General features: G+C 31.4%; 7 protein-coding genes across 15 annotated transcripts; 2 read left to right on the top strand and 5 right to left on the bottom strand.

Moving 5' to 3' along the window:
* The first annotated feature begins 2479 nt into the window (after positions 1 to 2479).
* Positions 2480 to 27241, top strand: LOC134709700 (neuroglobin-like). The gene is made up of 3 exons (XM_063569850.1): positions 2480 to 2875; positions 17642 to 17879; positions 26615 to 27241. The coding sequence occupies exons 1-3, from the start codon at positions 2706 to 2708 to the stop codon at positions 26786 to 26788; spliced, it is 582 nt and encodes a 193-aa protein (XP_063425920.1). The 5' UTR covers positions 2480 to 2705; the 3' UTR covers positions 26789 to 27241.
* A 16352-nt stretch (positions 27242 to 43593) lies between these two features.
* Positions 43594 to 55121, top strand: LOC134712331 (uncharacterized). The gene is made up of 3 exons (XM_063573773.1): positions 43594 to 43677; positions 48919 to 51173; positions 54639 to 55121. Exon 2 carries the CDS (start codon positions 48929 to 48931, stop codon positions 51101 to 51103), a length of 2175 nt encoding a protein of 724 aa, XP_063429843.1. The 5' UTR covers positions 43594 to 43677; positions 48919 to 48928; the 3' UTR covers positions 51104 to 51173; positions 54639 to 55121.
* A 2981-nt stretch (positions 55122 to 58102) lies between these two features.
* On the bottom strand, positions 58103 to 59346 carry LOC134712332 (uncharacterized). The gene has a single exon (XM_063573775.1). The coding sequence runs from the start codon at positions 59286 to 59288 to the stop codon at positions 58344 to 58346; it is 945 nt and encodes a 314-aa protein (XP_063429845.1). The 5' UTR covers positions 59289 to 59346; the 3' UTR covers positions 58103 to 58343.
* Positions 59347 to 64453: 5107 nt separating this feature from the next.
* On the bottom strand, positions 64454 to 65766 carry LOC134709701 (uncharacterized). Its single transcript, XM_063569851.1, has one exon. The coding sequence runs from the start codon at positions 65532 to 65534 to the stop codon at positions 64566 to 64568; it is 969 nt and encodes a 322-aa protein (XP_063425921.1). The 5' UTR covers positions 65535 to 65766; the 3' UTR covers positions 64454 to 64565.
* A 2665-nt stretch (positions 65767 to 68431) lies between these two features.
* On the bottom strand, positions 68432 to 69590 carry LOC134712333 (uncharacterized). Its single transcript, XM_063573776.1, has one exon. It carries the CDS (start codon positions 69546 to 69548, stop codon positions 68595 to 68597), a length of 954 nt encoding a protein of 317 aa, XP_063429846.1. The 5' UTR covers positions 69549 to 69590; the 3' UTR covers positions 68432 to 68594.
* A 2958-nt stretch (positions 69591 to 72548) lies between these two features.
* Positions 72549 to 107312, bottom strand: LOC134712334 (serine/threonine-protein phosphatase 2A 56 kDa regulatory subunit gamma isoform-like). Of its 9 annotated transcripts, XM_063573780.1 has the most exons (18): positions 107201 to 107312; positions 106967 to 107035; positions 106589 to 106757; positions 97230 to 97429; positions 94689 to 94799; positions 92354 to 92446; positions 91417 to 91547; positions 89778 to 89837; positions 89250 to 89412; positions 88677 to 88727; positions 87943 to 88062; positions 86810 to 86934; positions 84815 to 84916; positions 84334 to 84406; positions 83394 to 83513; positions 82634 to 82660; positions 78535 to 78549; positions 72549 to 76590 (listed from the first exon to the last, which is right to left on the bottom strand). In XM_063573780.1, the coding sequence occupies exons 1-18, from the start codon at positions 107228 to 107230 to the stop codon at positions 76435 to 76437; spliced, it is 1815 nt and encodes a 604-aa protein (XP_063429850.1). In that variant the 5' UTR covers positions 107231 to 107312; the 3' UTR covers positions 72549 to 76434. The 9 variants fall into 9 exon arrangements, with proteins under 9 accessions (XP_063429850.1, XP_063429856.1, XP_063429855.1 ...); XM_063573786.1 differs by lacking the exons at positions 78535 to 78549; positions 82634 to 82660 and adding an exon at positions 82169 to 82202; XM_063573785.1 differs by lacking the exons at positions 78535 to 78549; positions 82634 to 82660 and adding an exon at positions 82169 to 82205.
* A 7541-nt stretch (positions 107313 to 114853) lies between these two features.
* Positions 114854 to 119861, bottom strand: LOC134712335 (microfibril-associated glycoprotein 4-like). Its single transcript, XM_063573787.1, has 4 exons — positions 119662 to 119861; positions 118486 to 118703; positions 116944 to 117059; positions 114854 to 115687 (listed from the first exon to the last, which is right to left on the bottom strand). Exons 1-4 carry the CDS (start codon positions 119662 to 119664, stop codon positions 114996 to 114998), a joined length of 1029 nt encoding a protein of 342 aa, XP_063429857.1. The 5' UTR covers positions 119665 to 119861; the 3' UTR covers positions 114854 to 114995.
* Between the last annotated feature and the right edge of the window lie 4589 nt (positions 119862 to 124450).

The following is a 124450-nucleotide window of genomic DNA, read 5'->3' on the forward strand; positions in this document are numbered from 1 at the left end:
ATCAAACGAAATATGGATCATATCAATGAGACCGTGCAGTACAATAAAGGTATCATAAATAAAACGAAATGTGGAATCAACTAAATAAGACAATGCTGTACAATAAAGCTACCACAAATCAAACGAAATGCGGATCCACTCAACGATACCATGCTGTACAATAAAGCTATCACGAATCAAACAAAATGCGGATCGACTCAATGATACCACGTTCAACAATAAAGCTATCACGAATCAAACGAAATATGGGATCGACTCAAGGAAGCCGTGCAGTACAATAAAGCTATCACGAATCAAACAACATGTGGTTGCGACTCAATGAGACCACGCTGTACAATAAAAACTATCATGGATCAAACGAAATATTGGATCACATCAATGAGACCGCGCAGTACAATAAAGCTATCATAAATAAAACGAAATGAGGAATCAAGTAAATAAGACAATGCTGTACAATAAAGCTACCACAAATCAAACGAAATGCGGATCCACTCAACGATACCATGCTGTACAATAAAGCTATCACGAATCAAACGAAATATGGGATCGACTCAAGGAAGCCGTGCAGTACAATAAAGCTATTACGAATCAAACAACATGTGGTTGCGACTCAATGAGACCACCTTGTACAATAAAGCTATCAAAAATCAAACGAAATGCGGATTGGCTCAATGAGACTGTGCATACAAAACGCTATCACAAATTAAACGAAACACGGGATCGATTCAATGAGACTGCGCTGTACAATAAAGCTATTACGAATAAAAAAAAATGCGGATCGACCCAATGAGACGGTACATACAAAAAAATACAAAATCAAACGAAATATGGGATCGACATATTGTTTCAATAAAATAATGGTAAATTCGCAAATCGTTTTTTCTTCTATGAACTGTAATTCGAATAAAAAAATAGCTGATGAGGGTATGGGTATGGTATGAAAAAGAATATAAGTTGGTTTGTTTATAACTGAAAATAAATAGTCTTGCCATAATAATGCACATGAATATTTTACGCAAACAAATAACAAATATAATTGTGTATAAAAGTGAAGATATGTTTTGAACGCCGCTTCGAAAATGAATTATTATATTATATTTCGTCATATATATCCTCTCCCTTCCACTTCCCTCCCTTGAATATCAAAAGTCGTTCCCAGTTTCGTGACTCAAAAGCCACAAAAGACTTATATTGATCGATGTATTGTAAAAAAAAAAAAGTAAGGCTTATTACGCAAGGAATTTCCCACCGTATGACACTAAAAACCCATTCAGACATGAATGATCTGTCACATTTACTAAATATTTCAGATTGTTACAAATATATACTATCTTTCTTTCAGTGGATAATTTTAATTTAATATACTTACTGAACATAAAATATTCTTTACAAATCATATTATTAGATAAAATTGATGACAGCATAATTCTGCATTTAGAATTTCCTATCCTTATTTTATTAATATAAACACAAGGAGATGTGGCATCATTGCTTATGAGACAACTTTCTACAAGAGTTCAAATAAATTAGATTGAAGCAATTATAGGCGATCGCAGGTATTCGACAATAAGTAAAACCAATAGCGTATAGTCGACAATATATATCCAAGAAATGAAAAATGTGAAAGAATTCAAACTAGAAAACTAACAGCCTGTTTTAAAGCAAATCAATTAACAAAAAATAATAAAAAAATAAAACAGATATGAACAAACGAAAACCACAGAAGTACAGACTCCTGTCTTTAGACAGGAACATGAAGAATGCCTAGGGGTTACACATAATAGCAAACATTGATCTATCACCAAATCTGAGCCAGCAGTAGAATAGTACAACGATTATGAGGGAATCAGTAGCTATTGGCATATCTCGAAATATCGGTATGAGGAACAAAAATAACTACATGAAACATGAATACAATAAACATCAAGCACCGAAATAAGACCTTGTATTAACAGTTACTGAAAGTTAGTTTTTTGTTTTGATGTATTGTTTTATAGTACAAATGTATGTTGTTTGTTTTTCCTGGTTCTTGGTTTATTTTTAGCCATATGATTTTGTCGGTCTCTCTTTGACTTATGAGATTCGAGTTTGGTACCTTCCGCCTCTTTTTATGTGTTAATCTTATTATCTGTAAAGATAAAAGGAGCGTTGCCACATAAAAAGAGGTTAATGTTTTCGTCAGAGTACTTCTGTTTGATTAATCTCTCAGTAGCACACGTCAAAAATTACTTTGGTTTTATGTATTAATTCTGTTTCATTCATCCGGAATTTAATAAGAAATTTATATAGCAGAAAATTATTCTCTTTATTATGCAGGACAAGTTCTATCAATAAGATAAAATAAATACATGATCAATGGATAAAAAGTTAATTAAGAGCCCAGCTCCTAAACGATCATTCTATTTATTTGTCATATAAAATTCTATACAAACAAATACAATCGCATCAGTTTATTGGTTGCTTCAAAATCACTCACATAATATAAATATAACACTCGAATCTTGGTTTTCTTTGACAACTATCCAATAACAACGAGTTCTGTTAACTTGAACATTGTTTGAATCGGATTTGTAACGATAACATACAACATTGTAATAATGGATGAAAAAAAAACAGCTAATCAGTGAATGAACACTTCTGTTTTATTAGAAGTGATAGAAAATGGATATTTGAAGCAATAAGATAATGTTAACTAATTTGTTGAAATGGGAAATACTATTGTGAACTGTCCCTCTGTACCAAATGGAGGGGGAGGAGGAGGTAGGGGTGGACAACTGAGCACATATTTAACGCTACATCAGATTCACCAAATTCAGGACACTTGGGATCTAATCAAAGATGACTTAGGAAAATTAGGAATCATAGTTTTCATGAGGTAAAGTTCGTGGTTTTAATCCATTTATTATCAATGTTTCCATATCTTAACTGCTTTAATAGCTTATTCACAATTCCTTATTTTCAATTATATTTCCGGAACCATGTTGCTATAAATTTGCTATTTAAATATATCGTTTTAAAAAGTAGTTATTTATTGTTCGATATCTTTTACATCATAGAGCATAACGATAAATACAGTATCAGGAAAAGGCTACTTGTAATTTTATTGTTTTCGCTATCCAACGATTTTATTATCTCCGTAAGGATTGGATGAGCTAACCTGGCACAAGCGTACAGGGACCTTCACTATTGATATCACTATTTAGACAAATCAAAGGCGAAACTGTGAAATCAAAGTTATTAGAAAACAGTTAAATTTTTAGAAGGAAAAATCCGGTCACAAATGTATGCAGAAATCAACTTCCGAAATCAGGAGCGGATAATTACACTGTTATACTTCATGTTTCAAAAGCATATATTTTTTTATTTGGCTTTTTAACTATTTTGAACTGAGCGTCACTGATGAGTCTTATGTAGACGAAACGCGCGTCTGGCGTATAAAATTATAATCCTGGTACTTTTGATAACTATTTTAAGTTATTTTCTTTTAGATAATTTACTTTAGACAATACACTCATATAACAATATCATATTCATACTTGAATTGTATTTGTATTGTCTTATAGTAGAGGTTCACTGGGCTGCAAATCTATTAGTAAAGATTTAAAAAATCATTGAGTTATATTACTGATTAAAATGTTGTTGTTTAAACTGTGTCTAATTACTTTTTGTCTGAATAAAGACTCGCAAATTCCAAAAGAATTGACATTCATTTAACAAATATATAAAGCTGTTAATGTTCTGTGTCCATAAAAACGTTTCCAAACATTTCTGTTTTGAAGAACGAGTATTTAATTAAACTAATGATTACCGTTCGAAATCATTTAAAAAAAAAATGCTCTAGAAAAAATAAGGTGTGTGAGACTTTCATCTTTGTTAAATTGTGTGTACAGATATGTGTAAATTGCATTGGTATGTTTTAAACATAGAAAGAAAAATTTGTTATTCAAAGTTTTTGCTAGTGGTAAAAAAAATCTATTAAAAGTATGAAAAGAACAAAGATGATTCCTTGAACAGTTTGAAACATAAGTCCAACTAACATTCTATAAAAAGCCTCTAAACAAAGCTAATAGTGTTTGACAATGACGATTGGTTTTTCATTTATAGAATAACGAATTAACATACTAGTAAATCAAATAGAATAAACTCATCATAGATATCAGGAAAAAATGTGGCATATACGCCAGACGCGCGTTTTGTCTACCAAAGACTCATCGGTGACGCTCGCATCCAAAAAAAAGTTTAAAATGCCAAATAAAGTCCGAGGTTGAAGAGCATTGACGATCAAAATTCCTAAAAGTTTTGCAAAAGTTAAGGTAATAATGCCTCATGGTAGAAAAGCTTTATAATTTAAAAAAATCAAAATTTTGTAATATTAAATCAATGAGATGAATTAATAAGAAAATACAAAAAATTTATGGAGGTTAAACTAGGGAGTGCTCGGGAGATGAAATTTGAGATATCTCGTGTCTAAACACTTTAAATGAGGTCAAATATAGATATATCATGTGTTAATACTTTTAAATAAGGTCATCGCAAATATTCTTTGGTGAGAAGACAATGTTGATACAACATAAATCGAACATATTGATGATAAGTGTGGTTCATTGCTAAAACATTTTGTCCACTTTTTATATTTTACCAGTTGTCTAAAATGTGGTGTTCCTTTGTAAAAAAATATGAGATAAAACTTCAATCATACTTTGCAAAAGCAAAATAATAAGTCAGCAATTTCAAAAGCTGTTATAAAATGGTATACTTGACAACAAACATTTTCTGAAGTATAAGTAATATATATACTTGTTGATGGAATTTTAACATATTCGTTACCCTTATTAATTTAATCTTATTTCATGGAAGGATTATGTTGTTATACATGTTATATCATAGCTGGAATAAAGGAAATCAATTGTAGTCGTCAGGATAAAATAGTTTTCACTGACAGCAGAGTTTCTCATTCTTTTAACATAAAAAGTGAGAAATATAACAACAAAAAGCTTATTCCGGTTAACGAACCAATTATTGATTTCATAAAATTCACAAGAAGTTAATCCAAATTATTCAGAGAAGCTATTTCAAGTATTCTGACGAACTTACCACTACGGAAGTCTGTATCCACATTGACTGGGTATATAGCCCTCGCACGGTCGGCTTCGTGTCTTTGGTTGATTGATGAGAATTTAAATATGTTTTTGATGACGAAAAGTTGTTAAAGCTAAATGCGGCAATTTTTGGTTTTACGAAGGTCAATTTTGTGTTTTTACTATTTTGGTTTGATGTACGGCTTTTCACTTCTTTTTAAAGACCAGGCTAATCCTGTTGATATAATACTGGTCAATATGATTACAAGAAGCTTGTTTATGACTGTAAACTCCCATAACCCAACACCCAATCGGCAGTCGCTCTCCAGTCCACAATAGTTTTTGGATATAGTTTCTCCTCAATAAGTAAAGGCAACAGTAGTTTACTGCTGTTAATACAGTCGTGCTATAATGGGATTTGGGATTTATGGTATTGCGAATTTTAAACTGACTGTACACTATTGATATCGTTTCTGTCTTCATAAACGTGTAAATTGTTGATCCATACAATCAGCAATGACACTTTGTAGGTTTTAGATAATGAGGAGTTGACCAAGTACGTCTGTTCTAGCTGTATTGACTACGATGTAACCCAATCTGATGAACAAAAGAAATCTGACAGAATTCCAAAGTCAACTTACATTTTGATTTTTTTTTTTATCAAAGTTTTATTATGATTAATCCTTATATTACCGTATGGCTATTCGAATTCATACATGCTTCTTTCAGAGTTTTCAAACTTCATTATCCGACTAACCTTAGAAAAAATATAAATCTGACCATAATCATGTTGTAGAATGGAGTAAGTTAACATTGTTGATAATTTCAGGTCAGAAATTTCTCTTTCAGTTTTTACAACAAAGGCATCTTAACGGAATATGTACATGACCATCTCTGACCAATCTGTAGTTGCAACACCACGTCGATAAAACTTCTTTTCCTTAGCTTAGTATTGTCTCGGATTTTGATTTGCTAATGACTCGTCGTCAACTAACCAATATGCCCGGCGTTTCTTCCAATTATCTCGGGTACGTTCACGCGCGTAAAAGTTTAGCAGTTAAGAAAAATAATGCCCTCGAATTCTTCCATGCGCTATGCACATTTGTAATTATCAATCATGTTCAACTTTCATAATATAAAAATTTTAAAAATAAGGAATATTTGGCACTAGAGAAGTTCCTTCTTTGAGTAAGAAAAAAAAAAGATTTTAAGTTTTCACACCTTTAGAGCATCATGTGGATGTCCCGCCTTTTTATGATGTTTTTGGCTAAACTATTGAAAAATAAAGAAGTCTATAACATTACACTCTTTGTGAATAAAAAAAAAACTACAACATTTTAACACTTTTTTTCTAATTTCAAAGTTACGTCTTTAAGTTAACTTAAACGGTTGTTTAGTATCCTTGCATTCGTCACATTGGTTGGTAATTGAACGTTTAAAGAAATTATTATTCACGACTGGTTTGAATTAAACTAATTTAAACTCTGTTGTCATTGACTATATTTCAATGTAACAATCAGTTTCTTTAATGCTCAAGACGTAATACTTAAAACTGTCAACGACATGAAGGAGTATATGCATGTCCTTGAATGTCCTTCAACATTGGAAACTTAAGTCATTCACTCTGAATTTCCATGTTCTAGAAATAGTAAAAACCCGGACAAAATTAACAATTATGTGTGGTATTGGTACTTTATCATTCTGTGTTTTAAATTGTAGTCAAATGTTGTTGTTTTTTCTAAGGGGAGGGTTGTGTATTCTTATGCGCTTAATTTGTATCTTACTGTTAAATTAATTATATACAGAAGTTTAAATTTGATACATCTAAAATTTGCATAAAAATACTGCGAAATTGAACAGAAGGTGTTGTAAATCAACAAAAAAACATTTCAAACAACCAATGCTGTTTAAAAGTCGTTTCAGCCTGGTACCATACTGTAAAATTGAGAATGTAAATAGGGCATATGTCAAAGAGACAACAACCCGACCAAAAAGCAGACAATCTGCCTATTTACTAAATCCGTGTTACTGCATCTTCCTTTGTCATTCAAAGGGTTTTGAGATCGAAATTCATTCGAATGCTCTGAAAGGAATGAAATGCAATAACACTTTTAAAGATTTTTTAGCGCTATAAAACCAGGTAAAATCCACCATTTTCTACATTTCAAAATGCCTTTACCAAGTCAGGAATATGACAGTTGTTGTCTATTCGTTTGATGTGATTTAGCATTTGATTTTGAAATTTGATTAGGGACTTTCCGTTTTGAATTTTCCTCGGACTTCAGTATTTTTGAGATTTTACTTTCTTTTCCGTATCTAGTCTTATTTTTTTTAGTTCTCTGAATAATTTCTTCAAAAACTTACAATTAACAAAAGCACAGGTGTGAAATTTTTTTCTAATTGTTGTGTGTCAAAGTTTTGAAGAAAAAAAATGTTCATCAAACACAAAATATCAAAATGTCAAGAGTTCATTTGTTATACATTTTTGATGTCACGAATGTGTTTTTATATTGATATCGCATGATACAGATTGCAAAACTTGATTCTATATGACAAACACTTATTAAATGCGTCCGTGTCAATCATATAAAAACTATACAAATATCATCTGAACCTGATAGGTCCGTTTGTAAGTGAAATCTCTGTCAATAGTATATTATTGGGGCCTATCATCACACTATTTGTATAGCTATGTCTATCATATCTTCATTGATATCAGGAATCAGCAACACGAAGTGTTGATTAGACTTAGTATTGATTGCAGACACTAATATGTAAGGGAATTATACCGTAATTATCTTAATAACACAGTTTTAGATGAAGGATACTGGTATCAATTGACACAGTGACATTCCAAATGTTCATCCGTGTTTATTATTAGATAAAATCATAATTTGCAAGTGGATCACGATTCTCTAGAAGACTGTCATATGACCTGAATCTAACCCTTCTATCAATTGACGTAGTGTGTTATTAAACAATTACTGTAATGAAAATACTTCTGGGAATGTCTGCTTTTATATTATTTCGTCCGGTATTACTAAATAACATATTTCTGTCAATGTAATGCAAACCAATGACGATGATTGGCCTACTCCCTCGTGGAGACGAATAATTTACTTTCTCCGTCATGGACACGAATGGTTGGCTCACTCTCTTAGGATTCATATTTAATAATGGAATCTTAAATGCTTGTGTCATTTAACCTTTATGCTGTTCTGATTATATTGACATGTATATATGTCGAGGGAGAACATGCTTGTCCTAGAGAGGTTTATCTAGATTTAAAACTTCTGCATTCATGCAGTTCAAAATAAGTTTAGTCATATGGTTGTTTTGTTCTTTGAATAAACAATAGCTTTGGTGTTTTTTCCAATATAGATAATCCAAATAAGAAACGTAGGTTGTTTAATACTTTCTCTCCACCCCTCTTATTAACTGTGTTTTTATATTCGGAAACTCAAGATAGAACTCAATTTTATAAGAATTATCTCATGCTCTGTGGTGTTTTCTCTATTGAGGAATTCAAACTTTTATTAATCCACCACTTTCTACATTTGAAAATGCCTGTACCAAGTCAGGAATATGACACTTCTTGAGCACCACTGAAGAGACATGTATTGTCGAAATGCGCATCTGGTGCAGAAAAATTGGTACCGTTAATGTTATTATTCTTGTTCATTCGTTTTTGATGCGTTTTGTTATTTGATTTTGCCATGTGATTATGGACTTTCCGAATTAATTTTCCTCTAAGTTCAGTTTTTTTGTGATTTTACATTTTACATTTTACATTTTGGATACAATCAAATTTCCCAGAATGATAGTTGTATCTTATTAAGGGTTTTTGAGTTTTTTATGGTTTAACGCCACCTTTGGCGGGCAGTTATTATTGATGAAGGGAGCTATAAAGGGCCGCTTTCATTCGACAGGAAATCTTGCAATGCTTGTCCATTAGATTTTGAGTCGAACGATCATTATACATAGAGGACACACCCGATTTTCATGGAGGGTCTGAAATGATATTCTGGCATTTTTAGATCTAAAAATATTCTACCTAAAAAAAGGAAATACAAAATGAAAAAGCTGGCTAAGCAAAAGATGAAAATGAAGATATTGTCTGTCTAAAAACTCATCATTGCATTTCAACAATTCAGAGCAAAATGCAAGAAACAGCTGTGTATACTGTTAAAACTGAAAATAGAATTACTCGCTGCGAAGCCATTGAGAAAAAAGAAGAATGTGTACCAGCAGATGAAAAATGACATGTCAAGTCACAAATAATCCTCCCGCCCCTTCTCTGACTATCAAATGGTCATCCCCTATGTAAAGAGTCAATCGAAGAGGCAACACTTGAGAGATATTGCATTGCATATCCATATAATATCCAAGTAGTACATGCATACACTTTTATAAATGACAAGAAGACGAAAATGCATTTAAACAAATGTACTTTTAGTGGATTGGGAAACAAGTTATTACAACTTATATTAATCCTTTTGCCACTTTGCAGGTGCAAGTGCTGCCTTGTAGCGATATTAGCCTGCATTTTTCGAAATCTACATGGGTGAAATAGGTTTCTGTGTGTGTTACATTTTAATGTTGTGTCGTTGTTCTACTCAGTTTTAATTTGTTACCCCGATTTAGTTTTTTGTCCATCGATTTACGAGTTTTGAGCAGCGGTATACTACTGTTGCCTTTATTTGGGCTAATGCCGCTACAAGTCAGCACTCGCCCCTGCAAAGTGCAAAGGGATTAATATAAGTATTGGTAATAACTTGTTCACCAATCCATTATGAATTAATATGTTTAATTTTGCACTGATTTATACTGTATTCCCGTCATGTAATGGTGTACTTTTAGTGTTATATTTAGCATTGTCACAAAAGTATGATGTGGGGCAAGCCACATAAACCAGATTCAACCCACTAAATTTTCTTAAAATGGCTTGTACCAAGTCAGGAAAACGGAAGTTGTTATCTTATAGTTCAATTCGTTTGTTTTATGTTCACTTCAGTGTTTCTGTTGTTTCGTTGTTTTCCTCTTTCAGTTGATGTTTTTTCTTTGGTTTTAATTTGAAACCCGGATTTGTGTTTGCCTTATTCGATTAATGACTTTTGAACAGCGGTATACTACTGTTGCCTTTATTAAGCATTTGATATTGACATTGGACAACGGACTTTTCGTTTTGAATTTTTCTTGAAATTCGGTATTTTTGTTATTTTACTTTTCTAAATCATTTAAAGTCATTTACGTATAAAAAATATCAGTTCTTTAAAATTTAAACTAGGGTTTGGACTTTCAGTTACTTTAGACTTTAACACCATTGAAAAAATTACTTCAAACTTTAACACCATTGAAAAGACGTAAATTGTCGAAATGCTCAACTGGTGCAGTTAAAAAGGACTTGAATGTTTATTGACATTTAAAGCTATAATAACAATGAACACTATATGATAGAATGTTATGAGAGCTTACATTAGAACAATTATTATTTAAATGATTTTAAGTGTAGCTCTTGGTTTGTACCCTAGGTTTTCATCAAGTTACGCATATTCATAGATTTGGATTTTCTTCTATAACTTCAATGATGTATATGACTCTTCTCGTAATAAAAAACAAAAGTGATTACGTATCAAAGACGCTTAATGTATCTATGTTATTGATGTGTTTATTATGAGCCCAATACAGACAAGGAAGACTTTCCCATATTCCTGTGAAAATTGCAAATTTCAACAAAAAAACGATATTAACTGTAGAAAACTATTTGGATAAGTAGATTTTGCATGCAAACAACTCGGAAATTGGCTTTAGACACATTTTGCGTAAAAAAAAGGACGATGAACTTTGAATCGTAAGTCTTCTTTCTTGTAAGATTATAGTCAGGATAGATGATTGTGTTATTATCTGTAATATTTATTTGGTGTCTATTATTCAATCTTTTCAGAAGTAAAATTGGCAATCCACATGATAATGATCAGCAAGAAAGTTGTGTCTTTATTAAATAATTGAATTATCACAAGGTTCTTTTACAAGATTTGAGCTTGTTTCCACTGATTAGAATACATACAAAAATATTGTTTTCCTACAAGCTACAATCGAAAAGAATACTATGTATAGTTAGCAAAGGCACCAGGATTATAATTTAGTACGCCAGACGCGCGTTTCGTCTACATTAGACTCATCAGTGACGCTCATATTAAAAAATCTATAAAGCCAATAAAGTACGAAGTTGAAGAGCATTGAGGATCCAAAATTCCAAAAAAAAAAATGTATAAAAATGACCACATTATTGATATTCATGTCAACACCAAAGTGTTGACTACTGGACTGGTGGTAACGAAACGTCCCCCAGCAGTGGCATCGACCCAGTGAGTATTTTCTTTTTCTTTTTCAAATCCTTTTAAAATTAATAGATTCAAGTTTAGCCTTATCTATCTCTACACATGTCTTGACTTTATCGTCTCGTGTCAAAATTGACCTACCTGCATATCAATTAATTCTTAACTGCCATCGTTAAACTGGCATAGGAGGTATACTGGCATTACACATATATCTATTCGCCTCATATACCCTTGCAGGCTTACAATTAATGTATTAATATCATCGTCAATGGGAAGTGTATAAAAACTCTTAAAATATTTGAATAGCCTGACGTAGGTTTTCAAATCAAAAGGCTTTTCAAGAGATTTAGGCTATACTTTTAGTGAAATGTAGCACTTTATAATCTAAACAATGAATACAGTTAAGATCAAATCAGCTAACTGTGTATTGATTGTTGGCATTTCCATACGGCCAAATGTAAATACGTCATAAGTATCCATTGTGGAAAGAAACAATATACTAATGCGGTAAGATCTATAAATGGGACCATGGGATTGAAGAGCGAAGTAGTTTTGGCGTCCACGAAGAAGACTGAAGTGACTGAAATGTTGTCAGAGAATGATCAGGAATTGCGAGTATTGTTAGATCGGTTTCTAATTTTGTTTTGTTTTCATTTTGTTAGGGTTATTTGTCTGCCTAGTGTCTATCTGAAATGTTACTAGTATACGTTTTCCAACTGATTTTTATAGTTTGGTCGTATACGAGATGATTCGCCACTGCGCCAGGTGTGTGATCCCTTACAAACATGTTTTTCCCCACCGCATTCTGTGTGTACCAGTCACAATTCAACCAAATAATGATGGTGTCTATTTGATCTTCAAAAGAGTGACATTAACCTTGCCATTTTTAATATTTATTTCAATGGCTTCATTGTCAGCAGAATCCTTCTATCTATGAAAGAATTAAATATGAATAGAGCTTTAGTCATTTTTATAGTCAGCTTTGTATAGTTTTTCTTCATTTCAAATGCTTCATAATATGATTTTTTCCTACTTTGAAAGGACGTTCTTGTAAGCAACGTTAACGTGAAAAGACCTATTGATATCTTATATTTGAAATTACATTTTTCGTAATTGTTTTAGGTTAAAATATTAAAATGTATGCCGAATCTATAAACAAAAATATCAGTGTATAGTGATAGAATTCAAAAATAGAATTACTTGAAGATTTGTGTTATAGCCACTCCGTAGTTTATAGACACAATATATTTTCTTTTTTTATAGTTATTAACGCATCTTCATGTTGAATTGGACATTTAACATAAAGGTTATTATAGACTAGGTTAATTGCTAGAAACATATGCTAACATTTCTATTAAACCTATTTCACTTAACCTTAGTTCACTTTTAAACAGGAACCATAAAGGTTCAAATTAATTAGAGATGAGAACATTGTTATTTATATTCTGACAAATCCATTCAACATATTCATTACTTCAGACAATTATAAAAGTAGAAATATAGACTTGAATACTACAGACTTGATCCTAGGTCCAATGTTTACCCTGAGTTCTTCTTAAAAGTGTGAGCTTTCACGTCATCTTTTGCAGGTACAACAATCCTCAAAAGACCATTGGCAACTGAAAACCAAAAGATGTTCATACTTATTCTTTAAGATGTCTTTGTTTAGTTATCTTGGTTAATGTTAAGTTTTTGACAGTTGAGTAAAGCTTTATATTTAGGACTATCAACCTAATATCAATGATTAGTAAAGAAGGCGAGACATTTCAGCGTGTTCACTCTTGTTACATGTATATATAAAAAAAATATATAGTTGTGGTCACGAGATACCTGACTTATTAATGTACCTGATATAATTGATACCGACGGTTTACAAAATTTAGAATTTTTGATATACTAAGGCTTTTTTTTTCTACCTCAGGCATATATTACCGTAGCTGGATTTTGCAAAACTTTCAGTAATTTTGTTCCTCAATATTCTTCAACTTCGTACTTTATTTGGCTTTTTTAATATTTTTGGATTCGAGCGTCACTGATAAGTCTTTTGTAGACGAAACGCGCGTCTGGCGTATATACAAAATTTAGTCCTGATATCTATGATGAGTTTATTTACCCCTTACATGTACCAAACTTTTTGTATTTTGCTGTAACTCAAATCAACAAAAGTACGATGCCATTATACTTCTGTCATTCGTAGTTGTTCTTTTAATTGATGTCGGGAGCTGATTACGCATAATATCTTTTTATTGATGTCTGAAGCAGATTACGCATAAGATCTTTTTACAATTTGTCTTCGGTTTATTTTTCTATGGTATATTTTCTGCCCTGCATATTACAGAAGCTATTAGTATAAAATGAAATGCCTCTCTAATACAAGTTAGATATTTCAAAAGATATAACTAATTTGTCGAAGTGTGGTTTTTTTTCCAATTCCAAATAAAAAAAAATCCAAACTGGGAAGAGTTCAGTAAATGTCTTAAATAAATTAATTGACATTGTGATGTAGAACTTCCTCTGGGATTGGTGTTAATCTTAAGAATACACATTTTCTGCATTTGGTATTCCTTTCTAAAAAGTAAAACCAAAAATATGAATAGAATAATTTATTTTGTTTGTTTTTTCAACTGTTTAACCATTGTGTTTCCTGATGAGATAATTGTTGCAATTTACGATGAAACCCCCATGGGCATGTAAGTGAATGACAGTTCTGTAATAGGTCCGTAACGGTAAAACCAATTCTAGTTATAAAAAGATCCATTTTGTGCTTTTTAAAAGGTCGTTTATTTGTAAACATTTCAAACATTAGAACGTTTAACTTAATTTTAATCATTTGTGTCGCACATTGTTAAAAAATTTATCACTATTTTGAAAAAAGTGTGTAATGTTTTGCAAAATGTTGATATGTTCAATTATCAGATTACAACTTTTATGAAGATATTTAAAGTTAACTATTTCACGGTTTAAAGTGGATTGAATCTAGTGAAATGATAAAATAAAAAATCTATTATCTAACCCTATACATTTCTATGGAAGACTTTTTTGACAGAATACTGCATTTTGTTTATTTTGCATGATTTTGTAAAAGATGCATTGCAGAGTTTGAGAGAAGAAGAAAATATTAATTTACAATACAAAGAAATCCACAAATAAATGTTTTTTCATTGTATTTTCAAATGAAATCATTTTCTAGTTAATTTTTATTTTTTTTGCCAAATATATCTAATCTGCAGTTATGGGTCACATTTGGACGTCCTCTGTGAAATAAATGTTCTATAATGGTCAACTCGTGATTTTGTCCAGCTTTTCTTAAAGTGATGTATTTCTGGTTTATACCATTAGGAACACTTGGTGTATTGCCTTCCTTGTGTCAGTATTCCAATCAAGGACATAATAAAGGGAATCGCAATCCTTTGAATATCGTATCAACTTAGAGAAATATACTCCATATACAGGCGCTGCTGCTGGACTGTTACTTCATAGAAAGTCCACAGTTGGGAAGTCGAAATCAACTATTTTGTCGTAAAGTTTTGTTGTCAACCGACACGCATTGTCTATTGAAATTTTGTATATGTAAGTCATGTTTAACCCAACCACATTTTGCGCCTGTTCCAAGTCAGGAAACTCTGGCCTTTGTCAGTCTTGTATGATTTTTAATTTTAGTTTCTTTTATATATTTCGGAGTTTAGTATGACGTTCATTATTACTGAACTAGTATACAATATTGTTTAGGAGGTATCTAAAGCACGCCTCCAGTTTCGGGAATTTCTCGCTGCATTCAAGACCCATTGGTGGCCTTCGGCTGTTTTCTGCTCTTTGGTCAAGTTGTTGTCTCTTTGGCACATTCCCCATTTCCATTCTCAATTTTAATTATGGTAATTCTGTACTCAAGTTATATTTTTAAACCTTTTAAGATATAAATTTAAGATGTTGCTTTTAATATTTTTCCAGTCTTTTGAATTTATTTTATAATTAGTTCTCAAATGCACTTTTTTTTCATATAAATATAACATGTAATCTTCCTTCATTGTGGTAGTATTTTGTAAGTGTTCATAAATGATTAAACACACATTAAGACATGCAACTAAAGATTCATAATGAACAAATTTACAGCTTGAATTATATAATATTACATGAAATGCCTCGTTACCGATATTATAGTATTTAAGGAAATGCCATAATTCATTTAATGTAAAATGTTTCTTGATAATTTGCAGGAGGAAAATTTCATGAATTTACTATCGGACCGAATCGACATATTAAATTTCTCAACAAAATGCAACCAATTTCTTCATCTTCACGGGAAAACAATTGAATGGTTTTATATTCAATCCTCTCTGCTGGATGTTAATACAACATATCTCACTTTGGCGAGACTTTCAGATTGATAGTAGACATGGCAGTTATTATAAATTACCTTAAATAAGTCATTTGAATTTTGAATGTATTTATCATGTTGAATGTACTTTCATGTTCGCATAATACGGGTTATGTTCTTCCCATATAGTTTAATATAATGGTTTGTACTAAACCAGTAACAGGAGGGATGGTGCTTTTCATATATATAATGAAGACAGAATATTTCAATCAGTTAAATTGAAGTCTGGAGCTTGCATGTCAGTAACTGCCAGTAGTCCTTTGTTAATTTATGTTTTATTGTCATTTTGCCTATTTTCTTGTTACCTATTCTGATATCTACTTCGGACTTCTTTTCATCTGAATTTTTTTCTGCGTGTTAATTCATTCTACATTGGCTAGATATCTAACAAAATATTATTAACACCTCTGTATTTTTTGCGCCTGTCCAAAGTCCGAAGCATTAAGCCTTTGTTAGTCTTGTATGTTGGTTTTTTTTAGTTCATGTTTATGTTTCGGTATTAGGTGTCATATCAATTTTCACTGATATAGTACAATTTTTTGTTTAAGGGACAGCTGAGGTACGCCTCTGGGTGCGGGAGTATCTCGCTGATTTGAAGACCCATTGGTTATCTTGGGCTGTTTTCTGCTCTTTGGTCGGGTTGTTTCTGTCTCGTTGACACATTCCCCATTTCCATACTCAATGTATTTCAAATATTTTTCTTTAAATCTATTATTAATAGTGAAATACACTTCAAATTTGACTAGAACCTGCGGAATGCTTAACGTGATTTACGTTACTGAAATTCACACGGAATAAAATGCCTTCAAAACTCAAAAGTAAAACAACCTCATTTAACCATTTAGATTTCAGTTCTTATGTGTGTAATTTATTTTTAATAAAATGTACCATCTATTCAGCTAGTCAGGCGATTCTTGCAAATCCGTAGAACATATTTTAAAATGAGAAGTATTCGTTGATGAGATGGAAATGTTTGATTTCAAATTATTACATCTTCACTGTCGTATTAAATTATCACTGTCGGAAACTTGTGTAGACTTGATATACTTGATATACTTGATATAAATAAAACATAGGATCTACCATTGTGAAATTACACTTTCAACGAGACAAAACTAATTCAAAATGACGAACTTAGTAATTGCTTCTCGTCAAACTTCTATACATCTACCATGGTAAGGTACCTTGTATGTTTTCATTCGTTTATTTTTCACTTGTTCCGAAGATTGATATAGCGTTTTATTTTGTCAATTTTTATGGGCTTCTTCTTTTTATAATTTACTTGGAATTAAGAATTTTTGTTGTACTATTCAGAATCGTTCAAAAATGCGAAACGTCTGTTCTTTTTCTTCTTCTTAATATTCAACGTCATTTCGTTATAAATACCGAGACCTTGTCCATGCTTTAGACAACAACCATTAAACCCATACTATCTACAATGGACGAAAAAGCAGTTAACCATTGCTCTTAAACATATCATCAATTTGTATCTTTAACTGTATTTAATGGTAACTGTCTTGTTTCTTAAACTATTATATCACAATTCAAAGAATGTCGAGAGTCTAGTACAGCAATGTACGTAGCAATGAATGTAAGAGAACGTCTACAAATATATACAGGGCTAAAGACTTTGTCGCCGTATTTCAACGTATATGAAAGATGCGTACAAAATATCTTGTCGAATGTTCTCCGATCCCTCCAGTTTAGGAATACTTTTTGATATCTTTGACTTGGATTAAAAAACATCGTCTGAGCAAGATTGTTTTCAATCTATTTTGAAACACAACTAATATTCAATTATCATAAAACATCTCACGTGAAATTTATAGTCTTTTCTCTTTTTGTAGATTTTTCGAAACTGAACCAGATGTTAAATCATTATTTCCAAAAATTGTGCGCATGAACAACGAAAACCAGTTGGAATGGGAAATAGACAAAGATATGTTACAAAAACACGCGATATCTGTGATGGAAGGACTAGGGGCAGCAGTAGAGAGTTTAGATGAATCAGATTTTTTAAATAATGTAATGGTGTCAATAGGACAAACACATGTAAAAAGACACATCAAACCACAAATGTTGAAGGTGAGTCTATAGTATATATTGAATTAAATACATAAACAGCCTTTACGTGTTTAGGTATTTTATATAAATCCAAAAGAGCGCATCGGACACATGAAATTTATAAAGCATTATAATAAATATATAAATTATGGTGTAAGTCCTTATAACCATGGGTTATCCTACAGAGAACGTCTGTCCTAAAGTTATCACATGTTAAGACGTGTATAATAAAATTAAAATTTGACGTGACGACATGGTAATTATTTTATCATACTTCACGATAGACATAATATAGCTTATATGTAGGGTACACCATATACGACTTTCAACTTTACACCATTTACTGTGTTACAACCTGCTTTAAAGCCGACGTGGAAAGAAACTACCCAATCAACGAAAACTATATTGTTCTAGTATATATAATCTAGTTGGTAGTGTGGTCTACAGCGCAGGACAAATGCAGGCAGTGTTGTTGTCGCGATTTCATAGACGTAGGGGTTCGAATCCCAATCAAATTTGATATATAATGGTAGTTTGGTTTGCATAACTGTTTATGTACTCATATATGCTTGTAGCATCAGCTGTGCCTTGGGAAAATATAATTATTGTGTGTGGCTTAAATTTAAAAACATGTAATAAATCTGTATTTTAAAACTATCAAGTTTCATTATACCAACTGTTTAATGTTATTGTACAAATTAAACGTCTCATCTGGAGAACAAGGATCATTTGTATTAATTAGTTTAGAGAAGGAATCCGTTGTAATTCATCTAGAAGAATAACGATAATATCACAACGTAGCGAAATCAGCCTATCATCGACAAAATCGTTAAAAAATGTGTCAAAACTTCTAAAGGAATTATCAAACCTTAATAATTGTAAAGTATTGTCAACTACACATGATGACAAACAATCCTACCTTGTAGGTAAAGCATTTTGTCGTACAGTCACAGGTCAGTAACATGCACGTTGTTTTGTAGTCAAATATATAACTACCTCGTACAGAAGATACCATGATGGTAAAATACTGAATGTGCCTTGGTCTATATACTAATAATCATGGTAGAGTCCTATTTCAATGCTTTGTTCTCATAAAATACTTGAGATTCAATCAACTCAGAATACTTTTTTGTTTGTAATACTTGAATATAGATATAGGAAGATGTGATGTGAGTGCCAAATGAGACAACTCTCCATCCAAACAACAATCTACAAAGTTAACCATTATAGGTCAATGTACGGCCTTCAACACGGAACCTTGGCTTACACCGAACAAAAAGCTATAAATGGCACCAAAAATAACTAGTGTAAAATCATCTAAACGGGAAAACCAACGGTCTAATCTTTATAAAAAAACAAGAAACGAGAAACACGTATAAATTACATAAACAAACAACAACTACTGAATAGCATGTATCTTTGATTGAATTTCTTAAAGAATAAACAGAAAGATACTCTGGAATTAAACGAATAGATGTTTCCTCTTCTTTTCTTTGTTAAAAAAAAATATGTACTTTCTTTTTCCTTTGAAAAAAACATTTCAGAATGACCAAGTTAGATATTGGAAATCACTCAATCAAATTTTTCTCCCGTCTTTCTATTCATATTTCAGCTAATCAATAAGTTATGCAATATTTCCATGAAAAACGACATTGAATCATCACGAAAATCAAAAGTACAAAACTGCAGCTTCAACCATATGAACTTGTTTGGTTTAAGTAAGGGACGACATTGATTTATAAAGTTAAGGAAAAAACATGGTATAAATATAAAAGTTTATCTGCAAAGTATGAAAACAGAGGCAATGCAAATGTCATTTTTGTAAAATGTAAAATAGCAAAACTGTGTCTTTCTGTCGCATTCTTCTAACAAGAGGCATTGATTTTATATGCGACTCCATTATGCATTCCTACCAGCTGCCAATGTTTAATTCCCAAATAACAAACGAGACCACTTTGTTTGGATTGGTTTGACTGTCGCATTGTCCAGATGACCATATGTCAGTTCCTTAGTCAATCTGTGGACCTGATCCTCCATACCAATTAATGAAAAAATAAAAAATAAAGTAAAACAGTGACAGTTACAGGTAACAAAATATAGCAGCCTTTATGTGTTTGGACGGAAGGAATCGATTGATTACTAAACTAAACCTACCTTTTGCGAGTCAGGTAAAAGCAATACCAAAAAAAGGCAAGACAAGATTTTATTTATTTTTCATTATTGTCTTGTCTTTTCATGTGTATTTGTGAATGCAACTCATTGTGAGTTACATGGACAACGTTCTTAACTATGGTAAAATATTTTTTTTTATTCTGACGTATCGATCCTCAGACACTGATTTTAGTGATAAAGAGTAAATGAAGGTAAACTTCAAACTCTTACTCTACAAAACAAATTGTTTGCATATTCACATAGGAATAATCAAAAACTGTGATTGAGTTAAAATTTTGGAACAATTGATGACGCTGTAAATGCAAGTTTCAAAATTCACCAAACACATGAAGTGGGAATAAAATATTGCAAATTGTAAGTTTCCAAAATACATTAAAATGTGGCAGTTTATGACCCACTATGATATGTTTTAAAGTTCTCTGTCTTATAAGATCGACATAGCCCTTACGAATCATATTTTTGAATTATCAAAACAACAATTTAATCATGTAAATATTCACAACTCAATTATCGGCGTAATGAAATGAGATTTTAATTATCTAATGTCTACAAATGTATCTATAAGATGTTTGATCTCAAATACGTCAGATAATTTAATGTAAGTAGGGTGTTAATTGGTTACTTAAATATATTTGTTACAAAAGAATGTAAGGATGCTTTTACCATACACTTTTCATCTTCTTTCGTTAAATATTCCTTCAGAGAATAACATGTGTCAAAACTTTTCAATGCTGTCAATGTTAATAAACCTATGACCATGTCTCACAGTATACAGCAGAAAATAAGTTTTTTAATGACTTGGTTAAAAACTAAGCTTGGTGTTTGGTATACATCGTAGCCGCATTTATTTATTAACAGTAAAATATATATTGTATGACGATTTTTTTCAAATAAAATATATAATAAATGCGTTATATTACAATACAGTTACCCTAAGCACTTAACATGTTAAAATAGTATACAAAAATTCGTACATACAAAAAAATGACGTTTAAAAACATATACAATAACATTTATAAAATATTAAGACTCTGACAACTTCTACAAATTGGTTAGAAATGAATATCGTTTTCATTATACCTTTTTTTAAATCATTTAGTAACGCTTCAGATTTCTGACGATCCAATAACTGTCCGCTTTAGATGTTTGATGATCAAATCACTGTCCGATTTGTCAACACTTCAATTCATCGTCTAATTTCTGAGATGTCTTCTAATCCGCATGGTTATGCTAGAGATCTATGCAATGTTTGGACAACCGGCACAATATCAATATCTATATTTATTTAATACATATAAGACTCAAAACAAAATTATTTTATAATATATCTCATATTTTAAAGACTCAAATGTTCTTATCCTATCTCTATTACAAATATTTTATTGTCTTCTCGTAGACAAAACCCCTTAAATTAACAAATCCTTCAATTAAAAAGCTTATATAGGGATTAAGGCATAGACACATTCACCTTTCATAAATGGACTATGAATGCACATCAATATATCGAACAAAAACTGAGGGAATCGCATGAACTCCGAAAGTTACTAGAAAGCAACGCACCGTTGATTGAAAAGAAGTCTCATGCTATACATTTAGAAAAATGCGGTGCAAATGTTACATTTTAATGTTGTGTCGTTGTACTCCTCTTATATTTAATGCGTTTCTCTCGGTTTTAGTTTGTTACCCAGATTTTGTTATTTTTGTCCATGGATTTATGAGTTTTGAACAGCGGTATACTACTGTTGCCTTTATTTACAACTTTCCATCAAAAGCACAATTAGTAAAATAAAAGTTAACCATGATCGGTCAAATAGCCACCACTCGGAGCCTGGGATCACATCGAACATAACTATAAAGGGCTTCAGAAATGTCGCGTGTAAAACCATTTAAACTGAATGCATGCATTATCTGCCGTGCGAAACCACACTCAACATATCACAATCGGGAGTAAACACACAATTGGTAAAATGACATGTGAATTATAATGACATAGGAATAGTGGCATTATCTCAAATTTCCTAAATGTAGTAAACACTCTCAGAAGATGTTTCATGTTTATAGATTTGGATGAAATTTTAATTGCGTCTTTTTTCTATCATCAACCTGATTACCTAATCACTGCTTTGTATGACAATCTCAATCAATGTACTATTTGGTCTATTCCGATTGAAACCTTATCTGTTTGCCGCTTAATGATACTATATCTATGCCATTTTATTTCTTACTGGTTGAGGACAATTTTCCTCGGCGTCCAAATTTTGTTTGAACACAAAACACTTCGAAATATTTTTTTTACATTACTGTTTATTGTTTTTTGTTATCGGATATGAAAACTTTGATGTTTCAATTAAAAATCCATCTCGATAAACTACTAAATTTTCCGAAAATGTTATATCTATAGTGCAGTTGATTGTGTTTATACATATGGTACAAATGTATTTATAGACACAGTAAATATAGAGATGTTTAATGACTGTAGCAGACAATATAGTCTGTTCGGTTATTGAACTATAACATATAAATTCTTCATACGTCTTGTATACTTGGATTTTGATTCATGCATGTAAGATATCTTACTTAAATAATACAAGGGTGTAATTAGAAATCAAATGTTTGTACAAGTATGCCCAAACTATACGTATAGCTAGAGATACTATAGAAAGACATAAGAGAATACATGTGCTGTATTTTATTTACTTTAGTATTTAGTTTGAATAATTACTTCATTTAATCATGTGTTTCCATATTTCACTCTCAGAACTACTGTGTAATCACTATCTACAATTGAAAAATCACCTACAATCCTCTTTGGTATGATTGTTTGTAGAACATTCATACGGCTTCTATCATTTTTCACTTGGAGATGATAGAAAATCAGGAAGATTTTATTAAATGCATGGTATTAAAAAAACATACATAGCTTTCACTGACAAAATTAAAAAAAAAAAAACAACTGTGATATCGACAAATTGCGCTATTCGTTTTTCTTTTCGAGAAATATTGAGGTTAAAAGTTGAGCAAATTTATTTAAAACGGATAAAAAGTTAAAATGTTGACGCATTTTTACAAAGTTATGGTAGTCATGGTAAACTCATGAAAACAGTTACCTTTAACGGAACAAAAGACCTGGGGAAAAGTAACAATTTTGCATAAATGAAATGGCTATTAATAATCTATACTTTTAAAATATTGTTTTCAACACAAAATATTAACCAAAAGTACATTTATGTACAAATCATGATAGTAAAGCAAAATGTTCTTAATAAACACATGTATAAGTAGATGAAATATTTCTAAAAAGGACAAATTAAAGGCAACAGGAGTTCACTTATGTTCAAAACTCGTTTAACATACATATTGTATAAAGCAAAATATTTTTCCCCTTGGAGTATTTTTCTCGTATTTTTCGTCTTTTATCCCGGTTTAACAGCTTTGAAACCCTAGTAGTGGAGCAAACAGTCCTATGATTGTGCATGTTTTACTACCTACCAGGAGCCGGTACTAAAGAGTTTAAAAAACAAGATAGCAAAGCTTTCAAAAGTCATTTAATGTAAAAGTACTCCCAGTAACTAACAGATTGTTAAAATACCAAACTTTTACTTATGGAAAAAAATAATCATCCAGACTTAAATGATTCGATAGCATTTTCATTATTCATAACGTCTTTTCGAGAATATCAACAAAATTCTAAAACTCTACCGATCGATGTGATAAATTATCATCAAAATTGACATGTAAAGAGAAATTTGATTCATTTCGATTAAAATACAGACTAATTTCAGAGACTACATTCTTGAATATTGACCCATTAGTTTGACATTTCCTTTAAACTATAATTGGAAAATAGTATGAAAAAGCTACCTAAAATAATTTTCCACAAGAAGGTGTAGTTCTTCTTCGACAGATAAAAGAACACAAATAATATGGGCACTGCCGAAACAGGGAGTTTGATAGATTACAATGATTACATTCAAACTTGAATTCTGAGACTTTTCTACCTCAGGCATAGATTACCTTAGCTTGATTTGGCAAAACGTTTAGGAATTTTGGTCCTCAATGCATTTCAACTTCGCACATTATTTGGCCTTTTTTAACTTTTTTTTATTCGATCGTCACTGATGAGTCTTTTGTAGATGAAACGTGCGTCTGGCGTAAGAGTAAAATTTTAGTCGTGGTATCTATGATGAGTTTATTAACATATTCAAGGTCAATGCTATTTTAGTATTCCCTAACGGACAGAACGTTTAGCTACGGCTGTAACTATCATTAACATATGACGGATTAATATAATGTAGAACGGGGAAATAACAGAATGTTATATATATATAACAACGTTGTTCACAAATAAAAACTGTTCCGAAAGGCATTTACATCAACTTAAACACCGACACAAAAAACTATTACAAACAATATTTGTCAATATATGCTTACAATTACTGAAAGCATGTGTCAAGAAGATAAAGTGAAACTAGCTACGAGATATAAAAAAATGAAAGAGGATGTTTTTGTTTGTTCAATCAATACAATAAAAGTGAAAAAGGGAAATAGGGAAATAATAATTCGCTGTAAGCAGCCAGTTGCTGGATTCAATTTTGTCAAAACTAGCTAAGAAACAATAATTTCACCTCATTGAATCCGTATTTAAGTAAACTTCAATTTAATCTCTTAGCTAGAGATGGATAACGCATAAATGGTGAGAGTTATTCAAATGAAAAGAATGTCAACACTGAAAATAAACTCATAATAGATACCAGGGTTAAAAATTTATATTTACGCCAGACGCGCATTTCGTCTACAAAAGACTCACCAGTGACGCTCGAATCAAAATATGTTAAAAAGGCCAAATAAAGTACGAAGTTGACGAGCATTGAGGACCAAAAATTTCCCTAACTTTTGCCATATACAGCTAAGGTAATATATTCCTGAGGTAAAAAAGCCTAAGTATTTCAAAATTTCAAAGTGAAGGTGAAATAAAGGTCAATCATTTGATTGGCCGATTTGATCCGCACCAAAAATCATTTTAGTGTTTATATCTCTTATATTACCATTGGTATAAATAAGATATGAGATTTTTAGTCAAATCGGGGAACATGAATTTGACAGCTATTGCTCCTTTAACCTGTTGATTGAACCCTTTGTGAACTAGATTATAATCTCTCCATGTAGTTTCATACATGAACGTTAAAAACAATGGACACGATCCTTAGTAATGCTCAAATTGAATTTAATATTCCAATCTTCAAACTATATATAAGCGATTTGACAAACAGTTAAATACAGACGTAGTTATTGAATATGAACAGTATAATCATTAGCATGACCATTAAGTCTATTCATTCAAATGAGTTGAAGGACACTTCCTAAACATGTCTGATTAATAAATTATATTACTGTCGAAAGATTTGTTTGAAATATACTTGTTTACCAATGTGTGTCATCTTTTTCTCTATAGCAATGTTTTGATTTAGGTTTTTTAAATATTGCATCAAGCACACTGATAACTGAACACTCATTAAAAAAAAACGATGGATTAGTACTATAAAGGACAGATTATTCGACAGTAAGGAAAAGATTAGACATCCCGTTTCTTGGGTATTGCATATTGAAATGAATTTGATTTAAAAAAAATATGAAATGTTCTGTTTTTTGCTAAGCACACAATGCAAATATGAGTGCTTAACAAATGAATATTTCAGAAAGGAATCACAATGCCCGAGCCAATAGAATCTATCTCTTTGATAAATTATGTTATTAACTGTGGACAATGTAAAGCAATCACTTTTATAGCTGACTATGCGGTATTGGCTTTGCTTTAAAGGCCGTATGGTTACCTATAGTTGTTAATGTTTGTGTCATTTGGTCTTTTGTGGATAGTTGTCTCATTGGCAATAATACCACATCTTCTTTTTTATATACTCAGTAAAATAGTTAGATATATAGTGGGAGAGGAAAAAGTAATCAAAAACCACATTTCAAAGACAGTAACCGCCAAGTTGAATCACAGTTCACAAACCAATGCACAGAATAGTCAAGATTTGTAGAAAGGAGACTTATTAAAATAATCACTGGGTGTCATTCATTTGCTGTGTGAAAATAGGCAGTTCCGACTCAACAAATGACTGCCGTTGTGATGTTAATTTCAAGTAAACTTTGAATTTGATAAACTACAATCGGTGAGTAAATATTTGAGGTAAAGAAAACGATGCTTTGACTACGACAAGTATAGTATAGTACATATCACAGTTTCCTTATTCGATTATCATTTTTTACATTTACAGCATCTCGTCAACCATCCGTCTGAACAGTGTGTTTAAATGAAGACGGGGACTTTCGCACATTGCGAATAAGAAATGTATATTTAAACCTTGTTTTACAAAATTTCATTGTATTTATTCACTTCGTGCTCATAATCAGATAAACGATTTTTGGTGTGTTTTGTTTTGTTCTGGAAGCTCACACATTTTCTTCCGATAGAGATATAGGAAGATGTGGCGTGAGTGCCAATGAGTATGTCTATAGCTATTTTCGAAATGGTGTCCAAAACTATTTGAAGATTTGTGATTATTGATTTAATTCTATTTCAGAGGTTATGGCCTTCATTAAACCATGGCTTAAAAGAATCACTGGGTGAGAAATATACAAAAGAAGTAAATGAAGCTTGGAAAAAGTTATACATGTACATTTGTTATCACATGAAAAGAGGAATGGAAAATCCTGATATGGACTTAGAAGGTTATAGTGTGTATGCAGATCGGTGAAATAGGATTAAGGTGGTGGTAAAGTGAATAATGATGTATATCAAATTCATTTAAAATGATTTCACGAAAATTAGTGTCATGAGCTCTTTAGAAAAGTTATCAATTTATTTACATTTTAAATGTTACTCTTCATGTGAAATAAATTATGGAATTAAACTGCCCAGCATAGTAGTTTATCATTGCGTCTTTAACTTGCCGTTATATATTTTTGTTGGAGTAGTTACATTAATATCCAATTTAATTGTTTTTTTGTGTTTTGTGGCTGAGAACAGGTTTAGACATAATGGTGCTTTGTCTGTGGAAATAATTCCATGGAGTCATTTAGATAAAGTAAACAGAATATTTGATTTAACATTATGATCGTTTTATTAGAATACTGCCAGGAAGTATGAAATATCATATATTCCATTCTTTCATGTTTTATTCATTATTCTAGTTTGATGGAAATCACAGTTTTGGGACAGCCCAAAGTGCAACACCATTTATTACAATTAGTTAACCGTAAAGTGACAAGATAAATACGGTTGTGTCAGTGCTCCAAATATTGTTTTCTATAATGTCACCCAAATCTTAATTCTGAGGCACAACAATTGATACCACAGACAAGAATGAATTGCTCATATCGCTGTATTCTTAAATGACGTGATGTGAACGCGATAAGGAGAAAGAGGTCAACATAGACACTGTTAATAAATCAGTCATCAATAAGTGTGTAAGTTGAAATTTTTTCATAAAACTCAGTGACACAATTTGATTAGACATTTTTCAATTTTCCGTAAAATAAATAAGTATATATTGTAAAACTAAATTGCTCAGACAAAGTTGACCATCGGAGATTTATATCCCCCTCATTCATGTACCTCCATTGTTTATACATCCTATACGTTCACATGTTTGATTTTAAGCGTTTATAATGATGGTTTAAACAGAAATGCGCTTCAAATTTATATAGTGTTATTTGTTTTATGGACGTCTATCATATAATACAATTGTACTTTCTAATAAGTCATCATGACACATTTTTACATTGGTTAATCATAGGATTGTTCTGTTTCATTTGGCTCTCGTATTCAAACAACCGACGTTAGTGTTTCCGCTCAGATTTAAAACTGACATGATGGCTTTCGATAAGATTAATTGCTTTATAAATGGAAACATAACTCTAGCATCGATATCTTCGTTATTGTGTATCAATTATTTAACTTTTTAAATTTGTTACTCCAGGGATGTTGTTTGATGAATTTGAATTTTTCGAAATACTGAAGAGGTTCTTCATGAGAAATAGATTACCTGATTCGCTGTATTTGTCAAAATCTAAAGTTATTTTGTGTCATCAATGCCCTTCAACCCCGTACTAAATCTAAATTTGTACTGTGGTGGTTCTAGTGCTATTGAAAATTCTTTTGTAGTCTGGCCTCAAATAATGATTCAACAGATTTTTAGTAAATAGACAGAGAGAAATAAAACAGAAAAATTATCAGCAATACAATTTCACTCAAAAAACGATAAACACCAATTTTAACTATGACGATACACATTCAAGTAGATTGCAGCTAGCAACACAGGTTTCTCATAGCCCCTAGTTTAAAATTAACAAGCCCTTTTCACCCAGTAAAATGAGATTTGTTCGCGTCGTCTGTTATTCGCAATTTACTAATTTAGATAACACTAGAAAAAAACGTCTGGCTGACAAAATTTTAGGCCTGGTACATTAGATGAGTTCAATCACTTTGTCCCGCGCGTTTTGATCGAACACTTTATTGTAGATTTCTGGGGAAAATATTTATTATAGTATTAACACGCGATTTCTTGTCGATTCTATATTTTCTTCGAAATGTAATCTGTTAAAGAGTGACATATAGAAAGGTTATGAAATTTATATAAGATTAACACTACAACGAGTGCCCGTCTCTTTACAAGTACTTGTATTCCTTCAAATTTTGGGCTATTGTGACCTTGCTCAGCGTGATTGTTTAATAAAGACTAAAAAAAATATATAACATGCTTGTCTATGGTCTTGTGCTACCAATATATACATGTACATTTCATATGTGTCGACTGTACAGCAGGAGGAGCAACCGAAAGCGAATATATTGTCTTGTTCCTTAACAAATATTGAATCATGACCAAACATAGTACATGTATATGGACTTATATGACGCTATATATTTAGTATGCTTATTACCAAATTATTGTGACCTCGGATGACATGCACAAAAGGGCATTAAAATATAATGAATTATCCAAGGTACCGCTTTTAAGGTAGCACGATACAAAGATTGTTTCACTCCCAATTAGATAACTTTAAACTGATGTAATTAATTACTTCTCTCTTTAAATTTTATAAACGGGGTACCAAAAGAAAGCTTTTATATTGTGATAATTTCTTTATGATATAATTATTACATAATTAATTGTTATGTAATTAATTGTTATATTGTGATGTCCACACTTGAACGAATTTAGCTTCTTTGTTATTCATAGCATTTCAAAATATTTTATAGATTCTTGTAGAACACAGCTTGACCTCTAAAACTGTATCTCAGATTTCCAAAAACATCAATAGAACAAATTTCTTACCCAATTAAATTAAGTGATCTGTTATGAATTGATGTTGCAAGCTTCATTGAATGTTTATTAGAAAATGAAATTCAATAGGAAAAATCTGAGACATGGTTTTGCAAGTCAAACTGTGTTGTACAAGAATCTATAAAATATTTTGAGATGTTATGAATAACAAAGAAGCTAAATTCATTCAAGTGTAGACATCACAATATAACAACGTATTACATAAAAAATAATTAATTATGTAATGATCATGTCATAATGACATTATTACAATTTGAAAGATTAATCTTTCTCCTTTCTTTTGTTCCATCATTTATAAAATTTAAAGAATGATGAGAGGAATAACATCAGTTTAAAGTTGTCTGACTGGGGATGAAAAATCTTTGTATTGAGCTACCTTAAGATTATTAACCGTTGATAGACTGTAAACAAACTTATTTTGATGATAATTTATTTCGTTTTACCCTTTCTAGTGCACTTCGTGACTATTCAATTTCGCGATTTTCTAATTTACTGGATATAGTTTAATAAGGAAGATCAAAGTTTTACATATTCGCGACGAATTATATTCGCGTATTTTTTCTTCTCGCGAAAGTCGTTGATTTTGTAAGATTATTTTTCTTTTCTTTGTTGTTGAAAATCGGTGGAACTTGTAATTCCTTTAAAGAAATCTTATTATAGAACATCTTTAAAAGATCCCAGTTTGATTTGATGTCTCATTTAAACCATAGCATATAGAAGACGCGGACTCGCGCTGCTCGATGTTTATATGATGCTTGTGGCGACATGCACATCAGTGTTGGCGGACACATAGTCTTTAAAATATTATTAATTTATTCATGCTTCTTTCCTGCTCCTCTGAACATGCTTTTACAGATATTATATTTTGAAATTATTTTACAATAGTGGTGTAATGATTAAATAGAGAAGGCGGAAAAACATTGTATTACCGAGTCATCCAATGGTTTAGAATCTTTTAGAATTGTTAATCTGGCGTTGCCGATCGTATTTGCTGTGTCTATTGTGTACCTATCTTAGTTTTTAGGATGATATACATATACTAAATTGTCAAAAATTAAAATCAAAGAGCAATAACTACTATAGAAAGTCGTCCAATATATTTTGTAATTTTGCATTATGTAGCCCTTATATTGTTGATCGTTGGTCTTTACTGCATTTTACAGTTTCAACCCGTCTATTAAACCTTTCAAGATAACACATAAAAACTGGAAAATTTGTTAAAAATTAGTGGTTAAATTGAAGAAAAAAAACATAAGCAGTCATCCAATAGTGTTTGTCATATTGAAATTGTATGTAGATCTTGTACTGCTGATCATTTTCTACCTATCAAATCTTTTGGTTTTCGATATAATAGACAAAATCCCAAAAATATCAAAACATAGTTGTCTGAGGACAATAATTCCCTTAGGATTGAATATTAAAAGTTTCAATGGAAACGAGAATTAGATAGATTTTGACCGGTTTTTGCCCCTAGCAGATTTTCTCTTATTAGTATGGTACAAATAATAAAACATTTTACAATTATGTTCTTTTTTCTCCATGGTTATTGACTGACCGACTTAAAAACACAAATTTAGTACTAAATACTCTAAGGAGAATTCATCCCAATTTTGGTTAAAATTGGTTCATTAGTTTTTCAGAGGAGAAGATCATTTAAAAAAAATTACAGCGACAAGGGACAAGGAACGACAAGTGAAGGCAATATCTCAAATGGCCAAATGAGTTAGGTGAACTTAAAACAAAAATATGTAAGGCAAAGCCTCGTGTCATGAAATGATACTCCGAGGTAAACGTCTTTTGTTAATCCTAGTCATCCGGAGCAGTGGACTAACATAAGGCAGATACACATTCAATAAAAGTATATACAATGCATTTAACATGATACATTATTCACTTGTTGACTATTGATGCGGTTGATCCAATGATTTACCATCCCCTGCTATAAGATAGTCAACGAGGCCAACAGAAATTGTATCAATTGATATCAAAAGTCAACAACTGTTTTATTAAATTCTTTCTTTTTATCAATATCGAATTTACCTGTTTCTTTTTTAAATATACTAAATGTATTATATGCTTTGGCAGTTGCTAGCTTTTATAAGTAAACATATCAAATAAAAATAATTTAATTAAGATAATTAACTTCGAACATAAAAAGAATAAAAAATGCGGGAAATATCGCGGCGTAAAAACCAATGTATTGACGTTGCCGAGGAATATACTAGTTATAGGCTCGCGTTAGCTGTTCCATAGCTGTTTAGTAACCGCGTGATTTCTGTTTATATGAATATGATTTGTTAAAGAAGATTCTCTGTGTTTTTATCCAATGAATGAGATTTTTTGTAGTCGTATAACAAAACGGTATTATATTTTAAAAAAAACTGACATGAACAAATAAAAATAAAAGGCAAAAATAGTATACCTCTGTTCAAAAGTCACACTGAATTGATACAAAACAAACGACAACATACGTAGAAACGGACTATTTAATAACAACTGCTATATTCCTGACTTGGTACAGGCATTTTATTTAAGAAAAATAGTGGGGTGAACCTAATTTTATGGCTAGCAAAACCTCCCACTTATTTGGCTATGTTAAGAATACCGCTTAATGATAACATTAAGTGCTAGGAATACAGTACAAATAAACTCAAGAACAATCGACAGAGAAATACATAATTTATTACATAAAATTATATATAAACAAGCAAACCACGGAATAATAACGGACAACTTACATGAAATTACGACAGTATACCGCAATATAATTGAACTGTCCGTGACGAGAATATTGCAACGCCACAAAAAGTAGGATTTATTTTATCAAAGGTATATTTCTAAAAATGAAATAAGGATGGAGTTTGCAATGTTGTTATATAATGTTTTGTCTAACCATTACAAGAATATTGATATAGAACTGTATTTTGTTGTGTAAGCATATCTATTTTGTAACAATTTTGGTTTTTCTTCTAAAATCAAAAGCTGTGTAAAAACTAGGAAAATCAGTGCATAAAAATCATAAAAATGACCTAGCTGAAGAATATCTTTAACTCTTTCATACAAAATAAAAATAAAAAAGAGTGCAACCAGACTTACAAAAGAAACATCACAACTTACTACATGAATATTGGATGTACAAATACATTAGATGTAAGTATAGCCTGAAATATGGATTATTCAGTGATATGACATAACCAATATATCTGAAAGTAAAATTAAAGAATTTTGCTAAGTGCTTTCTCTTTTTGTCTATTAAGAGGTTAAAAGGTTCTGAATGAATTCTGTTTCAAACGAGTACAAATCAGATCGACTAGTAGGGGTGCAACATTAGTACCCATTGGAATATCAACATATGTTGAAATATTTAAAATCTTCCAAACTCAACAAATATATTGTCGGTTAAGAAGTCCAGCCTTTTGATAAAAGCATTTTCAGTGCATTTTCTGATAAAATGAGATAGAACAATAATGTTATCAATATTTTTACTATCAAATAATGCATATTGATACGAAAAGCAATCGAAAGTATCAAACATGTCCATTAGGTTGTTCTTCACTCTTATTTCAATGTCTGATTTACAAAAGAAAATTAACAGCAACACGATAACCTATTTTCAACACACATGATATTAAAAAATGGACAGACATTATGCAAATGCTAATACCAGAAGGAAACATTTTGCGCTTGCTTTGAATTTTCAAACAACGAAACAGTTTTCACGTAAAAAAAACAAATGAAAAACGCTATGACTGCAAAGCAATTATTTGAGTGTGTATGTTTAGCCAAATTAATCGATTGAAGTAAGTGATCTAAGTAATTGAATAACCATTGTATCTTTTTATTTGAAAAAAGGAACAATGTCAGTTGTGTTAAACGAACAACACAAAGGTGTTAACATGATACAACTAGGATATAGCATTGACAATTACAAATGAAGCGACATGTTATAATTTTCAAATTTAAAAGGGAAAAAACGTTTCGAAAAACTAAGAATTTTCTTACCCCAGGAGTAGATTATCTTAGCCGTATTTGGCACAACTTTTTGGAATTTTGGATCCTCAATGCTCTCCAACTTTGTATTTATTTGGCTTTTTAACTATTTCGATCTGAGCGTCACTGATGAGTCTTATGTAGACGAAACGCGCGTCTGGCGTATAAAATTATAATCCTGGTACTTTTGATAACTAATTAAAATGTTTTGGGTATTGATGTATCTTACAATTAAATGAAAGAAGACTTATTTTAGGTTTAAATTTGTGTAAATACGCGTAATATTGTTCGTCTGTAATATTATTAACTTCCATACAGCAATTATTGGAAATAACTTTAATAATGCGTACATCAAAAGCCTGTAATATTTGAGGAGTTCTCTACGACCCTTTAGTCGGTGCCACTTTTTATAAATAACGGCAACTGTATTATAAAGCTGTTCGAAAGTCATAAATCTGGGTTACAAACTAAAACTAAGGCAAACATAAGAGGAGAACAACGACACAACAGAAACACTAAAATGCAACACAAACAGAAATGAACTTTGATATTAACAATGGCCATTTTCTATACTTGGTACAGGATATTAAAAGAAAAACAAATGGTGGGTTGAACCTGGTTTTGTGGCTAGCCAAACTTCCCACTTTAATGAAAATGTTAAATATAACACTAAAATGACAACGTTACATGACAGGACTACGATACAAATAATAAACGTCTCGTTCCCCATGCTATCACCAGCTCAGTATATTCCGCAACATTGTGTCGACATTAAAGATCATTGAATTTTCATTTTCTGTGAAGTTAATGTATATAATGATGAATCATTCATACAACTACCCCTAAGGGATATACTTCCTTAGCCGAGTAAAGTTCTAAAACAGCGTATTAAATTTGTGTTTTTTTTACCTAAAGGTTTATTTAGCCTTGTCAGTTTTAGCACAAACATTATTTTTTTTGGTTTTTAAAGCTACTCAATTTGGTATTTGATTTGGCTGTCAAACTGTTGCTTTAACATTAATGGTTTTTTTTTTGACAAATACTCATTTCGACAGTTTATGTAACGTCTCTTCGGTAGATGCTCGATGTTTTTTTTCTACGTTTAGTGATTTATAAGCTATAACACGTCGTATTTTCAAGCCGCCCGACTGTTTAAATTGGAGCGCCTTTGTTGAGTTTTATGATGAATGTGACTTACCGAATTAGATTATTTACCGGATTTGTTATCACATAAGCAACAAGACGGGTGCCACATGTGGAATAGGATCTGCTTACCCTTCCGGAGCATGTGAGATCACTCCTAGTTTTTGGTGGGGTTCGTGTTGCGGATTCTTTAGTTTTCTATGTTGAGTCATGTGTACTATTGTTTGTCTGTTTGTCTTTTTCATTTTCAGCCATGGCGTTGTCAGTTTATTTTCGATTTATGAGTTTGATTGTCCCTTTTGTATCTTTCGTCCCTCTTTTATGTAGATGGAACGCGAGTCTGGCGTACAAACATTTAAGCCTGATATATTAATATGTTTTTAAAATCATTCGGTTCATACAATTGTTGGTAGACGTCGTGTCCCCTATGATATTAATCTTTAGGTAGTCCGTCTTTTCTGATGATGTGAAACATCATTAGTATGTAAATATTGAAACAGCTTTTTCGGAATTGTTGAGTTTCAAAAGCTGTATAATTTCACATTTTACTTATCATTCCGCCTGTTGTAATTCGGGCTTCACTGTTTAGTCCTATTTAAACCAACGACGTTCGGTCTAGGGTAAAATACTAAAATTCTGGTTTCTTTGACCTGTTTTACAACCATTTGGTCGATGCCACTGTCGTTTACGAGGATATCAAAAGGCCAGAAGTCAGCACTTCAGTGACCCGCATCTCAGTTATTTCCGGAAAAAACAACATTAAGATGCTCGTTTTATTTTTTCATGTCAAAATTACGGTCAGCTTGCTTTATATATATTTTTTGTATCTCGGTACTGACTGTCATTTATAGTGAATTCTTTTGGACATTTATATAATATCCAAGCACATGAAGTTTGCACCGTGTGTCCTTTTAATGTTTTTAAAAGTTAAAAGCAGTTACAAAATTTACATTAAAAATTGTGTCGATACGATTTCATAAACGCATGTAACCGTTTGGGACCAAAGACCTAACATAAAACCTTTTAAAAAATATGGGTTTTGATTTTTATTGTCTTATTTGCAATTATAAAACATTCTCTTACAATAATAATGAATGAAATACAATTCACAAATGGCCTGTGTTTACGCTGGAATGACAGTGTAAGTTCAAGTAGGACTTTACTTTAATTATATTTGCAAATCATAATGTTCTTGCGTCTAGGGATTTGTATTTTATCGAATAAACAGGTTAACTGGAAATGAGATCGATACAATTTTTCTGAAAATAACAATGTTTTTGACTACATCCTTGTCAATGACAAGAGTTTTCACTCAAATATAGACAGAAACATATTAAAATTATTATTCATAATAGACAAGTTTTCATCGACTAAAATGTAAAAAAAAATCTTGTAGAAATGAAGTAGATATCAAAAACCACCGGACATATTTATATACAGATTGGTCTTTCATATTTCATTGTTATCTATCCCCAATTTGATTTACATTTTTTCATTTCTTCATTCCAATAATTATTCATTTTATATGCCAATGGTAAATAATTGTTAGCCTCGTGTTCTTGATGGGTGTATGTGGAGAGGACTGTCTTGAGGTTACTGTATACACTACTTTAAATGGAGGACAGAGAAACGGGTATAGTGTTTAGCATATCATCGCTTGTATTAACATTGCGTCATAGATTAAAAAAAATCAAAAAAAATCAGTGTATAGATATAGGAAGATGTGGTGTGAGTGCCAATGAGACAACTCTCCATCCAAATAACAATTTAAAAATTAAACCATTATAGGTTAAAGTATGGCCTTCAACACGGAGCCTTGGCTCACACCGAACAACAAGCTATAAAGGGCCCCAAAATTACTAGTGTAAAACCATTCAAACGGGAAAACCAACGGTCTAATCTATATAAACAAAACGAGAAACGAGAAACACGTATATATTACATAAACAAACGACAACTACTGTACATCAGATTCCTGACTTAGGACAGGTGCAAACATTTGCAGCGGGATTAAACGTTTTAATGGGCCCAAACCTTCTCCCTTTTTCTGAAACAATAGCATAACATCACAACATTTAAAAACATACGATAAAATATCAATTAGCAGACCCAACTCAATCAAAAAACGTATGACTACACAAAGAACGAATAAATTTGATCTGCGATATCTGAATACAAATGCACAGTAAATTAAATATTAGAGACAAACAGTAATGACCAAAAGGCTATCAAACAAATTCAAACACACTGAGAAATATTTAACCAATCAATGTTCACTTTAGAAAAAAACCGTTTTTTTATAATCTTGAAGTTTATACAAATGTTGTAAGAATAAGTGAAAAATTGAAGATATTACAAATAATCAAAGCTGGTATACAGCCAAGATCCATATAAATAAAAAATGACAAAAAAGCATTATAAACAGTATCAACAGGTCGAATTAACAAGTACATTTGTTTGTGATAATATGTCTGTGTCTTTCTATGGTGTTGTGTTACTTTATTTAAATAAGCTCATCATAGATATGTATAAACAATAAAGTTAAAAACCTGTTAAAGCAATAAAAGAAAGACGTATGGGCAACAACATGTTTATAATGCAGGTGGTTTGGCTAGCAATTAAAACAGGCTTAAACAAAAATTACAATGCGCTATAAGCTGCTCACCATTTTTTTTAAATGTCATGTACCAAGTCAGGAATATGGTAGTTTTTATCAAATATTTCGTTTCTATGTTGGTTGGCGTTTGTGTTTTTTGCATTTAAATGTTCCTGTTGTTCGTTTTTCCTATTATAGTTAATGTGTTTCCCTCGGTTTTAGTTTACAAAAGTATTAGGTTTCTCTTAATCGCTGACTTTTGAACAAAGGAATACTACTGTTTATATATGCAGAGAAACAGCTTCATACCTGTTTTATTTATAATTTGAAATTTATATGTGTATATCATTTTCGATACGCTATATCCGAAATAAGCGAGGGGCGGGGTTTTTTTTAATTAGCGGAGATTACTTTAAATGTCGACATTGATCAAGGCACGTCACTTTTATCAAATGCTAATTTTCACATGTAATTCACTGCTTACAGAAGTTTTATTTTAAATGTTAGTATGCAATATGCATTTGTTTGTTACGTGTTTATTAAATAAATGATAATCAAAGCTCCTGTAATTAAGTTGGTATATTACTTGAAACTTTGAATTAAAGTGATGTTCATACAAAACCAAATCATTCAAATCTTTTCTTACATTTTAAACTACCATATTACGTCTAGAAATGTCATATAATACCTTAAACCTTTTAAACATTAGATTAAAACATGACACAATAAGCAATTAAAATCTTTACGCTATACTTTGAATAGCAAAACAAGACGTTGCATATATTTCATCAAAAGAAGATTCTCTTGTTTGCTCTTAAATATTTGCAATAAATCAGTAGGTTTCTATAAAACGATGACGTTTTGTCATTGGGTAAAAGATTTGTTATGCATGCTCAATTCTAGTAATAGAAATCTTTAATCAAGCAAAAACATTGTTTCAAGTTGATGTTTCGTCGAGAAAGATGAACGGATGAAATATTTGTTTATTATTTCTGCTTTTTCCGATTTAATATTCTGTGAAGATCAATTGCCTTTCGCTGATATTATAAGATATAAATTTTCTTGAAAGTGTCTTAATTCCATCACTTTGATTAAATTATGCCCTGTTACTTCAAGGGTTATAACTTTTTAACGCCGTTTACGAAACAAGACGTCAATATTCCATCCCACTGTTGTTGATTTGTGTAAGCCAATTACACCACGGATAATAGAATTCATATCAAGCGTGTCTGCTGCAGCAAATTGCGTAATGAAATGTCAAATTGATAAATACTGTGCTAATAAAGATAATATTCAATTGTACTTTCGATTTCAATTTTAATGACAAAATACGTCAAACACCCTGTTATAATGTTCATCACAAGAAACACAAATTTGTGAGAGCTCTCTAATTATTGTTCGCCAATATTCAACTTAAATTCTTGTCTGATCGGTATGTTAAAAAAGTAAAATCACATAAATTTTGAAATCCGAGGAAAATTCCGAACGAAAAGTCCGTTATCAAACTGTTCTGTGTCCCTTATTTTCATGATATGTTTAAATACAATTCTCGGGCTTCTGTATTTGGTAAAAACTGTCGAAATTTTGGTTCATCATTGCTCTTCAACTTTGGCCTTTCAATATTTTGTTTCAATTATTACTGAGTGTTGAGTCTTTTGTAGACGAAACGAGTGTCTGGCATACACAATATTAATCCTGGAATCTATGATGAGTTTGTTTTTTCAAAGAGTTTTCAATCCACATAAAACAAATTCCTTCGGTTCCAAAGTTGTAAACTTATGTAATTGATTTGTGGCAATTGTCATCGATCTCAATCTATTTTGGCGAGAAACTGGTGTACTCATTTTAGGCCGCAGATTTAAACAAACACATATATATATATTGCACAGTCAGTATCATACATTTTCTATATGATATACTCAAAATTCTCTTGACATTTCAGAACACACAATTATTTCAGATCATTAAACAACGAATGAGCTGTTAAACTATCATCAAACTAGGTTTTCTGTATTTTGAATCTTTTTCATGTATTTTTTAACTGCCATTTTCTAATCTATCAAGAACCATAACAACTGAACGGCAAAAACATCGTCAATATCAAAATTGACCACCATTTTGTCATCAGTTACAGAGCATTAGAATTTTAAAAGCATTGGTTGAACGGTTTATAAGTAATTGCACTGAAACCATTTACACTGAAATGTTCATAAAGATCAAGGATCAAAACTCATAAATGATGTATATGAAAATGGACAATATTAAACTTGACTTCCGTTTTTTTTTCATTAGTAACAACATTATATAATTTGAATACCATTGGTAGATAAATGAATGCAACATTAGTATACTGCTGTTCAAAAGTAAATTGATTGAGAAAAAACAAATCCGGGATACAACTAAAACCGAGGGAAATACATTTAGTAGAAGAGGAAACAACGGAACAACAGAAACACTGAAGTGCAACAACAACAAAGGCCAACATACAAAGAAACGAACTATTTGATAACAACTGCCATATTAATGACTTGTCACAGGACATTTTAAGGAAAAATGTCGAGTTGAATCTGGTTTGATTGGTAGCTAAATCTCTCGCTTTTATGGCAATGTTAAAATAATATTGTTAAAATGACAAATCTACGTGACAGTTATACAGTACTAACAAACGCAAGAACAATCAACACAGAGAAGCGCAAAAATAAAAACAATTGTAATCATATCAGTAGAAGATTTCATAACTTATTTAACCGAAACCGCATAAAATGCCTTTTTCAGTATATCGCACAGTAAAAGTAAAAATCGTTAATGAAGAACTTGGCCTTCGTTTTGTCATTAGTATCAACATATCAGTGCATTTGTAAGAAGTTGCACGTAAACTGTTACTCGGAGTCAATTTAGAAGGAATCAGTGTTAGTTTAAAAGAGGGGCGATATATAACAGAAGGACATTCAAACTCATTAAATAGAAAAAAAACTGACAAAAAAATGGCAAAAAATGTAAATTATAGGCAGACAAACAATAGTACAAAAAAACAAAATTTGGAAAACTACAGACTAATCAACACGAATCCCTCCAAAAACTGGGCTGATCTTATGTGCTCCGGAAGGATCAGCAGATCCTGCTCCACTTGTGGGACCCATCGTGTTGCTCATATTGGTACGAACTCAGTAACTTCTTTAATTCGGTAGGTCACGACACAAATCTTTGCCCCTGTTAGAAGTCCTACATTTTGAATTCGTCAATAAATAAGTTGCCATGCTTAAAAAAATTTCGCCAGACGCGCGTTTCGTTTATTTAATACTCATCAGTGGCGCTCAGCCGAACAAGAAAGATAACCCCTGTATATGTTGGTTTTTTTTTAAATCAAGTTTTACCTAGTATTGATCACAATAATTGTGCAACGGGGTTGGTCCCATCAACACAATAAACCATTACAGACATTTAGAGAGCAACATAATGGACAGTTGAAGAATTTCAAGTGTGCATCCTGAATGAAAAGCTATCGCATCTAGACTATTTTCATACCCATTTTCATTCTAATTTTATCTGTGTTATCAAATCAAACAGATATGTTGTGTATTAAAGAAAAGTCAAAAGTCTTTCTAAATTCAAAGAAGATTATAAATCTGAAATGCCTTTCCAAGAATTAAATTCTTGATCAATTTATTGTATGAAATGGATTCATTAAATGGGATAGGTCTTTTAATTTTGAATTTAATTCAATGACTATCTTCTATTGACAACTGATTGTCGATTAACAATTTAAATTCAATTATTTCTTGCAATTTTAACTTTAAATGGGACATTTTATTGTCACTTATTGAAATGTGATAATTGGAAGTACTGTAAATTGAAGAAAATATTTGCCATGATTACCCAAGTAAATTTTGCTTCAAATTGTTCTAACTGCATTTCAAAAGATCACCGTCTTTGATGGGGATCACATTTGGTGAATGGATGTTTTTTCCCAGAAAATTTCTTTAAAAAAACAATTTGTTGTACATGCAGCAAATGCTATAAATATAAAATATCAGTTAATCGATGTTTCAACAACTAACCATGAACATGGAATAAAGTTCGTAACAAACTACCATATTGACTAAGCCTTTTTACAAAATAATGTTCTATTGATGCAGTTGACATGTGAAACCGACCTATATCAAGATAAATAAATTTACTACGAACTTGCTTGTCTTCAAAGCATCTAGAAGTTAAAGATTTTTTTATTAAATATTTTCCTTTTTTGACAATATTTTGTCATGATGGTTGAAATTCATAAGAATAAAAACTAGCTTGCTGCCATGTCATGCTACAGTAAGGAGTACTTATTACCTAGACTTAACTATGGATTTAAAATTGAGAATGGAAATGGGGAATGTGTCAAAGAGACAACAACCCGACCAAAGAAAAAAATAACAGCAGAAGGTCACCAACAGGTCTTCAATGTAGCGAGAAATTCCCGCAACCGGAGTAGTCCTTCAGCTGGCCCCTAAACAAATATATACTTGTTCAGTGATAATGAACGCCATACTAATTTCCAAATTGTACACAAGAAACCAAAATCAATATAATACAAGACTAACAAAGGCCAGAGGCTCCTGACTTGGGACAGGCGCAAAAATGCGGCGGGGTTAAAAACATCATTCGTAAATATAGCTCAACATGCAGACTTTTTATACGTTCAGGTATTTCACATCCAATTTTTTATGGAAATATTCTTTATAAAGCACAAAGGTGTCAGTATTCACCTCAGAAACTTACAAGACCTTTAAATAGACTGATTAAGAAGGGATATAATTACGATACTGTTGTCAAGTCATTAAAGATTGCATATTTTGGCGTTAATATTGAGTCACTGATAAGGTCTTTGCGTCGGAACTAAAGACATTTATTCTAAAAACAGTTGTTGGCATGACACGGGTTATGTTCTTCTCATATATGTTATGATGGTATGATACTAAACCCCTAACGGGAAGGATTGTGCCTGATGTTCATATGATGAAATCATAATCTTTCAGTCAGTTTAATTGAAGTCTGGAGCTGGCATGTCAGTTAACTGCTAGTAGTCTGTTGTTATTTATGTATTATTGTCATTTTGTTTATTTTCTTTGGTTGCATCTTCTGACATCATACTCGGACTTCTCTTGAACTGAATTTTAATGTGCGTATTGTTATGCGTTTATTTTTCTACATTGGTTAGAGGTATAGGGGGAGGGTTGAGATCTCACAAACATGTTTAACCCCGCCGCATTTTTGCGCCTGTCCCAAGTCAGGAGCCTCTGGCCTTTGTTAGTCTTGTATTATTTTTTTATTAGTTTCTTGTGTACAATTTGGAAATTAGTATGGCGTTCATTATCACTGAACTAGTATATATTTGTTTAGGGGCCAGCTGAAGGACGCCTCCGGGTGCGGGAATTTCTCGCTACATTGAAGACCTGTTGGTGACCTTCTGCTGTTGTTTTTTTATTTGGTCGGGTTGTTGTCTCTTTGACACATTCCCCATTTCCATTCTCAATTTTATTGTGAAATCTCAACCCTCCCCTATACCTCTAGCCAATGTAGAAAAGTAAACGCATAACAATACGCACATTAAAATTCAGTTCAAGAGAATTCTGAGTCTCATGTCAGAAGATGTAACCAAAGAAAATAAACAAAATGACAATAATACATAAATAACAACAGACTACTAGCAGTTAACTGACATGCCAGCTCGAGACTTCAATAAAACTGACTGAAAGATTATGATTTCATCATATGAACATAAAGCACAATCCTTCCCGTTAGGGGTTTAGTATCATACCATCATAACATATAAAATATATTTGTATGTTCACTTTGGTGTCAACATTTGAATTAAAATAAAATGCAATCTAAATGAATATAAAGCCTGAACTAAATATTGTCTAAAAACGTACAGACTTTGTACTTCGCAGCATTGTTCCATCAGAGAACAGTTTATACTCTCTTTAAATGAATGTCCCGTTACGTTGAAATCGCTTAATTATAAGAATTATTTTACAGAATTGTGTCATTGTATAGTTTATATAATTCATGGATTTGGCTATAATTTTTGGACCTTTTGGATTATAGCTCTTCATCTTTTATATAAGCTTTGGATTTCAAATATTTTGGCCACGAGCATCACTGAAGAGACATGTATTGTCGAAATGCGCATCTGGTGCAAGAAAATTAGAACCGTTAATTTTATTATATAGCTAGCTATGAAACCGGGTGTAATTCATCATTTTCTACCTTAGAAAATACCTGTCAAGTCAGGAATATGTCAGTTGTTATCTTTTCGTTTGATGTGTTTAAGCATTTGATATTGCCATTTGATCAGTGACTTTCCGTTCTGAATTTTCCTCGGAGTTCAGTATTTTTGTGATTTTTGTATTAAAATCCCCATTTGTCATATTCTTGCCTGTAATAGGGTCAAATTTGAGAACATTAAAATTATCTACCATATCATTGTGATACCTTTGTAATATAATAATAACACCCGGAAGTTTAAATAGCGTTGACTTCTGACAAATATTTCAACTTCAGCTTACAAAGCTAGAGGAAACACAAGGTACTTATATTTCAATTATGCAATCAAAGTTTATTGAACAATATATTAGAAATTAAGGTTAGCTTAACAAATACATTCATATAATTATCTTCATTTAATTGTTTCGAAATCCGTCATTATTATCATAATTTAAATTTATTTTATCTTAAGAGCACATGCTTTTGGCTACAGAAGCCCTACTGAATGTTTACTTTTGTAAACTAACACTGCTCGTGTTTTGTAACACTAGTCGTTCTTTTTTAACGTGTTCCTTTCACAAAAAAATAATTATACAGAGTTATGCTGAAAATCGACTTAAAACGACAATAAAAAGATTTTCTCAACTCACTAGCAGAAATTGTTTTACGGTCTCCAAACTTTAAGATCTGTAAATTGTGACAAGTTAGCTGAGCTTGGATTTTTATAGCAGTTTATAAATGTATACAAGAAGACGGTTTGCCTGTTTATGTCAATATAGAATTGTTGCGAATACCTCCAGTTTTTCAAAAACGTTCATTTATATCTTCTTAATGCATTTTTCGAAATTTCAACATAAATAAACTAATGTTGACTCTAATTTGTGTTTGTTTGTTATTTGCTGAACGTCAGGTGGCGAAGGTTTCATGCATGAACAGAATCACGACGTAACAATAAATCCAATTACTTTGGATGTTAAGTATATTTATAAAACTTTGTTTACGCTTAATTATAGAGAGATGCCACATGTAGGGCAGGATCTGCCTACCCTTCCGTAATACCTGACCCCCAGTTGTTTGGATGGTTTGAATTGCTCCAATTTGTTTTTCTATGTTGTTTTGTGTACAGTTGATTGTGTTTTCTTTTTAACAATGTTTTTTAGTTTATTTTCGACTTACCAGTTTGATTGACATGTGGTATCCTTCGCGTCCCTTTACAGTTTGTCTTGCAAAAATGAATCATTGTTGTGTTTTTGTGATTGCGTAGCCTGTTTTATAGTTCTGGTTAAAGACGAGCCACAGTTATCGCTCTTTGATTGATTTCCTGAAAGATTCATGGTACTTTTGTTTGATGAAAATTTGATAAAATGGTCTTAAAATCACGGAATTTATGGGATCAATATCTGTACAGTTCATTTGTTACAAACATATATAGCACACTTATGTCAAGAAGATATTCCAAAATTAACTAAAATCCGCTTAAACAAAAAAGTTATCCTATCAAAGATAGAAAAAAAAATTAAAAATCGAAATTTTGAGTAAATGTCTAAAATGTAATCCCGTTTACCTCCAAACGCAGCACATGAAGGTATACTTGTTATTTCTATTCTTAATTGACTAAGTAACATATAGCTTTTTTGAAAGCTGAAGTCAAAATATCACCATAGGATCAAAATGTATCGTATGCCATTAATGTTTTAACGCATCGTCAACATGACTTTTTCGTTTAATTTAGACTTGGCAAAGACCATGTTCACTTAGCATATTAATCTATTGCAATAAAAAATCAAAATATCTAATAACAGTTGTAGATTTAGCTAACAAAGTCCTTATATTTGTATAAAGTAACATTCGTTTATAGTAGAAAATTGTTTTAACGTTGTATAAGCTACACTTAAAAATTGCTCGCCGGTCCCTCTCTGTGATTACCATTAGTTAACGCTAGTTCATTTCCCAATCAATCTATCATCAAAAGAAAAACAACTCATTCGATTTTTGTTCATAGTCTTTTCAAAAATGATGAACGGTTCTTTATATTGGTATGTAATCATTTCAAACGTTTCAAATTTATGAAATTATATTCGTACATCAATGTTTTTGATACACCAATAACAAAAACTGAAATATATTGAATTGATACATTTTGCAATTATTAAAAATTATATCAGAAACGTAAACTTAATTATAAAATAATGAACCTGTTAAGGGGAGAGAATACTCGCATAAATTTTTCGAATGGCACATAATACAACGGAATGTCACTCTTGCATACAAATGGCATTTCAATATAATAAATTAACTGTGTAATCGTCCGCCACCTTCAATGATGATTCTAAATTATAGATATAACCAAAAGTTATTAATCTATCGATAGTGAAGACTTATGAAAGCTAACCCACTGTAAAAATATTTTTTTGCAATTTTTTAAAACTTCCTCAGAAAAATGCTCGAGCCATTTGACTTTCATAGCTCAAAATTAACGTTTTTACACAATAATTGAATAAATTAGTTAAAGATTATTCGCTAATCAAAGTGTAAGACGCAATAAAAATCGTATGCTTGCACCATCCTACAGAATTACGGATTTAATTAAGTCATGAACATTTCGACATTTCTTCGTATATTTATATCAAACCCGGTTTTAACCAAATCACAAGTTCGTGTTAAGATCCGACTAAATACCTATTTCCCGATATGGTCAAGTAAAGTTGCTAGTTCCCTATTATCCAAGCGATACATTTTAAATCGGTTTTCCAAGTGTGTTGTTTTGTTTAAAAATACTTCTTGAATAAAGCGGGATTCTAGTATATTATTCAAGGGAAATAATCCAGAAGTAAACTGTAAAAACAACTATACCGAACACCAAGGAAAATTTAAAACGGAAGTCCATATTTTATATTTTTAGAATGTCAAACCCAAAAGCTCAAACACATTGAATATTCAAAACCATCTGACATATATTCTTTACTTCGTATAGGCATTTCAGTATGTAGCAAATGGTTGACTCAACTGGGTTAAAAGCTAGCTTCACTTCACTTGTATGACATTCGCATATAATTCCATTATATTGAAATGAATGTGAGAGCAAAACAAACAGACATTATAGGTAAAAAAAAATAATATTGGGGTTTGGCAGTCAAAATTGTGTTATAATTTAATTCTCTATAAACACAAATAAAGGAAAAAAGCATGACAAGAAACACAAAAATACAAAGATGAACATAGCACAATAACATACCGGCCAGAATGTACAAATACCAAGCAACGTCAAAGGTGTATATGTTACCAAAAAATGATATAAATAGTAAATGTTACTAATATATAAAGACAAATAAAAAGAACACAATAACATAACGGCCAGAATGTAAAAATACCAAGCAACATTAAAGATATGTTACGAAAAATGGAATAAATAGTAAATGTTACTAATATATAAAGACAGATAAAAAGAACACAATAACATGTAATAAGGATGATAAACAACGTCAATACATAGAACATATACTTCACAACGTCCATGTATCATTTTTGAATTTGAAACGGAATATTTATGAACAAGGCCGATGAACGTTTTTCGAATATGGACGAGCGTTCTTTGATATACCCCTGGTTCGTCAAACTTCTGCTCAGACACTGTTGACGTTTTACAAAGTCTGAATAGGAGCTGCAATCTCTTGTTTACCGAATAAGTTGGGAAATGTATATCTCATATGCTGGTGAAGTTGATAAATTGCCTCTAAAATTGGGAAAATTGATAATTTCAGAATTAAAATCGTCTCGTTTGTCATAGATTCAGGTACTCAGAAGACTGTGTATGTCAAATTCGATGTATAAGTCTAAAAATGAGACAGGGGACCCCGTATTTCTAGGTCTGGGTACTATATTAATGGAACGCAATCAGAAAAGTTTTGATTGTTAATGGAAAGAACATCATCAATATATTTGAATGTAAAATCAAACAAGTGAAACTGCGAGCTACTGCTCACTGATGATACCCCCGCCGCAAGTGGATAATATTAATAGTGTAAAAATATGCAAGTGTTCGGTAAACAGGAAGTTGTCGAGTGATGAATCTGAAAACGCATCACACGGTATAGCTGACTTATATAAATCCTGAAACCAAATTTCAGAAATCGTTGTATTGTAGTTCCAAAGAAAAATGTGACGAAAATTTTCAACTTGGCTATCATGTGTAAAATCATACAAGTGTTCGGTAAACAGGAAGTTGTCAAGTGATCAATCTGAAAGCGCATCACACGGTATAGCTGACTTAGATAAACCCTGATACCAAATTTCAGAAATCCTTGTTTTGTAGTTCCTGAGAAAAATGCGACGAAAAATATTCATGGGACGGACTGACTGACGGACGGACAGACAGAGGTAAAACAGTATACCCCCCTTTTTTTAAAGCGGAGGTATAATAACCTGGCTGAATTTAGTAACTCAAGTGATTAACAAAACAATAATAACATACAACTTTAATTATGATGTGTTTTCAAATACCATTATTGATATAAAAAAGTAAGAAGAATTGGTATGAATGTCAATTACACAACTTGCCTTCAGAGGCAGACAAATTATAAAATGTAAAATATAGGCAACTCTCTCACAATAAAAATGTATAACTGAAATATAAGGAAATTCCCCTCATCTAGCACAAAACACATTCTTCACACCTCAACCGTGACAACGTGTGCAACAAACCCGTCGACCATATTTGATTTTTATTGCTCAAATAGGAACATTGTTATGTAGATGGTTATAAAATAAAATTCTTAAAATGCAGTAAAGAGCTGCAAGGATTATACTTGATACACCAATACTAACACCTAGTTTATTAAAAGAGTTAAAATGTTTAATTTCAAATCTAGAATTTCATATCATAAACTTATTCTTGTTTATAATTTTCTCAACAATAAAGCATCCGAATACTTAAAGGAACTATGTTGTCCAATTGTTAACCTACATAGTAGAAATCTAAGGTTATCTGTAAATAATAATTTAGCTGTTGTGCGACCGAACACAAATCAATGAAGAAATCTTTGGCATTAGAGCTCCTCGGTACTTTGGATTAAAATTACCAAATAAAATAAAATGTTCTGTAAACTTTTAAACAAAAATGTATATATTTCTAAACTGTAAATGATTTAGAACAGCTCACTCATAGTATGCATGTGTCTTTCCAATGGCAGGATCCTGTAGTTCAGATGTTGTCATTTGTTGTTAATTATGTTGTACATAAATCAGGCCGTATTTTTCTCTTTTAAAAGTGTTAATTTTTTGGTCGTCGTCTTTATATTGTTCTATAAGGTATGGGTTTTGCGCATTATTAGAGGCCGCACGGAGACAAACAGTTTGTCTCTGGTGGCAGTTCTCTCATTAGCAATAATGCCACATCTTTTAATATGTATATAAACTTTGTTATAAATCAATCAACATCAAAATTACAAATCAAAATGATATGAAAATATCATTTTTCATGAAAAACAACTAGCATATACACCTGTTTTCGCATAAAATCAAAGTTTAATAATTATTGTAAAAAGTAGTATATTTTCCTTTTTAGAACAAAAATCATGAACCAAATGTCTCAACCGTTTGCATGGAAACGATATTTACGAAGTTGCGATGCTCTTGGATATGAACCAGATCCTTCTGTAGAACCAATACTACTTAACAGATATAAAACTTTATATCAACAGTACTGCCATGATAATGATATTGAAAATAGTCCATATACAGATCTTAATGACAAGGTTCCTGAAGAAAAGGTAGCCCAACTTCTGTTCTTAGATCTTTGCGAAGAACTTGGTTATAAGTCAATAATAAATATAAGACGCAACCTTTCAGATTTAAAACATCATATTTATCATAAACTTAAACCAAAGAAACCTGAGTTTATATATGATCTTGGAAGTAGGGCAGAAGGTTTGAGGATATCAACGTCTGATAATGATCAAATGGTAGTTTGTGCAAGCAGCATAATTGTAAATGATATAAGTGAAATATTGTATCTAAATCCAGGCGCCGGAAAAGTCATATTAATTATGGAAAATACTACAGTAAAACCTGGATACGTTCGTTTACAAGTCAAAGATGGAAGATCTGGTGAGAAACGATTTACGAACTGTTACTCTACTTATGAAGGAACCACTTATCTTTCAAGCTCAAAATATCGTGAATTTATTTTACCAACACTTGGAAAACATGTCGTTATACATGGCCCGTGTACTACCATCAGGCACGGACATAGAGATTCAGACACTGCGTATTGTATTAGATGTACTGTTCTACCTATAGAATGTATCGACTGGAATCAAAGATGTAAAAAGTTTTCCTGGCCCTCAAAAGATCTGATTGAAGAGTGCATTGCACAAGGTTGTCAGCTTGCCCCAGTTGGTAGTAAAAACTCTTCATGTGAACACTTAGAATGGAGAATATCATTTATCTTAATGGAAAAGAAACTTTTATTTTCATTGAATCATTGTCAATTTTTATGTTATGGGATGCTCAAAATATATCTTAATGAAATATTGAATAAGTACGAAGGTATGAAGGATTTAGTTTCATCTTATATTATGAAAACATCTCTATTCTGGGAAGTTCAGTCAAGTTATAATAATCCATGGCATTTTGATACGTTGTTACAGTCTTTTGGGAGATGTGTTAAAAGAATATACAAGTGGGTACAGACAGAAAACTGTCCAAATTTCTTCATTCCACAGAATAATATGTTTGAAAACAGAATATACGGATGCAAAAAACAACAGTTACAAACTTTACTGGAAACACTGCTAGGGGAAAAGTTTTATGGATTGTACAGATGTCAGTCGATAGACCTTCCGTATTTGGTTTTCCAAGTATTGATTAATGATCTCCAAGAAATACACGTGTCGTTAAAAGAGGATGACTACATTTCAAATGAAGATATAGAAATACACACTTGGCACGAAATTAATGCGCAGTTAAACTCGTTCCTGTTTCAACAAATCTTTAAAGAGGATTTGCAAAATCTTCTTAGTGTATTACAATCAGTGAAAGAAAAGGAACCTTTGTCACTTTTAAAATACACTGCAGTGAAAGCTTGGATCAGTGAAGTCATAGTATATATAAATTCTCACAAGTTTAAAGAACTAAAAAGTCCAGAACTTGGGACAGCAAAGAGTTGTGATATTTTTAAAACATGCAGTGATGTGTTTCTCATACATGATCATCCAGGTAGTGTTGCATTGTTGTATCTGGCTACAATGATGTATATTACAGGGCAATACAAATCTTGTTTAGAAGTTATCATCAAGAGCAACAAACGTTTAAAAGAAGGATATTTACAGGTTATTTTCTTTTCAACAATCTTACAGATACAAGAATTGCGATTAGAACTAGAGACAACTTTCATGACCGAATCACTTGGAGTCGATAATACTTACCTGTATATCGATCCTAGTCTCTATGCATCGATGTTATCGGTGTTGTGTCATCATCGTCTTTTTGATACAGCTGGCACCGAATTTGAATTTCAACTATTACAGGAAATCAGGTCTGACATGCCATTTTTAAAAGTTCTTTCGTTTCAAGAAATATCATGGCAAATTGTGGGCATTTGTGCTGAGATTATAGGGAAATATGATGAAGCTTATAGATGTTATTTGAAAGCATATAAATCAACAAGATTCTTTCTTACTGACAAATCAATTGTGATAAGGATCATATGTTTGATTCAGAAATTATTAAAAATAAACAAACACTTTTAATAATACCATTAAAACTGTTCCAATGCTATTTTTAATAACATTTATTTTCACACTTCATATAAACCATAAGGTAGCATATTAATCTATTGCAAAAAAAAATCATAATTTCAAATAAAATTTGTAGATTTAGCTAACTAAGTCTTTATATTTGTATAAAATAACGTTCGTTTATAGTGGAACATTGTTTTAACAATGATTTAGCTGCAATCAAAATTTGCTTGCTAGTCCCTCTCTGTGATCACAAATAGATAACTCTGGCTCATTTCCCAATCAATATATCATGAAGGGAAGTAATTTCGTGCCATTATTATTCATAGTCTATTTCAAAAATGATAAAAAGTTCTTTATATTGGTATGTAAAAATTTTAAACGTTTCAAATTTATGAAATTATATTCGTATATAAATTGTTTTGATACATCAATAACAAAAACTGAAATATATTGCATTGATTCATTTTGTAATTATTCAAAATTATATCAGAAACCTAAACATAATTATAAAAAAAATGAACCTGTTAGAAGAGACAATTCCCGTATAACTTTTTCGAATTGGCACATACAGTACAGCCTGTGACTTTCTCTTAGTTATGTCCACCCTCTTGCATGGTCAACATCCAATGGTGGACATTTATTGGGGTATTCAATCTTGAGATGTTGGCCATTTATTGGGGTCATAAATCATAGGCAGATTTTTCATCTAATTATGTTAGCTGTAAAAATCAATCAGGGTTGAAGTTTTCAGCTGGTATATGTTTCATTAAAATTTACCTGTACAGGTAACTTGGGTTTCTTTTAAAATTGACATTTCACTTTTTTTGAAATGTAGAATAAAATATTGTTTTTGTCTGTTAATTTATTAAAAAAAAAAAATTCTTTAATTATATTTCTTATTTTTTAATTGTTTTTTTTTAATTTTTGTATGTTTTGTTTCTTATTCTTTTAATTTCTTCTTAGTAAGAATCTTGAGTAGAAATGGCAAAAAGTCAAAGCTAAAGTTATTGACTAGCATTTGAAATAAACAGACTTTTAATAATTTTTTTAAGTAAAAGATTACATTGCATTCAATAGTGTGTTAACATTATTTAATGAATTCTTACTATTAATAATAACTAATAATCATGCAAGTGATATTTTAAATTAAAAAAAATGAAAGTAATTAAACAATTTGGTTTCTTAACAAAATAAGATGATCAATATCAATCCTTTTACAATAAATTTTGATAACATCTAATAGTATTCTGGAAAACTACGTATACAAGTACCATTATATGGTTTAGGAAAAAACTAATTTTGTTTATCTTAATTTTTTTCAAATCTCAAAAACAAGAGTTGTGCACAAACAATCACTGAAAAGACTTATTTTCAAAATTCCCATTAGTTATCATCATATTTTGATAAATGTTCATTAAAAATGCTAATCATAATGAAAAATGTTCTTATATATATCTGAATCAAATGAATCTTATGAAAAGAAATTGTCTTGAAACTTATTAAATATGTTATCTTCAGTTTGGTTAATTTCTTTCAAAATTTGTCTCCAGAAAAAATAAAGTGCACTTCTAAAGATGGTGACACTTTAGTTTAATGGTCTATTAATAGACCACTTTGGAGTTCATCCGTCACCGGAAAAAACTCGTCAATTATACGCGCCTTTATCACCGTCATTTGTGCGTTTAGGGGCGTCGTCACTTCCCTTCCAATGTTGAGCGAGTGGTTGGAAAACTATAATTCTATATTGTACGAATTATTCGGCAAATTGAATTCTCAAAATTGACAATCAACACTGCTGTCATTAGGGAATTGTCAGTAAGTACCTACAGAGCAACCATTATTTCTAGTTTATCCTGCACAAAGACGATCATTAAGACGCTTGATGAACGTAAATAGTGCAGGGATACAGGCGACCCCCTCTATCTGGTAAATGACGTCATAAAGGTGTGCATAATTGACGAGTTTTTGCCGGTGACGGATGAACTCGAAAGTGGTCTATTAAATCATTTTTTTCTTTGTCCAACTTAGGTGATACCAGAATAAAATGATATATATAGAATAAAAAATGAATTTAAAGAAAAATCTAAAAATAAAAACTTATGATTAAAACCTTTAAACTTGATTGTGTCAATAGGTAGAGATTTTTTGGTCATAATTTAGAAATAGAAAATAGTGGACAATATAAAATTCCTAGAAAGGATAGAATGTGTAAACAGTGCCTCTTGTAGATCAATAAAGGACACCTATTCCTTGATTGTAAAATTAACAAAACAATTTTGAGAAAATCTATTTGAAAATTATTTACATTCTCATTATTATGCCTCTAACCCGAGAACAAAAAGTAAAAGAAATGCTTAACCTCTAAAACATGGATCATGTTTAACATGTGACAATAAAAATATTATCAAATTTTGCTGTTGTAAATATTTCTAATACTTATAAATATTTTATTCAATAAAGAAATAATGAATTGCCTAAATTTTATTTAGCATAAGTCCTAAAGACAATCTTATTAAATCATATGTTAAACAATGTTGAATGCAGATCAGTCTATCTACAATAATAAACCATTTTGATTTTAGAAAATTAATTTGAGAAACACCTTGTCAATTGAAAAAGGCAGGCATTGTAAATGTTTGCAGTATATTTGAAAATGATATTCATTTATTCTTCACTACCAAAAAAATAGACTTAATATAAAAAATAACTTAAATTAATCAAAAATTATTTAAAAGGTATAATATCAAAACTAAAAGTCAGGAGACAATTAATTTTTAATTAAGCTGTTTGTTCAATTAGTTTTATTTTTGAATTTCTTGTCATTATCACAGTTATTAAATTTGACAAACACATACATGTATATTTTACCTGAGACACCTGACCTGTAAGTTATATAATTTTAACACTTCAATGCATTCAAGATTTCCCTTTATCCTTGACTAGTTTTTGAGTAATACCTTGTGTATTAAAAAAGCAACAGGGGGTATGATGATGAACATATAGGGCCACCATGGTGAACATATTTGTTATGGCCACCATTAATAAGATAAAGTCACAGGTAGTACTGTAATACCACGGAATGTCACTCATCATACAAATGGCACATCCATATAATTAATTAACTGCGCAATCGCGCTCCACCTTCAATGATGATTCTGAATTATAAATATAACCAAAAGTTGTTAATCTATAGATAGTGGAGACTAATGAAAGCTAACCCACTGTAAAAAAAAATTTTTGCACTTTTCTAAAACTTACTCAGAAAAAATTCTCTAGCCACTTGACTTTCATAGCTCAAAATTAACGGTTTTACAGAATATTTGAATAAACTAGTTACAGATTATTCGCTTCTCAAAGTGTAAGACGCAATAAAAATCGTATGCTTGCACAATCTTACCGAAATACGGATTTAATTAAGTCCTAAACATTTTGACATTTCTTCGTATATTTTTATTGAAAACCGGTTTAAACAAATCACACGTACGTGTTAAGATCCGACTAAATACCTATTTCCCGATATGGTCAGGTAAAATTGCTACATAAGGAAACGCAAAGAAAAGAACTCACCAAAGTGCAATTAAAGAATAACAGCGAAACGATTCTACAAACTGTGCTGCGCTTTTCAATTTGAGTTGAATCGATGACATACGGAAAAAAGAAAACACGTAACAATTAGCATAATAGATGATAGCTTAAATGAATGTGTACGATTTCATAAAAGATTTTCAAACTTTCAACCACGTAACTTCCGATCGGAGGAGTCATGTGTCAGAGTTCAAAAAGAGCTTACAAATGTAAATTTGAAATTATTTTCACAGATATGAAAAAGATATGTTGCAAAGTTTCCTTGCACTTTTAAACGACTTTCCGCTGTTTGGCGCCACCTTATTAGTTTAACCACGCCATATTCTGTATGTGCTTGTCCCAAGTGAGGAGCTTGAAATTCAGTTGTTGTTGTTTGTTACAGTATATATGTTTTGTTTTTCATTCATTGTAATTTGTAAATAAACAAGGCCGTTAGTTTTTCTGTTCGAATTTATTTACGTTTGACACATAGGGTGACCTCTTGTCATTTGGTTTTTGGCGGAGAGTGGTTTTATTGGCAATCATATAACAACTTTTTTTTATTTTTAAAATTAAAAATCAACAATCAAATCATGTTCTTGGTAACATGACTTTGTACAGGCACAGTTTAACATGCACACACCCCGCCTCCTTTTGTTTGTATAGACCATATCTCGTTAAAGTCTGGGTCAAAATGTGCTTGCTCCTACAGTAACCTAGCTAGTTGGTTGAATATGCGTAGCTTTATGATACGTGAACGAAATGTCACGTGTACCTCAAAGGTATATGAACTATCTTTTACTCGCACCTGTAACCTACGAGTGACAAAATGAATGGTCCTACATAGTATACTGCTGCTCAAGATAACAGAAAGGAGGTATGGGTCTTCTTTTTTTTAAATCCGATCATATTTTAGAAGAAAATTGAAAAAATGTATTTACCAATTTAATTTAGTTTTAATTAATCAAATTGAACTCTGAATTATTTCTATGAACAAAATCAGTAATCTTAATGAAATTGGGAAGATCATTTTGAAAGCAAAATGAGATTACAGAAATTGCGGAATTTGTCAACTACATACCGATAGCAATTATGTTAATATCTTAATGTTTGGTACCAATGAATAATTCCTTAATGCTGGAATATTATTATATAAGTACTTTTTAATTATAGTGTTCAACGACCTTTTTAACTTTTGCTTTTTGTCACCTTCATTACGACAATGACAACTTCACATAAAAAAATGTCCACAGCATAACAAAATCAAGTCAACTGTTATGTAGTTTGCTCTATGTGGTGGATGTGTTCATACATCGGGACATCACATACTAAAACACAGAAGAAAAAAATATAATGGTATAGATGATGTGAACGTGATGTTCCATTATAATCTTGAAACAAAATCCGTTGTATCAACAAGTAGACTTAGGCTCTGATGCATGATTCTTATTTATAATTGTTTTGTCTTTTAACCACCGGTCATTAACAGCGAGTACTCTCTAGTCGTACTTGCTTGGTCATTTGACATTTTGATACTATTTGTAATGCATTTTGCTATTAAATCTATCCTTATTTAGCACCCCTAGTTTTGGTGGGGTTCGTGTTGTTTATTCTTTAATTTTCTATGTTGTGTCATGTGTACTATTGTTTGTCTGTTTGTCCTTTTCATTTTTAGCCATGACGTTGTCAGTTTGTTTTAGATTTATGAGTTTGACTGTCCCTTTGGTATCTTTCGTCCCTCTTTTATGGTTATATCTCGTTTATATATCAGCTTTGCTATGTGTTTGGTATGTCTATAAATTTTACTTCTTCGTCCTATATTCAACAAAATTATTTACTTTGAAAATCCATTTTTCATTTAAACAGTTTACCTTGTACTATTTTCTTTAACTTTGTATATTATTGTATAAGGAGACTTTTTACTCAAGGTCATTAGGTTTTTTTTTAATTGTTGAACATCTCCTTACAGCGGTATACTACTGTTGTCTTTATTATACCACCCTTATTTTATTGATTTTGTATTAACATTGCATCATAGATCAAATGTATTCTTTCAATGTATGCTCACTAGTGTTAACATGTCTTTGGATTGAGTTAAGTACATAGTGTCTTTTTCTTTGTTGTGATGTTAAACTATTGTTTTAGATAAGAGTGAAGTTTTGTAACTATAAGACCGTTTAAACCTGCTGCATTTGTTTGCTCCTGTCCTAAGTCAAGAACCTGATGTTCAGTAGTTGTCGTTTGGTTTTTTTATCGTTTCTCATTTTATATATATATTAGACTGTTGTTTATCCCTTTTAAATGGTTTCACACTAGTCATTTGTGGGGCCCTTTATAGCTTGATGTTCGATGTAAGCTAGCTCAAGACTGTGCTTTGACCTATAATTGTTTGTTTTACAAATTATGACTTGGATGGAGAGTTGTTTTATTTGCACTCATACCACATGTTCTTATGTCGAGTTAAAACATACAGGACTACCTCTACTGCCAATACTTGTTGATACCATTTATAAAGTTATCCTTTGGTGCTTCCATTAATATAATGATATATAGTTAGTGCTGAGGCACTTTCAAGTAAAAAGAGGTATAGAAGTTATATTATAACAAGCAAAAACAAAATAAAAAATGAATGTATCTGAAACCATGAGCTACTTTTCAAAGTCTTTATAATATGATTCTACACTGTATTGTCTACCTTTAAACATAAAATTGTAAAGTTTGTGTAATTGTAAAGATGTATACGTTTGGAGTGGGGTCATGTATAATGGAGAAATTTTAGAGCTTTGAACGCGACTTCCAAGAAAAATCATTTTCCTCACATGTATAACAGTACAATAATAGTGAACAAACTTTTTATGTTTTTAGTAGTACTGTTACAAATGAAGAATTGCAAATTGCGGAATTCCAAAATCCGGTGTTTCATATATACTTTTAAGAATTTCAATGTTGGGATGTTGATTCTTTTGGCGTTCTTTACGTTCTGATATAATAAATGTTCGAGAAATGGATATTTTTATTTCCAATCGTCAATATAACAGAGAATAGTTATATGCATTGTTTTCTTACGTATTCGTGTTTTCTGTAAGGTCTGCGTTTAAGTATTAGATGTTCTCGACTTTTGAGGTTTATTTGCTGTTTCCAAAATGTTTTGTATGCTCTTTTTTTCTCTTATTAATTTTTCATTGACAGTTATCTACTTTGTTTCGTATAACATTGCGAGTCTTGAATCGAAAGGAAATTAGCACTATTGTTTACTTTAATTATTTCATAATTGCTCAATGTGTTCTCGCACTTAGATAAGTGTTCACATTTCGATGCTCAAAGTTAATTGATTTTGTTAGGACAGTGTGATGGGAAAAGTAAAAAATATGTTTTTGTGGAGCGTAAAAATTCCGGCTATTAAAATGGTGGTGACGTGGTTTAGACAGGCAAAATGAAACAAGGGATATTTGACTGTTTATAACATTAGTAGAACAAAAAAAATAAATTTTTTACTACATCGAAACATGTGAAAATAAGATAATTGAAACCGTAGTATATTGCAAGTCAAAACTTAACTACTCGTTGCATATGTTTGTCAAATATAATGAAAATAACTAAATCAATACATATGTTGCACTGCTAGTGTCCAACTTTAATTCTAGAAAAGGATGAATAGTAGTCTCCTTTCACAAACGCTGTGATCCTAGTGTCCAACTTTTGTTCCAGAAAAGGATGAATAGAAGTCTCCTCTCATACACCCTGTGATCCATCCGGGAATCATTTTGATACCTACTTTATCACCAGTCTTCAAATTTAGAATCACACTCACGAATCCTGCTCCTTCACGGACATCTTTTGCAGCATATCCCCGTGCTATCTCATTTCCATTCTTTGTAAGCTTAATGTTTACATAACCATCGTCTACTAGAAATACTGACGTAAACATGAAAAGACCATCTATCGGAGTGGAAAAAACTCCTCCTGTTTTGTTATATCCATGTCCGATATTTGTCACTACGTGATCAAATGCAATATAATTCGTTCCATCACTCAACACATTTTTCGTGAGCAAAGCTGAGAAAACCACAATTGTCCTACTCGATCCTTCGTTTGACTTACTGGAAACGTTGAACATTAACTGGTCCAGTTGTGTGTCTAGATTTCTTAACATTGATTCTGTAGCGTTGCTCATATGTTCTTCAGCCGTTTTTTTATTTGAATCTATGTCGTTATTAATTTGTTTTTCAAAATCTAAATATTTGTCTCGAATGTCACCAGTGATATCGCTAATTTCATTATCAACCTTAGATAATATTGCCGATTCTGTAACGTTCAATTTGTGATTAAATGTCCTAGTTAAATTCGAACCAAGTTGTTTGATTTTAGCAGTGGTTTCAGTAAATTTGTTCATTATTTTTCCCAAAACAATATCTTCAATAGTCTTATCCCTAAGTGCGTCTATCTTTTCACTAAGTTTGAGAAACAGTTCATCAGTGATATTTCCTGCGGCATCCTCTACAGCTCTCTTTAGATTTTCATCCAATGTTTGAGGAAAAGGAATACTTGGTGTGATATCGCTCCCCCATCCCACTTGCAGATTCCATGAAACGAAGTATATTATAAACCAACCATATGATATTCTCGCCATTTTGTTTTAGTTTTTCTTTAATTATCATACACTTTCAGCTTATAAGAATGTATAAGTATATTTTATGTCGGTTTATAATTGAGTATTTCCGCAAATAAGGTTGATAAGATACCAATTATTTCAGTATTTTGAAATATAACATACTCTTTGTAACTTGATGTTATATAATTACATATTACTTGCATTCTCGAGAAAATGATATCGAATATAGCTATTTCACAAGGCATTGCATTTCCAGTTTTGCCATTTCGGAAACTGGTCAAACTTTTGTTCACCTGTTTATAGTTTACAGTCAATTGCTGTCAGGTCTTGTTAAAATTGAATAAAAAAAGACCCATTTGTGGCCTTCGGCTGTTGTCTGCTCTATGGTCGGGTTGTTGTCTCTAACACAATCCCCATTTCCATTCTTCATCTTATTACAGATATTTTCCGTCACTTTTAATTTAATCATTTAAAGATTGCAAAAAATAAAATAACTTAAAGTTCCCCATATCCAATCATGAAGCTACGAACTGATTATTTCGTACATCATTGTAATTGAATTTTTAAATACTTCAAAATCTCAATCCTATACAGTATATATGAAACGAATATATGGTATGATTGTCAATGACACACCTCTCCACAACACAACAGACCAAATGACACAGAAATTAACAACTATAGGTCACCGTACGGCCTTCAACAATGAACAACGCTCATAGCGCAAAGTCAGCTATTAATCTTATCAACAGGAAATTTTAATGTGCTATCAATGATTAATTCTATTTTTCAAATAAATGCTCTTTGTATAACCATGCATATGATAACTTTGTCTAAATGACGACTATACATCACTGTATCATGAGTATGGAGTAAATCTTTATTTAAATTGTTTTCTGAAAAATTGCTGGCATATCCAAATAAATTCCAAGATATAAATGTAGGTAACAAAACATAGGAGAAAATGCAGACTTTGAAAAAGAAATGGATACTTATTTTGGTAAAATGGATGAAAATACAATACACAAATAATATTTTCAATTAGTATATTTCATTATATCTCTTAGGAGTCCAAAGTGTATATTTAAGACGGCGTTTGCTTTTATCTAAATAAACTCATCATAGATACAAGGACTAAATTTAGTATATACGCCAGAAGCGCGTTTTGTCTACAAAAGACTCATAAGTGACGCTCGAATAAAAAAAAGTAAAAAAAAGGCCAAATAAAGTACGAAGTTGAAAAGCATTGAGGACCAAAATTCCTAAAAGTGTTGTCAAATACAGTTAAGGTAATCTATGCCTGAGGTAGAAAAGCCTCAGTATTTCAAAAATTTGTAAACAGTAAATTTATAAATATAACCATATCAATGGCAACTCTTGTCAGAACAAAGAGTGCTGACTACTGGGTTTGTGATACCAGCAGTGGCATCGACTCAGTGGTTGTAAATAAACTCATCACAGATACCAGGACTTAATTAAGTATATACGATAAATAGACTTCATAAATCTATAATACTATTTACTACTCATTTGTTTTGTCATTGTCTCTTTGAATGGAATGTTTTCAGTGAACAAATCTAAACGCAATTAAAATTGATAACATTCAGGAACTTGTGCTCTACATTTAGGAAGCTAACTGCAGTTCTTAAAGATTTTTTGTTTGATAAGTAAAAATGTATATTTAGAACATTCGGTTAAGTACAGATGTGTTTATGATCTTTAAAAAATAAAAAATAAGTGTCATCTATTTATTCAAGATATGGATGATATCAAAACTTGTGCTTATAATGTCAATTGTGGTATAAATGCTGAAATAACCCCGAAAAACATTTTATTTTAATGTAAGAAAAACTTTCAGTCATGGAGCAAGTAAAATGAAGAAAAAAAATCGAACTTCGAGGAAAATTAAAAAGTCCGTGATCAAATGGCAAATTCAAAAGCTTAATTACATCAAACGAATATTCTTGACTAAATGTAGGTATTTGTATCACTCTAAATACAGAATATCATTCCACTGTATGTAAATGTGTATAGCAAAATAAGCATTTAAGTGGTTAAGACTATCTAGCGTGACATTGAATAAAACTACTTATTCCCTTGTGAGTATCATATTCCCCTCTTCGTGCGATGTTACGTGAGGTTAATGAACACAACGAAAATCAAAATTAAATCTGTATCCTGCTCAAAACCATTTAAATGTAACACGAAATGTATAAGTAAAATTGTCATAGAATGATTTTTTTTAAACATTATATATAGATATATTTAAGCTGGTGGTGGGTAACAAAATGTTATCAACATGTGCTACCTCACTGTGCCACTCAATTAAAAAAATGTAAGGGTTCCGCGGAACCCAGTGTCTCGCCTACTTTTGCTGTAACTCCCAGGCTCAACAAAAATGAGGAAAATAATCAATAAAAATATTCCTCTTGATACTATCTTTTGATTGTAAGAAGCTTCTGTCCAAGTTTGGTGAAAATTTCAGGATAGTTTATGAATCGAATAAATGTTTGAAATTTAACTGCAGACTGTATGTAAAATTAACTGGATGATAAAGTAAGTCCATTTATAAGTAAAATACAGATACGCAGGTACCAAATATTGACAAAATTTCCTTTGTAGATACTAGCTTTTGATCATAAACAAGCTTCTGTCCAAGTTTGGTACAAATTTAAAATAGTATAAAAAAGTTATTAAATTTTTGTTTAAATTTAACCACAGAGTGAATGTGTTGTTTCCTGGCAAAAACCCTAAGTCCATTTATAAGTATAATACGGAAAAAATGAATGAATTTTTTTACAAACTTTACTTCTGGATACTATCTTATGATCATAAACAAGCTTCTTTTCAAGTTTGGTAGAAATCCAGTATAGTTTAAGAAAGATATTCAAATTTTAAAAACTTTAACCACAGAGTAAATGTAATGTTTCCCCGCAGAAAAACTAAGTCCATTTATAAGTAAAAATCAGAAAAAACAGAATTTTATTTTTTACAAAATTTACTTCTGGATACTTTCTTATGATCATAAACAAGTTTCTGTCCAAGTTTGGTAGAAATCCAGTATAGTTTATGAAAGTTATTAAATTTTCAAAAACTTTAACCACAGAGTGAATATTTGTTGACGACGCCGACGGAATGTAGGATCGCTCAGTCTCGCTTTTTCGACTTAAGTCGAAGGCTTGACAAAAAAGACTTATTCCGTTTATATTTTGAATTGCTTGCTTTGTATCACATGTAAAAAGTAAAATAACAAAACAGACCGAACTTCGAGAAAAAATTCTAAAGGGAAATTCCCTAATCAAATGGCAAATTCAAATGCTCAAGCCATCAAAAGAGTGGATTACTACTGTCATATTCCTGACGTGTAGTCCTGTCATGTAATGTTGTCCTTTTAGAGCTATATTTCACATTACCATAAAAGCATCAGGTTTTGCTAGCTACAAAACCAGGTCGCTTGTTTTTTGTTGCAATTTAATGTTTCTGTTGTTTCGTTGTTTTCCTCTCATAGTTAATGGTTGGTGTGTTTCCCTCGGTTTTAGTTTGTAGCCAGGATTTGTTTTCTCTCAATCGATTAATGACTTTTCGAACAGCGGTATACTACTGTTACCTCTATTTGGCACATGCGTTTTCTTATGTAGAAAATGGTGGATTTAACCTAGTTTTATAGTTAGCTACAGCTTTCACTTGTATCACAGTCGCATAAAATCCATTATATTGACTGACAACAATGTGTCAACAAAACAAACAGACACAATAAGTATAAATATATATAAATAAAAAAAAAACAATAATTTTATATACACTGTATTTGCTTAGAGCCTTTATTCAATTAAATTTATTTATTTGATTTGCTATGTTTTCTAATTACACGTTCTTTTTGTTTATGCTTTCCTATAAGTTGTTTTGTCAATTCTATTTATGATGCTGCTTGCTATGAATCGTTTTTCATAGGATATATTGTTATTTTATGTAGTCAATTAAAAGAGATCCTGATTTGAGCTCGTGTTATGTCATATGAATTTGTTTCATAAAATTTGCTTAGTTTCTTACTTAACATCTTTGCAAGTGTCTTTCTCACATGACAGGTGTGTGCGATTCCAAACTAAATTGACTAAGGTTGTAACTTTTCCTGTGGAGGTTTCTCTCCGGGTTCCTCCACCAATCAAAACTAAACACACAATACAGCCCTGTTTAAACACTAACAATAGTAATCAATCAATTGATCTTTCTTACTAGATCCGATTTAGAACGACATCCCCATAGACAGCATTCAATTTAAACCATTTTTTTCAATACCATTTTGAAGAGCATATAACAATTTAAATCAAGATAGGACAAACATCCTATATACCTATATGTACCGACCTTGAAACATTAACAGAATCTTGATGATGTACATTTTGAGTCAACTACTAGTAGAGTAGTTCTGTCTTCAATAGCTTAATCTGTTTGTATTGTTCACATACCGGTTGTAAATATAATGGAATTTGATACGACTGTCATACAAGTCAGAGGTTTAGCTATCTATAAAACAAGATTAAATCCCCGATACAAAAAAAATGCATGTACCAAGTCAGAAATATGACATTTGTTATCCATTCGTTTAATGTGTTTGAACTTTTGAATTTGCCATATGATTAGGGACTTTCCTTTTTTTACCCTAGGAGTTTATTATTGTGATTCTATTTTTTACTTACATGGTACACTTAAATAAGTACTGCCACTTTAATGGTAAGTATGGTCGGAAATAGTTTTCACTAATGATGGCATAGAAATAGGTCAAGGAATTTTCAAGAGCATGTATCTGTATATGCCGATTGTAAACACACTAAGTCGTAATAAGATATTCGCCAAAATTTTAACAGGATATTACACAAATTGGTCAACTATAATGTTTTAAATCCTTCATCTAGTCAGGAGGGATAAATTGAATTTTAGGTCCTGAACGCTTTTCTTACAAATTATCTGTAAGTTTTAAATTTGATCAGTAGCAAATATGTTTACACAAATCTAAACAACGTTTCGATATGTTTTCTGGAAAGTTAATTGTAAAATAGCCTCATATCTATTTGTCAACAGTTCCTTTCTTGATAATTTGATAATACATTATCTCTTCAAATAACACTTCTTGATTATATAGAAAATCTAATACGAATGCCAAAGAAATATTATGAAAACATTTTTATTTTATGTAAAGTGATTATGTACATACCCGACATAATACACACGATATAGATATCCTGTTGGGTACAAAATCTAACATATGGGATAAGCATACCTAAGCTTTTATGAAATTCATTTCAAAATGTATCCAGAAAAAGTGGTGTACAAATCTCCGCGAATTATTCCTGTGCTGTAATTGAGAAGTTTATGGCAATATACTTCGTCGCCTTCTTTCAAATCTGTTGTAACAAATATGGAACCAGTATTTTCATGTCTTCCTCCCGCTGCGTATCCTCTTCCTATTTTATTATTGTTCCTCATGAGTTCTACATTTATATAACCATTTACTACAAGAAATGAGCAATGAATACTATACAATCCATCAATAGGAGCAGTAAATAATCCTTCTGTGGCGGAGTATCCATTTCCAGAATTAGTTGTTATGTTGTCGAATATAATTATCTCACCATTCTGAGGAGTATTTTCGGAAAGTGTTGCAAAGAAAGCTATCATTTGTTCCACCTCTAATTCAAGGTTCGAAATTTTTTGGACCATTTGGTTTACTCTAGAACCAAGGATCGCACTAGTACTAGCAGAAATTGCATCCACATCACTTGACATATTCTTATATCTTCGTAAAACCTCCGTCTGTATAGCAGTCGTAGTTTTGGAAACGTACGACCGTATTTTACTTACAAATTGAATGATAGCGTGTTCAGTCTCATTTATTAATTTTATTTTCGTATTGTTAATCAAATTGTCACATTCTGTCCTCTCTTTGTTCTGAATATAACTCAAAGATGTGTTGAAACTTGTATATTGAAGTAGTGTAGGAGCTTGTTGATGTAATAGGTCTTTAATCTGATTATTGGTTTCGCTTACGTTTTTAATCTTTCTGTCCAGCTTTAGAAATAGTTCCTCGCTCCTCTTTTCAATAAGTTCTTCTACTCTCTCCCCAATAATTGTCTGTAGTACCTTTATGAATTCTTTGTCACCATTGCTTATTTCAGGAACATTTTCTGGTACATCCCCCCGTTCTCCCGATACTTTATAGAACAACAGAAAACACAAAAGAAGTGAAAGATATGCACTCAATTTCATCCTTTACAATGTTCTACAATAAGTTTATTTTCATACATAAAAATGAACGTACACGATTATATTATTTTAAGTACACACTTCTGTTATCCGGTTTATCTAGAAAACGTTTAAAAACTAAAGCAATCGGCTAAATGGAGAAATTATTATTTACCATTTTGTCTAAAATCTTAATCCAATAGATAATAAAAAGGTTAGTTTTCATTTTGACTGTCCGCCAGTCGTCAAGTCTTTAAAATGGTTTCCAAAGTACAGATTTTATAGTGGTAGAATTTTAGGTGAGGTGATGAAATAAGCACGAGAGCTATTTGCTTAAGAAAAATCGTTGCTTACATATAAATAGCACCTAGCGATTTCTTCTGAAAACATCAACTGTTGTAATTCTGTTCACATTGGGTCTCTGTACGTGAATTACATAGGAAATCTAGCTCAAAACTTGTATCGGATATATATCATCAAGTTTGAATGGTTATAATATATTTCTTTTTCTGTAAGTGTCTATTGTTTTAATGTGCTGATTAAATGAATCATAGATGTATAAACCCATCTATGTATGAACTTACTTTACATGTGTGTATATGATGAAGACATTATAGTGCGGATTCACGTCTTTGACTTTAACGAATGCATTCTGTGTATAATTGATAAAATATTAAATCAGAGATGTCATTCCCATAATGACCTAAACATTTACAAAATTGTTTTTTTCAAAGATACAAAGATTTGGTTTGGAAGTTTGTCTTTATCTTCATAACTTCACGGTGAAGCCTTTAAACTAGCTAAACATTTAGATACTGAAGGGGCATACTCTTGGTATACTTTTGCAAAAATCGTGTCACAAGAAATAAATATTGAAATAAAACTTGTTGAAGAAACTAAGGCTTTAAAACAGAATAAAAAAAATAAAACTCTAACTAAAAAGAAATGTACTAACTATAATAAAACTCTTATTGATGTTACAATAAATGACCTAACTGAAAACAACAAAACATATCTATATAAACTTAAATCTAATATAAATGACCAAATGGAATACTTCCTATCTCACCCGAATGACGAAACAAGAAAAATGTTAACCAAATTTAGAATAAACGATCGTCTTCTTTTAATAGAAAATGGACGATACACAAAAATACCAAGAAACGAAGGAAAAAGTAAAACATGTAATATCTTAAATGATAAATTCCAATTTTTCTTTATCTGTAAAATTGATAAAAATGAAAGAGAACCTTTTTAAATATTAATAGAAAATTTGGTCAATTTTAATACACTTAACTTTTAATAAACTGGTGATTACACTATGTCCAGCAACACCAAATGGTATAAAAAGAGTTGTTTCTTTTATTGAAGAGTTATTAGAACTTAGGAAAGGAGACCAATTACTGTTTTTAATATGTACATTATTATTATCGAGTTTTTCTTTTGTTTGTTATGTCTATTTATTTGCTATAACCAAATTTTCTTTGTTTGTTTCCCAAATAAAGATATTGTATTAACAAGACAATTATGTAGCAAAGACCATGGAGAATGCACTTTCAATGTGTTTGATTGCATTTAATGTTTAAATCATGTGTACTAGATTGATTATGCTATATTTTCTTATATCTTATATGAGTGCGATATTTTTTTTCTAATAGAATAGCGACATGTTTATATTACGAAAAACTTATTGGCATTTACTAATGCAAGTTGCCTTATTGCTTACATCCACTTCAAAAAAATATTAAATCTTTGGTGGAAAGTTTTCTATCGTTGTCTATCATATTTTTATAAAGATTGAATAGGCCCTATTAGGGCCTATTCAATCTTTTTAAAAATATGGCTATGACTGTTGACACTGACATTTCTTGAATGATATAAAATTAGGATATTGAGTATAATTGCTATAGTAACAACTGTCCAACAGAGTTGTAATTTGACATGAATTTCAGTAGTGCCAACAAACGGCCTTCAACAATGAGGAAAAACAATATCGTATACAGTCAGCTATGACAGGACCCGACTTTGCAAAAGGTGAAACGATTCAAACAATCTAAAACGACCGTCTTATGCATGACAAAACGATCAACTAAAAATAGATATAAAAGACAGCAATTAACGACCCACACTGCATACTAGTAACCGGCATCTGAATTATGACAGGTACATACAGAATGTGGCTGCGTTAAACATATTTTAGAGCTTGCAATCCTCACTTTACCTGGGAAAAAAGTCTACAAGCATATATAAGAACTACATGTAACAATAAAGGGATGGATTCATCAGATCTTCATCAGCTCAGCATGAAGCACAAATAAAACAACCAACGTAAAAGAAAGACACAAATTGCCTTTCTTAACCTTTCACCATTACCGAACGGAACAAAGAAATAACACGACGGGTGTCCTATACAGGGCAGAAAATGCTTACCCTTCCGGAGCACCTGACTTCACTCCAGGTTTTTAATGGACTTCATGTTGTTTCTTATTTATTATTTATAACTGTTGATGTAAATGTCTTTTGGTTTTGTGAGTCTTTATTTACTCCTTGGTTTTGATTGTTATTGTCTCAGGGTACATGCAGCTACTCAAAGTTACTTTTTTTTTACTTCTTTGTTTTGAGCAGTGTATTCCTTTTGGTATCGCTATGGTGTTAATGTATTCCATCACTTTGCCCGTGTCTGTAGAGGTAGTGATGTGTTGGATTTCAACTAGCGTAATCTCTTTATGTATTACTGGTGAAACACTTAGTCAAAAGATTTCTTTACTTCATATTACTTAAAACCTTAACTTCATTCTGTCGTAGAAACAAATATTGTGTTTATATATAAAGTATGGCTGTATCTCGATTATTTGATAATATATTTATGAATATAACACTTTTTGATTATATAGAATGTTGAAAAATTAATTCAAATAAACTATTATGTAAACAACTTTATTTTAAGAATGGAAATGTGTATAAAGTGAGTATGTACATCCTCGACAAACAGTCATTGAGTACAAATAAAAAGGTCACACATATAGTATAGACATCTTGCCAGATTAAAAGTCATATGAGTAAGAGGTACGCATACCTAAGCTTTTATAGAATGTATCCAGAAAAAGTGGTGTATAAATCTCCTCGAATTATTCCTGTACTGTAATCGGGAAGTCTATGGCAATATACTTTGTCGCCTTCCATTAAATCTGTTGTAACAAATATGGAACCAGTATTTTCATGTTTTCCTTCCGCTGCGTATCCTCTTCCTATTTTATTATTGTTCCTCGTGAGTTCTACATTTACATAACCATTTACTACAAGAAATGAGCAATGAATACTATACAATCCATCAATAGGAGCAGTAAATAATCCTTCTGTGACGGAGTATCCATTCCCAGAGTTTGTTATGATGTTATCGAATTTAATTATCTCACCATTCTTAGGAGCATTGTCGGAAAGTGTTGCAAAGAAAGCTATCGGGTTTTCCACCTCTAATTCAAGATTTGAAATATTTTGGAGCATATTTTTTACTCTAGAACGCAGGAGCTCTGTTGTGCTAACAGAAATTGCATCAACATCACTCAAAATGTCATTGTATCTTCGTAACACTCCCGTCTGTATAGCAGTCGTAGTTTTGGAAACGTAATCCCGCATTTTACTTACAAATTGAATGATATCGTGTTCAGTCTCATTTATTAATTTAGTTTTTCTATTGTTTATCAAACTGTCACATTCTCTCGTAACTTTTCTTTGAACATCACTTAAATCTGCGTTGAAACTTGTATATTGAAACATTATTGGAGCTTGTTGATGTAAGAGGTTTGTTATCTGTTTGTTGGTTTCGCTTACGGTTTTAATCTTCCTTTCTAGCTTCAGAAATAGTTTCTCGCTCCTAGTTTCAATAAGCTCTTCCGCTCTCTCCCTAATGATTTTCTGAAGTACCTTTAAGAATTCTTCGCTTCCATTGTTTATTTCTGGTACATCTCCTTGTCCTCCTGATGTTTTATAGAAGAACATAAAACACAAAAGAATTAAAAAATATTCACTCAATTTCATCCTTTAATATGTTCTAGCATCAGCTGATATTCTAACACATAAAATGGACGTGGATTATTATATAATTTCCTATTTTAAGTACACACTTCTGTTATCCGGTTTATCAAGACAGAAATTTGTCAAAAACTTTTGTAAAGCGGCTAATTGGAGAGAAAAAAATATTTACCATTTTGTATCAAATCTTAATCCAATAGATCATACTAATGGGAAGATTATTCTTGTCCGTCCGCCTGTCGTCAAGTCTTTAAATGGTCATGTAAAGTACGGATTTTATAATTGTAAAATTGTAGGTGAGGTGAACATATAATTATGAAAAATAAAAATGAAAATAAATGAATTAAAATTCCCTGACCAATAAATAGTTATCAAAGGTACCAGGATTATAATTAAGTACGCCAGACGCGCTTTTCGTCTACATAAGACTCACCAGTGACGCTCGTATCAAAATAGTTGTAAACCAAACAAATACAAAGTTGAAGTAGCATCTAACGAATTCTTCTGAAGGATCAACATGTATGTGAAGAACACATGAAACCTGGTTCAAAAACGGATATCAGGCCACATTTAAAAGAATTTCCGTTTCCTTCCCCCGGGTCGACTTTTGTCACCAGACCAGAAAGACAGGTAATTTTTTTAACTGGGTGTTATAGTCTGGTGACATGAATGAGTTGACTTGTCTAGTCGAGGCCACTTATTAGTTATGTGTGCTCAATTTGAGTGTATTTATTTAGATAATCAATCATTTTGCTTTAAAGCACTTTTCAAAAATGGAAACAAATTATTTTCAGGAATAAAAATAATCTCGATTTCTTTGTGGAATACAATTTTTTGACCAGAGGGCTTATTTTTGAGTTGGGAAGGAAAAACAAACATATTTTTATTTTGGCCTCGCATAGTTTTCTATGGCTACATTTTTTTCCAAAGACAAATATTTTCTTTTTTAGTTTAATAGTGCTTAATTTTCAAATTTGAGCTAATTATATAAACTTGCAGTGCTTGTGTCTATATAAAGGAAATAAGATTAACCTTAGCATTAGTCACGTCAAGGACTTCGATGAACATAATCTATGTATAACTGGTGAAATATAAGATCAGTGATTTTCTTAATACAATAACTTAAACCTGTCAAAATGCACATTTTAATAGTCAGTCGTTACTATCTGCAGTTTCAAGAAATTCTGTTAAGCTGTTTCAGGGGATTTAAGGTGACAAATACAGGACTTACAGAGTTATACCCTACGCTATGAACCTTTGATGAGTGAGGTATGATAAAGACAATGCCTTTTTCAGATTAAAATATCAAGCAGAACAACCTCATGGGGATTTATAATAAATAACCCACATGAAGTCTGAGAAAAGCACAGAATAGGGGGAACTATCTAACTCATATAAACCAATCAGAGTCTAGCATTTTGACATGAAGTATAGTATATTCAATTAAAGAACCTTAGTGAGCACGCTCACATACCCCACATCCCCACAATGTCATTGGAGAAATTAAATAAGTGTAAAAAAAAAAATTGTAATTGTAATTTCAGGAAACTCTGTTGAGGAGTTGAGATGACAAACTGTTGCAGTAGTACATTAAAGTAAATAAATTCAAAACTCTTAGAAAAAAATTGAATCGCAATTTCCCGTCGATATGCACAACTACATAGTATGTTCTTATTATCTGAAAAGGTTTCGTGAAATTCTGTTGTGTGATTTGAGAGGAGTTGCGATGACAATCTGTTGCAGTAGTACATTAAAGTAAATAAGTTCAAAGGGGCACATCTCCTAGAAAAAAAGTTGAATCGCAATTTCCCGTCGATATGCACAACTGCATAGTATGTCCTTATTATCTGAAAAGGTTTCATAAAATTCTGTTGTGTGGTTTGAGAGGAGTTGCGATGACAAACTGTTGCAGTAGAACATTAAAGTAAATAAGTTCAAAGGGGCGTAACTCCTAGAAAAAAATTTAATAGCAATTTCCCGTCGATATGCACAACTAAATAGTATGTCCTTATTATATGAAAAGGTTTCGTGAAATTCTGTTGTGTGATTTGAGAGGAGTTGCGATGACAAACTGTTGCAGTAGTACATTAAAGTAAATAAGTTCAAAGGGGCGTAACTCCTAGAAAAAAAATTGTATAGCAATTTCCTGTCGATATGCACAACTACATAGTATGTCCTTATTATCTGAAAAGGTTTCGTGAAATTCTGTGGTGTGGTTTGAGAGGAGTTGCGATGACAAGAAACAGGACTGACGGACGGACGGACGGACGGGTCAAAAACATTATACCCTCCGCAACTCGTTGCGTGGGGTATAATTACACAAGTGTGACATTTCCGCATGCATCTTTTCTTTCCACTGTGGTGGTCTGAAGAGTAAATTGTCTCATTACTTAAAAGTTCAATCTCTTTAGACATAAGCCCATCCTTAACTGAAAAAATGTGGATCTCATTAAGGCAGTTAGTTGTATTTCAGGAAGCATCCTTGCTTTTCATCATTTAATTCCTACATTTATTGCTTTTAGTCCCAATATCATTTAGCCTACAATTCATCTAATTCATTTTTTCTTTACATTTGTTTTAAAACATTTCATTTAATTGTTAAACTTTCATATAATAATAAGTTATGTTGTGTTGTTGCAACACTGCCCCAGGTTAGTGGATGGTTGAGTGCTCAGAATCCTGTTTAACACTGCTTCAAGTTTTTATGTGCCTTTCCCCAAGTCAGGAGTCAGTAGTTGTTGTTGGTTCATGTCTGTCATATTTGTTTTCTGTAAGTGTTTTCTTATAAATTAGGCCCTGTTTTCTGAACTGAATTGTTTCATTTTTTTTCATGTCACTGTCTTTTATAGCGAACTATATAGTAAGAGTTTTTCTTATTGCTTACATCCACCTCATTTGAACTATGGTGGATAGCTGTCTCATCAGAAATCCTAACACATCTCCTTCTTGTCTTATTTACAATATAAGCAAAATAAATCATCGCTTGTGGCATGTAGAAAACAGAAATTCATTTTTTTCATTTTAATGACAGTTTTAAGAAAAAAATATCACTCTTGACAATTCCTGACCACAAACAAAGACCTAGTACATCATGCATATTTACCTGAAAATAGTGCATCTCATTCTATTAGTTACTCAAATGCATCTAAAAGAATTATAACCTAGACAGCACGATTAAATTAAAACAAGTCATTATTAAAATTTTAACAAGTTACTGTTACATTTCATGTTTGAATAAGAAAATGTTCCACTTTAGTACACAAATAAATTTGACATTTTATGATTTTCTGTTTAATAATTACAATAACATAAAAATTTCAATGGTGAATGAAAGCATAAAGTTAAGTCACATCAGGGATTAGTGAAGTAATTGCTAGATTAAAAAAAATACGAAAATTCTACCCTCACTTAATGAATGGTACCCTATTTTAGTTGGTGTCTATTTTTGCCATTTAAATGCAAAATAAATTTTAAAACTGTTTACATATTTTCAAAATGAAATTTTGCAATTGCTTGACATATAAAAGAATAAACAAATAATTCTTCCCTTTGCAAACAGATTTCATGACCATTTTCAGGATTATTGGAAACTTTTCTTGATAAAACTTGATTAGCATGATAAGTTTACTTCTTCTCTGTGTAAAGTACTGTGGATTGTTTATATAAGATGCATCTAACATCTTGATACTTGTATAGGGAAATAACCATTCTGTTACTGTGTCAAATCTTACTGAAATGTTTGAAATTTAGTCAAACTTTGGCCTATATATCTGATATGTACATGTATTAACCTAGTTAAATGTTAATGTATCAGGATATAAGAACAACAGCCTACTGCATTCAGTAAAGACTGTTCCTTTCTTTTTTTGAAAGATTGTTAATGTTTAAATGGAATCATCTGTTCATAGAGTTTTTTGTTTTATTTATGCTCTATGGAATCTACGAAAAATTAACCAGATTTCATACATTATTAAGGGAAGTTTGGAAATTTTTACTAAATATATCTCATAAAAGAATTATTTTTTTTTGGCATACATGAAAAATAGATTTGGTTCACTTGAAATTTGTATTTTGCTTCCTTTTATCACTTAGAATATTTAACAACAGACATATGGCAATGCACTGGCACATTATAAACTTGGCATGTCAATCATTGGTAATGGTAATGCTATAGTTAAATAATGGAATGTAAATTTTGGTAACTTATTATTAATAAAATAATCTTAAATATGACCATCCTCTGGAGAAAAAAATTATGTTCAAAACATTAACAAGGATTTCAGTTTAAAGTTGTATATACTTATCAAACTAAGTAGTTAATGTCTACCCATGGCTGATTATAAGTTTTCCAAAATTAAAACCTATTAAAAAATACAATGGGATACTGGAACAAATTGATTTTAGAAGATTTTTAAAAATGTTAACACAGCTCTTAAAATCCACCACCATCCTTTAATAAAAATCATTTAATACAATATTGTTCAACTTCCATTTAATGAAAAACAAATCCTATCACTTCTCCTTCCAAAAGTCCTAATAACAATGATTAATATTAATAAGAATTAGGCCTTAACTTTGTCGTTTCTTTGTGAGTCAAATATATTAAGTACCAATATGTGTTCTGTTCTTATATGGAATTGTGAAGTTCTCGTCATTATTTTAAATGCATATATAAAAATGTTTGGGAGAAAGTCATTTGATACAATCAATATATGATCAGTTTAACAAAATTGAGGTCCTTTTATAATATTAAGAGAGATTGCATATGTTTAGTAAAATGAAAATGAGAAATTAAAAAAAAAAAATATTGCAAAAATGTGTGTTGATCCCATCTTAAAATAACAAGAAGACTACTTAACAAACATAACAACAGTTAGTTAACAAACTCACTCATAACTAATTATACTTATTGTAACTATCGCTCAGTCCTCATTCTAACAAACAATGAAAATAATGTACAGTCAAGAATATCTTGAAAAAAATGAAATAGAAGGGAATTAATTTTTCATTTAATTAATGTAAATAAATCTGATTGAGGAAATGGATCTTTAATTATTTGAACATTTTAAATTTTGTGTCTTTTAACAGAAATTTAAGGACAAAGAATAAAGTTACAAAACATTCTATGTTCTATGAGCAAAGCTGTTGTAGTTCAAAATAAATATCTACGGTACTCATAGAGCTTCATTTTACTACATGTCTGATATTTTTCCATCTATCATAAACATTAGAGAAAAGATAACTTTGTGTACAATAGTAAGTGAACACATCATTTAATGACCTTATGACCATGCACATAAAATTTACATATTACTGATCAAGAATGAGCAGGTGTATGAAGTAACTAACAATGCTAAAATGCATCTATAATTTTACAGAAATCTTTCTTAAAATATCTGACATACACTTTCTTTCTTATTTCCTTATGAAAAAGTAATAACTTTCGGTAAATTTTTATTCGTTCATTGGCTTTGATTTCTGAAGTTCTTGAAAGGAAAAAATTAAACAATCGTTCCCACTTTGTCCTCACTTTTTCATGTATTTGCAGAAGTAAAAGGACTTATGATTATAATTCTATTTGAGTGTTTGGTTTACAAAAGTGTCACCACAATTACCAGAAATCACAAACAAAATTAATTTCTTTTTTTTTTGGTATGAACAATTTTTGACAATAAATTAACAACAGCAAATAGCTAACAAAAATAGCACTTTTTTTCAAGAATGTTACGAATACGAATTTTGTCCAATCCGCAATACATGTATCATTGTCCCGTTATCATCTACTTTTAACAATAAACACAAATATTACACTGCCAACAGCCAATCACAGTTAATGCAAACACATATATATTGATACATATATTTAGTAAGGCAAATTAATACTTGTCAGGTCAGAATTGGATTAAATACTGCATTTAATTGTATTTATGACTAGACTATAAAAGCAGTTGTGGGATATACATGCTGTGTACAATAATACTGTATGCACTGTATGTATAATGTGTTACTTGATCTGGCTCCACAGATAATGATTTATTAAAGATTTCAATGATTGTTGGTCAAGTCATGTCTTTTTTTATCAAAGGGAAAGCGCTATACAGTATATCATTTAAACAGATTGTTCTAATGAAAAGAGTATTTACATCTTTACCATACACAGGTTTGTCCATTGGATATAATCTTATTGATATGTGACCTCAATTTAACACTTGCAAATACATGTTGTGATGATTATTTAAATGTTATGATCATCTAACTTTGGCAATATTTTATTGATAAGACCTTTTTTACTGACAAATTAATCAACAACACCGGTAGGATATATGGAGATGATCTACATAATAAAAGCCTTACATATACGCTGTTTAACTATTTAGGTACGCAATCATCAAAGATTTGTAAAACACACACATCTATCCAGTACAAAATCTGTTGTGGTAAAAGCATTAACTGTCTGAACTCGATTTGCATGATATTAACCTGAGGTACATCTATGACAAAATCAAAATGTACATAAATCTATCAGGCATTTCAATTTGTGACTCCTCCCATTCCTTTTAAGGCAAAGTGGGTGGAGTATCACAGGGTGCTGCAAGTTAATTTAATGGACTATTTATCACAGAATTGCAATTATACAAAATCTTGACCCGCACATAAATGTACACTGACCTCACTTCATACAGGATGACATATTCCATAAAATCTTCACTTTTACTCTTCGATTATATACAATATAAAAATTTACAGCAGTTATTCACACTTTCATTCATTCACTTATTTTTTTATCATCTCTACTACACAATAAACTTGCAGACACCAGATAAAGAGATTGAATGTCCCAACATTACGACAATAAATGGTCCATGATCTTTAAATAAATCACTTTTTGGTCTCAGGTAGTTGTAGCTGAATTGCCCTCTGAATTTGTTGGGAGATATTCATCATGTCTTTTGTGACTATCTAACGCTTTTATCATAGTTATGTCATGTGGTAGTTCTGATTTTCGCCGCAACAATGGCTTGTCTCCCTTGCCTTTTTTCTTCGTTATCTGAAAAATTAAATATTATCGAAAATTTTTAAAAAACGCTAAGAAAAATTTCCTAAATTATTTGTCACATATACAAATAATGTTAATACGCAATCACACTCAAAATATACAATAATTAATAGTAAATATTGAATAAAGCATCCAAGGTCATTTCTGACAGATTAAGACTAAATCTTACTAAAAAATACAAGTAGAATGAACAATACCGGTCAATTAAAATGAGAACTTAAAAAAATAACAGAATTAACCATTTCATTTATTCATCGTCAGGGACTAATTAATTATGATTATAATTCTTCTCCTTTCTAGGCACAGTTCTAATAACTAATATCATGAATCTATAAAAGAATAAAAATTCAGGACCTTTTATAGCTTGCTATGCAGTATGGGTTTCCTCGTGGTTGACAGCTGTTCAGTGACCAATTGTTGTTTTAAAACTTCTATATCATTTGGTGAATACTTTTTGTCTCAATGGCAATAATACCCACATCTTCTTGTTTTTATACATACTTGTCATAAGAATTATATTAATGTCTGTATAAATTTAATGAATCATAAACAATTGACCAGCAAGCCTTACTTTTACCTGGATCTAGACCTACTAAATGGTCCTCTATAAAAACATTTAACACTACCAAGATGCACTCTGATAATAAGCACATTTTTTATACATCTCCTACAGCACCAGGTAATGTTCAAAGAAAAGATCATTGCATATGATGCCGAAAAATATGGTAAATTGGTGGGTAATCAAAATGCAAGGATTTTAACAGTGAACCAAAAAAGTCCATACAATATTATAGAGAAGGCATGAAACTTTAGTATATGATAGGTAGGGAGCCATAAAACAACTGATTTTTTCTTTGGTCTTACTGGTGAATTTCTAACTAGAGTACACCTTTATAGGTGTAAAGTAAAATCAACCTGTAAAGCATGCTAAGTAGGTACAACTAAACATTCAAAACACCAAAGACCTTAAAAATCAAAGGTCAAAACAGTCCAAGGTCAAATTTTCTTGAGGAGCTGCAATGTAACTGCTATTTTGAATCAAAGAGAACATGCATACCTTACAATCACTACATCTACACTCAAGTATACACTCAAGTATACAAGAGACTGAGCTAACTGTCTGATAGAAAAGCACCTTGCAATTACGCACATCAATAAAGTAAAGTGTCATTAGATACCAAATATGACCTTTTATTTTTCTGGAATAGCGCTAGCAGTAGGATCAAAAACATTGTCAACTTTTTAATGTTAATTCAATAATGTGTGTAAACAATGCAAACATGTGACTTCTGTGTTTAAAAGCAAATAACAAAAATTCATGAATTGTGCTCACACATGGCAGCATTGTGCAACAAGCTTTTCACTGGTCATAAATGTAATTTTAAAGTCAACATTTTTTTACATTTGTTTTTCTTGATGTTTATTTAATGGCAAATAATGCGACTTTATGACTATCGCAATAATAAGATCTCACAATAAGATATCTGATACTTATAGCTCAATGCCGATTTTCCTCAAATCGCAATGATTGATGCAAGCAATGAATTCTGAAGTTACAGCATTTTTTCATTTTTAACAGATGATTCACAAATTTTACACTTGACTGGCAATTAAATGGTATAATCTAGTTAACTTTTAAATTTCTTGAACCAAACAATGATGTAAGCTAAGTTGATAGACAACAAAATGATATCATTCAAATAATATACACTTGAACAACATTGAATAACTAAGGAAAAACTGCACAAAACACAAATCTCTAGCTAGCAAATTCAAATCTGCACAACAAAAATGAATGGAGATCATTTTGCTCAGGGGTTGGTTGAAGTCTAAATAATTGCATGTGCGCAGGTTATACAAAAACAGTGTTAAATCTTTGACAGCTTTACAGGCATCAATGTTATTTGGAAGAAAAAAAAGATTTTTGAGTCTCACCTGTTCCTGATAGAGCTATACAGAAAGATCATACATCAGATTTTATTTCAAGTACATCTATTATATTGGAAACAAATAATTCCGAACAAGGGCTCACTTAAACAGATGATATTAAAACTCCATCTTAATTTACATTGTTTTTTCATATAAAAGCTAATCAAATAGATTTCAGAAACGAATCTTTCAAAATATTTAAAAATGTATTTCAGTAGCAATTGACTGAAAGGCTGCTCATAACTAGGTCTTTAATATATCAATAATAAAATTAGCTATTCTAAAACAGTAAATTGTATTCTTTATTTCCAATTGAAGAAGAATATGAGATAAACAAACAAAATTCAAATATAAAACAACAAGTATATCCAGAAAAACTTTCTTGACCAAAGTCTGTATGTTCAAGTGCAGGATGATAGAGAAATACAAACCTTATTCAACTGCATGTATTGACATTTCACAAGAGTTTATGAACTTAGACGTCAACTACATCTTTGATTATTGTGAATTTATTTTCTTACAGACAAAAACTATGTCACACCCTTATGCTATAAAAGCATCACAATTTTTTAGCATTCTAATATCAAGGTACCACATTACCATGAATACAAATTGTTTAAGTATGGGGTGAACAAACATTTATCTCATCAAATATTGAGGAAGACTAAACATGCAGTCTCTATTTTTGATATAACAACAATTTCAATCTTTACAATTCAAAAATTTCTCTTATCAATAATTTTCTATAAAATACTTTCAACATAATTGTTCATTTCTTGAATAATGCATAGAACATAATAAATTCAGGATTATATTTGTAGATGCAGTAAGATTTTTCTTGTAGGAAACTGTAGTATAAAAACATGCAGTGTGAAAACAGATATATAAGTGTGACCTAATGCTACTAATAGAAAAAGAAAATATCTTACCGTAATCTGAAAGTGTGGATAGGAAAACATATATCATTATTAACATCATTTTCGTGAGTACATTTATACTATGCATATATTTTCAAACTAAATAGTACATATCATGTATAAGAGCATTACATAATTGTCATTACATATATTATAATATAAAATCTACTCAATGAATAGATGACAGGATAATTTCAGTACTTTGTAATAGAAATAATAGTGAGGATCAGCAGATAGTATTCAAGAACTACAAGGGGAAAAACATTTCATGTACTCTGAGATGATTTTCTGCCCATTGACAATATAAATATCAGATTTTTTATTGTCGTGTAATCAGTAATGGTAGTTCATTTTTCAGTAGAAGTTATAAACATTTAATGTTTACTAAACTGGGAAAAGACTCCCAAAATACTTGGACAGTAATGTCACAGGGATTCTGTCCTAATACTCCATGTTTGTTGAGGACAAAACAAATTAAACAGTAAATAAATCTGGCAGGTTCTACCAAGGGAGATAACTTTCATGGAGAGGGATGACCATTGGAGAATAAGAAGTCATAAAATTGTGGTTACAGGTGGACCCAAACAAACCAATAACAAATTGCTTCAATAAAGTAATTTGATGTGAAAATTGAAAAAGTATAGCACTCTTTGTACCTGGTCATAAGATTTAACCAACAATATGTTTATATATAAGAGGAAATTACTAAGTAAGTACTGCTAAATCTAAGATGAACAGCAAACTGAACACTACTCAGATATAATGGAGAATTAAACACACACAAAGGGAAATAATTCTATCTAAATTATAGAATATAGTGATCCAGTGAATGAAGGGAAATGATATAAATGTGCTTTGACAGTGGTGACATAAGTGATGAAACTCAAAAGCCAGATGAGCTAAAACTTAACTGTGATTTGTGACGACAAAATTATTACGAAACTACAGTAGAGTCACACCGCTGTTTCTCATGTAGACTAGACAAAAAGTCTGAATTGAATGTAAATAATTGATACCTATTATGACGACAAAATTATTACGAAACTACAGTAGAGTCACACCGCTGTTTCTCATGTAGACCCGACAAAAAGTCTGAATTGAATGTAAATAATTGATACCTAATAATTTGAAAATTGATTTTGCTACAAGGAGTTAAAAATCAACAGTTTAGAAAGAACTGATTTCCTTTTAAAATTTACAACATACTCTAATCTAACATTTATAGAATTATAAAAAGTATATCAAAACAAATAAGGTAAAACAATCTTGGGTAAAATGATTTGTTTTATTTGGTGCAATTTGACATTTACAACATGTTTGCAGCATTAAAACAGGAAAAAACAATCTCTCTAAAAACTAATTGTGCTGCACTGCATAAAAATAAATATCTAATATAAACATTTATGTCTTGTCAGAACTTATAGGGTGTTTATAAGTGTCCCTAGTTGTGATACAAGATGAACATAAATTAACAATGGAAAATCACAATCAAAAACATTGCCCATTTTCTAAACAAACTAGACAGCCATTTGATAGACACAAATGTTTTCCAGAATTATGCTCAGACATTATTAAGAACCCAACCTTGAAGCTGAATGAGGAGAACAATCTGTATATCTTGAAATAGATACAATTTCTAGATCTTACTCAACATAAACAAAACCAAGTTTTAGTCAAATTCATTAAACAATTTCGGAGGATAACTATAAGGTAAAGTGAAAAGTCTAACAAAAAGTATACTGTTGAAAAATTATAAACTCTTTTCAATGGAATTTGAAGAGTAGCCATTCATCTAGACATTTTCAATATATCATATTTCCTTTTAATCATTATGATCTTTTGCTTCATTCTTCTCATATAGATGATTGTTCATGATCCATATCAGTCCAACCAAAGAAACCTCTTTCAGTGAAACAACCTCATATCAGTCCAACCAAAGAAACCTCTCTCAGTGAAACAACCTCATATCAGTCCAACCAAAGAAATCTTTCTCAGTGAAACAACCTCATATCAGTCCAACCAAAGAAATCTTTCTCAGTGAAACAACCTCATATCAGTCCAACCAAAGAAACCTCTCTCAGTGAAACAACCTCATATCAGTCCAACCAAAGAAACCTCTCTCAGTGAAACAACTTCATATCAGTCCAACCAAAGAAATCTTTCTCAGTGAAACAACCTCATATCAGTCCAACCAAAGAAACCTTTCTCAGTGAAACAACCTCATATCAGTCCAACCAAAGAAACCTTTCTCAGTGAAACAACCTCATATCAGTCCAACCAAAGAAACCTTTCTCAGTGAAACAACCTCTATCTGCAATCTGATAATATCTTGAATGATCAATGTGTAAAATATCTATCTAAGAGGATTCTTTTCCCTATTGAGGGGATTAAGGATTCTTAAATCAAACTCAAAATCGACCTTTGACAGTCATTAGGGGTCATAGTAACATGGAGGAAATCAGAATGAATAAAATGAACTAAATTTGATAAAGACCCTCAAAGTCATTAAATTTGTATGAAATTGACAAGGATGATCCCTTAACCTTTGAAAGTCACTAGGGGTCAGTCACTGTTTGATGAATATTGACTAAGCTGCTTCCAAAACAGGTTGTACCCCAGACAAGACAAAAAAAATCTGAACAAAATCAAAATGATTATTTCCTTAAATTCATGCATTATAAAAAGTAAACTTTAAAAAAAAGTGAAATGCAACATCCTCTTACCCCTTTTGTTCATGTTATTTTTCAGGCCAACTTTCTGCTATATTACAATGGAAATTTATACAATTTCATCATCATTTACATCTTTTTTTTCAATACAGTTTTAGTTTAGATATCTTAAAAGTATTTGTAGATAATTAGATTGTGAAAAGTGAAAGGGGAAAAAACACAAACAAATGAATTTCAAACATCAAGGTTCAGTAGGTAGTTATTTCAGTGCAACGCAAGATTTTTTAAATCTCTTTTTTGTCTATTTTGATTTTTTCAATATTTTCACTCAAAAATTGTGCAAAGGGTCAAGTTTAAATTATTTTTGTTGTCTGATGTCAATGTTTTAGCCAGAATGAGACTGAAGCTAAGCATTATTATCTGACTGTGAATAAGTGTGGGATTATATTATGGTTATGAGATAGTACACACTGGCAATACAGTCAAGAGAGATAGTAATTATAATCAAAAGTTATTCACCTGTCGTAATTCAGCAGTTTTTGAAATCTAAATTTAGAATCACAAGTGAGTGCTCAGCAATTGTAAATGTATATGAAGCTTAAACAGAACTGGCTTATTTCAGTCATGGTCCTTTACACCATTTTAAACATATATCAACGATTGATATTTCACTATTACTATTGTTATTGCATTTACAAAGTTGACTATTTCCTGAACACTTATATAGTAATAACCTGTTGATTGATATACACTTCCAGTAATGCAATTGTTTTGATATAATTCAATAAATATTGAAATTATTTTATCTTTTATATACCTTACTATGCATTTTTTCTTTCCTTTCTATGTGAATAGCACTTTTTTTTACACTAGGATTTCATATATGTGATGGTTCTTAAAACCGACATTTTCTTAAAAATTATTTAGTCTTTAAGTGATACTCTCAAAGCTTTAAAATGCAACCCCTTAATCAATCTCACAAACACTTGTATGAAACTTAAAAAAAAAGTGAACTGAATTCAAAATTTATTTGACATCCTTAATTCCTGGTTATTTTAAGTACCAAACTGTCAAAAAATGACCTGCTCATGTCAAGCACCCTGTGACGAGGATCTAAAGAATCAGTTATATATATTTATACACTTCTTACTAATACTTGTATCTTTAAATAATGCATCCCATTTATACACACTTTGTAGACTTCTAGTACAAAACCTCCTAATGTGTAATGCTATTTCTGTACTTGCCACCATTATCTGATAACTGTATAACAACCTACCTCATTGGCTTCTTTTTCTAATTCTTTCATGTTAATATCTGTGTCCTCCTCTAAATTAGGTGTTCCAGGATTTCTTGTTTTCTCACCATTCTCCATATACTTAGTTGCAACTTCTTTATACTGAAATAAATATCAACATTATTTAATTTTCTTGGGTAGAACAGTGAGATGACATAGAAATGTGTCAAATTACATTAGAAAACAAATTATTTACTTCAACAAGGGAATAACCTGTGGGAAAACATGTATTTTGCATCAGTGTATACAGGATTGTGATGCATGTGGGTGAGACTTTAAAAACCAAAACAAAATATTATTCCTGCCAAGATTGCGTCGGTTATTATGCAATTTTGTTCAAACAAAAAACTAAACAAGAATGTGTCCTCAGTACACGAATGCCCCACTCGCACTTTCATTTTCTATGTTCAGTGGACCGTGACATTGGGATAAAAACTCTAATTTGGCATTAAAATTAGAAAGATCATATCATAGGGAACATGTGTACTAAGTTTGAAGTTGATTGGACTTCAACTTCATCAAAAACTACCTTGACCAAAAACTTTAACCTGAAGCGGGACAGACGGACGGACGGACGCACAGACCAGAAAACATAATGCCCCTCTACTATCGTAGGTGGGGCATAAAAACTTTATAACCCATATTGTTTTAAATGAACCTCTGTTCATCATTCCAACTATGTTTGCCATTACTTTAGACATTCAATTTATCAACAATTTCTTTGTTTAAGGTCTATTCCAGAACATTCAACATTAAACAGTCTAAAACATATTACATCAACTCAATTATTACTAAACCAGTAACATATTTGTTCAGGGGCCAGCTGATGGACTCTTTGACACATTCCCCATTTCCATTCTGATTTTGATCAATTATGATTTAAAATGATCATACAATTATCTTAACAATATTCATGTCTTACTTGCGGATTTCCAATTGCCAAATTGTTAACCTTTGTCCAAGCATCATCTCGATTTTTCAATCTTTCCTTTTCTCTGTTGAAATGAAGATAAACACAAATCAGTATTTTAGACATGTTCAAATCAAAACAAATGTAATGGGGCATTTTTCAACAAAATAACATATCATCTGTTGTTTTCAGTATGTTAAGAGTGTACCTCTCACTTTTTATACCATTTTCTCATCTCAAAAATAAGTTACATTTCTCCAAAATTGAAAAAATATCATTGGAAAACCAGCAATTTACTGCATAAATATATGAGATTCACTGAAAAATGCTTGGGGATCTGCATAGTTTTAAATCCAAAATATTCAAGTGTGCATTGGGTTTTGATATGAAATTTCAACATTTCATTTTCCTATAAACCCTTCTAGTATTTGTAATTTTTCTGTTTTTTCCCACTTCATGTTAACAATTATGTAATTAAATAAATAATACAAACTTTTGTCTTTCGGCTTTATACTGCTGTGTACAATCATCGAACAGTTTCTGATTCATTTCCATAAATAACTTTAATGCATTGTAAATTAGGCCATGGATTGTCCTAAAAAAAAAAAGATATTTAAATTCTTTTAAAATGTTGTATTATATCGTAACAAGCACCTTTTCAATGGGTTATCAAGCTATTGTAACAATTATTATCTTGATTTATAATGTGCTACATAAAAAAGTTTCTAAAATTATATCAAACTTTATCTGTTGCCACTTACTTACACCTTGCTATAAATTTTCTTCAAAGCAATAGTCAGTTTCATTAATATGTTATGTTCTGTTCACAATTAATCAGTTTAGAAACAGTTTTTTTGATTTTCTTGCTGTGTTGAAGACACTTGGTGGCCTTTATCTGTTTTATGCTAATTGGTCGGGTTGTTGTCTCTTCCACATTCAGTATTTTTTTTCCACTCTCAATTTTATACATCTAATACTGTAAAAGCAGAAATTTTCGTGGGGGATTTAATTTCGTTTATTTCGTGGATAGGAATTATCCACGAAATTAAAACCCCAACGAAAATTTAACTGAAGATTTAAATTATTTTATAATCTGACTAAATCCTCTTGACATTATATAATTGATAAACATATATGCAGACAATGAAATAAATAGGTTAATTGATTAGACATCGATATTCAAAGGTTTCTTTAAGTCAGATGACTATCCTAATCCTTTGTTTGTAAAATAATTAATAATCACCAAGAAGTGTCAATCAATGTCATTTAGCAGTTTAATCCGTCTGAACAGTGATAATACATTTATTACACTATCATTGTCTTAGGATAAAACATCAAAGGTGTGTAAAAGCCAATTAGCGTGTGATAGTAACAACACTTGATTACATGTAGTGCTCACTGTTACTATAAAATTTGTAAGGTTTCCGCAGAATCCAGTGTCTCGCCTACTTTTGCTGTAAATCGCAGGCTCAACAAAAATGAGGAAAAAAAATATATAAAACATTTCTCTTGATACTATCTTATGATTGTAAGAAGCTTCTGTCCAAGTTTGGTAAAAATCCAGGATAGTTTATGATCTAATAAATGTTTTGAAAACTTTAACTGCAGACTGTATGTAATGTTAACTGGAAGAAAATTTACTGTATGTCCATTTAAAAGTAAAATACAAGAAAAAATGGAGTTCTCTTTTTATAAAATTTACTTCTGGATACTATCTTATGATCATAAATAAGCTTCTGTCCAAGTTTGGTACAAACCCAGGATAGTTTAAGAAAGTTATTAAAATTTTAAAAACTTTAACCATAGAGTGAATGTTATGTGTCCCCACAGAAAAAATAAGTCCATTTAAAAGTAAAATACAGAAAAAATGGATTTTTTTTTTTACAAAATTTATTTCTGGATACTATCTTATGATCATAAACAAGCTTCTGTTTAAGTTTGGTACAAACAAAGGATAGTTTAAGAAAGTTATTAAAATTCTAAAAACTTTAACCACAGAGTGAATGTAATGTTTCCCCGCAGAAAAAAAAACTAAGTCCATTTATAAGTAAAATACGGAAAAAATGGAATTTTATTTTTACAAAATTTACTTCTGAAAACTATCTTATGATCATAAACTAGCTTCTGTCCAAGTTTGGTAGATATTCAGTATAGTTTAAGAAAGTTATTAAAATTTCAAAAACTTTAACCACAGAGTGAATATTTGTGGACACCGCCGCCGCCGGAATGTTGGATCGCTTAGTCTCGCTTTTTCGACTTAAGTCGAAGGCGCGACAAAAATGCAATTATTGATTTTTCCCAACGCCAGCGAAAGTTCATATCAGTTATTTTGAGTATTGTCAATCATAAAGTGACATTTATATATTTTTTTCCCAAACTTAAAAACCACGAAAATAAATCCCCACGAACTTACTTTTGGATACTAAACCACGAAATTTTAACCCCACGAAAATTAATGTTTATACAGTATATTCCAAGATTATCTTACTTATTCCAATGTTCCTTGCTCTTATACAAAGCTGGGAACACTACTGGTAGTATAGTCGAGGCATTATCACTGATCAAACTCAATATGTACTCATTATTCCAAAAGTATAGTGCTCTTTCTGCCACCTACAATTAAATACAATAAGATTAAACAAGGCAGCCAGTTATTAATACATTATATATACACAAAAAACACCTTTAAAAATATAGTGCTCTTTCTGCCACCTACAATGAAATACAATAAGATTAAACAAGGCAGCCAGTAATTAGTACATTATATTTATACAAAAACCTTTTAGAGTATTGTGAAAATTATTAAAATTTCATACAATAAAATATGACTTGCAAGTCTACATAAAATCTTTCAAATTGTTTTAATGAAACGACTAAATGCTTTATATTCCTTTCAGTAAGAAATTTCACAATATTTAAATCTCAGTGGCAAAATATTATACAATTTCTAATATACTTGTGCTATATTTGTTGTTTTCTCAATCCTATAATCCTACATTTTTCAATCATTTTCTCCATTAAAGGAAAACTATTTAAAAAAGTAAATATACATGTACATAACTAAAGTCAAGCTTCAAAGAGGGAAATAAAAACATGGTCCATGGAAATGAGTTCTTTTGAGTAAATATCAACAATACCTTCCATGAAATTTGGTATCTTTCTAATCTTTTAAGTAAAATTCTAGATATGGAGTCTTAAGACAGTCAAAGTCTTGACAATGGTGGCATTTTGAAATTTCATTGAACTGGCCCCTCATCTTTTGCATCTTGATGTTTTATAAATTATTTTAGGCATAATAGCCAGGAGATCACATATCAAAATTATACAAGTAATCGTGTGAAATTTAAAAAAATTAAATCAATAGTGATGTGTTGTCACTGTTGTGATAATGCTGCAGTCTGTCCTAATACCACAGCAGTGAAACGGTTTAAAGACTACTGAGCTGTACACAGTAATTGAAATATATGTCTCAGGTTGATATGTACTTTCAGCCAATTTTGTCTTCCGTTGTCCTATACTATCTATAATCATTCTTCAATAGGGAGTACAGAAAACAATACCATTCATTTATACAATTATATCAGAAATCCTATCTGCTATCATACAATGCTCCAACATTACCTGAAAATGTGGACTGGAGACACATTTGGCAAGCTGTTTAAACAGTGGCACCATTACTTTAGTGAACTCTGCAGGTTCTATCACATCCAATATTTCTTCTAATTCATTCAAATACATAACCTTAAAAATAATTTTAAAAACATTCAACTGTCAATAAAAGATTTTTTGATTTTTTTCATAGAAGCAAGTAAAATGTTCACAAGAAATTTGATTGAGGTTGAAACCTGTTAAAACAAACAATATTGTTTCATACATTACCACAAGTCTTTCATTACTGAATCAAACTTTACTTATAACTATAAAGGCAGATTATCTTGTGATGTCCAGATAAGCTTAATGGTTTTAGACTTTCAAGATTTCCAAAAGAGCTGTTCCAGTATTAAATGTATTGGAGGGGTAGGATGCACATTTTCTAAGTTTGAACGATGCAAACAGAAGTAATTGACAAACAGGTGAAAAGAAAGAAGTTAGTTTCATTGCATAAACTATTGCATAGAAATATGTGTAGTTTTTGGTGTGGTTGGTGATGCTCAGTCTTTGGTTTTCAATGTGTGTCTTGTGTACAATTGTTTGTGTTTTGTCTTTTTCTGTTTTAGTGATAGCATGGTCAGTTTATTTTCAACTTTTGATATGAATGTCCCTTTGGTATCCTATGTCTCTCTTGTAAAAATCCTGACAGTGATGCATTTCAACTGACTAACTTTAATTTAATGTAAATATTGACAACAACTTACCTCCTTTGGGCTATGTACTTTCGGCCAAAATTTAAGCAGTCCCATTATTACCTTAAAAGAAAAAAGAAAATACACTTACATAAATATTTCAATAAACTTGGACTAGCAGTTTACACTGTAGGAATTAAAAGCAATCTAATACAGCAAATTTCAAAACAAAATGTTAACACTCAAACAAAATACTTTAAGACTGTAATTTGTATCTTGTGACACTAACATAATTTGTAAAATGTCTTCTCTCATATGGATAGTTTGCTTATTGGCAATCATACAACAACATCTAATAATCATTATGATCATGATCGAAATCATATATAAATCAAAAAAGCATCTGGTTGTGCATTACGTTGACAATTATTATACTTTATGTTAAAATGCCAGATTTTGATTGGTTCATACAAGGGAGACATTTTACTCTAACCAATGGCTCAGCGGGAGACTTTTTCTAATGTCACTCTTTGGCACAACCAATCAAAAAACAATAATTCAAAAGATAACTACCTAAAATGTTTTTTTTTTTATGCTGTTTTTTGCATAGTAAACCCTGAACTCTTCACAATGCTGCATACTTACAGGTTCTGTTAAACTTGGATCTTTCTCCAGAAACTGAACAACACAGTACGCCAGTTGTGGGTGGTACACACTTAAAGACTTCACTTTATGTAAAGGCAATAACACTTTTAACAAAAATACTTTGTGCTCTTCTTTTAATGGTAGGGCAAAACCATTAATAATACTGAAATATAAGAAGCAGAAATATAATCAGTCAAATCTTTTAAAATAAGAATGTGAAGAATCAAAACACTTATCTTTTTTATCATATGACATAATTTGGTATTGTCACATAAGTTAACACTTTACTTTAAAGATAAAAAGTAACTAAGAAATAATCAGGTGTTGTTGACATGATTTTGTATACTGTATTAATGTAATTCTAATTATCCTTTATTTATTCTATACACTCATTAGCCAGAATTTGTTTGGAATTCCAAGTATTTCAAAACATTTTGGTCATAACGACCCCAGCTATTCTGGAGGTGTCTAATCTTATTTTCAAGATTGACACATGTACACTAGTGTTCCATCATAAAACAAACTTACCTTCCTAAGATTTCTAACAATTCTGCAATACCATTGTGATGTTCTGTTTCATATATAAAGCTGAAATACAAATATGGATAGTTATACATTGGTTTGATACACATTAATTACTATGGATTCTTTATTGTTATTCATTTAGTTCCCTTTCTTGTGAAACTGTGGAGTACAGATGCAATGAAGAATTTAAATGTTCAAGAAAATACAGACAAGTGAAAATGCAAATTACTCATAACTGATTATACCCCTGCCCAAATATTTCGGTAAACAGGGAGTTGTTAAGTGATGAATCTGAAAACCCACAACACGATATAGCTGACTAATATTAACAGACATCCTTGCATTGTAGTTCCTGAGAAAGATGTGACATAGTAATCATGGGACAGACGGATGGACAGACAGAGGTAAAACAGTAAGTGGGGGTATAATAATTATACAAACTGAAGAAAAAGCTTCATTGATATCCATACAGTATTTTGAGGAGAAACCAGATACAAATATCAGTTTTATAAGGGGTTGTAAAAATTCATTATTGTCCATTTGAAATTTTCTCTTCGATTTAGAGAAACTTTTCCTTTTTAGATGTATTAAAAATATAATTGAGAATGGAAACCGAGAATGTTTCAAAAAGACAACCAATAAATCCTGCACCCCGAGATAGGCTTTAAACAATGATGTATGCTAGTTTAGCTAAAACAAGTGCTACTGCTAAAGTAATTCCCCTTCATTGCTGTGAAGGAGAATCTTGACCAATGCAACTAACAGAGCAAATCTAGTTTGAAGGAAAACAAAAAACAATTGCAATTTTACGACTTATATTTGAAATATTAAGCCCCAGTGGTATACAAAATATTGAATTTACTTTACTTCAAACAAAACAAGAAATGATTTCCTGGTTTAGTTCAAATTTCATTGTTAATATGTAAAATACTTCCTACATATGATAATACAAAGATTGACTAAGGAAGTAAATGATTACAGAAACAAATGTGCTTAGTAATGAAAGTGTAAACTCTTACTTTAAATTGAGAGTACTTTTTACCAAATATTTAAGTGGGTTATTTAATATTGCCTTGAATTACATGCATCATCATAAATTTCTCTTGCTTGAAAATAAGAGGCTCTAAGAAGTCAAGTAATACACTTTAAGTGAACCTCATCTAGCATTTGATAGTCAGTCTCTCAGTTTAGAAATAGGTCAACAAATTAAGGTGTATAGAATCATTCATGGATGACTCATGTGATCTTAATTCAATTTTATTTTCAAAGAAATTGTAGCAATGTCAAGTTCTGTTTTAAAATCTCAATTACAATAAGTCAAACATGTAAGTCAAACATACTAGGACTATAGAACCAGGAAAACAGACTGTCAGTTTCCATTTAGAGACCCAAAAGGCTGTTAAATGATAGAACAACATAGGCACAATGGGACATTTTCAGCTAATGATTTCTTTTGAGTGGGTGCCAATGAAAATAACAGACTTGCCTTTAAATTTTGTATTATCCTTTATTTATCAATTTCAAAGGCTTAGTTTATAAACTGTTAAATTGGGGGTAAAGACATTTTTGTACCTCAACATAAAAATCAGCATAATAACTATATTTACTCTAAACCTGCAACAACAAAAGGGTTAAAACTTACCTGTAAAATATATTGTTGATTTGTTTACGTATATATGCTCTTAACCCTAAAAATTTCCCATATATCCTATGTAAAAGTGTCTTTAAAAAATCTCTTTCTCGTGGATCTTCAAAGTCAAATAATTCTAAAAGCTGAAATAAAATTAAAAAATATTGAGCTTAACTTCATGTTGCTGTTGGTGATGAATGTACATTGTAGCTGTTTTAATACCTCAGAATTAACCTATCAGTAAGTCTATGTTACTATGCATTAACAATAAATTTTCACATCATTCTGCAATTTTGAGTGAGTTTAGTAAACAATCATTTTTTTTTCCTTTTTAGGTCAATTGGAATATCATGAATATTGCAGATCTGAATATCACTAACATGGTACATGTGGTGCAACTTAACAAAATAAAGTCCCAGACCAAACAACAAATCATTTCACAATTCTGAAGCTGAGACATTATATCACAAATAAAGTCTGAAATGACTGACTGACAATTTAAACCAAAGAATACAACCATGTATAATCAGATTTATAATCAAAATCAACCATGACTTCTACATGCTTAAGCTCACATTATGGCATACAGCTGTTCCTTTGCTTTTGTTATTCGTTTACATGTGTGTACTCTTGTTATTCGTCACATTGTTGTAAATCACCATATACATAATATATATCTTGGCATTGCATAACAAAAATCAACTAGTTATGACATCAAATAAATTTCTAATAATAACCTAAATTTTGTATCACAATAAAGACAATAACTGACCTTAGATACCAAGCATTGTAATCTATCAAAGGTTTTACTACGGGTTCTTAATTTTATTGACTTTTTCAAAGCTGCACAATTTGGTTAATTTTATGAAGTATTGACTAAATTGAAGAGCGACAAATGAGTCTTTAATCATGTGCATAAACCACTAAAAAGTTCAAAGTTCATGCTTACTTGCAACACAAATCTTTGATCAATATATTTCTTCCCTGTATTTGGCTGAAAGTCCGGAGACTCTAAAAACCGCAGAAAAAATTCATACACAAGCTGAAAAATAAAATAGAAAACAAAATGAAATAGTCTGCCATTAAAGATATAGATAATGCATGAAACAGCTTTTAATAGGTTGTTTACACGGCTGATACATGTACACCCAAATTAGATGAAGAAATATAAACTGTTGTGAAGTTTTTGTCAATAACACTTACAACAGAATTATTTCACACATTGACAGTGGCTGTGATAAACAGAATTATTTTTCATTTATCACTGATTATAAGTTTAAAATAAACTTATTTGATTCAGCTTTCTTGTCAGTAGATGATTTTGTTCAAACAATCTGTAAATAATATAAAACAATAAACTGTTTCTGTTGGTACAGATATATTTCTCGCCTGAATGTAATTTTAATAATACAACACAAATGTGGAAATTAGCAATACTTTAACAATCAACATGTATACTACTCTAAATACTCAGTCAATGAACCAAGAAAGAAGAAAGAAGAAAGAGAGGACAATTATTTCTAAGATTTAAGATATACCAATGATAACACAACTGCATACTAAATATAATTGACTTATCAAAGACGGTTCCTCTTAAACTGACGTTTCAAGGTCAATAGACCACAGCGACAATAATCATGGTGGTAGAAAAAGTCTTAGAAAGTTCCTTAATACTTGCAACTCTACAGTGCATTTTACAGTAAACAAACATGAAAGGTTTGCTTCTGTGCATCAGCTTTAATCCTCACATACACAAATTTTAAGTGTGCTTTGGTTTATATTCATTTGTTTTGAATAAACAAAACAAATTTCATGTATGCATTCCTAATAATAGAAATATGTTATAGATTGATTGATCGGTGGATAACGCCACTTCAAGCAGATTGATTGCTCGGTGTTTAATGCCACTTCAAGCACTACTGTATTGTTTCATGGGGTCAGTTTTTATTGGAGGAAACCTGGCCTTGAAGGCATAAAAATCATGCTCGAAACATGAAATCCAGCAATTTGATTGGTTGATTTTCGAGTCCGAGTACAAAAATCATGTTCGAAAGTTTTATGACCGTGAGGCCTGAATGCCAAGAAAGTACCAATGACCTTTGATAGGAAAACTTGACCTTCCTAGTCAATTAAGAATATATGATGTATAGTAAATCAATAAGGCATAATTATGTGGGATATTACATGAATGATTATATAAATTTCAAAACAAAAGTCAATAAAACAGCTTTGAGTTAACAAACAAACAGTCTTCCATGGTAAATAAATGAAACGTAAACAAAAGCTTTGAGTTAACAAACAAAACAGTCTTCCACGGTAAATAAAGAAACGTAAACAAATAAAAAATAAAAACATGTTTTGGTGTAACTGAAAACCTTATGTAAAATATTTATAAGTATAAAACCCAAACCCATCAGATTGCACTTAATAACAATAACAATACAAATATGTAACATTTACAAAATGCTAAACAACAGGACTTTCTTCACATATCCTAAAGTAATAATGAGCTTTGTTTTGAAACTTTATTTTGTATCTGAAATTGATTTCTTGTTTCTTAGTCATTGAGCATATTTTTCTTATTTACCTTCAAATGTTACCATTTAAAACTTTTTTTATTTTCCTGTAAATGTGGCCACAATGCCTCTGATATTTATGTGGCACTGTTGCTTATCTGTAAATGTGGCCATGATGCCTCTTATATTTATGTGGCACTGTTGCTTACCTGTAAATGTGGCGATGATGCCTCATATTTTTGGGTAAATGTTTCTTTCCTATAAATGTGGCCATGATGCCTCTTATATTTTTGGGTTAATGTTGCTTACCTGTAAATGTGGCCATGATGCCTATTATATTTATGTGGCACTGTTGCTTACCTGTAAATGTGGCCATGATGCCTCTTATATTTTTGGGTTAATGTTGCTTACCTGTAAATGTGGCCATGATGCCTCTTATATTTTTGGGTAAATGTTTCTTACCTGTAAATGTGGCCATGATGCCTCTTATATTTTTGGGTAAATGTTTCTTACCTGTAAATGTAGCCATGATGCCTCTTATATTTTTAGGTAAATGTTTCTTACCTGTAAATGTGGCCATGATGCCTCTTATATTTTTGGGTAAATGTTTCTTACCTGTAAATGTAGCCATGATGCCTCTTATATTTTTGGGTAAATGTTTCTTACCTGTAAATGTAGCCATGATGCCTCTTATATTTTTAGGTAAATGTTTCTTACCTGTAAATGTGGCCATGATGCCTCTTATATTTTTGGGTAAATGTTTCTTACCTGTAAATGTGGCCATGATGCCTCTAATGCAGGTTCATCTTCTTCTGGGTCAAACTCTGCACCATGGGGATTTGATGAGGGAGGTAATGTTCTGAATAAATTTACACTAAACTGAAAAGGAAAAGAAAAATCTAACATATACAAATCCTTTTGAGTGATGAGTTCATTCAACTATCAGCATATATAGTGCATCTTCTTTTGAGAATTATAAGTACACACAAGGAGGTTATATGACATCCTTGGTACAAATGCAAACATGTTTGCTTTACTCTGACAATCTATACCTTTTTAGAGACAACACGAACACTGAAAGTAGAGCAAAATTGATTTTATAGTTATTATTCCTGACAGTGATTTTTTTTTTATTATCTGCTAGCAATTATGGTGTAAAATCAATTTAAATCATATCTGACAGACAAAAGCAACCTAAACATATGAACTCAGTTATAATTGTATTGAAATTAAATAACTCAAGTGATATCCAATTCTCTCTTCTTATCAAACTTAAGAAATAAACAATGAGGCCAACCTTAAAAATATGTTTGTTTGCAGTTTTCCGACTGTACCTTCAGACTGAAGGGTCGGTAGGTAGGAAAAATATTTTATTTTATCAGCCAAAATACAGTTTAAACAACTAAGTTTCTTGTGAAGAAAAAAAACATTTTAAAACAACAATCACTGGACATGCTGAAAACCAACATCAAATGAACAGGCATTTTCAGATAAAAAACTTTTTAACCAAAACTTTAACATAGTGTCATCCAATTTAAATAAAATATGGTGTAATTATTAAATACTGGAACACTTATAAACAAGGAATGTCATCATGACTAGAACTGTTTTAAAGAAATATATTCAGACATGTATGCTTCTTGACTAGAATGTTTTCATGAGTAGAGTATTTTCATCAGAAAAATGTATATATTATAGATTTATAAGACAATTATTAAAGAGTGTATTTTTAATAAAAAAAATAACCATTGAATCTTCCTCAATTGAAAAAAAGGCAACTTGAAAAAAAAGTATTAAGACATCCGACTGTTTTCATATTTCTAACAATATTTAATTATATGTGATAAGGTTATATTTTTGCCAGGCTTTAATGAAAACCAAAGAAATCTAAAGTTTGGGGTGAAATCCATAGCACCCCATTAAAAGTAAATGGTCTGTACTGAAATGTTTTTAATGCATAAAAAAAATTGGCAGCATAGCTCCTAAGGACATGTTTTAATTGAATTCACACAGGCCACACAGTTTGGGTATATTTAATATTGTAAGAAAGAGAATAATTGCAATGAGTGGGGCAGCCCCCCTTATCCTAAAGGAGCATACTCATTGCAATCGAAGATAGATTTAATATAGAGAGAGTATATTTATTTTTCAAGCTAACCATTCATTTTCTCTACATCTTTGTGTAGTTAGGGTTGCTTCTTATTGATTTGGCATGATCTATATCCATTAACATTTCAAATGAGCCCTTCCTCCGTACAGGCGTGTTTACAGATATCCATGAAGATTTAAGTCACGGAGGAGTGGTTTCATCTTTGTCGTCTTCACAACGATTTGTAGAAAATATGCCATACTTCAAGCTGCTGTCGAATTATTCAACCACTGAAATTGGTTCCGTAAACTGATAAAGTCAGGCTCCCCAGATTCTGAACCCGAGTTGTTTGAGACAGAATGGTTATCGTGTCAGTTATGAATATCCGCTGCATCATCGTCAATGATATCATCACACATCATTACATGTGCCTGAATCTGTATAAACAGTTTACTAATAAACTTTTTTGTTTGTTATTTGTCTTAAACATGTTAAAATTGACACAAGACAACAGCGTAAAGTACTCCTCCGTGACTTCATGGATACCTGTAAACAATTTCCATGTGCTTTATCATTAAATGGTCACATGAACGCTTGACGGGAAGCTAAGAAAAAACGAACTTGAAATGCGTAATTGACCCAGACTTTAAATCATTTCCGGAAAGGACAGAAAGTTCCGGATCGCGTCAATAGTGGTATTAAAAAAAAATTCTTCAAATTTAAAGCAATAAAATTTTCACAGTCGGGAGGTTTTTCAAGGGTCGGTCGGTAAACTGCAAACAAACAATATTTTAATTTAAGCCTGATTATGTAATTTAAGAAGCATCTGATGAAAGATTAAGGTGATGTCTAGACAGCTGGAAATCAAAATGTGTAATTCACCATTCTGAACAAATGGTCTCCTATGTTGGTTCTGTGGACTATCAAACTTATCTTGGGATTTGAGATACAGACTCTATTTTAAAATTTGAAGGAGAACTGACAAAAAATCTAGGTGTTAAAAGTGGTACAAGAAATTTTATTGGTTATCTATGAAAGATTCCCCTTTTGAAAAAAAGTCCTACGTTTCAGATTTTTCTTCAGTTCTAAAAATGAAGGCAGTAGGATAGTAAAATCAAAGAAATGACTGATTGATGGGTCAAAAACACACTATATTCAATGAGATCCTATGAGACAATAAAAAGATATAACAAGGACAGCGACTGAGGTTTATAATTTACCATATGTATAGCTTCAGGATAGATAGGTTCTGTGATGACACCTCTATTGTGCGATACGAACTCCACCATTTCATTCAGTGCTGCCCTCTTCACTTCTTTCCATTTTAAATCACTAAGAGGGTCTATTACAAAGTCAAATAGAACACAACATTGCCGGATTTTCTGAATGAATAAATCTTCTCTTTCTGCTGGTGTTGAATCTGTAGAGAGAAAAAAGACAATTAATACAGCTATTTATTATTTTGTTAAAAATGTTGAAATGAAATAAGCTATACCTGTCAGAAAGTGGTTCTCACAATTATCAATTTTCACCATTATATTTATTTTTTTGTCCGAAAAATGTGTGAAATGGCAATTATAAATGACACACATCTATCTTAAGTTCTGTATATTGAATGAAGTCATGTAAATTGACCATTTAATTATACACAAATAAACAATGATGGTAGAATGGCTCCCTGAAAGACCTACTCTGTTACCAGTAAACTGTCATGCATGTATGTTACAAAATATCCTACATATATATTTCCTTTTAGCTCTGGCATACAGCTTTTGCATTGTGAAAGGAATTTTGAATGCACAGCTTATCATAAGGTTAGTCAATACGAAAGTAGCAAAGAAAGAACTTAATTATAAGTTCAGAATCTTTGTCATAAAGCTTAAAAGAAAAAAAATGCACTGACAGTATTCACTTCTTATTGGTAAGAGATTTGGACAAAAATGTACTGTGGCAAGTAACTGATTCAGTACTTCAAAACAAACCCACTTATTATGAAGGACTCATCAATGTTCAACACCATGATCACCATAATTTATTTGTTTACTTATAAGAATGACACAATACAACAGATAATTAAAGATCTGTAGTAGGGAAAAAAAAAAATATTTCCTCTTACATACAACTTCCATGCTACCTTTAGATCAATATTATATAATAGTATGTGTATTAAATAAACAATGATGTCATTATGTTCCTTGTGGAGTCAGTTTACGTAGAATTTTATCAATATATTACTTCCGTGAATACTAAAGTTGAGGTTACCCAAGGCATTCCTATTGTTTACAGGTATATCAGGTATATTTCAAGTATATTTCAAGATCTATTTGTTATACATCCCCTTCAAAAGTTATACGAACAATTACATTACATCAAAGAAAAGATGATTGTTTCTGGAGTACTCAAAGACAATTAGACTAATTTACTTTGTATTGGCTTCTTCATTACCTATCTACCCCCTAAAAAATAAAACATAACAGAGCCTTTTTATGTAAAAAAAAATGTTTGAATTTAGAGGAAAAAATATCAATCTACCTTTATACAACCATGAAGTTGAGACTTGGAATTTAAAGATTGACAACTTAACAAAAACTTCATGATTCTGTCACAGCATATCTCATTGTTGAAAACCACAGACATGACAGAGTAAACTGAAGCTGTTTATCTTATCTTTGTTCTTTATATTTATTTATTTTATTCTTTTTACAATCCTGATAGAATTCAAAGCTATCATATCTATCACACAATTTGCTTCTTATCTGAAACCTGTTTTTTTTAGGATGATCTAAGAATTGTCATGTCCTTGTGTGATTTTTACTTTGAACAGCAGTGGTCAAATGATATTTTAAATTCATCAGAAGAATCTTTTCCTAAGTATATATTTTTTGTATTACATTATTTCCTATACATACTTATAATCTATAAGTTAACAGACAAGAAGATTTGGTGGAACCTATAATGGCTCACTAATCAATACAAGCGTTTTTACAAATATTTCCAGTTGATTTGACTCCTTTAAATAAACAATAACAAACATTTGTATTTGGTTCGTTCTACTATATATCTATGTGGATTACATTTAATAAATCCATTTAAATTGAAAAGTAATGATTTTTAAATTGCTACAGCATTATATGATCGTAAGATTTTCTTATATGAGAACCTAAATATATGTCAAGATGTGTGACTAAATATATATACTAGTATATCAATACTAGTTAGCACAAAAGGTATTTATTGATTAAGACATTAGGTAACTTCACAACATGTGGAAAAAAACCAAAGAGCACTATTTTTAATATAGACCTCACCTTATATAATTCACATGCATGAACATAAACAGTTAGATATCAAGGGGGCTGTACAAAAGTCATAGAACTAGAATAAGGGGATTCACGGACCAATGATACCCCATCCCACTTGCAGAAAAAACTTTCCAATGGTAAATGCTAAAACCAAAGTTCAAATTGAAGATCAGAATATGATGAGTCTTTTATAATTCATAACCATGTCTTTAAATGTCTTTTGTCAAACAATTCTCAATTTATCATCTGGCAACCCCAAACAATTTTTTTTTTATGGTAACTAAGGAGCCCGTCTCCTTAACACTAAATTTCAGAACCATCAAAATCAATCTTGGTCAACACTGATGATCCTGTTCTCAAATTTCCAGACACACCATGTGTTACTTTATTATCATTCAAAACCAAAGAAATACCAATTTTTAAGGTAATTAAGCTGCAAAACTTTTTTACCTAGATGGTTATTGAGTAGATTGTTACCCCTGACCTAATTTGACAATGTTTTCATGGGTAACCATATGGTTTATCCCCCTTTCATCTATGTTTTATTTATATATTTCCAGATAAAGATGAAATGGAACTTTCACTCTTCATGTTGGACATTATGTTATACATGTATATGGTACATATATACCAACCTTCCTTTAAAACCTTCAATGGATACTGATCAATTAAGACTATTATAATAGATGAGACATTTAATTAAGAGGTAAATCAATATTGAACTCCACATGGAATTAATTTCCCACAGCATCAGGGCATACTATATATATAGTTAGTTACCCTGTGTCTTATTCCATTATGATAAAAAATAATTACCTGCTAAAAAGTATCAATAGCTTTGCTGTGTGACAGCAATTTAATAAATAGATTTCACACCAAGAAAATTGCTGTCAAACCAATTTTTCCAAGCAGTAATCTTAAGTACACATGTAATCACAAAAAAATAAAGAACATTCTTAAGATTCACACAAAATTGGCCATTTTTTTAATCTGGAGGTTTTTTTTTGGTTTGTTTTTTTTGCCACCACATTAACGTCAAGGTTTTGTTAGTCAATGGATTATACTTTTATCTCACTCTTATCATGAATGATGCTTATAGGATAATCCAGACCAAATAAAAAACTGAACTTTTATTTTCTTTCAAGTTTGGTCACTTAGTAACAGCAAAACACACAGTCACAGAATATAAAATATGTCTATGTATGCTGAGACCTGATATTAGCTTCATCAAGCCCACAGTTAATGACTTTGAGGTAAATTAATAACCAGGGATCATCCAATTATAACATTTGTCCTGACCACAAACCTATTTCAAAACTCTCAATTTCTACCAGCTCTTTCAAAGTTCAGCATTTTTTTAAAGGTTTTTTTCGGACCTCAAGGTAACATAAATCACTTTCAGTTATCCCTGCATGCTGCATAGCATCAGAAAATAAGTAAATATAATTTGCCATTTAAAACTTTTATCCTTATATTTATGTATTTTCATTACGTCACTGGTTTAATGTGAGTAGTCTTCTCCAATGGAACTATTCCTATGAATTTCCAATGAGACTGATATTAATTGTTATAGTTCTGATGTCTGCTTCCTGTTTGTCATTCATTCTGTTTATGATGAGCTATTTTAAGTTTTCTATATGTTGTCTATCTGTTTAGACATTATTGATAGATAGTTATAGATTACAAGTCATTATCTGCATAGAGATTTATGTAGTTCATGTAACACCAGCTTGCAGTGCTCCTATTTAAAATGTCAGGAATTTAAACAGGAAAATTGTTGCAATATATATTTCTTGTTGTTACATATACATGAATGAAGAAGCATTATGTCCTTGGTGTTAAGATACAAATTAAATTTTATAAAATAATAACTACCTAATATGTATATAATATGAACTTTAATATTTCATAAACTTAAAAGTACATTTTTTTTCTTTTCTTTTAAAATTTGTAAATTTCATCTTATACCCTATGACCCTATGACTTAGAAGGTCTATATCTATATATTATATTATAACATGTTACATCATGTATCAAAATTGTTACCACTGCTATTTAATAATGATGATGATGATGACAATACAGTGGCATACAAAGTATTCTTTACTGAAGTGGACAAATAATTTTTAAAAAAATTAAGCTAATGTACAATAAAGGATGCTCAACTCCTTGACTTAATAAAAGTAGTAATATGAATTATAAAAATATTTGAATACACTCTTGCCGAAACTATATAGCCTTTTTGTGCTGAAAAGGCATGAAGCAAACACCAACCAATCAATTCAAATCTAAATAAATGGGGAATGTGTCGATGGGACACAAATGCCCCTCTTGCATATCATGTCAAGTTATAAACGGACATAACTGACAAACGGTCAAAGTGACAGTAATGAAACTTGAGGAAGAAACCTAAAATCCACCTCAGGAAAAAGTTGCATCACTTGAATCAGTTTTTTTAATCAATAAAATAAAATTTTAGACAATGACATGAACAAGACTAAAATGGCAAATCTAATATTCACTGATTATCTTTATAAAAAAAAATCAATTTGAACTTCCCTTAAATTTAGGTCAAATTATAGACATATATGTCACTTTTCCTTGTTATCAGTTATATTAGCATCAAAATGATACCAGTCCGACTACTGGTCCCCCCACTGCAAATTGTCTTACAATATCAGATGTTTATTATATTGAGTCAGCAGTAAGCTCCTAGCTACATGTAAGAGAAATACATGAATCATTAGGCTGTTGATGCAGGAATCAATAAGGTGAGGCATATAATTAAACAACTCGGGGAAAGCAATAAGCCAGATAGGTGGACTAATTATAATAGATTACATAAAGTTATCAGTGTACTAATCATTTGTAATAATAAAGGCGGTTGACATGAAAACATATAGGACTTGAATCTCTTCCGTAAGACACGGGTAGCCACATACATGATCATAAAGCAGTTTCAATAACTTTCAAGAACCATAACTCCTGAACGGTAAAATTGAAAATGGTCATTATTTAATTTGACCTCCATTTTGATGTCAGTAACAACATATTAAAATTTTAAGAACTTTGGTTGAATGTTTTATGAGTAAATGCACAGATAACATTTGGCTGCCGATTATTACAGACCCCCTGCCATACATCCCCAAAACAAAAACCAATATTTTTCTTAGAAAATTCAGTTAAAAATCAGTATACATACAAACATATATTTATATCAAATATGCCAAAAATTTACTAAAATACATTTAAAGAAGAATATCATTGGGATAAGGACAATATTCAGATGTAAATCATGGGTAGAAAAATGGTTCAACACATTAAAGAATGTTTGGTGATTAAAAAAGCCATCTTGAACTGACACTTATTATGGTTAGAAACCAAGTTCAGCACAAAAAGAACTTACAACAGATTTATGGGCAGAAAAGACTTCAGCACTGACAATTGATTGTGGTTAGATAAACTCTTCAGCACATAGAGAACTTATGACTGATTTGTGGGCAGGAATGGCTTCAGCACTGATTCATGGGTAGAAAAGCCTTCAGCACTGACAATTGATTGTGGTTAGATAAACTCTTCAGCACATAGAGAACTTATGACTTATTTGAGGGTAGAAAAGCCTTCAGCACTGATTCATTGGTAGAAAAGCCTTCAGCACTGACAATTGATTGTGGTTAGATAAACTCTATAGCATAAAGAGAACTTATGACCTATTTGAGGGCAGAAAAGCCTTCAGCACTGATTCATAGGTAGAAAAGCCATCTTGAACTGACACTTATTGTGGTTAGAAATAAAACTTCAGCACTGACAATTGATTGTGGTTAGATATACTCTATAGCATAAAGAGAACTTATGACTGATTTGTGGGCAGAAAAGCCTTCAGCACTAATTCATGGGTAGAAAAACCTTCAGCACTGACAATTGATTTGTACGTAGAAATTCAGAAAAAGTCTTTACACATGGACAATTGACAGTGCATTAAATATGCCTTTTGCACAACTAATTTCGTGAACCCGTAGAAAAATGCTTTAACAAGTTTAACCCTACCACATTCTGTATGTTAATATTCAGGAGCCTGTAATTCAGTGGTTGCCGTTTGTTGCTGTATATCATATTTGTATTTTGTTCATTGTTTTTACTTAACTCGAGCAGTTTCTCTGACATTTGTATTGTTTTACATGTTTGTCATCATTGGGCCTATTATAGATGACTATGATTGGTATCAGTAACAAAACATTGACAATTCTGATGATTATGTTAATTGCCAAATGTGCAAGTTTGTTTAGATTAAAGCCTATCAATATTCCAAGTTATCTATACATTGTTAGACTGTTGGTTTTCCTGTTTGAATGGTTTTACACTAGTAATTTTGGGGCCCTTTATAGCTTGTTGTTCGGTGTGAGCCAAGGCTCCGTGTTGAAGGCCATACTTTAACCTATAATGGTTTACTTTTTAAATTGTTATTTGGATGGAGAGTTGTCTCATTGGCACTCACACCACATCTTCATATATCTATTGTGCCCTTTCAGACAACAAGAACCCTTATCTTCTGCCATGAGATTTAATTATAAGCTTAAAAAAGGATTATCCTCAACAACAAGAACATTTGCATGTAAAAAGTCAATTCTTTTTCAAGTGTCTTTTCAAACTGTAATAATGCCCATATAATCAAGAGTGTGAAGATATAAAATAAGTTTTCTCAATTTTTCTTTCATATTCTGTTTACACCGGTGCCCAATCCTTATTAAGTTTACCTACTAAAATGTCCCTTTAAAGATGAATAGCTAGCATTTGAATTAACACTGACATACAACTGAACATGAATGTGAAATATCTAGTGTTCTTTTAAATTAATAGCTTAACTCCATCAATTTATCCTGTGATAAGCAATGGAAAGCCTGCAAACATGTTAACCCAACTAAATTCTTTTTGTGTTTGTCCATGCTGGGGCCTACTATAGCTTTCTTTATATGGTATGGGTTATGCTCATTATTGAAGTCAGTACAGTGACTTATAGTTGTTTATAACACCTTCATCATCTCAGTCTGATGGACAGTTCACTCATTGGCAATCATATCAAATCTCTCAGTCTGTAGTTCTATAAAAATCATGTGATTGCTATCCAAACTTCAATCAAAATCATGTGATTGCTATCCAAACTTCAATCAAAATCATGTGATTGCTGTCCAAACTTCAATCAAAATTAGTAAATAATTACTTTAATAACAGAAATACATGTAACGAGAATGTGTCCATAGTACATGAATGCCCCACTCGCACTATCAATTTCCATGTTCAGTGAACCGTGAAATTGGGGTCAAACCTTTAATTTGGTATTTAAATTAGAAAGATCATATCATGGGGAACATCTGCATTAAGTTTCAAGTTGATTGGACTTCAACTTCATCAACTACCTTGACCAAAAACTACAACCTAAAATGGGACAGACAGTCAAACGAAGGGACAGACAAACAGACAGATGCACAGACCAGAAAACATAATGCCCCTCTACTATCGTAGGTGGGGCATAAAAATATCAGCTTATCCACTGAAACCTATCTGAAAAAAAAGTAACCAGGAAGTTGATCAATTATTGTCAGTGAGGGGGGCTAATCTTGGTGGTAACATGTTAATGATTTTTACAGACCTTCTTATAAATCATAATACTTATAAATGAATTTCTTTAAAACAAACTTTAAAATTTTCATTAAAGTAAATAATATAAGGATGTAACATTTATAAACGTCCACATGGTACACTGTATATATAAATCTTTTTTTGCTTTTTTATTCAATTTATTTGAAAACAACCAACAATGTATTTGCCTAAGAAACAACACCAATACTGGACCTGCTTGCAATAGATTTAGGTTATATGTACAGTATACCAGTACTCTAGCATAACTGATCTGAAATTCCTTTAAACTGATGCCAAGAAATGTTTGACAGTAAATTTCTTGTGCAATGATCAGTGTTGCAAAATTTTAAACTATCAGCTGCTAAATTGCAGACTTAAAATTTGCTTACCCACAACTAAACATTGTCAAGTGTTAGACCAAAATTCAAATCATTCCGGTCGATCCCTTCAATAGGATTGATGAAAATTTTCTGTGTACATAAAGTGTTGTAAAAATTCTTCCTCCATAAAACTCAACATTAAAGCTGCAGATCATACCCTTTCATCAGAAACCAAGAACACTTTAACATATATAGGTTAATTTTGGATGGATGGACAGACAAAGGTTGATCCGTTACTATACCTTTTTCTACCATGGTTGATTCATATAAAATAATTCTATTTTGGATCATGCTTGATGAAAAAAATTCTGATACATGTAACAGGGATTATTGAATACACTGAAGGAAGAGCTATTTCTTATCACCTTGAAATTACTGCTTTTTCAATTATTTTTTGTAAGTTAGAGCCAGATCCTATATATTCATAAGGTTTGATAAAAGACTGGAAACAGTTTTCTTATAAGTATTTTAATGAAAATATCAGTTGTTGTAAGTCATGTAAGTTGTAGCAATTCATTACTTTCTGATAATCTAGGACGGAGTTTATCACACAGAAATTTGGACACTGACAACAATTTCTGGGAGATGTTTGTTTTAAAGTGTCTTAATGCAATATTTTCAGCTAACCCTATGTACCTATCAATGTCTATGGGAAGGAAAGAGAAGGCTTCAAGTCTTTTTAGATTCCTGGAATAATGGCAAGTTGGAAGTACAATAAATGCTTTTGGATATACAATTGACCCTTATGCCGCTATTTTTCTGCCATTTCTGGCTGTCACATGTACAGTCCTTCCTGTCAAATTTACTTCCCAAAAGAGTTTACAAATAAGGTAGATAGTTTAAGTGAGATATTCTCTCACGTCAAGAATCGCAGATTCCCAAATACACATGTATGCTTGTCGCTATTTCGAAATCTTCGTTGGTTCAGAAGTCATACAACACTCACTTTCAAATCGTAGCGTTATATATTTTTAATTATGACATCAATATTTTACTGGAACCTTTGTGGTGTCCAGTAATGGCAGACAAATAGCGATAAGATGTATAGCAATACACCTTATCACTGTATGTCTGCCATTGCCGGATATCACACAGGTTCCTGTAAAATGTTGATGTCATAAAAAATTATCTGACGCTACAATGGAAAAGTGATTTTTGTTGACTTCAAAAGTTCAAGTGACCGGGTCAGCCGGGAAAAGCGATAAGGTGTATAAGGTCAGTGAACACAATTGATTTGCCTGTAGTTGATGCTATATATACCTTTCAGCAATGGTAGTTTTTGCAATTCTCTGTTTTTTGTGACATTAAATCTTGATGAGTTTTGTCTTTTGTCCTTCTTTATGGTTGGTGGTCCAGTGAAATTCAGTTTGTTGATCTGTGCTGGTGGTGGATGTTCTGGTAGTTGAATCTTTGCCGGCTTTTTCTTGTTCTGAAAATCAAATATGTAGATGTTTGTTTACACAAAAATTTACAATGGACGATAATTGAACTATGTGTGATGCATGTTTAGATTTAATGAAAGACAGGAAGAAACAATAATGTCATTATTTACAGTCGCCATGTTGAATTTCCATGTCAATATGGCGGCCATTCTTGGGCATTGACTCCGACAACACTGACGTAAAATATGATTCTCACCTCATTTTCAGCATTTTCAGAATTCTCTTTTGCACTAGCTTTGGAGCTAGGCGTACTTTTCGTGACTGTCTGAAACGAAAAAGATTATAAAGTGTAAACAAAACAAATAAACAATGGTTTGTTTTCTCGTAAACCAATCGAGACGCAAATATCTTTATTTTTACAGAAAAAACGTGAAAAAAGGCGTATGGTACAGGAACATAAATGCATTATGAATCACCCTATGGTACAAACCTTCTCTTTTTTGGGCTTATTCCCCGGCATTTCGAGAAAACTCGTGTCCCCGGGTTAGATTTTAATGATGTATGGATTTTGCTTCGACACACAACAAGCTTAGTGATTGGTAAATTTTTATCACATGGAAAAATCCTATTTTTAGATTTCTATCATGTGCAATTTTACACTTTCAAGTGCGCGAAAATTTAAACAGACTCAAGCACTTTCAAAAAGAATTCGGTCATGTAATTGTTCTTTGCGATCTCAATATTATACCGATTTCATAGTATTGTCGGTAGTTTATTCCAATTAGAGACATATATAAAATGTGAAATCACAAAAATACGGAATTCAGTAGGCTAAATCAGAGACATATACACATATATATATATATGGCCACCGAAAGCACTTTTTTTGAGAGCCCAGGTGGTCGTGTGGTCTAGCGGGACGGCTGCAGTGCAGGCGATTTGGTGTCACGATATCACAGTAGCATGGGTTCGAATCCCGGCGAGGGAAGAACCAAAAATTTGCGAAAGCAAATTTACAGATCTAACATTGTTGGGTTGATGTTTAGACGAGTTGTATATATATATATATATATATGTCTCTGGCTAAATTATTATAGGTCAAAGTACAGTCTTCAACATAGAGCCTTGGCTCACAACGAACAGCAAGCTATTCAGGGCCCCAAAACGACATCTGTAATGGCGTAGCTGAGTCATTTTTACGTGTACGCCCGAACCTTGGCGAGGGATATGACGGGTTCTAACCGCTCAATGTTAAAGCACCTGCTGGTATAGTGGGGTTGAAAGGGAAAGCTATCGAGAATGAACCATAATAATTCCTGTCAGTTAAAAAATCATTGATAGCAACATACTTTTGAATCTAAATGGTTTATTTGTTTTGGTTAAATTTTGTAATATGTTATCTTATTCATCGTGTTAATCTGGAAGCTAGCCTAATGGTCATTGGTTTTAGAGAAAACGTCCAAACCAATAGTACTTTTAAATAAGTTTAAAGGGTGCCGTGAGTGAGCATACAATCGACAAAAGCATCTTTTAAAGAACACTGAAAAAAATATTTCTAAGAGGAGCAATATAAAAAACAAATGGAACACCTAGTATTTCTTGCCATAAAAAGTGAATCAATTTGTCATTTAAAAAAAAATCAAAAATCAAAATCTATGAAGGTTTTATAAATTGAGCATGTAAAACAATTAATTGCGTAAAGAAGAGTCCGGCTATCTGTCTATCAGAAAAGAACAGAAAAATGAACGAAAACAAATGCTTTCAAAATTTTAGCTTTAGACGCCGGTTAGTCATAGAAAAAGCTTCTTTGGCATTTTCATAAAATTCGATGACCGTACGACAAGTAGTTAATGTAATTGAGAAATAAGAAAATGTAAGCCCAAACTGCGACCACTTATTAATTGCAAAAAGAAATACAGTCAAGTTGTCCTTAAAATGCGGGAAAATTAAAGGTATAATTGCATTATTATATTGCTCTGAAAACTCTTTTGATCATAAACAGTTTCTGTCCAACTTGCGTAAAATTTCACGGAGAGTCATTCAAAAGACTTCAATCCACATTCGGAACCTAAATATTGACGCCGCTTTGTCTCGCTTTTGGGACATAAATCACAGGCTCGACAAAAATATAAACATCATAACGAATCTGAGCAGATAGTGAATTGCTTTAAATATAATAAAAGTACGTAGAATTCATAGTTTATTCAGACGTTTACAAAAGATTCGAATAAATATATTAGATGATCTATTTGAGTAAATTTAGTCCCTTTTTATTCAAAATTACAATCCATTGAAAAAAGAAGCACAAGGCTGATGTGCTTTTGACCAGTATTTCTTATTCTATGTCGATTATTTGTTTTATTTGCAAAATTGAAGTGTACGCCCGGGCGTTTTGACGTAAACGTAGCTACGCGCATAAAGCCATTCAAACGGCAGTGGCATCGACCCAGTGGTTGTAAATAAACTCATCATAGATACTAGGGTTAAATTTTGTATATACGCCAGATGTATAAATTTCCGTAATTAAGGTTTTAGAGGGGGCAAGGGGTTTAACTGTTATGCTGTTATGGGGCAATTTAATTCTTTGTTATCTGTTATTTTGAAAATATATTTGCTGTTAGCTGTTATTGTCTTATTCTTTGTTAGCTTTTATTGGGCTTTTAGTTTTTTTGTTATCTGTTATTGTGATAATGTATTTGCTGTTAACTGTTATTGAAAATTGGAATGTTAGCATTTTTTTTTGACAGTCAATATTCGGTATAAATTGAAGATCATTGGACATTGGGGTTTACCACTACTAATATGTTTGTCCCGTATTCAGAGAAGGATTCCATTAACATATACCCATCACAGAAGTGAGGTCCAGGACATTTCAAGTATATCTTATGATTATCCTTTGTAATAAATTCCATTTTTTTATGAATGTGTATTTAGAATTATCTTAATTTTTTGTATGAGAATAATGTTCCTTGTTTCCCGTACGAACATATTAAATTAAAAATAATTCTTAATATGACAAAAAGGAAAACATATTGCCAGGAATATCTGACAAGGATCTCAATTAAGGACTAGGTCCTAACAACCAGTTAACCATTTATATAATATGGTACATAGACTCAGCTCTGTGATTCTTTTCAAAGCAGAACCAAATGCATTGTACAATGAAAGTACCAACCATGCACTTGGGTCCGAAACTGCACATGACTCATTACAAACAAAGATTTATTTCGTTATAAGCCATTGTTACCCTACTAAACTATGTATTCTACTTACTAATACAATTGGTACAATCAAAAACCTGATAAAAAATTGTTCAAATAAGGCCTTTGAAAATAGTGGAATAAATTGCTTTTGGAGTGTCAAAATTCGTTCGAAGTACTTGACAAATTGCATGCTTATAATTGGTGCTTTTTTTCCCTACCCTATATACCACTTTGCCTCATAGTCTTATTAAGAAAAATTCACACACCTCATTAAATGGTCATTTAGAAAAAGTCAGAGTATTCAAACTCTTTGAGGTCATTTTTTTTTAGTAGCAACAAAGGGAGCTTCAGTCAAAATATATAAAAAAAAATACACCAACGTTTCATGAGAACTGCTGAAAGCATTTTTGAGTTATTTTTGAAAACTAGAAAATACCACCTTTTTCTAATGAATAAAATCCCTTAACTCAATAATATAAAATCGAAAATTAATAAAAATCGAGAGGAAGTTTACAACATTTTTTTTATAAATATTTCAGCAAAGTTTCATGAGAACTGCTGAAAACATGTTTGTGTCAATGGCTGAAAACTGGAAAATCACCTCTTTTTAATTAATAAAACCCGTCAACTCGGAAACGTTAAATCTAAAATTTATAAAAATTGAAAGTGACCATATGTTAAAAGATACAAACAATTCACCAAAAGTCCTTGCTTTGTGAAATCATTTTTGAGAAATGATCCGAAAACAGTGAGTGAAACAAAACATAACCCAGGAACTTGAAATCTAAAATTTATAAAAAAAAAAAAGAAAAAAAAGGAGCTCACGTCAATAGATATAAACAATTTCCCAAATTTTAATGCAAATTGGTTAAAGAGTTTTTGAGTTAATGTCCGACATGTAGACAACAGACGTAAACAAGTGTATAAAATATATCATAATATATTGAGTAGTAATTTAAACACATTCTAGATACATAAATTAATATTAAAAACATAGTCATAGAAAATGGAATGCATTACAAAGGATTATTTCCGTAATAAAAAATACTGATTTGTCAAAGACCGAATTATTTTAATAATTCATTTACATTTATCTGTGTTTGTCCATTTTAATTCCTTGTTATCTGTTATAAGCCAAATCAATTTGCTGTTTTGCTGTTATTGGGACCCACCTTGCCCCCTTTTTATTTTTGAGTTTTTGACAAAATTGCACAGGCACTTGTCTCAGAAAAAAAAAATCCTATACACCTTAATATTAAGGTATACAGGATTTTTTTTCTGAGACAAGTGCTTGTGCAAAATTGTTTGGAATTTGTCCAACAAAATTTGCATGCAGTATCGCAATAATATGTTTTGTCCTCTCAAATGTCAAATACTGTTTTTGAATCATATATTTTCTCGTTTTCAAAGAAAACACGTTAAATTTGTATCTAAAATAACAGCCAACGTTAAGTTTGAAAGTTTTACTTGGGGATGGTATCATATTTATGTCTGCATCATGCCGATGATTTTTGATGATATGTGCATCGAAAAAATTTATGAAAGAAGCGAGAAATTTAACCAAAAAATATATTTTGGGATTTTTAAGTAACTACCCAAAAACCGTTAATTGAGGGATAAAATACGAAAAATGTGACCATAAAAACTTTTTACGACCAGACGGAAATTAAAATATAGATATTATTCTATCATTTAAAACAATTTGCATGCAGCCGTGTGTTATTCCGGACCATTAAACTCGTTAACTAAGCATCTTTTTCAATGTCATTTGCAGTACTATACACATATGTGCTTCCTTAGTACATTATGACCTACCTCAAGACATCGACTCAACAATGAAACTTTATTGTCTGGCCGATATTTCTTCTTTACTATTTCCTCGGACAATGACAGTCAAAAAGAAGACAAAGAAAATCTAGCAAATTGGGGAAAAAATAGAAGAATACAGTTTCATATTTAAAAATGTACTGTTCTTATAGTCACAAACATGGAAATAAACATAATCCTATGAAAATACAATCTTAAAAAGATCCTTTTATGAAGATGTGGTATGAGTGCCAATTAGACAACTTGAACTAACAATTTATAAACATCAGATTTCTGACTTAGGACAAGGCAAACATTTTCAGCGGGACTAAAAGTTTTAATGGTACCAAACCTTCTCCCTTTTCTGAAACAATAAAAATTATAGAGAAAGGCTGTATTCCTGAACATGAAACACAAACTTAATACTTGAGTTCACCTCGTTGTACAACACCACGGATTACGCCAGTCAAATCGGCCTTAGATTCCTGCAACCGAATCTCAACATAATTTCCAAATCCATCAACGATTATGTTTATAAGACTTCAATAAGACCGGCCACAAATGGAATATGCCAATTCTAACAGAACCACATAAACAAAATCGAAAAAAATATATACAATTATACGAGCGGCACGATACGTAACCAGCCGACATAGAAATAGATTATTTTTTATCAACTTCAAAAATGAACTAAGATGTGAAAGCGTACTACCAAGGTGAAAAGAAGCAAGACTAAAACCTATGATCAACCATCTTGTGTGCACGTAAAAATATCTAGGAATTGACTCTGGGCTTAAAGAAATCATTCTAGTCGAAATCTAAAGCGCCTTACAAGGAACTCAAGACTAACCACAACTTACATTAAAATTACGTGTCAAATGGGTTGTCAAGAAAACCAGAATGCATGCTCCGTTTCTTAATTATAAAAATTATCGAAACCATAAGAGAGAACTACAACATTACAAAAATGGGCAGTGAAGACCGTATAAGCATAACGAGAAGGTCTTTGTAAAGGTTCTGGTAGCAAACGGTAATTAGAAATCAAAACATTTGACTTATGATAACATAGCTTGAGAAAGATAAGACCGAAAGCAAGACCGAAACACCACCAACACCCTCACCAACACTACTCTCCACTTCCAACAGTTCGTGTACATCTTGCATATATGTTGCACAATACCAATATATGTACTATACAATTGATAGTAATCATGTGCATTCAGATGTTTCACCTGAATGTCGATTATTGAAAAATGTCAACAACTACACAAAGAAAGGTTTTAAAATAAACACGTTATTAGTGGTATTCAACAGGATATATTTGCTTGATATTTTTAACAAAAGAAGGGACGCTAATTTAGAGATATCAAGTCCGACGGTGACAACGCTTTTGTTTTTAAGGATTTGACGAACAATTTGAATCAACTTTATATACCAGTATATGCTTCGATCATTTGTGTTTATCCGCATATTTTTCTCATATCACATGTACAGATAATGGTTAAATGGGAAACCCGTACTTTAAAAGGATAATAAGATAAGAGAAACTGAAACAGTTAATATAATAGGTACACTTAGGTAGTGTAGAAACTGTTGGATAAACACTGGTTTCATAGCTAGCTAAACCTCTTACTTATACGATAGTCGCATAAAATTCAGTTTTATTGACAACGATGTTTTGAACAAAACACGGAGACATAATAGGTAAAATTATAAAAAATAAGGATACATCAGTCATGATCAGCATTCTGTTATAATCTCAATCACTATAAAAATAAATGAATATGTCAACAAAGAACACATAATGGCACAATTAAAAGGCTTTTAGCAAATACGAAAAAAATTTAGACAAGAATACCACCTTCAATATAAATTAAGAGATAAACAACTTCAACTTCAATATCAATAGAATATATACTTCAAGACCATCATGTATTGTTTGTGAAGTTTATACGGAACGTATATAATCAAGGTCTTGGTATCGTCCGATGAACTTTTTTTTTAGAGAAAGTACGCGACGCTGACATAAACCCTAGTTCATCAACTTTCTGTCCAGACACTGGTGACGTTTTATAAAGTCTAAGTAGTAGCTGCAAGTTCTTGAATACCAAATGAATTGGGAAATGTATATCCCATATGCAGGTGAAGTTTTTATATTAACACTAAGGTGGGAAAATTGGTGATTTTAAAATCAATAGTCACGTTTATTATAGATTCTGGTACGGAAATGGCCGCAGATATCTAATAAGAATGATGCGGAAGAAGACTTGTCTGTTTCGTTAATAGCTAGTTCTGGGGGATATAAAATTGGAACTCAATCAGAAAGGTTTGGATTGATAATGGAAAGAGCTTCACCTCAATATATCTGAATGTAACACTAAATGATCTGGCTTCTCTGATCTTCTTGTTATGGCAAGTTTCTGAAGGAAATCCGACTCGTATGAAAATAAGAAGAAGTCGACAAGGAGAGGCGCACAGTTCGTTCCCATATGAATGCCGACAATTTATAGAAAAAGTCTACCTCCAAATTCAACAAATATGTTGTTAATAAGAAACTCCTTGTTCCTCTGTAAAGCATAAAAAAGGTTTTGTTCACAATAGACAAAATATGTTATATGATATCCCAAAGAAATAGATATAGCATATGATACCGTTTTATGTATTAAAATGCAAGTATATGAGTATTATTTCGTTTAGACGATTTTTCAATTTCACAGAGTATATGGTGGTATACAAGGTTGAAAAATCAAAAGTTTTGATAGAATTGATTTCAGAGAAAGTTGAGATTGATAATTGTCCACATTTTCTTTAGAGTTTGCTAGAATCCACTTAGAATTAATACCAGTATGCGAGTTAACAGTATCACAGTATTTCTGAAGACCCTCCGTTTCGCTGTGGACAGATTTTTTTGTCAATCTAATGGAAAATACCTCTGTAGACATGCAGATGAACCGGCAATGTACGTTAATTGTACTGAACTTTGTGTATCATAATGAACTTTATTTTCTAAAAAAGACGAAATGTTCATTCGTGTAATATGATAAGTAGTTCGGTCTCTCGACCATTTTTCCAAATTGATCGTTTATAAATATACGTTTAAAGCAAACAGTTTACGATGATAATGAAAAAATACATTTTGTGTTACAAATTTTAATCAACAACTATATTTAATTTACACAGTCAACAAACATCAAGAGTGGAAATCACTTTCAATATGAAATGTATTATTCTGGCTTTGCATGATTATGTTTTCCAATAAGCCAATTCAGAATCTGTTCAACCGTTTCTTGGATTCCTTTCATTGTCTGCATCTATTGCTCCCCTAGGCTTTATTTTCATTTCAACACGTTTCAAAGAATATGCAAACCTGCGATTCCAGTGGTACCAAATGATGCCACGTACGATTCCATCGGCCGATATTGGAATAGGACCACCATCGACATAAAGTCCATTCAATGCTGAGTATCCACAATCTCTATACCACCATCCGGACAGGTCCTTCTGGGCACAGTGGGCAAACCAGTGATCGTTATCACGATCGTAAGTACTAAACTGCATCCCACTCTGATATGTAAGCGAATCTCCCGCTGTTCCTCCCTCAAACCCCGATACGGATAAACGATAGAAGTCCGTCTCTGGTGCCACACGAAATGTCGTCCACTGTGAGTAGGCATCACGTCCATCCCAATCCCACATATCAATACGCAGTGTGTAGTTAGATGTATATGTTAGCTGGTGGATTATTTCATTGCCTAGCCAGTATTCGCCGTTAGGGTTTCCAAATCCACCAGCATATAAATTCCATGTTCGAGTAAAGTTTGTACTTCCGTCCATACGACGCTGAATAACAGTCCATCCACCATTTGATGTTTCTAAATCACAATACAAGTTTAAAATGCGGTCATCTTGGAGTTTGATGGGATATACTCCGCTTCTTGTTATTCCATTTAAAGACAGTTCGCTACAGTCTGTAAACATAATATATTTTTTAATTTATTTATTTTGTAAACCAATTTCCTTTTTACATTAATCTATAGTAATGCATTACTTTATTTTCTTTATTCATATATTTTTTTTTAACTATTTTTTTTTGGTTGGGGAGGGTTACTAAATCGGTATTAAAACGACTGACGGTACTTGTGGTACACATTGCTTAGTCTTTAGATTTCTATGGTGTGTCTTGTGTACTTTTGTTTGTCTGTTTGCCTTTTTATTTTTTAGTCATGGAATTGTCAGTTTATTTTCAATCTATAAGTTTGACTGTCCCTCTGGTATCTTTCGTCTCTCTGTTAATGATATTAACAGGTTATACATGTACATTATAAGCCTATATATTTTAAGTCGTGTTTTAATGAACAGCTTTGAGATTTAATGTACTTGTTTATGTTGCACTTTGAATAAACATAAATAAAGAGTAGTGGACTTTCAATCTTCTTTTTTAAGAAATACATTTATATACATATATCAGATAAAGTTGCACTAGCTGTCAAATTCATATTCACCGGTTTGACTCAAATTCTCATATTTCAATTACAAAAAATGTACAACAATATTTAACATTTGTCCACATTATAAAAAGTATAAAATACACGATTTACAGGGCATGAACTCGAGACTAAGTAGCTTCGCTTCTTGTATATTTTAGTCTAGACTCGATCTAAATAACTATCGAGTTGACCTCCGGAGACCTCATATGTTCATATAAGCGACATAAACATAAATATAGATATAAATAGAAACAAACTCGTGTATTCGGATTGTTCTTAGGGCTGTTTGATTTCATATTATAGATAAAAAATATATGTAAATCACCGTTAAATTACCTGTATAAGAATGACATTTTGTGGATCGAATTAGTCAATCAAATGATTTACCCTTGTTTCACTTTTAATGTTGACATTCTTTTCCTTTAAATAACTCTACACGCACAATGCATGCATTATCAATCTCTAACTACAAGGGTTTAAATTGAAGTTCACATGAATACGGATCAAATTCAAATAATTTACTTGCAAGTGAATAATTTATCATCAATGTTTCTTATTCTAGTTTTAATTTTCTTATTGTCCATTGGTCTAATAAGCCATCCTTTCTGTAGATAATGTGTTTTCTTATGTTATTGTGTTTCAATCAATCTTATTTGTCAAAGTTGTACTTAAATATCGTTTTTCTCTTCTCAACAGTGAAAACGAAAATAAATATTATTATCTTGCAATGTGCATACCTCTTACAAGTGGGACATCACTCAAGGATGACGTGTATTCTTTCTTTTGACGTAGTTTTGATGGTCGGGTCTTCTTTTCTTTCTTCATTATACGTTTTCGCAAGTCGTCTATTCTCCTTCAAAAGAACAAAAGATGAAAACATGAACGAGTTTTAGGCAAATTTATATAGCCTTTAACAGAAATCATGACGAAAACACGAATACTCAAAGATTTAGACACAGAAAAATTTCCATTGTAAAAAAGAAACAATGTTATTTCATGAGGGATCAAATCAAGTACTGGTGTGTTCGTATTTTTGTTTCATTTCTTTGTATTTGAGAACAAATCAAAAGTCAGACACCAAATCTTTAAGGAAGATATAACACACAGTTTAGTTTGTGGTAGTAGACATAATCCTGGTAGGTTTTCTCGATTGTGACATCAGCAAATGCCACTTGTTAATAATGGAATTTGATGAGACTGTCATCAAAGTGAGAGGTTTATCGCTTTAAAACCAGGTTTAATCCACCATTTTCTTAATTTGAAAATGCCTGCACCAAGTCAGGAATATGACAGTTCTTAATTGTCCATTCGTTTTTGATGTGTTTTCTCATTTGATTTTGCCATGTGATTATGGTCTTTCCGATTATATTTTTCTCTGAGTTCAGTATTTTTGTGATTTTACTTTGTGTTACCGAAATATTCAGACCATGGGTTTGATGGGACTCATGTTGCTTGCTATGCACATTCCATGCGATGAAAAAACACAGATATTTCTGCTATTGCCTGTATTGTTAATTTTTAAAAGACCTAAGCTATGTTCGATTGTGGCCTACAAGACTTATCCTCTTCACGGCATACCGAGTACGAAATTCAAAAATCCATTTTTGCTTTGTCTGCTTATCACTTGGGCGGTTACGTGTTATATCTTAAAATTCCGTTACAAGCTGCCAAATTCATGTTCACCGTTTGAATCCAACTCCCATGTTTGATTTATTTTAAACCATGTAAAACATTTATCAAAAGTATAAAAAGTATAAAATAAACAATTTACAGGGCATGGGCTCGAAAATATGTAGCTTCATTTCGTGGGTATTTAAGTCTTGATGCCATCTAATTAACTATCGAGTTGACCTCCGAAGACCACCGATGGTGTTTACCTGTATAAGTATGATTTTTTGGTGGATCGAATCAGTCAATCAAATGATTTACCTGTGTTTCACTTTCAATGTTGACATTCTTTTTCTTTGAATATTCGAACACGCATGCGTTATTAATCTCTATCTAAGGGGTTAAATTGAAGTTCACATGAATACGGATTCAATGAGGTCGAATTATTCACTTGCAAGTGAATAATTCACCATCAATGTTTCTTAGCTTAATTCGACAAAAGTAAAACCGTACTGGCTGCTAAAAGATATTATTATTTCACTTTCATTAATGATTGAACTTAAGATATTTTTTATATATCTCGTAGTTAGTGCCCCTTTAAGTTATTATCATATTCAAGCGTTAATAGTACTGCTGAAAAGACAGCTACTAGTATGTTGGAAAATACTTACCCAATCAAATCGGTGAGAAGTGCTTCTCTGGAAGTTTTATCAGCCTGCATATTTGTCTGCAGTTTTTCTAGAACCATACACTGGTGTTCATTTTGAAGTTCAAGAGATAGTGATCTGTACTGTGGTGTATGACATATACTGTTTGAAGAATGTTGTCCACTCGATTGAGATGGACCAAATGACAAACATCCAATTGTAATCAACACAGTTAGTTCTATCTGTAAAAAATACAATTATACTTAACTTCATTCATCATGTTTCTATTACTTTTCAGAATTCTTCTTTACATTGTTGAGTTACTGATTCATTGATGTAAATCTCATCCATTTCCAATGCAGATGGAATTTGCGGAAAACATTGATACTTATGATTACTTAAAAAAAGGTTTTAACACCGATTTAGACCACAACTCAAATTGGTATTTTGTTTTCGTTACAAAATTTATTAGAATAACATTCTTTATATAAGCCAGTTTGTTTCCACTTTGTAAACGGCTAAAAAAGATCAGTGATATGATTATTGTCTGTCCTTATTTTGGATCCTTATGCATGCAATCTTTTATTTCATTCTTTGTTGGATCTTGGATGTGCATGTCACGGCTACGCATGTTTAACTTATAAAAAAAGAAATATCAAAATTCAAAAATATAACAAGGGAGCTATCAGAAAGAAGAATTTCGTTGATCGAGTAGGCCCATCAAAAAAGGTACGGATAAAACGATGATTCAAGATGGATTGTATTTCTAATCTTTGACAATAAACCAAAACAGACCTAGAAAATAGTCATTACACTATTGTATGTTTTTGTCTATTTCTCGGGCCATATTCATATATATGTTTATATCAGGTCACATGACAGTCGGCTGCAGTATAACCTTGTTTATTTTTGTGGTTGGATGAATGCATATTCTCTTCAAAAGCTCATACAGTTTCACATTGAGGTGAAGGACACCCATGTATAGTGCCCGATTTGAATAATTGAGGCTCTGTCGATGATTTGTATGTCTTGAGTGGTGGGCTATCCTGCTTCAGTTCTACACAAGTCTTATTTAATGTGTTTGTTTTGTTTATTTTTTCTCCAACTCCAATCAAAATCTAAATAGAACAATGAATTCACAAACTTTTCTACAAGAAAATAAAGTTTGAATTGAACTGAAAAAGAAATAAAAGGTCTTACCATTTTCAATAAACGCAGCCACTTCCTCAACACATGATCATGTGCGTTTTGTTGTGAAAAGAATTACGGAGCGTAATAACATTAACTCTTTTTACAAATTATTGTTATGTGTCACTTATAACATCGCAGAAATCTTAAGTTTCGTTACTATAGAGCTGTTTAAACGCAATAAATGTAAGTATTTCTTTTCAATGGAGATTAGAGGAGGATTGTAACAAAACAGATATTTTGTTATTTTGTGGACAAAAATTGAATAAAATAACCCTCATGAACCTCCACAAAACATAAAAGTAATGAACCTTTACGGTCATTTGTAATTGAAATTACACGTGTTTCTAATTAAATATTTCACAAGGAAACCTAAATGATTGAAAATACTGGCTCCTTTTCATTTTCTTACAACAACACAGTAAGAAATCTTCAAACAAAATAACAAACGTCTGCTTCTGATACACAATAAATAACGTTCACACGGTAAAACAATGACTTTTTCTTCACTTATCATTTGTGTTAGGTATATATGTAAAAAAACAGTGCACATGCTGATATATTTCACATGTCTTTTTGGCTATGATGTAATATAAAACGGTTTACAAGGTATTGGTATATATAGAGAGTGACAACTTAAACACATGCTGTTGTTGTAATGTCGTATGGTTAAGAACGAGAACACATTAGATAAGTGAAAATATCTTTTTTTTTTACTAAAAATGGAAAACTGAGAGAAAGTAGGTTCATGCCTCAATCGCATGTGATTGATTTTACTCAATTTTAGCATGCATTATTTGGTTAGGTTTTGTAAAAGTAAATCTTATCATACAAGCAGCCTTTCATCAAGTGTATAACTTTCGAAATGTTGTTGCGTTTTGTAAAGAGGCATAAGCTCATTTAGTTCTTTTTCCCGCTAAAAATTCAAAGCATGTACCGGTAACCTGCATGCAGCGTTTTCAAAATGTAAATTATATGCCATATTAGCAAACTAAGTGTTAATATATACTTGTCTGATAAAATCTCATTTCTCATATCGTCATTGAGCAAATTTTCAATGAAAGCCTGATTCCAAAAGATAGACAAAAAATATAACAAAATATGTACTCTTTGTGAAAATGATATAGAGGATGAGTCTCATTTTTTCAAGTTTTTCGAAAAATTTATATTGAGCCATATTATTGTAAAAAAACATCGATGTGCAAAATTATTCAAATAATGAGTACAAAAAATGTAAAAGAGCTGTATAACTTATGCAAATTTATATTAGATCTTTAAGCTTGGAACCAAAATGTTAAAATATTGTTTATGTATTATAACAACACCTTCTGCTATTCTGTCATATATATATATAATTGTGTTACAGCTGATTACATTGAGTGTGTGGGCAGTGGTATAGTATCTTTGGTTAGCTTACTTGATAGGTGAACCGTGAAGTCATTAATATGTTAGGTAAACTACCTTCCTTCACAATAAGAGTAGACTATTCCGACAGATAACTTATCTATATGTCTGTATAACTAGGCTACTTCGAAGGGAGGGTAGTATACCTTACCTTATGATGACTTCATGGTTCAGATAGCAAGCAAGCTAACCAAAGATATCACCTTTGCCTTCACTCATTGCAATCGGCTGTAATGTATGTATTGTATGTATTATAATATTGATGTTGATGTAATTCAAATGTGTTCGATCCCTAACATCACTAAAGAGGCATTTAGTGTCGAAATCCGGATCTGGTGTACAAAAAAGATATTGACACCTTGTGTTTGTGGCATAACATCTTTATGTCTTTATGCCACAAGTTTATATTTTTCTGTTTAGTATTAAATTTAAATCAAGATCTATTTTGTTACATCTTGCGATCTTGTGACCAATTTTATTTGGCAATCGCCAAATGGCAGTCAGCAGGGTTAAAGAACATCAGTTGTTCGACCTGTTAGTCAAATGCGTTTTGTTTAAATATACTTTTTCACTTTTTTTGTTCTTTTAGAAAATGTTGTTTGTGCTGTATTCAGACCCTTCTATAATGAAATTTGTTTTACATGCACACGTATAAATTTTGTTATCCAACGCAATCATATGGTTTGAACGTAGTTTTCAATTTGGACTTGTTTATATTCTATAGTTTATATAGACTTTGGTAAGAAGACATTAAGGTCTTTCCTAAACGCGAGGAAAGACCTTATTGTTTTTTTCTAAACAGAAAAAGAAATGTAATTTAGGAGAAGAAAAAATGAAAATGCTTAAAAGATCAATTGCTTCGCTGAGCGGAGCTGGATACGACCGCAGATACTGAACAATTGGGGCAAAAATGGACACAATATAAGTGCTTGATAGTGTCTGAATTTGGATTGTAATTAAATATTTGACACATATTAGGTTTCTGACACAGAATAACTGTAGTGGAAGAACTTAGAATTGGTTATATGATTTGAATTTATATGTTTTTGCTTTTGTGCAATACACTATGCTGTTGCGAATTGACCCCCCCCCCCCCCCCAATCATAAAAAGTTGACCCCTACTTTTTTGATTTTATGCAATACACTATGCTGTTTCCTATAGACACCCTCCCCCCAAAAAAAAGTCAAAACCTAAAATTTCTTTATATATAATTTACAAGTAGTGTAAGGGAGGTAAATGTGAACATACACAACATTGTATTTTAAATGCATTTGGATTACCTCATTTACACTGATTTTAAATTGTCTTAATTGTCCATTAACCAGAAAAACAAAGTTTTCCCCCTTTTTGTCCTTAATTCCTAAATGGTTTGAGCCATAAGCCTCCCCAAAATAAATCATATCCATCACTTCGTGGTATGGGAACTTGTGGTATAATTTCAGATTCAGAGAGATTCATACATTTAAACACAAGTAATTGTCTTGAAACTACAAAAATGCTTATTTGGGCCACTTTTTGGGCACCTAATTCCTAAACTGTTGGTACCATAACCCCCAAAAATTAATCCCAACCTTCCTTTAGTGGTATTTTTCTAGTTTTCTAGTTTTCTAGTAAAAAGTTAAAGAAATTCATTCACTTAATTTTCGGACGACGACGCAGACGACACGATAGAAGCATTATATGCGACGCAAAAAAAAAAATGCGGCCGTATAATATAAACAAGTTATGAAAATAATCCTCAATATAAAGTAAATGTTACGAAAACTCTATGATCAACGTACGTACCAATCAAATGAGACCAAAATTATTGAATCTTGAAAGAACGGCATGTAAAACTGTATTGGTCATTCTATTTGCGTTATGATTATATGAATAAAGCAGAAACTGACACAAGCAGAAAGTTTAGCCATGAATATATATGAATTAAAATTCAGAAAACCCTTTAAAATTGTACATGAACTCAGTGTAGGTAAGGGGGGCCCGTAGGGTTGGGATCCCGCTAACAGGTTTTACCCGCCACATTATGTATGTATGTGCCTGTCCAAAATTAGGAGCCTGTAATTCAGTGGTTGTCGTTGTTTTATGTGTTACATATATCTGTTTTAATATGAATATTAAAGGCCGTTAGTTTTCTCATTTGAATTGTTTTACATTGTCATTTCGGGGCCTTTTATAGCTGACTATGCGGTATGGGCTTTGCTCATTGTTGAAGGCCGCACGGTGACCTATAGTTGTTAATCTCTGTGTCATGTTCGTCTCTTGTTGAGAGTTGTCGCATTGACAATCATACCACATCTTCCTTTTTATATTTCATTAGTTTCGAGATGATTTTTATTCTGACAAAGCACAAAGCTTTACATTGATCAATGAACTTTAAAAATGAGATCAAGGTCAGGCAAAACCGTTTGTTATTGATATCACGAACTGCCCACCTTGCAATGAACTTATCAACGTGTTACTTATATTAATTGAAAACTAATTTACAATACATGAAAATTACGTTCGCATGTGCACAGATAACCAATCAACCTTGAACAATGAGACAACGCCCGAGAGCAATTGTCCGATAGACAACCTGCATAGTTTTTTTACTATACTAATTTGAATATAAGAATAGTTGATCTGAAAGTTTAATTCAGTTACTCAAAAGCACGAAAATCAACTTTATAATCTTAATTGATATCGTCGTTGAAAATTATGTGAAAATGACAAATAACGTGTGCCAAAAAGGAATGTTGCATCATAAGGCATTGAACAATTTCTCTCTGTTTTCCTTAGGTAAATCCTCTATGTGGTCACGAAGTATGGTCTCCAAAGGACAATCAATCCTATAAGGATTCAGAAAAGAGAGTGAGAGGTTTGACTATAAAACGACGTTACATACATGTTCTACATAAGAAAATGCCTGTACCATGTTAGGAATATGACAGTTGTTATCCATTCGTTTGGTGTGTTTGAGCTTTTGATTTTGCCATTTGAATACGGACTTTACGTTTTAAAATAATTCTCGGAGTTCGGTATTTTTGTTATATTACTTTTGATTTCCGTCATATTGATTGATTAGAATATCTTGCCTTGGCTCACACCAGACAGCACGCTATACAGGGCATAAAAAAATTACTAGTGTAAAACCATTCAAACGGGAAAACCAATATGGTTAACTTAGCCGTGTAAGTAGTGGTAATACGGACAATGATACAGCTGATAAAAGCATTCATAAACCATGACACAAAGAAGTACAGGGGAAATCAAAATAAAAGTCACAGGCACAGATGACAAGCATTCTTAGTACAACAATCAATACACATCTATAGTTATTAGATCATCCAAGTTATAAACCTAGGTAATGGCAGATCTTTCTGTTTCGGTTTATTCACAACTTTATAGACTAAAGGC

This window comes from Mytilus trossulus, chromosome 3 (genome assembly GCF_036588685.1).
Source record: "Mytilus trossulus isolate FHL-02 chromosome 3, PNRI_Mtr1.1.1.hap1, whole genome shotgun sequence".
Lineage (NCBI taxonomy): Eukaryota > Metazoa > Mollusca > Bivalvia > Mytilida > Mytilidae > Mytilus > Mytilus trossulus.

What these genes read in the sequence shown, in the direction of transcription:
- LOC134709700 (XM_063569850.1), top strand. Translation starts at nt 2,706, where the DNA reads ATGGGAAATACTATTGTGAACTGTCCCTCTGTACCAAATGGAGGGGGA. An exon ending in GGAATCATAGTTTTCATGAG is followed by an intron (nt 2,876 to 17,641) that starts GTAAAGTTCGTG and finishes CTCTTTTTGTAG; the next exon opens with ATTTTTCGAAACTGAACCAG. An exon ending in TCAAACCACAAATGTTGAAG is followed by an intron (nt 17,880 to 26,614) that starts GTGAGTCTATAG and finishes ATTCTATTTCAG; the next exon opens with AGGTTATGGCCTTCATTAAA.
- LOC134712331 (XM_063573773.1), top strand. Translation starts at nt 48,929, where the DNA reads ATGAACCAAATGTCTCAACCGTTTGCATGGAAACGATATTTACGAAGT.
- LOC134712332 (XM_063573775.1), bottom strand. Translation starts at nt 59,288, where the DNA reads ATGGCGAGAATATCATATGGTTGGTTTATAATATACTTCGTTTCATGG.
- LOC134709701 (XM_063569851.1), bottom strand. Translation starts at nt 65,534, where the DNA reads ATGAAATTGAGTGCATATCTTTCACTTCTTTTGTGTTTTCTGTTGTTC.
- LOC134712333 (XM_063573776.1), bottom strand. Translation starts at nt 69,548, where the DNA reads ATGAAATTGAGTGAATATTTTTTAATTCTTTTGTGTTTTATGTTCTTC.
- LOC134712334 (XM_063573777.1), bottom strand. Translation starts at nt 107,230, where the DNA reads ATGCCGGGGAATAAGCCCAAAAAAGAGAAG. An exon ending in CATCATGGCCACATTTACAG is followed by an intron (nt 92,447 to 94,688) that starts GTAAGAAACATT and finishes TTTATTTTTCAG; the next exon opens with CTTGTGTATGAATTTTTTCT. An exon ending in TTGTTAGAAATCTTAGGAAG is followed by an intron (nt 89,413 to 89,777) that starts GTAAGTTTGTTT and finishes CTTATATTTCAG; the next exon opens with TATTATTAATGGTTTTGCCC.
- LOC134712335 (XM_063573787.1), bottom strand. An exon ending in CTTCTCACCGATTTGATTGG is followed by an intron (nt 117,060 to 118,485) that starts GTAAGTATTTTC and finishes GTTCTTTTGAAG; the next exon opens with GAGAATAGACGACTTGCGAA. An exon ending in TGATGTCCCACTTGTAAGAG is followed by an intron (nt 115,688 to 116,943) that starts GTATGCACATTG and finishes TTATGTTTACAG; the next exon opens with ACTGTAGCGAACTGTCTTTA.